At 43.2% G+C, this 120,000-nt stretch overlaps 1 protein-coding gene across 5 annotated transcripts; it reads right to left on the bottom strand.

Annotated features, from left to right (window-relative positions):
- Nucleotides 1-11,286: 11,286 nt before the first annotated feature.
- Nucleotides 11,287-84,182, bottom strand: LOC120059049 (transcription factor E3-like). 5 transcript variants are annotated; one of them, XM_039007823.1, is made up of 10 exons: nt 83,562-84,182; nt 63,690-63,801; nt 51,359-51,599; nt 44,224-44,448; nt 39,113-39,208; nt 28,867-28,984; nt 23,894-23,950; nt 23,691-23,766; nt 15,332-15,479; nt 11,287-13,000 (listed from the first exon to the last, which is right to left on the bottom strand). In XM_039007823.1, the coding sequence occupies exons 3-10, from the start codon at nt 51,548-51,550 to the stop codon at nt 12,557-12,559; spliced, it is 1,356 nt and encodes a 451-aa protein (XP_038863751.1). In that variant the 5' UTR covers nt 51,551-51,599; nt 63,690-63,801; nt 83,562-84,182; the 3' UTR covers nt 11,287-12,556. The 5 variants fall into 5 exon arrangements, with proteins under 5 accessions (XP_038863751.1, XP_038863749.1, XP_038863748.1 ...); XM_039007821.1 differs by having other exon boundaries at nt 15,332-15,500; XM_039007820.1 differs by having other exon boundaries at nt 15,332-15,500; nt 28,861-28,984.
- Nucleotides 84,183-120,000: the final 35,818 nt, after the last annotated feature.

Raw genomic sequence — 120,000 nt, forward strand, 5'->3', positions numbered from 1 at the left:
TAGAAAGCTATGTGAATAACGTGATACGCCTCCGCCTGTAATATTTGATTTTGATTTATAAGGATGGGGTCAAGTTTACAGTTGAAGCTGCTTCACTCAACTCTGCCTCACGCCCCACCGCTACTGAGTTTAGTAAGCGTCTTCACTAGCTGTAAAAAGTGTTGTTAGCCTATTTAGCTCTAACCAGCTAATCTGCCACTGCCACAATGGATATCAGAAATCAAACCATCGAAGACACCCCCAAGCCTAGCCGTGATGATGCTGCAATGCTCCAGCCAGTGGTCTTTTATTGTCCCCAGCACAAGGTGCACCTGTGTAATGATCATGCTGTTTAATCAGCTGCTTGATATGCCACACCTGTCAGGTGGATGGATTATGTTGACAAAGGAGAAATACTCACTAACATGGATGTAAACAAATTTGTGCACAACATTTGAGAGAAATAAGCTTTTGGTAAATTTTCAGGATCTTTTATTTCAGTTCCTGAAACATGGGACCAACACTTTACATCTTGCGTTTACATTTTAGGTCAATATATTTGGCAAGACAGCTGGCTGCATTCACCTTTTGTTTACTGCTTTTGTTTACTGTTAATTTAACGAGCATAAATATAGATTGTGTCATGTCTTTTATCGATTTAATATTTTGTTTATAGGCCTATAGTAGGCCTTCCACTGTTTTGTTCTGTTGTGCTATTCAGTATTTTTTGTTTTGCATGAATAACTAGGCTACTACTTTCAGCATTGAGTTATTTTGGTAAGACAGCTGTGTGTAAGACTGCATTCGCCTATTACACAAACAGCCTATTTATTCTATAGCCTATATTCATGACCAAAACGGACTTCCTTTAGTGTGCAGAAGCTGTCCATCGTGCCAATACAGAGTAACAGAGTAACAGAGATGAGCTCCAGATTGTGGCAACCTGTCTCTTCAAACGCACTCAATGGTCTCAGCATTTAAGCTTTCTGTTTATTGCGGTTTAGCGTGATATAAGCAGAGTTCAATGTTATTCCCAATCAAGAACACCCCCCCCCCCCCACACAAAATGTTTCCCTCTCACCGATTTCAACTGCCCCCTTAGTCGGGTGTGGATCCAGGTAACCGGGTCATAGTGACGGGTTGTTTTGGTGAAGGTGTTGCCATGGTAACATGTTCGCCGTGGTAACAGGGTTGCCTTGCTAACAGGGTCTATCGGTCCTTGGCGAATAGCAGGCGAATAGCAGCCTAATAGCAGGCGAATAGCAGCCTAATAGCAGGTGAATAGCAGGCGAATAGCGGGCGAATAGCAGCCTAATAGCAGGCGAATAGCAGGCGAATAGCAGCCTAATAGCAGGCGAATAGCAGCCTAATAGCAGGCGAATAGCAGCCTAATAGCAGCCTAATAGCAGGCGAATAGCAGGCGAATAGCAGCCTAATAGCAAGCGAATAGCAGCCTAATAGCAGGCGAATAGCAGCCTAATAGCAGGCGAATAGCAGCCTAATAGCAGGCGAATAGCAGGCGAATAGCAGCCTAATAGCAGGCGAATAGCAGCCTAATAGCAGGCTAATAGCAGCCTAATAGCAGGCGAATAGCAGGCGAATAGCAGCCTAATAGCAGCCGAATCGCAGCCTGATAGCAGGGAGGAATAGCCCTAGCCCCTAGCCATAGCCCTAGCATCCTAATAGCAGGCGATAGCAGGAATAGCAGCCTAATAGCAAGCGAATAGCAGCCTAATAGCAGGCGGAATTAGCAGCCTAATAGCAGGCGAATAGCAGCCTAATAGCAGGCGAATAGCAGGCGAATAGCAGCCTAATAGCAGGCGAATAGCAGCCTAATAGCAGGCTAATAGCAGCCTAATAGCAGGCGAATAGCAGGCGAATAGCAGCCTAATAGCAGCCTAATAGCAGCCTAATAGCAGCCTAATAGCAGGCGAATAGCAGCCTAATAGCAGGCGAATAGCAGCCTAATAGCAGGCGAATAGCAGGCGAATAGCAGGCGAATAGCAGCCTAATAGCAGGCGAATAGCAGCCTAATAGCAGCCTAATAGCAGGCGAATAGCAGCCGAATAGCGGGCGAATAGCAGGCGAATAGCAGCCGAATAGCAGGCGAATAGCAGCCTAATAGCAGGCGAATAGCAGCCTAATAGCATAACCTGTTTACTGAGGGATTAACACAACCTGTTTACTGAGGGATTAACACAACCTGTTTACTAGGGGATTAACACAACCTGTTTACTAGGGGATTAACACAACCTGTTTACTGAGGGATTAACACAACCTGTTTACTGAGGGATTAACACAACCTGTTTACTGAGGGATTATCACAACCTGTTTACTGAGGGATTAACACAACCTGTTTACTGAGGGAGTAACACAACCTGTTTACTGAGGGATTAACACAACCTGTTTACTGAGGGATTAACACAACCTGTTTACTGAGGGATTAACACAACCTGTTTACTGAGGGATTAACACAACCTGTTTACTGAGGGATTAACACAACCTGTTTACTGAGGGATTAACACAACCTGTTTACTGAGGGATTAACACAACCTGTTTACTGATGGATTAACATAACCTGTTTACTGAGGGATTAACACAACCTGTTTACTGAGGGATTAACACAACCTGTTTACTAGGGGATTAACACAACCTGTTTACTGAGGGATTAACACAACCTGTTTACTGAGGGATTAACACAACCTGTTTACTGAGGGATTAACACAACCTGTTTACTGAGGGATTAACACAACCTGTTTACTGGGGGATTAACACAACCTGTTTACTGAGGGATTAACACAACCTGTTTACTGGGGGATTAACACAACCTGTTTACTGAGGGATTAACACAACCTGTTTACTGAGGGATTAACACAACCTGTTTACTAGGGGATTAACACAACCTGTTTACTGAGGGATTAACACAACCTGTTTACTGAGGGATTAACACTGAGGGATTAACACAACCTGTTTACTGAGGGATTAACACAACCTGTTTACTGAGGGATTAACACAACCTGTTTACTGAGGGATTAACACAACCTGTTTACTGAGGGATTAACACAACCTGTTTACTGAGGGATTAACACAACCTGTTTACTGGGGGATTAACACAACCTGCATACTGAGGGATTAACACAACCTGTTTACTGAGGGATTAACACAACCTGTTTACTGGGGGATTAACACAACCTGTTTACTGAGGGATTAACACAACCTGTTTACTGAGGGATTAACACAACCTGTTTACTGAGGGATTAACACAACCTGTTTACTAGGGGATTAACACAACCTGTTTACTGAGGGATTAACACAACCTGTTTACTGAGGGATTAACACAACCTGTTTACTGAGGGATTAACACAACCTGTTTACTGAGGGATTAACACAACCCGTTTACTGGGGGATTATCACAACCTGTTTACTGAGGGATTAACACAACCTGTTTACTAGGTGATTAACACAACCTGTTTACTGAGGGATTAACACAACCTGTTTACTGGGGGATTAACACTGAGAGATTAACACAACCTGTTTACTGGGGGATTATCACAACCTGTTTACTGAGGGATTAACACAACCTGTTTACCGAGGGATTAACACAACCTGTTTACTGAGGGATTAACACAACCTGTTTACTGAGGGATTAACACAACCTGTTTACTGAGGGATTAACACAACCTGTTTACTGAGGGATTAACATAACCTGTTTACTGAGGGATTAACACAACCTGTTTACTGAGGGATTAACACAACCTGTTTACTAGGGGATTAACACAACATGTTTACTGAGGGATTAACACAACCTGTTTACTGAGGGATTAACACAACCTGTTTACTGAGGGATTAACACAACCTGTTTACTGAGGGATTAACACAACCTGTTTACTGGGGGATTAACACAACCTGTTTACTGAGGGATTAACACAACCTGTTTACTGAGGGATTAACACAACCTGTTTACTGAGGGATTAACACAACCTGTTTACTGAGGGATTAACACAACCTGTTTACTGAGGGATTAACACAACCTGTTTACTGAGGGATTATCACAACCTGTTTACTGAGGGATTAACACAACCTGTTTACTGAGGGATTAACACAACCTGTTTACTGAGGGATTAACACAACCTGTTTACTGAGGGATTAACACAACCTGTTTACTGAGGGATTAACACAACCTGTTTACTGAGGGATTAACACTGAGGGATTAACACAACCTGTTTACTGAGGGATTGACACAACCCGTTTACTGAGGGATTAACACAACCTGTTTACTGAGGGATTAACACTGAGGGATTAACACAACCTGTTTACTGAGGGATTAACACAACCTGTTTACTGAGGGATTAACACTGGGGGATTAACACAACCTGTTTACTGAGGGATTAACACTGAGGGATTAACACAACCTGTTTACTGAGGGATTAACACTGAGGGATTAACACAACCTGTTTACTGAGGGATTAACACAACCTGTTTACTGAGGGATTAACACAATTTGCTTACTGAGGGATTAACACAACCTGTTTACTGAGGGATTAACACAACCTGTTTACTGAGGGATTAACACAACCTGTTTACTGAGGGATTAACACAACCTGTTTACTGAGGGATTAACACAACCTGTTTACTGAGGGATTAACATAACCTGTTTACTGAGGGATTAACACAACCTGTTTACTGAGGGATTAACACAACCTGTTTACTAGGGGATTAACACAACATGTTTACTGAGGGATTAACACAACCTGTTTACTGAGGGATTAACACAACCTGTTTACTGAGGGATTAACACAACCTGTTTACTGGGGGATTAACACAACCTGTTTACTGGGGGATTAACACAACCTGTTTACTGAGGGATTAACACAACCTGTTTACTGAGGGATTAACACAACCTGTTTACTGAGGGATTAACACAACCTGTTTACTGAGGGATTAACACAACCTGTTTACTGAGGGATTAACACAACCTGTTTACTGAGGGATTAACACAACCTGTTTACTGAGGGATTATCACAACCTGTTTACTGAGGGATTAACACAACCTGTTTACTGAGGGATTAACACAACCTGTTTACTGAGGGATTAACACAACCTGTTTACTGAGGGATTAACACAACCTGTTTACTGAGGGATTAACACAACCTGTTTACTGAGGGATTAACACAACCTGTTTACTGAGGGATTAACACTGAGGGATTAACACAACCTGTTTACTGAGGGATTAACACAACCTGTTTACTGAGGGATTAACACTGAGGGATTAACACAACCTGTTTACTGAGGGATTAACACTGAGGGATTAACACAACCTGTTTACTGAGGGATTAACACAACCTGTTTACTGAGGGATTAACACAACCTGTTTACTGAGGGATTAACACTGGGGGATTAACACAACCTGTTTACTGAGGGATTAACACTGAGGGATTAACACAACCTGTTTACTGAGGGATTAACACAACCTGTTTACTGAGGGATTAACACAGGGATTAACACAACCTGTTTACTGAGGGATTAACACTGAGGGATTAACACAACCTGTTTACTGAGGGATTAACACTGAGGGATTAACACAACCTGTTTACTGAGGGATTAACACAACCTGTTTACTGAGAGATTAACACTGAGGGATTAACACAACCTGTTTACTGAGGGATTAACACAACCTGTTTACTGAGGGATTAACACTGAGGGATTAACACAACCTGTTTACTGAGGGATTAACACTGAGGGATTAACACAACCTGTTTACTGAGGGATTAACACTGAGGGATTAACACAACCTGTTTACTGAGGGATTAACACAACCTGTTTACTGAGGGATTAACACTGAGGGATTAACACAACCTGTTTACTGAGGGATTAACACAACCTGTTTACTGAGGGATTAACACAACCTGTTTACTGAGGGATTAACACTGAGGGATTAACACAACCTGTTTACTGAGGGATTAACACTGAGGGATTAACACAACCTGTTTACTGAGGGATTAACACAACCTGTTTACTGAGGGATTAACACAACCTGTTTACTGAGGGATTAACACTGAGGGATTAACACAACCTGTTTACTGAGGGATTAACACTGAGGGATTAACACAACCTGTTTACTGAGGGATTAACACTGAGGGATTAACACAACCTGTTTACTGAGGGATTAACACTGAGGGTAACAACTTCAGGATTCAGAAAAATAAAACACAAACGATGTTGTTCTGTTTGTCGTTTAATCATTCTTTATCAAAGATTCTATAAAAATGAAACGATGAACAAGTCAAGAAGCCTGTTTGTTATCTTTCTAAGTGGAGTTAAAAGTAAACATCTTAGACTACATGCAATATGACAATGATGTTGTTGACGAGGAGTGAAACAACTGGTACAAAAATCTCTTTCATGATCCAATATCTACAAACAGTGAGTTGAATATCTTGATCTGATGGTGTGTGTGTGTGTGTGTGTGTGTGTGTGTGTGAGGGGGGGAGGGGGGGTATCCTGATGAAGACCAATCATCAGCAAAGTGGGTGGAGGGTTTATGGTTTTTGATACACATAAAGTGACACTTTACATCCAGGTAACCAGACAGGCAGGTAACCCGTTATTGCTGTACATCTACAACCAAACATATCATAGACAAATATACTGAATCGTGTCAAAATAAAATTACCAATCATAATTTGGTTTACTTTTAGCTTCAGCCAAATCTATCTTCAGCCAAATCTATCTTCTAAACCAGCCCCCTGTTCCCCAGTCCCAACCAGCCCCCTGTTCCCCAGTCCCAACCAGCCCCCTGTTCCCCAGTCCCAACCAGCCCCCTGTTCCCCAGTCCCAACCAGCCCCCTGTTCCCCAGTCCCAACCAGCCCCCTGTTCCCCAGTCCCAACCAGCCCCCTGTTCCCCAGTCCCAACCAGCCCCCTGTTCCCCATAAGCCTGAAATGCAGAATCTGTTTTGTGCTAACCTTCCTCTCCTTGTATTTTTGTGTCATTCCCAAACATTGTTTTGGCATGATAAGGACAAACAGACTGTATTTCTCCACACACACACACACACACACACACACACACACACACACACACACACACACACACACACACACACACACACACACACACACACACACACACACACACACACACACACACACACACACACAGTTATACCCTCCGAGTCAAATACATTTAAAAAAAAGAGTAAAATGAGACACTATATATTTCATTTTTAAAAAAACAACGAATTAAGGCCAAAATATAGGCAATGCTTTTACATAATAAAAGATATATAGCTCTAAAATATGTTAATAAACGTTGTTGCAGAACATTACGCTATATCGAGTTATGTACAATTTCTATTTGCATACATAAACAAACACAAAACAAACTAGATGTCATTTGCATCAAACAGAACCTAAGCTGTGGTTATTAAACGTCATATGCAGGTCCTGATTGGTCAACAAGCTTATTTGATGTGTATATTTTTTGACAAGCAAAGACCCAAACGGCGTTAACATATTAATGAGACCTGTGTTAATGTTTTATAGCCTAATGCCTGCTACAATAAGTTCGCATTATTAGTTAAAATTATAAATGTGACGTGCAGTCATATTCAGGTCCTGGCTCCTAGACCCGGCGTTCCATAGAAACCCTGGTTGAGAATGAAATGACGGAACAAATGAACAACGAAACAGCACTAGCAAGTAAATTAATTAAATAGATTTCGATTATGTTTTACTGGTAATTGGGACATACGTAAATGCCAACAAAATAACTTTTTGGGTCAGTGTGGTGTGTAACCTTTATTTAACTAGGCAAGTCAGTTAAGAACAAATCCTTATTTACAATGACGGCTTACCCCGGCCAAACCCGGATGACGCTGGGTCAATTGTGCGCCGCCCTATGGGACTCCCAATCACGGCCAGATGTGATACAGCCTGGATTTGAACCAGGGACTGTACATCTGACCAACTTGCCTTCTAAATACACCTCTTCTGTCTCCAACCAGGATCTCAGCGATCACTGCCTCATTGCCTGCATCCGTAATGGGTCTGTAGTCAAACAACCACCCCTCATCACTGTCAAACGCTCCCTAAAACACTTCAGCGAGCAGGCCTTTCTAATCGACCTGGCCCGGGTATCCTGGAAGGATATTGACCTCATCCCGTCAGTAGAGGATGCCTGGTTGCTCTTCAAAAGTGCTTTCCTCGCCATCTTAAATAAGCATGCCCCTTTCAAAAAATGTACAACTAAGAACAGATATAGCCCTTGGTTCACTCCAGACCTGACTGCCCTTGACCAACACAAAAACATCCTGTGGCGTCCTGCATTAGCATCGAATAGCCCCCGTGATATGCAACGTTTCAGGGAAGTCAGGAACCAATATACAGAGTCAGTTAGGAAAGCAAAGGCTAGCTTTTTCAAGCAGAAATGTGCATCCTGTAGCACAAACTCCAAAAAGTTTCTGGGACACTGTAAAGTCCATGGAGAATAAGAGCACCTCCTCCCAGCTGCCCACTGCACTGACGCTAGGAAACACTGTCAACACCGATAAATCTACAATAATCGATCATTTCAATAAGCATTTTTCTACGGCTGGCCATGCTTTCCACCTGGCTATCCCTACCCCGGCCAACATCTCAGCACCCCCTGCAGCAACTTGCCCAACCCCCCCCGTCACCCAAATCAAGACAGCTGATGTTTTGAAAGAGCGGCAAAATCTGGATCCCTACAAATCAGCCGGGCTAGACAATCTGGAGCCTCTCTTTCTAAAATTATCCGCCCGAAATTGTTGCAACCCCTATTACCAGTCTGTTCAACCTCTCTTTCGTATCGTCTGAGATCCCCAAATATTGGAAAGCTGCCGCGGTCATCCCCCTCTTCAAAGGGGGTGACACTCTAGACCCAAACTGTTATAGACCTATATCCATCCTGCCCTGCCTTTCTAAAATCTTCGAAAGACAAGTTAATAAACAGATCACCGACCATTTCGAATCCCACCGTACCTTCTCCGCTATGCAATCTGGTTTCAGAGCTGGTCATGGGTGCACCTCAGCCACGCTCAAGGTCCGAAACGATATCATAACCGCCATCAATAAAAGACAGTACTGTGCAGCCGTCTTCATCGACCTGGCCAAGGCTTTCGACTCTGTCAATCACCGCATTCTTATCGGCAGACTCAATAGCCTTGGCTTCTCAAATTACTTCATCGCCTGGTTCACCAACTACTTCTCAGACAGAGTTAAGTGTGTCAAATCGGAGGGCCTGTTGTCTGGACCTCTGGCAGTCTCTATGGGGGTGCCACAGGGTTAAATTCTCGGGCTGACTCTTTTCTCTGTATATATCAATGATGTCGCTCTTGCTGCTGGTGATTCTCTGATCCATCTCTACGCAGACGACACCATTCTGTATACATCTGGCCCTTAGCTTAGCTTGTTTGATTGCCTTGCGGAGGGAATAGCTACACTGTTTGTATTCGGTCATGTTTCCGGTCACCTTGCCCTGATTAAAAGCAGTGGTTCGCGCTTTCAGTTTCGCGCGAATGCTGCCATCAATCCACGGTTTCTGGTTGGAGAATGTTTTAATCGTTGCTGTGGGTACGACATCGCCAATGCACTTGCTAATGAACTCGCTCACCGAATCAGCGTATTCGTCAATGATGTTGTTTGACGCAATGCGGAACATATCCCAATCCACGTGATCGAAGCTACAAGTGGAGACAGATTAGATCAAATATCGGTAGGTACAGCTACAACAGGAGACGGATTACAGGTGAATAAAAATGTAATCTACAATTTGTAAAACAACTTGTTTCCTCTACAAAATCAAAGCAGACTCATCGTGTTATGTAGAAGTCGTCAGCACGGCCAAACAGCCAGTGTTCAAACATGTTGTCCTTTGTAGCTCAGTCGGTTGAGCATGGCACTTACAATGCCCGGGTAGTGGGTTCAATGTCTGGGACCACCCAGACGTAAAATATATATATACACAGAGGATAAAAACATTATTATATATTATACAAGCCTGGATTCCAACCTGAACCCATGGTGAAACCAGTGTTAAGTATCTGTTATAATATGAATGGCAACCAGTCGTCGGTTGCTGAAAGAATCCCTTTGTTATTGTGAGGTACATCATCTTAGCAGTTTAATGATCCTATCACCTCATCCCTGAAAATAAAAGCTGTGGACCCCAGGAAAACTATCTGCTGCTTTGGCAACTGCTTAACGGGGATCCTAATAAATACCAATACCAAATACCTTATATCAAATTTAAAACATCTAGCCTGGTCCCAGATTGGTTTGTGCTGTTTTGCTACTTTACACAGTACAAACAGACCATGTCAGCCTTAAAATCACAACATAACAGACCTGGCTCTTATTTCCTTATTGTCACGTCCCGTGTAATACAGTACCAGTCAAAAGTTTGGACACAGCAACGCTGTCATCAAGGAAAACGGTAGCTTACTTTGAAGAATCTCAAATATAAAATATATTTTGATTTGTTTTAACACTTTTTTGGTTACTACATGATTCCATATGTGTTATTTCATAGTTTTGATTTCTTCACTATTATTCTACAATGTAGAAAATAGTAAAAACAAAGAAAAACCCTGGAATGAGTAGGTGTTCTAAAACTGTTGACTGGTAGTGTATATACATGGGGTGTATAAGCACTCATAACATCTCATAGGTGTTTCTAACAGCTAAACTACTGCAGTTTAGTGACTGACAGTGGGGTTAGGGGTCAATTCTATAGGTGCTTCTAACAGCTACATTACTGCAGTTTAGTGACTGACAGTGGGGTTAGGGGTCAATTCCATTTTCAATCTAAGAAGAGAATTAAAAAAATGGAATTCCTTAATAAAAACTAAAAACATTCTCATTACGTTCTGTTGTTGTTGTTTTTTTTCAACCCCTGAACTGAATTGACCCCAGGCAGGAACAGGAAGTGATAAAGTTCAGGGTTAATCTACTCCTGTCTTGTTGTTGAAGACAATAGAAGATTGGGTCTACAAACACAGTAACTGTTTAGTCTACTATATGGCTGGCTGCTCAGACTGGTTCTCCTGTGGGACTCTTTAAAAACATAACACTCATCTATTCAACATGTCTACCAATGAAAAGTGCTGCACTATGACGTATCCCAAATCGCCCCCTATTTCCTATATACTGCACTCCAGTAGTATCCAGTGTAGGGAATAGGGTGCTATTTGGGATACACAGACAGTTAATCTGGCTGTTTCAACACAGAATAATGCCATCCCTTTTTGTTTTGCAGAGTTACACAAATGCTGAGGTCTCATCATTACATACAAATAATGTTTTTTTAATTTCTTATATTTGTGGCTTTCTGAACTGTTGTTACATTGGAACTCCCAACTCCTGTTTCTTTATCTATCATATAGACCAGGGATGGGCAACTCCAGTCCTCGGGGGGACTGATTGGAGACACAGTCCCAGATAAACCACCCGACTCCAATAATCAACTATTCATTATCGTCAGTTTAGAATGCAATTAGTTTAAATCAGCTTTTGTTTGCTAAGGATGGAGAAAAAAAGCGAGACCCAAATCAGACCCCTGAGGACTGGAGTCCCCACACCTCTAGCTGGCCAATCCCTGGTCTAGAGTGCGTGTCATTCACAGAACTATCCAATTTAAAAAAAACAGACATAAAAACAGGTTAATGTCTATGTAACGCGTATCACCTACTCTCACGTAGTCTGCAATTCATTTGGGATCCTTTTAAGGATTTCTGGAACCTTCCTGCCAGGATTTCTGGAACCTTCCTGCCAGGATTTCTAGAAAACCTGGGGACTGGAATTTTGCAAATCCTAGACTAAACTAAGACCTTTGACCCCGACTCTGTGATTGATGGACGAGGCCATGCATGGTATGTGGAGGCTCCATCCCAGTCCTCTGATAGGCTTAGGGCCTTAAGTCGTGTTCCAGATGAACTACATTGCAGACTGACTGATGTACAAATAACCTTGTGTCTTAAACAATTACTAGGAGCTAGGGTCTAGGAGCCAGGGTCTAGGAGCCAGGGTCTAGGAGCTAGGGTCTAGGAGCTAGGGTCTAGGAGCCAGGGTCTAGGAGCCAGGGTCTAGGAGCCAGGGTCTTGTAGCCAGGGTCTAGGAGCCAGGGTCTAGGAGCTAGGGTCTAGGAGCCAGGGTCTAGGAGCTAGGGTCTAAGAGCCAGGGTCTAGGAGCCAGGGTCTAGGAGCTAGGGTCTAGCGTCTAGGAGCCAGGGTCTAGGAGCCAGGGTCTAGAAGCTAGGGTCTAGGGAAGGGTCTCCCAAACTCGGTCCTCAGGATCCTAAAGGATGCACGTTTTGGTTTTTGCCCTGGCACTACACAGTGGATTCAAATAATCAATGAACCATAACGCTTTGATCATTTGAATCAGATGTGTAGTGTTAAGTCACAAACCAAAACGTGCACCCCTTTAGGATCTCGAGGACCGAGTTTGGGAAACGCTGGTCTAGGGGTTGGTTTTGGACTCAGCCCAGGCACAGGTCTTCCTCCATGCATGAAGCTGCTCTTGCCTAGCAGTGTAAGGACTAGGGTCCTTTAACTCAGTCACAAGTCCTCCTCCATGCTGAAGCTGCTCCTGCGGCTGGAGGTCTTGGAGGCTCCTGGGGAGATGGAGGAGAGCAAGGGCTCTCGGGCCCACACCGGGGACATCCCTATCCCCCCATGGTCCATCAAGATGTCCCCAAGACCCATGTCCGGTAGCAGGGAGGAGTGGAAGGCTGTGGCAGACGGGTCGTCCAGCTCAGAGAAGCCCAGAGGAGAAGCCATGTTCATCAGGCCAACCGGCGAGGCCGAGGGGGGTGGAGACAGAAAGGAGGGGGAGGTGGCCTGAAGGCCTGGGCCACCACTCAGGGACAGGAGGGTCTTGGAGAGGGTGTCGCCCGTGCTGGGGTCCAGGGATTGTGATAGGCTGAGGTGTGAGGAGGAGGAGCCCTGGGAGGAGGAGGCGGGGGTGGAGAGGCCGTGGAGGCAGGCCTGCATCTCTAGCTCCTGTAGAGAGAAACAACAACGGTCGACACTTCAGTTTAGTTCATGAGACCATTTTTACAACAATTTCCGTCATGCCTAAGAACAGCCCTTAGCTGTGCATTATTCATGATAATGCATAGATTCTCATGCCTAAATCCTTAATTAATGTACAGTAGAAATAGTAGAGGCCCTAGCACACTGCCCTGGGGGACGCCACAGATTATTGATTTCGCCTGAGACAATTTACTTCTAGCACTTCCAAAGAAACAAGATCATTCCAATATCACACGTAAGTAACTACCAGCCTTCCTTTCAGCATACTGACTGACTACCAGCCTTCCTTTCAGCATACTGATTGACTACCAGCCTTCCTTTCAGCATACTGATTGACTACCAGCCTTCCTTGCAGCATACTGATTGACTACCAGCCTTCCTTGCAGCATACTGATTGACTACCAGCCTTCCTTGCAGCATACTGATTGACTACCAGCCTTCCTTTCAGCATACTGATTGACTACCAGCCTTCCTTTCAGCATACTGATTGACTACCAGCCTTCCATTCAGCATACTGATTGACTACCAGCCTTCCTTGCAGCATACTGATTGACTACCAGCCTTCCTTGCAGCATACTGATTGACTACCAGCCTTCCTTTCAGCATACTGATTGACTACCAGCCTTCCTTTCAGCATACTGATTGACTACCAGCCTTCCTTTCAGCATACTGATTGACTACCAGCCTTCCATTCAGCATACTGATTGACTACCAGCCTTCCTTTCAGCATACTGATTGACTACCAGCCTTCCTTGCAGCATACTGATTGACTACCAGCCTTCCATTCAGCATACTGATTGACTACCAACCTTCCTTTCAGCATACTGATTGACTACCAGCCTTCCTTGACTACCAGCCTTCCTTGCAGCATATTGATTGACTACCAGCCTTCCTTTCAGCATACTGATTGACTACCAGCCTTCCTTGCAGCATACTGATTGACTACCAGCCTTCCATTCAGCATACTGATTGACTACCAGCCTTCCTTTCAGCATACTGATTGACTACCAGCCTTCCTTTCAGCATACTGATTGACTACCAGCCTTCCTTGCAGCATACTGATTGACTACCAGCCTTCCATTCAGCATACTGATTGACTACCAGCCTTCCATTCAGCATACTGATTGACTACCAGCCTTCCATTCAGCATACTGACTGACTACCAGCCTTCCTTTCAGCATACTGATTGACTACCAGCCTTCCTTTCAGCATACTGATTGACTACCAGCCTTCATTGCAGCATACTGATTGACTACCAGCCTTCCTTTCAGCATACTGATTGACTACCAGCCTTCCTTGCAGCATACTGATTGACTACCAGCCTTCCTTTCAGCATACTGATTGACTACCAGCCTTCCTTGCAGCATACTGATTGACTACCAGCCTTCCTTTCAGCATACTGATTGACTACCAGCCTTCCATTCAGCATACTGACTGACTACCAGCCTTCCATTCAGCATACTGACTGACTACCAGCCTTCCTTTCAGCATACTGACTGACTACCAGCCTTCCATTCAGCATACTGACTGACTACCAGCCTTCCTTTCAGCATACTGATTGACTACCAGCCTTCCATTCAGCATACTGATTGACTACCAGCCTTCCTTTCAGCATACTGATTGACTACCAGCCTTCCATTCAGCATACTGATTGACTACCAGCCTTCCTTTCAGCATACTGATTGACTACCAGCCTTCCTTTCAGCATACTGATTGACTACCAACCTTCCTTTCAGCATACTGATTGACTACCAGCCTTCCTTTCAGCATACTGATTGACTACCAACCTTCCTTTCAGCATACTGATTGACTACCAGCCTTCCTTTCAGCATACTGATTGACTACCAACCTTCCTTTCAGCATACTGACTGACTACCAGCCTTCCTTGCGGCATACTGATTGACTACCAGCCTTCCATTCAGCATACTGATTGACTACCAGCCTTCCTTTCAGCATACTGATTAACTACCAGCCTTCCATTCAGCATACTGATTGACTACCAGCCTTCCATTCAGCATACTGATTGACTACCAGCCTTCCTTGCAGCATACTGATTGACTACCAGCCTTCCTTTCAGCATACTGATTGACTACCAGCCTTCCTTTCAGCATACTGACTGACTACCAGCCTTCCATTCAGCATACTGATTGACTACCAGCCTTCCTTTCAGCATACTGATTGACTACCAGCCTTCCTTTCAGCATACTGATTGACTACCAGCCTTCCATTCAGCATACTGATTGACTACCAGCCTTCCATTCAGCATACTGATTGCCTGTTTGACGTTATTTTCCTAACCTGTATGCGTAGCAGTAGGCTGCGGTTGCTGTGCTCCAGTTTCCTCTGTCTGGTCTCCACCTCCTTGGCTCTCTGCTGCTCCTTCTGCAGCCTCCTGATGTAGTCCACAGACGCCTTCAGGATGGTGCCCTTGTTCCAACGCGTCTCCCTGTCTCCGTAGCACGGGGGTCAGTGAGGAGAAAGGAACAGCGGCATGATTAGATACCATGTTGTAGCAGGGGGGGTCAGTGAGGAGAAAGGAACAGCGGCATGATTAGATACTATGTTGTAGCAGGGGGGGTCAGTGAGGAGAAAGGAACAGCGGCATGATTAGATACCATGTTGTAGCAGGGGGGGTCAGTGAGGAGAAAGGAACAGCGGCATGATTAGATACCATGTTGTAGCACGGGGGCCAGTGAGGAGAAAGGAACAGCGAGGTGATTAAATATGAATAGTAGCGGGGGGGTTTAGGGGAATGGAACAGTGACGTTGCAGTTAACAATTTAAGCATCTATAGGTAATCTATATAGGTTATTCAATCTACAGTCTGTCATGATTGAAAAATCATGCACTTGAGAACAGCAAATGTGTTATCTGCTCTATATCATTTTTGTCCATACTCACAGGTCACTAGATTTGGGTTAGGGTAAAGTAAGGGTCAGGGTTCATTTCTGTCCATACTCACAGGTCACTAGATTTGGGTTAGGGTAAATAAGGGCGAGGGTTCATTTCTGTCCATACTCACAGGTCACTAGATTTGGGTTAGGGTAAATAAGGGTGAGGGTTCATTTCTGTCCATACTCACAGGTCACTAGATTTGGGTTAGAGTAAAGTAAGGGTCAGGGTTCATTTCTGTCCATACTCACAGGTCACTAGATTTGGGTTAGAGTAAAGTAAGGGTCAGGGTTCATTTCTGTCCATACTCACAGGTCACTAGATTTGGGTTAGGGTAAATAAGGGCGAGGGTTCATTTCTGTCCATACTCACAGGTCACTAGATTTGGGTTAGAGTAAAGTAAGGGTCAGGGTTCATTTCTGTCCATACTCACAGGTCACTAGATTTGGGTTAGGGTAAATAAGGGCGAGGGTTCATTTCTGTCCATACTCACAGGTCACTAGATTTGGGTTAGGGTAAATAAGGGTCAGGGTTCATTTCTGTCCATACTCACAGGTCACTAGATTTGGGTTAGGGTAAAGTAAGGGTCAGGGTTCATTTCTGTCCATACTCACAGGTCACTAGATTTGGGTTAGGGTAAAGTAAGGGTCAGGGTTCATTTCTGTCCATACTCACAGGTCACTAGATTTGGGTTAGGGTAAATAAGGGCGAGGGTTCATTTCTGTCCATACTCACAGGTCACTAGATTTGGGTTAGGGTAAATAAGGGTGAGGGTTCATTTCTGTCCATACTCACAGGTCACTAGATTTGGGTTAGAGTAAAGTAAGGGTCAGGGTTCATTTCTGTCCATACTCACAGGTCACTAGATTTGGGTTAGAGTAAAGTAAGGGTCAGGGTTCATTTCTGTCCATACTCACAGGTCACTAGATTTGGGTTAGGGTAAATAAGGGCGAGGGTTCATTTCTGTCCATACTCACAGGTCACTAGATTTGGGTTAGAGTAAAGTAAGGGTCAGGGTTCATTTCTGTCCATACTCACAGGTCACTAGATTTGGGTTAGGGTAAATAAGGGCGAGGGTTCATTTCTGTCCATACTCACAGGTCACTAGATTTGGGTTAGGGTAAATAAGGGTCAGGGTTCATTTCTGTCCATACTCACAGGTCACTAGATTTGGGTTAGGGTAAAGTAAGGGTCAGGGTTCATTTCTGTCCATACTCACAGGTCACTAGATTTGGGTTAGGGTAAAGTAAGGGTCAGGGTTCATTTCTGTCCATACTCACAGGTCACTAGATTTGGGTTAGGGTAAATAAGGGCGAGGGTTCATTTCTGTCCATACTCACAGGTCACTAGATTTGGGTTAGGGTAAAGTAAGGGTCAGGGTTCATTTCTGTCCATACTCACAGGTCACTAGATTTGGGTTAGGGTAAAGTAAGGGTCAGGGTTCATTTCTGTCCATACTCACAGGTCACTAGATTTGGGTTAGGGTAAAGTAAGGGTCAGGGTTCATTTCTGTCCATACTCACAGGTCACTAGATTTGGGTTAGGGTAAATAAGGGCGAGGGTTCATTTCTGTCCATACTCACAGGTCACTAGATTTGGGTTAGGGTAAATAAGGGCGAGGGTTCATTTCTGTCCATACTCACAGGTCACTAGATTTGGGTTAGGGTAAATAAGGGCGAGGGTTCATTTCTGTCCATACTCACAGGTCACTAGATTTGGGTTAGGGTAAAGTAAGGGTCAGGGTTCATTTCTGTCCATACTCACAGGTCACTAGATTTGGGTTAGGGTAAATAAGGGTCAGGGTTCATTTCTGTCCATACTCACAGGTCACTAGATTTGGGTTAGGGTAAATAAGGGCGAGGGTTCATTTCTGTCCATACTCACAGGTCACTAGATTTGGGTTAGGGTAAAGTAAGGGTCAGGGTTCATTTCTGTCCATACTCACAGGTCACTAGATTTGGGTTAGGGTAAAGTAAGGGTCAGGGTTCATTTCTGTCCATACTCACAGGTCACTAGATTTGGGTTAGGGTAAATAAGGGCGAGGGTTCATTTCTGTCCATACTCACAGGTCACTAGATTTGGGTTAGGGTAAAGTAAGGGTCAGGGTTCATTTCTGTCCATACTCACAGGTCACTAGATTTGTGTTAGGGTAACTAAGGGTCAGGGTTCATTTCTGTCCATACTCACAGGTCACTAGATTTGGGTTAGGGTAAATAAGGGTCAGGGTTCATTTCTGTCCATACTCACAGGTCACTAGATTTGGGTTAGGGTAAAGTAAGGGTCAGGGTTCATTTCTGTCCATACTCACAGGTCACTAGATTTGGGTTAGGGTAAAGTAAGGGTCAGGGTTCATTTCTGTCCATACTCACAGGTCACTAGATTTGGGTTAGGGTAAATAAGGGCGAGGGTTCATTTCTGTCCATACTCACAGGTCACTAGATTTGGGTTAGGGTAAATAAGGGCGAGGGTTCATTTCTGTCCATACTCACAGGTCACTAGATTTGGGTTAGGGTAACTAAGGGTCAGGGTTCATTTCTGTCCATACTCACAGGTCACTAGATTTGGGTTAGGGTAAATAAGGGTCAGGGTTCATTTCTGTCCATACTCACAGGTCACTAGATTTGGGTTAGGGTAAATAAGGGTCAGGGTTCATTTCTGTCCATACTCACAGGTCACTAGATTTGGGTTAGGGTAAAGTAAGGGTCAGGGTTCATTTCTGTCCATACTCACAGGTCACTAGATTTGGGTTAGGGTAAATAAGGGCGAGGGTTCATTTCTGTCCATACTCACAGGTCACTAGATTTGGGTTAGGGTAAATAAGGGCGAGGGTTCATTTCTGTCCATACTCACAGGTCACTAGATTTGGGTTAGGGTAAATAAGGGCGAGGGTTCATTTCTGTCCATACTCACAGGTCACTAGATTTGGGTTAGGGTAAATAAGGGTCAGGGTTCATTTCTGTCCATACTCACAGGTCACTAGATTTGGGTTAGGGTAAATAAGGGCGAGGGTTCATTTCTGTCCATACTCACAGGTCACTAGATTTGGGTTAGGGTAAATAAGGGCGAGGGTTCATTTCTGTCCATACTCACAGGTCACTAGATTTGGGTTAGGGTAAATAAGGGCGAGGGTTCATTTCTGTCCATACTCACAGGTCACTAGATTTGGGTTAGGGTAAATAAGGGTCAGGGTTCATTTCTGTCCATACTCACAGGTCACTAGATTTGGGTTAGGGTAAAGTAAGGGTCAGGGTTCATTTCTGTCCATACTCACAGGTCACTAGATTTGGGTTAGGGTAAAGTAAGGGTCAGGGTTCATTTCTGTCCATACTCACAGGTCACTAGATTTGGGTTAGGGTAAATAAGGGCGAGGGTTCATTTCTGTCCATACTCACAGGTCACTAGATTTGGGTTAGGGTAAAGTAAGGGTCAGGGTTCATTTCTGTCCATACTCACAGGTCACTAGATTTGGGTTAGGGTAAATAAGGGCGAGGGTTCATTTCTGTCCATACTCACAGGTCACTAGATTTGGGTTAGGGTAAATAAGGGCGAGGGTTCATTTCTGTCCATACTCACAGGTCACTAGATTTGGGTTAGGGTAAATAAGGGTCAGGGTTCATTTCTGTCCATACTCACAGGTCACTAGATTTGGGTTAGGGTAAATAAGGGCGAGGGTTCATTTCTGTCCATACTCACAGGTCACTAGATTTGGGTTAGGGTAAATAAGGGCGAGGGTTCATTTCTGTCCATACTCACAGGTCACTAGATTTGGGTTAGGGTAAATAAGGGTCAGGGTTCATTTCTGTCCATACTCACAGGTCACTAGATTTGGGTTAGGGTAAATAAGGGTCAGGGTTCATTTCTGTCCATACTCACAGGTCACTAGATTTGGGTTAGGGTAAAGTAAGGGTCAGGGTTCATTTCTGTCCATACTCACAGGTCACTAGATTTGGGTTAGGGTAAAGTAAGGGTCAGGGTTCATTTCTGTCCATACTCACAGGTCACTAGATTTGGGTTAGGGTAAATAAGGGCGAGGGTTCATTTCTGTCCATACTCACAGGTCACTAGATTTGGGTTAGGGTAAAGTAAGGGTCAGGGTTCATTTCTGTCCATACTCACAGGTCACTAGATTTGGGTTAGGGTAAATAAGGGCGAGGGTTCATTTCTGTCCATACTCACAGGTCACTAGATTTGGGTTAGGGTAAATAAGGGCGAGGGTTCATTTCTGTCCATACTCACAGGTCACTAGATTTGGGTTAGGGTAAATAAGGGTCAGGGTTCATTTCTGTCCATACTCACAGGTCACTAGATTTGGGTTAGGGTAAATAAGGGCGAGGGTTCATTTCTGTCCATACTCACAGGTCACTAGATTTGGGTTAGGGTAAATAAGGGCGAGGGTTCATTTCTGTCCATACTCACAGGTCACTAGATTTGGGTTAGGGTAAATAAGGGTCAGGGTTCATTTCTGTCCATACTCACAGGTCACTAGATTTGGGTTAGGGTAAATAAGGGTCAGGGTTCATTTCTGTCCATACTCACAGGTCACTAGATTTGGGTTAGGGTAAATAAGGGCGAGGGTTCATTTCTGTCCATACTCACAGGTCACTAGATTTGGGTTAGGGTAAATAAGGGCGAGGGTTCATTTCTGTCCATACTCACAGGTCACTAGATTTGGGTTAGGGTAACTAAGGGTCAGGGTTCATTTCTGTCCATACTCACAGGTCACTAGATTTGGGTTAGGGTAAATAAGGGTCAGGGTTCATTTCTGTCCATACTCACAGGTCACTAGATTTGGGTTAGGGTAAATAAGGGCGAGGGTTCATTTCTGTCCATACTCACAGGTCACTAGATTTGGGTTAGGGTAAATAAGGGCGAGGGTTCATTTCTGTCCATACTCACAGGTCACTAGATTTGGGTTAGGGTAAATAAGGGCGAGGGTTCATTTCTGTCCATACTCACAGGTCACTAGATTTGGCTTAGGGTAAAGTAAGGGTCAGGGTTCATTTCTGTCCATACTCACAGGTCACTAGATTTGGGTTAGGGTAAATAAGGGCGAGGGTTCATTTCTGTCCATACTCACAGGTCACTAGATTTGGGTTAGGGTAAATAAGGGCGAGGGTTCATTTCTGTCCATACTCACAGGTCACTAGATTTGGGTTAGGGTAAATAAGGGCGAGGGTTCATTTCTGTCCATACTCACAGGTCACTAGATTTGGGTTAGGGTAAATAAGGGCGAGGGTTCATTTCTGTCCATACTCACAGGTCACTAGATTTGGGTTAGGGTAAAGTAAGGGTCAGGGTTCATTTCTGTCCATACTCACAGGTCACTAGATTTGGGTTAGGGTAAAGTAAGGGTCAGGGTTCATTTCTGTCCATACTCACAGGTCACTAGATTTGGGTTAGGGTAAAGTAAGGGTCAGGGTTCATTTCTGTCCATACTCACAGGTCACTAGATTTGGGTTAGGGTAAATAAGGGCGAGGGTTCATTTCTGTCCATACTCACAGGTCACTAGATTTGGGTTAGGGTAAAGTAAGGGTCAGGGTTCATTTCTGTCCATACTCACAGGTCACTAGATTTGGGTTAGGGTAAATAAGGGCGAGGGTTCATTTCTGTCCATACTCACAGGTCACTAGATTTGGGTTAGGGTAAATAAGGGTCAGGGTTCATTTCTGTCCATACTCACAGGTCACTAGATTTGGGTTAGAGTAAAGTAAGGGTCAGGGTTCATTTCTGTCCATACTCACAGGTCACTAGATTTGGGTTAGGGTAAATAAGGGCGAGGGTTCATTTCTGTCCATACTCACAGGTCACTAGATTTGGGTTAGGGTAAAGTAAGGGTCAGGGTTCATTTCTGTCCATACTCACAGGTCAATAGATTTGGGTTAGGGTAAAGTAAGGGTCAGGGTTCATTTCTGTCCATACTCACAGGTCACTAGATTTGGGTTAGGGTAAATAAGGGTCAGGGTTCATTTCTGTCCATACTCACAGGTCACTAGATTTGGGTTAGGGTAAAGTAAGGGTCAGGGTTCATTTCTGTCCATACTCACAGGTCACTAGATTTGGGTTAGGGTAAATAAGGGCGAGGGTTCATTTCTGTCCATACTCACAGGTCACTAGATTTGGGTTAGGGTAAAGTAAGGGTCAGGGTTCATTTCTGTCCATACTCACAGGTCACTAGATTTGGGTTAGGGTAAAGTAAGGGTCAGGGTTCATTTCTGTCCATACTCACAGGTCACTAGATTTGGGTTAGGGTAACTAAGGGTCAGGGTTCATTTCTGTCCATAGTGTTAGGTTCTAATTCTCAGAGTAATTAACTCAATGGACACTATGAAAGCTTAACCAAGTTTAATTCTTCCCAGAAGATGCATACAGCTGCATTAGACAAAAAAATTATTTCACACAAGCACTGATATTTAACCATTCCTCCTCGGCTGAGTCTCCTCCTACCCATCTGTACAAACATTGTTCTTCACTGCTAGGCATGACACTAGTGATACGGGCCTTACACTTTTATTTCTCCCTTAAGGTGACGGGTCACTAGATTTGGGTTAGGGTAACTAAGGGTTAATTTCTGTCCATAGGAACTCACAGGTCACTAGATTTGGGTTAGGGTAACTAAGGGTTCATTTCTGTCCATAGGAACTCACGGGTCACTAGATTTGGGTTAGGGTAACTAAGGGTTAATTTCTGTCCATAGGAACTCACGGGTCACTAGATTTGGGGATGAGTAACTAAGGGTTAATTTCTGTCCATAGGAACTCACGGGTCACTAGAAATGGGTTAGGGTAACTAAGGGTTAATTTCTGTCCATAGGAACTCACGGGTCACTAGATTTGGGTTAGGGTAACTAAGGGTTAATTTCTGTCCATAGGAACTCACGGGTCACTAGATTTGGGTTAGGGTAACTAAGGGTTAATTTCTGTCCATAGGAACTCACGGGTCACTAGATTTGGGTTAGGGTAACTAAGGGTTAATTTCTGTCCATAGGAACTCACGGGTCACTAGATTTGGGGATGAGTAACTAAGGGTTAATTTCTGTCCATAGGAACTCACGGGTCACTAGAAATGGGTTAGGGTAACTAAGGGTTAATTTCTGTCCATAGGAACTCACGGGTCACTAGATTTGGGTTAGGGTAACTAAGGGTCAGGGTTCATTTCTGTCCATAGGAACTCACAGGTCACTAGATTTGGGTTAGGGTAAGTGAGGGTTAATTTCTGTCCATAGGAACTCACGGGTCACTAGATTTGGGTTAGGGTAACTAAGGGTTCATTTCTGTCCATAGGAACTCACGGGTCACTAGATTTGGGTTAGGGTAACTAAGGGTTAATTTCTGTCCATAGGAACTCACGGGTCACTAGATTTGGGTTAGGGTAACTAAGGGTCAGGGTTCATTTCTGTCCATAGGAACTCACGGGTCACTAGATTTGGGTTAGGGTAACTAAGGGTCAGGGTTCATTTCTCTCCATAGGAACTCACAGGTCACTAGATTTGGGTTAGGGTAAGTGAGGGTTAATTTCTGTCCATAGGAACTCACGGGTCACTAGATTTGGGTTAGGGTAACTAAGGGTTAATTTCTGTCCATAGGAACTCACGGGTCACTAGATTTGGGTTAGGGTAACTAAGGGTTAATTTCTGTCCATAGGAACTCACAGGTCACTAGATTTGGGTTAGGGTAACTAAGGGTTAATTTCTGTCCATAGGAACTCACGGGTCACTAGATTTGGGTTAGGGTAACTAAGGGTTAATTTCTGTCCATAGGAACTCACGGGTCACTAGATTTGGGGATGAGAGCTCCCAGTTCCTTGATGCGATCGTTGATGTTGAACCTCCTCCGTCTCTCAACTAGGAAGAACCCATAACATCCCAACATTACCACCAAGGTGCTGTTAAAAAATTTGTTAGACGTAATAAAATACATTTATAAAATATAGGCATCCCATTGGCAGTAAATGTATTAATCTATACTCACTCTGGTTATGATTGTCCTTTTTCTGTCGCTCCTTCATCATAGCTTTAGCCTCCACCACTAGAAGAGACATTTAATATTAGCAGTCATGGATGAAGACAGCTTGAAGCAAAAATACAAAGAGATATATAAACAATAAAAATAAAGAATTCATTCATTACTTTATGCATGTTTAGAATGTCTAAAATAACAAAACACACTACAAGTCATAAGACACATAACATATGGTGCTGTACTGGTGATATTAGATATACTGAGTGTACAAAACATTAGGAACAGTCCCCCCCTTCCCAGATTCACCTGGTCAGTCTATGTCAAATGCCAGTAAAGTTGAAAAAGGCCACATCCAAATGGATAGAGTGAGGAATCTAATCAATTGGGCTCGCGATTTGAGCAGCGGTCTAAGGCACTGCATCTCAGTGCTAAAGGCGTCACTACAGACACCCTGGTTTGAATCCAGGCTGTGTCACAACCGGCCGTGATTGGGAGTCGCATAATTGGTCCAAGGTCGTCAGGGTTTGGCCGGGTAGGCCGTCAAAGTAAATAAGAATTGGTTCTTAACTGACTTGCCAAGTTAAATAAAGGTTAAATAAAAAATACATATTTAATAGAAATTGCAGAAAGGAAGTGGAGAAAGTCAAAGTTGCACGTCCATTATGATAGTCTGAGAGAGCAACTTGGCGTATATAACAAGGCCATTAGAAATGCCAGACGGGCTCATTTTTCTAACTTGATCACTATTAATTAAACAGTGCTCTTCTCCACCATTGATGCCCTGATAAATCCTACCCCCCACAAACCTATGTGAACTTTCCTCCACATCTAAATGTGATGAGTTTGTGGCATATTTCAGAGATAAGATAAACAACATTAGGCTGGGTATCAGTCAAGACGTGATGAGAAGTTTAATGATTTGTGCCCGAGCCTACCACACAAAGGCACGATGGATTTATATTCCCCTGGTTGACACAGACATGCTCAGGAAAGTGATGTCACAATTTAAGCCTTCTACCTGCCTTCTCGATTCCTATCCCCACCACCTTCTTCAAAACAGTTTTTAGTTGCATATCTGAAGAAGTGCAAGCTATTGGTAATCTCTTCTTGTTCACAGCCACTTTCCCCACGGCACTAAAAACTGATACGGTGAAACCCCTTCTGAAGGAAAGTAATTTAGATTCTTCAGCTCTTAGCAATTTTCAGATTTTTTTTTGTGCCAATCTCCAACCTTCCACTTTTAAGCAAAATTCTGGAGAAATTGATTTTCAAACACATAAATGATTTTTGAAGAGTCTACTGTATTTGAGAGAAAAAAATCCAAATTAGGTTTCTGTGCTCACCACAGCACAGAGACAGCCTTAGTTAAAGTGGTAAATGGTCTTAGAGCCGACACAAATGCCAAACAGCTCTCTGTCCTTGTACTCTTTAAGTGCTTCATTCGACACTGGTGACCATGATGTCCTTCTGGACAGACTGGAGAGGTATGACGCTACAAGCTTGACACACCTGTATTTGCGGAGTTTCTCCCATTCTTCTCTGCAGATCCTCACAAGTTCTGTCAGGTTGGATGGGGAGCGTCGCTGCACAGCTATTTTCAGGTCTCTCCAGAGATGTTCGATCGGGTTCAACTCCGGGCTTTGGCTGGGACACTCAAGGACATTTAGAGACTTATCCCAAAGCCACTCCTGCATTGTCTTGGCTGTGTGCTTAAAGTCGTTGTCCTGTTGGAAGGTGAACCTTCACCCCAGTTTGAGGTCGTGAGCACTCTAGAGCAGGTTTTCATCAAGGATCTCTCTGTACTTTGCTCCGTTCCTCTTTCCCTCGATCCTGACTAGTCTAACAGTCCCTGCCGCTAAAAAACATCCCCACAGCATGATGCTGCCACCGCCATGCGTTTGTGGCATTTGTGGTTCCAAACTTCTTCCATTTAAGAATGATGGAGGCCACTGTATTCTTGGGGACCTTCAATGCTGTGGAAATGTTTTGGTTCCCTTCCCCAGATCTGTGCCTCGACACAATCCTGTCTCTGAGCTCTACAGACAATTCCTTCGACCTCAAGGCTTGGTTTTTGCTCTGACAATCACTGTCAACTGTGGGATCTTATATAGACAGGTGTGTGCCTTTCCAAATCATGTCCAATCAATTGAATTTACCACAGGTGGACTCCAATCAAGTTGTAGAAACATCAATGGATCAATGGAAACAGGATGCACCTGAGCTCAATTTCGAGTCTCATAGCAAAGCGTCTGAATACTTATGTAAATAACGTATTCGTTTTTTATTTTTAATACATTTGCAAACATTTCTAAAAAACGTTTTTCACTTTGTCATTATGGGGTTTTGTGTGTAGATTGATGAGGGAAAACATTAATTGAATCAATTTTAGAATAAGGCTGTAATGAACATAATGTGGAAAAAGTCAACCAGTCTGAATACTTTCCAAATGCAGCCTTTGGCAACGTTATCAGAAAGCACAGCATTGATTTTCACTGCTACGCAGGCGATACACAACTTTACATTTCTGTGAGGACAGACGCTGGGAGATGGGTAGCAAGTACAGGGAGTAAACATTTAATGAATAACGGACATGAACCGAAACAAGGACAGCGTCTGGACAAGAGGAAACATAACGACAATAATGCAGACACGGGGATGAAACTGAGGAGCAGACAGATATAGGGGAGGCAATCAATAAGGTAATAGAGTCCAGGTGAGTCCCATCAAGCGCTGATGCGCGTAAGGATGGTGACAGGTGTGCGTAATGATGGGCCGCCTGGCTCCCTCGAGCGCCAGAGACGGGGAGCGGGAGCAGGCATGACACATTTCTGTGTCACCAGAGGATTTTAGCTCCATGGATAAATTATTAGACTTAAAATAGATTTAGATTTAAAATACTTGGATGGCTCACAACTTCCTCCAGCTAAATGAAGACAACAACGAGGTACTTATTGTTGGAGGAAAAGCACAGAGAGAGAATCTGGCCACATATTTTAATTCACGGGTAATAAAGATAAAACACCAGGTAAAAAACATACGTGTCATTTTAGATTCTGAACTCGGTTTCAAATCACACATTAGGAATGTGACCAAAATAACTTTTTACCACCTGAGGAACAATGCCAAGGTTTCTCTCTCAGGCTGATACAGAGAGACTCATCCTTCTATTACAAGCAGGCTTGACTACTGTAATGCTCTCCTGTCTGGTCTACCCAGGAAAGCCATTGGTCAACTGCAAAACATACAGTATGCTGCAGCACGGGTACTGACCAAGACCAGACGGAGACACATTACACCGGGTTTTAAAGTCTCTGCACTGGCAGCTTGTGAGTTTTAGAATTAATTTGAAATATTCTTCTATTGGTTTTTAAATCGATTGTGCACCCCAATACATGTCAGACATGCTTTTAAGTTATGCACCCAGTAGGTTCCTCAGGTCCACTGGCCTTTTAAATATCCCAAAGCCTAGGACCAAGAGACATGGAGAGACAGCCTTTTAACTATCCCAAAGTCTAGGACCAAGAGACATGGAGAGACAGCCTTTCGTTACTATGCCCCCAGCTTCTGGAATAGTCTGCCAGAGAACCTGAGGGGGGGATGAAACTGTGGACATATTTAAAATAGATCTTAAAACACACCTTTTTAACTTTGTTTTTCCTTTTTTATCCTCTTAAATATTTCATTTTTTTATTTTAATTGTTTTATTTATTTATTTTCCTGTAAATGCACATTGTCTGAAAGCATTCCATGTCTGAAATGTGCTGTGTAAATAAAGCTTGATTTGATTTGATGTTCCTATTGTTTTGTACACTCAGTCTATATTACCAGAGATGAACTAGAAAGAGGGAATGACTGAGCGGAAGGCGGAGGCAGAGCTTTATATTGAGAAACATGACTATGGCTCTAAGGCTGAGGCAGAGCTTTATATTGAGAAACATATAGACGAGGACTGATGGCTCTGGTTGTGACTGACTGACTGGACAGGGGAAGTCTGGGTGAGCAATGCTGAGTAAGAACTTTAAAGAGAGAATGAGTGAGAGAAAAAGAGAGAGAGAGAATGAGAGCGAGAGAGCAAAATGGGGGAGGGAGAGAGATACAGAAAGACAGAAACTGAGCGAGAGACCGGGTAAGAGAGAGATAGACCGAGTAAGAGAAAAAGACAGTAAGAGAGAGAGACAGAGACAGAGTAAGAGATAGACAGCCAGGAAGTTGAGAGACAGGGAGAAATAGAGAGATAGAGAGAGACAGAGTAAGAGATAGACAGCCAGGAAGTTGAGAGACAGGGAGAAAAAGAGAGATAGAGAGAGAGACAGAGTAAGAGATAGACAGCCAGGAAGTTGAGAGACAAGGAGAAATAGAGAGATAGAGAGAGCGAGAGAGACAGAGTAAGAGATAGACAGCCAGGAAGTTGAGAGACAAGGAGAAATAGAGAGATAGAGAGAGACAGAGAGACAGAGTAAGAGATAGACAGCCAGGAAGTTGAGAGACAGGGAGAAAAAGAGAGATAGAGAGAGCGAGAGAGACAGAGTAAGAGATAGACAGCCAGGAAGTTGAGAGACAGGGAGAAAAAGAGAGATAGAGAGAGAGACAGAGTAAGAGATAGACAGCCAGGAAGTTGAGAGACAAGGAGAAATAGAGAGATAGAGAGAGCGAGAGAGACAGAGTAAGAGATAGACAGCCAGGAAGTTGAGAGACAGGGAGAAATAGAGAGATAGAGAGAGCGAGAGAGACAGAGTAAGAGATAGACAGCCAGGAAGTTGAGAGACAGGGAGAAATAGAGAGATAGAGAGAGAGACAGAGTAAGAGATAGACAGCCAGGAAGTTGAGAGACAGGGAGAAAAAGAGAGATACAGAGACAGTTAAGAAACAGCTAGGGATTGAGTGTGATTTAGAGACCAGGCAGACAAGAGAAAGATAGAGATATGAGCGAGAGGGGGTACTGAAGGATAAAGGTGATTGAGAGAGGAACTATTTACCGGTACCGGTTAACTCAGTCTTGATGGCGTGCAAGTCAGCAGGACAGGAGTTAGAGACGGTGATGGTAGGAGCAACCATCCCTCCACTGCTGTACACATCCAGCATGTTCCTTGACACTGGCAGCTGTATACACACAACAACAACAACATTCGTAAGGTGTAAACAACAACAACAAGATACAACAGCTTTCAGAGGTCATCAACAACTTCCCAAATGTAGTACTTAGGCCTACATTCTCCCTCATCCAATCAGAAGGCAGTAACAACAGAATGTGCTTTGATGTCAGAAGTCTAGGAGTCTCAACAAATGAAGACATAACTCCAGTGATAACTTCCCTGGAACGTTGATCGTGTGAATTCCAGACTCCGTCTAATGTCTACATATCAGATTCATATCAAGGCTCGAGTTGCAAAAATTCTGTTAACTTTCCTAAAATTTTCCTGGTTCTGCAGAAATCCTGGTTGGAAAATAGATTCCTGGAATCAGGAGGAAATAAAGAGAAAATCTGGAAACCATCCAACCAGGATTTATAAAAAAATAAATAAAAATAAAATATTTTTGGGGGGGAAAGTTACTGGAATATTTTGCAACCCTAGCCAAGGTCGAACATGGTACTGATCTCTCACCTCTCTCTCTGCCCAGTGGACAGACTTCAACCTCTAATCAAATAGATGCTGTACATTATATTATTCCAAAACAGCACAAACAAAAAGCAACTCCTGACTGGTACACATCACTAAATGTACAAACAAAAAGCAACTCCTGACTGGTACACATCACTAAATGTACAAACAAAAAGCAACTCCTGACTGGTACACATCACTAAATGTACAAACAAAAAGCAACTCCTGACTGGTACACATCACTAAATGTACAAACAAAAAGCAACTCCTGACTGGTACACATCACTAAATGTACAAAATAAGAGTACATCTAAAAAGACAGAAGGAAAAATCTCCCCAAAATGACGAAATACCTGACTAAACTCAACTCACAATGCCAACAATACTTTGGGAGTCATAAAACACGGAACTCCATGGATGGACATGACACAAATCTTTAAATAGACTGTGTGTCTTTTAGACTCCTTCCTCTTTGCCCATTGTCCCCACCGTGGCCGTGCTTACAGAGTATTAACATACCATAGAAGAACATTAAAAAAAATCAACATAGAAAACATAGAAAGCCGGCATTTTAATATACACTATGCCTTTCAGCAGACGCATTTATCATAAGCGACTTACAGTCACGCGTGTGTACATTTCCCCCCACATATTATGATGTTAGAGGTGGTGCTGGAGATTATGAATATTAAGTTGAACAACGGTGAATCAAATCAAATCAAGTTTATTTCATATAACCCTTCGTACATCAGGTAATATCTCGAAGTGCTGTACAGAAACCCAGCCTAAAACCCCAAACAGCAAGCAATGCAGGTGTAGAAGTACGGTGGCTAGGAAAAACTCCCTAGAAAGGCCAAAACCTAGGAAGAAACCTAGAGAGGAACCAGGCTATGAGGGGTGGCCAGTCCTCTTCTGGCTGTGCCGGGTGGAGATTATAACAGAACATTTCCCCCACATATTATGATGTTAGAGGGTGGTGCTGGATATGATGAATATTAAGTTGAACAACGGTGAAGTGTCCCTTTAACAGGCACCATACAGAGTGTGTTAACAGCTTAACAGGCACCATACAGAGTGTGTTAACAGTTTAACAGGCACCATGCAGAGTGTGTTAACAGATTAACAGGCACCATGCAGAGTGTGTTAACAGTTTAACAGGCACCACGCAGTGTGTGTTAACAGTTTAACAGGCACCATGCAGAGTGTGTTAACAGTTTAACAGGCACCATGCAGAGTGTGTTAACAGTTTAACAGGCACCATGCAGAGTGTGTTAACAGTTTAACAGGCACCATGCAGAGTGTGTTAACAGCTTAACAGGCACCATGCAGAGTGTGTTAACAGTTTAACAGGCACCATGCAGAGTGTGCTAACAGTTTAACAGGCACCATGCAGAGTGTGTTAACAGTTTAACAGGCACCATGCAGAGTGTGTTAACAGATTAACAGGCACCATGCAGAGTGTGTTAACAGATTAACAGGCACCATGCAGAGTGTGTTAACAGTTTAACAGGCACCATGCAGAGTGTGTTAACAGTTTAACAGGCACCATGCAGAGTGTGTTAACAGTTTAACAGGCACCATGCAGAGTGTGTTAACAGCTTAACAGGCACCATGCAGAGTGTGTTAACAGTTTAACAGGCACCATGCAGAGTGTGTTGCACCATACAGAGTGTGTTAACAGTTTAACAGGCACCATGCAGAGTGTGTTAACAGTTTAACAGGCACCATGCAGAGTATGTTAACAGTTTAACAGGCACCACGCAGAGTGTGTTAACAGTTTAACAGGCACCATGCAGAGTGTGCTAACAGTTTAACAGGCACCATGCAGAGTGTGTTAACAGTTTAACAGGCACCATGCAGAGTGTGTTAACAGTTTAACAGGCACCATGCAGAGTGTGTTAACAGTTTAACAGGCACCATGCAGAGTGTGTTGCACCATACAGAGTGTGTTAACAGTTTAACAGGCACCATGCAGAGTGTGCTAACAGCTTAACAGGCACCATGCAGAGTGTGTTAACAGTTTAACAGGCACCATGCAGAGTGTGTTAACAGTTTAACAGGCACCATGCAGAGTGTGCTAACAGCTTAACAGGCACCATGCAGAGTGTGTTAACAGTTTAACAGGCACCATGCAGAGTGTGTTAACAGTTTAACAGGCACCATGCAGAGTGTGTTAACAGTTTAACAGGCACCATGCAGAGTGTGTTAACAGTTTAACAGGCACCATGCAGTGTGTTAACAGTTTAACAGGCACCATGCAGAGTGTGCTAACAGTTTAACAGGCACCATGCAGAGTGTGTTAACAGTTTAACAGGCACCACGCAGAGTGTGTTAACAGTTTAACAGGCACCATGCAGAGTGTGTTAACAGTTTAACAGGCACCATGCAGAGTGTGTTAACAGTTTAACAGGCACCATGCAGTGTCTACATCTCAGCTTCATTAATAGAATACAGTAATAAACACGTTGTTAGCATGTCTACATCTCAGTTTCATTAATAGAATACAGTAATAAACACGTTGTTAGCATGTCTACATCTCAGTGTCATTAATAGAATACAGTAATAAACACGTTGTTAGCATGTCTACATCTCAGTTTAATTAATAGAATACAGTAATAAACACGTTGTTAGCATGTCTACATCTCAGTTTCATTAATAGAATACAGTAATAAACACATTGTTAGCATGTCTACATCTCAGTGTCATTAATAGAATACAGTAATAAACACGTTGTTAGCATGTCTACATCTCAGCTTCATTAATAGAATACAGTAATAAACACGTTGTTAGCATGTCTACATCTCAGTGTCATTAATAGAATACAGTAATAAACACGTTGTTAGCATGTCTACATCTCAGCTTCATTAATAGAATACAGTAATAAACACATTGTTAGCATGTCTACATCTCAGTGTCATTAATAGAATACAGTAATTAACACGTTGTTAGCATGTCTACATCTCAGTTTCATTAACAACAGAATACAGTAATAAACACATTGTTAGCATGTCTACATCTCAGTGTCATTAATAGAATACAGTAATAAACACGTTGTTAGCATGTCTACATCTCAGTGTCATTAATAGAATACAGTAATAAACACATTGTTAGCATGTCTACATCTCAGTGTCATTAATAGAATACAGTAATTGACACGTTGTTAGCATGTCTACATCTCAGTTTCATTAACAACAGAATACAGTAATAAACACATTGTTAGCATGTCTACATCTCAGTGTCATTAATAGAATACAGTAATTAACACGTTGTTAGCATGTCTACATCTCAGTGTCATTAATAGAATACAGTAATAAACACGTTGTTAGCATGTCTACATCTCAGTTTCATTAATAGAATACAGTAATAAACACATTGTTAGCATGTCTACATCTCAGTTTCATTAATAGAATACAGTAATAAACACGTTGTTAGCATGTCTACATCTCAGTGTCATTAATAGAATACAGTAATAAACACGTTGTTAGCATGTCTACATCTCAGTTTCATTAATAGAATACAGTAACAAACACATTGTTAGCATGTCTACATCTCAGTTTCATTAATAGAATACAGTAATAAACACGTTGTTAGCATGTCTACATCTCAGTGTCATTAATAGAATACAGTAATAAACACATTGTTAGTATGTCTACATCTCAGTGTCATTAATAGAATACAGTAATAAACACGTTGTTAGCATGTCTACATCTCAGTTTCATTAATAGAATACAGTAATAAACAAGTTGTTAGCATGTCTACATCTCAGTTTCATTAATAGAATACAGTAATAAACACATTGTTAGCATGTCTACATCTCAGTTTCATTAATAGAATACAGTAATAAACACATTGTTAGCATGTCTACATCTCAGTTTCATTAATAGAATACAGTAATAAACCCGTTGTTAGCATGTCTACATCTCAGTTTCATTAACAGAATACAGTAATAAACACGTTGTTAGCATGTCTACATCTCAGTTTCATTAATAGAATACAGTAATAAACACGTTGTTAGCAAGTCTACATCTCAGTGTCATTAATAGAATACAGTAATAAACACGTTGTTAGCATGTCTACATCTCAGTGTCATTAATAGAATACAGTAATAAACACATTGTTAGTATGTCTACATCTCAGTGTCATTAATAGAATACAGTAATAAACACGTTGTTAGCATGTCTACATCTCAGTTTCATTAATAGAATACAGTAATAAACAAGTTGTTAGCATGTCTACATCTCAGTTTCATTAATAGAATACAGTAATAAACACATTGTTAGCATGTCTACATCTCAGTTTCATTAATAGAATACAGTAATAAACACATTGTTAGCATGTCTACATCTCAGTGTCATTAATAGAATACAGTAATAAACACATTGTTAGCATGTCTACATCTCAGTGTCATTAATAGAATACAGTAATAAACACATTGTTAGTATGTCTACATCTCAGTGTCATTAATAGAATACAGTAATAAACACGTTGTTAGCATGTCTACATCTCAGTTTCATTAATAGAATACAGTAATAAACAAGTTGTTAGCATGTCTACATCTCAGTTTCATTAATAGAATACAGTAATAAACACATTGTTAGCATGTCTACATCTCAGTTTCATTAATAGAATACAGTAATAAACACATTGTTAGCATGTCTACATCTCAGTTTCATTAATAGAATACAGTAATAAACCCGTTGTTAGCATGTCTACATCTCAGTTTCATTAACAGAATACAGTAATAAACACGTTGTTAGCATGTCTACATCTCAGTTTCATTAATAGAATACAGTAATAAACACGTTGTTAGCAAGTCTACATCTCAGTGTCATTAATAGAATACAGTAATAAACACGTTGTTAGCATGTCTACATCTCAGTGTCATTAATAGAATACAGTAATAAACACGTTGTTAGCATATCTACATCTCAGCTTCATTAATAGAATACAGTAATAAACACGTTGTTAGCATGTCTACATCTCAGTGTCATTAATAGAATACAGTAATAAACACGTTGTTAGCAAGTCTACATCTCAGTGTCATTAATAGAATACAGTAATAAACACGTTGTTAGCATGTCTACATCTCAGTGTCATTAATAGAATACAGTAATAAACACATTGTTAGCATGTCTACATCTCAGTGTCATTAATAGAATACAGTAATAAACACATTGTTAGCATGTCTACATCTCAGTTTCATTAATAGAATACAGTAATAAACACATTGTTAGCATGTCTACATCTCAGTTTCATTAATAGAATACAGTAATAAACACATTGTTAGTATGTCTACATCTCAGTGTCATTAATAGAATACAGTAATAAACACATTGTTAGCATGTCTACATCTCAGCTTCATTAATAGAATACAGTAATAACCACATTGTTAGCATGTCTACATCTCAGTGTCATTAATAGAATACAGTAATAAACACATTGTTAGCATGTCTACATCTCAGCTTCATTAATAGAATACAGTAATAACCACATTGTTAGCATGTCTACATCTCAGTGTCATTAATAGAATACAGTAATAAACACGTTGTTAGCATGTCTACATCTCAGCTTCATTAATAGAATACAGTAATAAACACATTGTTAGCATGTCTACATCTCAGTGTCATTAATAGAATACAGTAATTAACACGTTGTTAGCATGTCTACATCTCAGTTTCATTAACAACAGAATACAGTAATAAACACATTGTTAGCATGTCTACATCTCAGTGTCATTAATAGAATACAGTAATAAACACGTTGTTAGCATGTCTACATCTCAGTGTCATTAATAGAATACAGTAATAAACACATTGTTAGCATGTCTACATCTCAGTGTCATTAATAGAATACAGTAATTGACACGTTGTTAGCATGTCTACATCTCAGTTTCATTAACAACAGAATACAGTAATAAACACATTGTTAGCATGTCTACATCTCAGTGTCATTAATAGAATACAGTAATTAACACGTTGTTAGCATGTCTACATCTCAGTGTCATTAATAGAATACAGTAATAAACACGTTGTTAGCATGTCTACATCTCAGTTTCATTAATAGAATACAGTAATAAACACATTGTTAGCATGTCTACATCTCAGTTTCATTAATAGAATACAGTAATAAACACGTTGTTAGCATGTCTACATCTCAGTGTCATTAATAGAATACAGTAATAAACACGTTGTTAGCATGTCTACATCTCAGTTTCATTAATAGAATACAGTAACAAACACATTGTTAGCATGTCTACATCTCAGTTTCATTAATAGAATACAGTAATAAACACGTTGTTAGCATGTCTACATCTCAGTGTCATTAATAGAATACAGTAATAAACACATTGTTAGTATGTCTACATCTCAGTGTCATTAATAGAATACAGTAATAAACACGTTGTTAGCATGTCTACATCTCAGTTTCATTAATAGAATACAGTAATAAACAAGTTGTTAGCATGTCTACATCTCAGTTTCATTAATAGAATACAGTAATAAACACATTGTTAGCATGTCTACATCTCAGTTTCATTAATAGAATACAGTAATAAACACATTGTTAGCATGTCTACATCTCAGTTTCATTAATAGAATACAGTAATAAACCCGTTGTTAGCATGTCTACATCTCAGTTTCATTAACAGAATACAGTAATAAACACGTTGTTAGCATGTCTACATCTCAGTTTCATTAATAGAATACAGTAATAAACACGTTGTTAGCAAGTCTACATCTCAGTGTCATTAATAGAATACAGTAATAAACACGTTGTTAGCATGTCTACATCTCAGTGTCATTAATAGAATACAGTAATAAACACATTGTTAGTATGTCTACATCTCAGTGTCATTAATAGAATACAGTAATAAACACGTTGTTAGCATGTCTACATCTCAGTTTCATTAATAGAATACAGTAATAAACAAGTTGTTAGCATGTCTACATCTCAGTTTCATTAATAGAATACAGTAATAAACACATTGTTAGCATGTCTACATCTCAGTTTCATTAATAGAATACAGTAATAAACACATTGTTAGCATGTCTACATCTCAGTGTCATTAATAGAATACAGTAATAAACACATTGTTAGCATGTCTACATCTCAGTGTCATTAATAGAATACAGTAATAAACACATTGTTAGTATGTCTACATCTCAGTGTCATTAATAGAATACAGTAATAAACACGTTGTTAGCATGTCTACATCTCAGTTTCATTAATAGAATACAGTAATAAACAAGTTGTTAGCATGTCTACATCTCAGTTTCATTAATAGAATACAGTAATAAACACATTGTTAGCATGTCTACATCTCAGTTTCATTAATAGAATACAGTAATAAACACATTGTTAGCATGTCTACATCTCAGTTTCATTAATAGAATACAGTAATAAACCCGTTGTTAGCATGTCTACATCTCAGTTTCATTAACAGAATACAGTAATAAACACGTTGTTAGCATGTCTACATCTCAGTTTCATTAATAGAATACAGTAATAAACACGTTGTTAGCAAGTCTACATCTCAGTGTCATTAATAGAATACAGTAATAAACACGTTGTTAGCATGTCTACATCTCAGTGTCATTAATAGAATACAGTAATAAACACGTTGTTAGCATATCTACATCTCAGCTTCATTAATAGAATACAGTAATAAACACGTTGTTAGCATGTCTACATCTCAGTGTCATTAATAGAATACAGTAATAAACACGTTGTTAGCAAGTCTACATCTCAGTGTCATTAATAGAATACAGTAATAAACACGTTGTTAGCATGTCTACATCTCAGTGTCATTAATAGAATACAGTAATAAACACATTGTTAGCATGTCTACATCTCAGTGTCATTAATAGAATACAGTAATAAACACATTGTTAGCATGTCTACATCTCAGTTTCATTAATAGAATACAGTAATAAACACATTGTTAGCATGTCTACATCTCAGTTTCATTAATAGAATACAGTAATAAACACATTGTTAGTATGTCTACATCTCAGTGTCATTAATAGAATACAGTAATAAACACATTGTTAGCATGTCTACATCTCAGCTTCATTAATAGAATACAGTAATAACCACATTGTTAGCATGTCTACATCTCAGTGTCATTAATAGAATACAGTAATAAACACATTGTTAGCATGTCTACATCTCAGCTTCATTAATAGAATACAGTAATAACCACATTGTTAGCATGTCTACATCTCAGTGTCATTAATAGAATACAGTAATAAACACATTGTTAGCATGTCTACATCTCAGCTTCATTAATAGAATACAGTAATAACCACATTGTTAGCATGTCTACATCTCAGTGTCATTAATAGAATACAGTAATAAACACATTGTTAGCATGTCTACATCTCAGCTTCATTAATAGAATACAGTAATAAACACATTGTTAGCATGTCTACATCTCAGTTTCAAGTTAAGCTAGACCCTCTAGACAGCTACAATGTCAAAATCAATTCAGTGAGAATGTAAAACCTAAGCAAATCCAAACAAAAACAAAGAAAAAAACCCTGTCTTATCTCATCTAACTACAAACAAATTCCACAGAACAACAAGATTTAGTTTACCTCAATCATCTGATTTATTTTGTGATCATGCTGCTCCTGCAGAACAACCAGTATCCTCATCTTTCTCCTGCCGAACCAAACTGCTCTCACACTCAGCCGCTTCCCCTTTCTCTCAGAACAGGCGGTTGAGAAATGGGGAAACATGTTCAGGAGAAAAAAAAAAAACACCTCTCCTCCTCTTTCTCTCCAGTCCACTGTTAGCTAACCTTTAGTCTTCTTAGTTGGCTAACTCTCTCTCCACATTCTTCACAGTTAAGCTATCAGCATTCTACACCCAGGCAGCCTCCCTCCCTATCCTCCAGCACCATGCTGACCCCACCCTACCCTGCTGTAACCCTGGCCTGCTCTGGCCTGCTCTAGCCTTGTTCTGGCTACTGTTAGCAAGTGTGTTTACTCTCACAGCCAGACTGGATTCCACAGTCCTGCTCCAAGAAAACAACCAATTACCGCTCCCCCCCCCCCCCCCCCCCCCCCCCCAAAAAAAATCAATGATGGACAAATAGAGACACAGCTATCAATGTGTTGATAAGCCAATAAGAGCGAGGGTCAACTTTCAGTGGAGATAGAAGAGGATTCCATTATTAACTGCTTGCTGCGATAGCAATCTACAAAAAGGCTTACTATGCGTGTTTCACTTGAAGAAGTGGGCCAACAGATGATTCATTCATCTCCAGGAGTGAATGCATAGTCATATATTGTTGGTATGATATTTTGCTAAGTACCCTGTTGGCTAGCTGTAGTGCAGAGTCCATCAACTTACAGAAGGATACGTACCGTGTTGGCTAGCTGTAGGCCAGAGTCCATCAACTTACAGGAGGATACGTACCGTGTTGGCTAGCTGTAGGCCAGAGTCCATCAACTTATAGGAGGATACGTACCGTGTTGGCTAACTGTAGGCCAGAGTCCATCAACTTACAGAAGGCTACGTACCCTGTTGGCTAGCTGTAGGCCAGAGTCCATCAACTTACAGAAGGATACGTACCGTGTTGGCTAGCTGTAGGCCAGAGTCCATCAACTTACAGAAGGATACGTACCGTGTTGGCTAGCTGTAGTACAGGGTCCATCAACTGAAAGAACTCATCGTTGAGACCGGATTCAAAACTGATGATGCCATCAATCACATCTTCCATCTGAAAGACAAACAGCTCTGGGGTCAGTAGAGGAAGATATATATATGTACATACACACATATACACTACTGTTCAAAAGTTTGGGGTCACCTAGAAATGACCTTGTTTTTGAAAGAAAAGCACATTTTTTGTCCATTAAAATCACATCAAATTGATCAGAAATACAGTGTCGACATTGTTAATGTTGTAAATGATTATTGTAGTTGGAAACGGCAGATTTTTTATGGAATATCTACATAGGCGTACAGAGTAGAGGTCGATCAATTAATCAGAATGGCCGATTAATTAGAGCCGATTTCAAGTTTTCATAACAATCGTAAATCTGTATTTTTGGACACCTTTATTTAATCTTTATTTAACTAGGCAAGTCAGTTAAGAACACATTCTTATTTTCAATGACAGCCTAGGAACGGTTGGTTAACCGCCTCGTTCAGGGGCAGAACGACAGATTTTTACCGTGTCTGCTCGGGGGATTCAATCTTGCAACCTTACAGTTCACTAGTCCAAAGCTCTAACCACCTGATTACATTGCACTCCACGAGGAGCCTGCCTGTTACGCGAATGCAGTAGAAGCCAAGGTAAGTTGCTAGCTAGCATTAAACTTATCTTATAAAAAACAATCAATCAATTATAATCACTAGTTAACTACACATGGTTGATGGTATTACTAGTTTATCTAGCGTGTCCTGCGTTGCACATAATCGATGCGGTGCGTATCGTTGCTCCAATGTGTACCTAACCATAAACATCAATGCCTTTCTTAAAATCAATACACAGAAGTATATATTTTTAAACCTGCATCTTTAGCTAAAAGAAATCCAGGTTAGCAATATTAACCAGGTGAAATTGGGTCACTTCTCTTGCGTTCATTGCACGCAGAGTCAGGGTATATGCAACAGTTTGGGCTGCCAAATTTGCCAGAATTTTACGTAATTATGACATAACATTGAAGGTTGTGCAATGTAACATTGCAGTTAGATAAAATACGGAACGGTTCAGTATTTCACTGAAAGAATAAACGTCTTGTTTTCGAGAAGATAGTTTCCAGATTCGACCATATTAATGACCTAAGGCTCATATTTCTGTGTTATTATGTTATAACTAAGTCTATGATTTGATAGAGCAGTCTGACTGAGCGGTGGTAGGCAGCAGCAGGCTCGTAAGCATTCATTCAACCCTTTCCTGCGTTTTGCCAGAAGCTCTTCGCTGTGCTTCAAGCCTATCAACTCCCGAGATTAGGCTGGTGTAACCGATGTGAAATGGCTAGCTAGTTAGCATGGTGCGCGCTAATAGCGTTTCAAACGTCACTGGCTCTGAGACTTGGAGTAGTTGTTCCCCTTGCTCTGCATGGGTAACGCTGCTTCGAGGGTGGCTGTTGTCGATGTGTTCCCGGTTCGAGCCCAGGTAGGAGCGAGGAGAGGGATGGAAGCTATACTGTTACACTGGCAATACTAAAGTGCCTATAAGAACATCCAATAGTCAAAGCTTAATGAAATACAAATGGTATAGAGAGAAATAGTCCTATAATTCCTATAATAACTACAACCTAAAACTTCTTACCTGGGAATATTGAAGACTCATGTTAAAATGAACCACCAGCTTTCATATGTTCTCATGTTCGGAGCAAGGAACTTAAACGTTAGCTTTCTTACATGGCACATATTGCACTTTTACTTCCTTCTCCAACACTTTGTTTTTGCATTATTTAAACCAAATTGAACATGTTTCATTATTTATTTGAGACTAAATTGATTTTATTGATGTATTATATTAAGTTAAAATAAGTGTTCATTCAGTATTGTTGTAATTGTCATTATTACAAAAAAATAAAAAAAATCGTCCGATTAATCGGTATCGGCGTTGAAAAATCATAATCGGCCGACCTCTAGTACAGAGGCCCATTATCAGCAACCATCACTGCTGTGTTATAATGGCACGTTGTGTTAGCTAATCCAAGTTTATCATTTTAAAAGGCTAATTGATCATTAGAAAACCCCTTTTGCAATTATGTTAGCACAGCTGAAAACTGTTGTTCTCATTAAAGAAACAATAAAACTGGCCTCCTTTAGACTAGTTGAGTATCTGGAGCATCAGCATTTGTGGGTTCGATTACAGGCTCAAAATGTCCAGAAACAAAAAACTTCTCCTGAAACTCGTCAGTCCATTCTTGTTCTGAGAAATTAAGGCTATTCCATGCGAGAAATTGCCAAGAAACTGTAGATCTCATACAACACTGTGTACTACTCCCTTCACAGAACAGCGCAAACTGTCTCTTACCAGAATAGAAAGAGGAGTGGGAGGCCCCGGTGCACAACTGAGCAAGAGGACGAGTACATTATAGTGTCTAGTTTGAAAAACAGACGCCTCACAAGTCCTCAACTGGTCCTCATTAAATAGTACCCACAAAACACCAGTCTCAATGTCAACAGTGAAGGGGCGACTCCGGGATGCTGGCCTTCTCCCTGGTCTCCCTGATACCTGGTCTCCCTGATACCTGGTCTCTCTGGTACATTCTCTCCCTGATACCTGGTCTCCCTGATACCTGGTCTCCCTGGTACCTGGTCTCCCTGGTACCTGGTCTCCCTGGTACCTGGTCTCCCTGGTACCTGGTCTCCCTGATACCTGGTCTCCCTGATACCTAGTCTCCCTGATACCTGGTCTCCCTGGTACATGGTCTCCCTGATACCTGGTCTCCCTGATACCTGGTCTCCCTGATACCTGGTCTCCCTGGTACCTGGTCTCCCTGGTACCTGGTCTCCCTGGTACCTGGTCTCCCTGGTACCTGGTCTCCCTGGTACATGGTCTCCCTGGTCTCCCTGATACCTGGTCTCCCTGGTACATGGTCTCCCTGATACCTTGGGTCAGACATACAGCCAGACTGAGATAGCGTGTTAAACCGGATTAGTCAGGGTGAGTCATACATAGAAAACCTCACTAAAACACTCCACACAGCACTTTATGAATAAGGCACAAATTCTCAAGCCATGAAATATTCTACCACATGGCTTGTTCAGGCTCTTTCCTTCCTTCCTGAAATCCAAACCCTCCTTATTGTCTGAGTAAGACCTTTTTTTGACCAACTGAATTTAAATTCCAGTTAAATTCCATTTGAATACAACTTTTTTCATCCCCCTCAGTGGCAAATTAATTCGATTTTACTCTAGAAGTGCCAAACAAAAAATCTTGAATCTGCTATGTAATGTGTTAATTCAGGATGAATACAGACCTACAGACAGCGGAGTACACCTTTAACTACAGTCTCTGTGGTGTGAAGTGTGCAGAGGTCATTAGCCTGGAACTGTTGTATTTGACAGAATAATGTTGTACTGAACACACATAGCAAGGTGCAGGAGACAGGAGACAGGGGACAGGAGACAGACCAGCCCCAGTCAGTCAGTCAGTCAGTCAGTCAGTCAGTCAGTCAGTCAGTCAGTCAGACAGACAGACAGGCAGGCAGGCTAATGTGAAACCAAACACACTGAGCCACAGAGAAAGGTACAGGAGACAGGAGACAGGAGACAGGAGACAGACCAGCCCCAGTCATACAGACACACAGGCAGCTAGACAGACCAGCCCCAGACAGACAGACAGACAGACAGACAGACAGACAGACAGACAGACAGACAGACAGACAGACAGACAGGCAGGCTAATGTGAAACCAAACACACTGAGCCACAGAGAAAGGTGCAGGAGACAGGAGACAGACCCGCCACACCGTGAGACTTGTCTCCAACAACATGCTATTGTTATTACAGGGGGAACGAACTACTGTTGAATTTTAAAGGAACTGAAAGACCAAGACAGCGTATTATATATATATATATACATGGAACGAACACACAAGATGTGGTTAAAATGAATATTTTACAGATGGAGGACATTCTAGACGGAATTGCATTATGTCTTGTTGGATAGAATAAAGTTTGATTATTTAGGTCATAGCGTGTTGAAAGGATGTGGTGTGAGTTGACGATTATACAACGTTATAGAAATGTATTGCATAAAACAGAGGTGATCATCATGTAGAGTAGAACAGGGGTTCTCAAACGTTTCGGGGCCAGGGAATCCGTTTTGGGGCCGGGGAATCCGTTTCGGGGCCGGGGAATCCGTTTCGGGGCCGGGGAATCCGTTTCGGGGCCGGGGAATCCGTTTCGGGGCCGGGGAATCCGTTTCGGGGCCGGGGAATCCGTTTCGGGGCAGGGGAATCCGTTTCGGGGCCGGGGAATCCGTTTCGGGGCAGGGGAATCCGTTTCGGGGCCGGGGAATCCGTTTCGGGGCCGGGGAATCCGTTTCGGGGCCAGGGAATCCGTTTTGGGGCCGGGGGGTCTCCCCCTCGTCATAATAGGAACACAACTTGAGTTAAATAAAATGTAAAAAATATAACATACAACGACTTTTACTATGACTTCGACCGTGCGTGGACGGACAAACCAAGTCTCGGGGCCCTGGGAAGGAACATTTTAAAGGGCCCGCCTCTTGGCATCGAAGAGAAAATCTAGCACATTTCTACTCATTTTGTCACAGGGCAGAGAGATTTTTTGTTTGTTGTTGTTGCAGCTTTAAAGCTTATATCCTGCAATTCTACACATTTTTTCCCCATGAGGCAGAGAGAACATTTAGCAGTTTTAATTACAGAACATTTATGTTATTCAAAAAAAATAAAAAAAATTGGGGAATACACGTAGTGAGTTGAAAAATGGATAATTGTTGGAGTATTGTAGATACCAGTGAGCCTCCAGGCCCACGTTGCCTCGGGTCAAGAACATACATGGTAGATTCCTAATAATACATTGTATTGCATTACATACCATACAACTTATTTCACGAATTCCTTGACCAAAATGAGTTTAATCTAGTACTGTTCATAAGAGATCTGGCCCGTAACCACCGTGCTTCTACACCTGTATTGCTTGCTGTTTGGGGGTTTTAGGCTGGGTTTCTGTACAGCACTTTGAGATATCAGCTGATGTACGAAGGGCTTTATAAATACATTTGATTTGATTTGATTTAGTACCTCCTCTTTGTTGGAGCTCAGGCTGAGCACAGCCAATGGGCTGCTGGGAGTGCTGCTGGCTGCAGGCTGGAGCTCGCGGGCGGATCCGGACTGAGGTGAAGGGGAGGTGCCCAGCGTCTGACTGGTCAGTTTGTTCCCCACGGTGGAGGAGAGGTAGTGTTTAACCTGCTGTCTCTGGGAGGCCTGGAGGTGGTACTTGGTGGGGTTCTCCAGGTGGGTCTGAACCTGAAGGAGAGAGAGAGAGACACGGGGGTTAGTTAGAGTAGAGGCCTGGATGGAGAGAGAGAGAGAGGGGGGGGGGGGGGGGGAGAGTGAGAGACAGAGGGGGGAGTGAGAGACAGAGAGGGGGGGGAGAGTGAGAGACAGAGAGGGGGGGAGAGTGAGAGACAGAGAGGGGGGAGAGTGAGAGACAGAGAGGGGGGAGAGTGAGAGACAGAGAGGGGGGAGAGTGAGAGACAGAGAGGGGGGAGAGAGAGACAGAGAGGGGGGAGAGTGAGAGACAGAGAGGGGGGAGAGTGAGAGACAGAGAGGGGGGAGAGTGAGAGACAGAGAGAGGGGAGAGTGGAGAGAGAAAGAGGGAGAGATGGGAAGTCATTGAGGAAAGGCAGATATAAGGTTGTTATAATGCACTGTAAGACCTGTCATCAACATGTACGGCCTCCTTAGAAATGTAACATAGTATCTGCAACAGCTCCCACTTCGATTTAAAACGTGTGTGGTCAAAAGCAAACCTAGTCCTCCCTAAACCCAGTCCTCCCTAAACCCAGTCCTCCCCAAACCCAGTCCTCCCCAAAACTAACACAGTCCTCCTCAAACCCAGTCCTCCCTAAACCCAGTCCTCCCCAAACCCAACACAGTCCTCCTCAAACCCAGTCCTCCCTAAACCCAGTCCTCCCCAAACCCAACACAGTCCTCCTCAAACCCAGTCCTCCCCAAACCCAGTCCTCCCCAAAACTAACACAGTCCTCCTCAAACCCAGTCCTCCCTAAACCCAGTCCTCCCCAAACCCAGCACAGTCCTCCTCAAACCCAGTCCTCCCCAAAACTAACACAGTCCTCCCTAAACCCAGTCCTCCTCAAACCCAGTCCTCCCCAAACCTAACCCAGTCCTCCTCAAACCCAGTCCTCCCTAAACCCAGTCCTCCCCAAACCCAACACAGTCCTCCTCAAACCCAGTCCTCCCTAAACCCAGTCCTCCCCAAACCCAGTCCTCCCTAAACCCAGTCCTCCTCAAACCCAGTCCTCCCTAAACCCAGTCCTCCCCAAACTTAGTCCTCCTCAAACCCAGTCCTCCCCAAACCCAGTCCTCCCTAAACCCAGTCCTCCCCAAACCCAACACAGTCCTCCCCAAACCCAGTCCTCCCCAAACCCAGTCCTCCCGAAACCCAGTCCTCCCCAAACCCAACACAGTCTTCCTCAAACCCAGTCCTCCCTAAACACAGTCCCCCCTAAACCCAGTCCTCCCCAAAACCTACACAATCTTCCTCAAACACGGTCCTCCCTAAACCCAGTTCTCCCCAAACCCAACCCAGTCCTCCCCAAACCCAACCCAACCCTCCCCAAACCCAACCCAGCCCTCCCCAAACCCAACCCAACCCAGTCCTCCCCAACCCAACCCAGTCCTCCCCAAACCCAACCCAGTCTTCCCAAACCCAACCCAGTCATCCCAAACCCAACCCAGTCTTCCCAAACCCAACCCAGTCCTCCCAAACCCAACCCAGTCTTCCCAAACCCAACCCAGTCATCCCAAACCCAACCCAGCCCTCCCCAAACCCAACCCAGTCCTCCCCAAACCCAGCCCTCCCGAAAACCAACCCAGTCCTCCCCAAAACCAACTCAGTCCTCCCCAAACCCAACCCAGCTCTCTGCAAACCAACCCAGCCCTCCTCAAACCCAGTCCTCCCCAAACCCAACACAGTCTTCCCAAACCCAACCCAGTCATCCCAAACCTTACCCAGTCTTCCCCAAACCCAACCCAGTCTTCCCAAACCCAACCCAGTCATCCCAAACCTTACCCAGTCTTCCCCAAACCCAACCCAGTCTTCCCAAACACAACCCAGTCCTCCCCAAACCCAGCCTCCCCAAAACAAGTTGTCCCCAAACCCAGCCCTCCCCAACCCAGTCCTCCCCAAACCCAACCCAGTCCTCCCCAAACCCAACCCAGTCTTCCCAAACCTAACTCAGTCCTCCTCAAACTCAGCCTCCCCAAAACAAGTTGTCCCCAAACCCAGACCTCCCAAAACCCAGACCTCCCCAAACCCAGTCCTCCCCAAACCCAGTCCTCCTGAAAACCAAACCAGTTCTCCCCAAAACCAACTCAGTCCTCCCCAAACCCAACCCAGCCCTCCACAAACCTAACCCAGTCTTCCCAAACCCAACCCTCCCCAAACCCAACACAGTCCTCCCCAAACCCAACCCAGTTCTACCCAAACCCAACCCCGTCACCCCCAAACCCAGCCCAGTCCTCCCCAAACCTAACCCAGTCCTCCCCAAATCCAACCCAGTCTTCCCAAACCCAACCCTCCCCAAACCCAACACAGTCCTCCCAAAACCCAACCCAGTTCTACCCAAACCCAACCCAGTCTTCCCAAACACAACCCAGTCCTCCCCAAACCCAACCGAACCGAACCCAGCCCACCCCAAACCAAACCCAGTCTTCCCCAAACCCAACCCAGTCCTCCCCAAACCCAACCCAGTCTTCCCAAACCTAACCCAGTCCTCCCAAAACCCAACCCAGTCTTCCCAAACCTAACCCAGTCTGTCCCCAACCCAGTCTTCCCAAACCCAACCCTGTCTTTCCAAACCTAACCCAGTCCTCCCCAAACCCAACCCAGTCTTCCCAAACCTAACCCAGTCTTCCCAAACACAACCCAGTCCTCCCCAAACCCAACCGAACCGAACCCAGCCCACCCCAAACCAAACCCAGTCTTCCCCAAACCCAACCCAGTCCTCCCCAAACCCAACCCAGTCTTCCCAAACCTAACCCAGTCCTCCCAAAACCCAACCCAGTCTTCCCAAACCTAACCCAGTCTGTCCCCAACCCAGTCTTCCCAAACCCAACCCTGTCTTTCCAAACCTAACCCAGTCCTCCCCAAACCCAACCCAGTCTTCCCAAACCTAACCCAGTCTTCCCAAACACAACCCAGTCCTCCCCAAACCCAACCGAACCGAACCCAGCCCACCCCAAACCAAACCCAGTCTTCCCCAAACCCAACCCAGTCCTCCCCAAACCCAACCCAGTCTTCCCAAACCTAACCCAGTCCTCCCAAAACCCAACCCAGTCTTCCCAAACCTAACCCAGTCTGTCCCCAACCCAGTCTTCCCAAACCCAACCCTGTCTTTCCAAACCTAACCCAGTCCTCCCCAAACCCAACCCAGTCTTCCCAAACCCAACCCAGTCCTCCCCAAACCCAACCCAGTCTTCCCAAACCTAACCCAGTCTGTCCCCAACCCAGTCTTCCCAAACCCAACCCTGTCTTTCCAAACCTAACCCAGTCCTCCCCAAACCCAACCCAGTCTTCCCAAACCCAACCCAGTCTTCCCAAACACAACCCAGTCCTCCCAAAACCTAACCCAGTCCTCCCCAAACCCAAGCCTGTCTTCCCAAACCTAACCCAGTCCTCCCCAAATCCAACCCAACCCTCCCAAAAACCCAACCCAGTCTTCCCAAACACAACCCAGCCCTCAAACCCAGCCTCTCCAAAACAAGTTGTCCCCAAACCCAGACCTCCCCAAATCCAGTCCTCCCCAAACCCAGTCCTCCCGAAAACCAACGCAGTTCTCCCCAAAACCAACTCAGTCCTCCCCAAACCCAACCCTCTGCAAAACCAACCCAGCCCTCCTCAAACCCAGTCCTCCCCAAACCCAGTCCTCCCCAAACCCAACCCAGTTCTACCCAAACCCAACCCAGTCTTCCCAAACACAACCCAGCCCACCCCAAACCCAACCCAGTCTTCCCAAACCTAACCCAGTCTGTCCCCAACCCAGTCTTCCCAAACCCAACCCTGTCTTTCCAAACCTAACCCAGTCCTCCCCAAACCCAACCCAGTCTTCCCAAACCTAACCCAGTCTGTCCCCAACCCAGTCTTCCCAAACCCAACCCAGTCTTCCCCAAACCTAACCCAGTCTTCCCCAAACCTAACCCAGTCCTCCCCAAACCCAACCCTATCTTTCCAAACCTAACCCAATCCTCCCCAAACCCAACCCAGTCTTCCCAAACCCAACCCAGTCTTCCCAAACCCAACCCAGTCTTCCCAAACCCAACCCAGTCCTCCCAAAACCTAACCCAGTCCTCCCCAAACCCAAGCCTGTCTTCCCAAACCTAACCCAGTCCTCCCCAAATCCAACCCAACCCTCCCAAAAACCCAACCCAGTCTTCCCAAACACAACCCAGCCCTCAAACCCAGCCTCTCCAAAACAAGTTGTCCCCAAACCCAGACCTCCCCAAACCCAGTCCTCCTGAAAACCAACCCAGTCCTCCCGAAAACCAACCCAGTTCTCCCCAAAACCAACTCAGTCCTCCCCAAACCCAACCCTCTGCAAAACCAACCCAGCCCTCCTCAAACCCAGTCCTCCCCAAACCCAGTCCTCCCCAAACCCAGTCCTCCCCAAAACTAACCCAGTTCTCCCCAAAACCAACTCAGTCCTCCCCAAACCCAACCCTCTGCAAAACCAACCCAGGCCTCCCCAAACCCAGTCCTCCCCAAACCCAGTCCTCCCCAAACCCAACCCAGTCCTCCCCAAACCCAACCCTACCAAACCCTCCCTAAACCCAACCCAGTCTTCCCCAAACCCAACCCAACCCAGCCCTCCCCAAACCCAACCCAGTCCTCCCTAAACCCAACCCAGTCCTCCCTAAACCTAACTCAGTCCTCCCCAAAACCAACCCAGCTCTCCCCAAACCCAGCCTCCCTAAAACCAGTTGTCCCCAAACCCAGTCGTCCCCAAAACCAGCCGTCCCCAAACCCAGCCTCCCCAAAACCAGTCCTCCCCAAACCCAGCCTCCCTAAAACCAGTTGTCCCCAAACCCAGTCGTCCCCAAACCCAGCCCTCCCCAAACCCAGCCTCCCCAAAACCAGTCCTCCCCAAAACCAGTCCTCCCCAAACCCAGCCTCCCTAAAACCAGTTGTCCCCAAACCCAGCCCTCCCCAAACCCAGCCTCCCCAAAACCAGTCCTCCCCAAACCCAGCCTCCCCAAACCCAGCCTCCCTAAAACCAGTTGTCCCCAAACCCAGTCGTCCCCAAACCCAGCCCTCCCCAAACCCAGCCTCCCCAAACCCAGCCTCCCCAAAACCAGTCCTCCCCAAACCCAGTGATCCAGAAGCCCAGCCCTCCCCAAACCAAGCCATCCCCAAGCGCAATCCTCCCCAAGCCCAGCCCCCCCAAAATCCAGCCTCCCCCAAAACCCAGTCCTTCCAAAGCCCTCCTCAAGACCAGCCCTCCCCAAGACCAGCCCTCCTCAAGACCAGCCCTCCCCAAGACCAGCCCTCCTCAAGACCAGCCCTCCCCAAGACCTCCTCAAGACCAGCCCTCCTCAAGACCAGCCCTCCTCAAGACCAGCCCTCCCCAAGACCAGGCCTCCTCAAGAACAGCCCTCCCCAAGCCCTCCCCAAGACCAGCCCTCCTCAAGACCTCCTCAAGACCAGCCCTCCCCAAGACCAGGCCTCCTCAAGACCTCCTCAAGACCAGCCCTCCCCAAGACCTCCTCAAGACCAGCCCTCCTCAAGACCAGCCCTCCTCAAGACCAGCCCTCCTCAAGACCTCCTCAAGACCAGCCCTCCCCAAGACCAGCCCTCCTCAAGACCAGCCCTCCTCAAGACCAGCCCTCCTCAAGACCAGCCCTCCTCAAGACCTCCTCAAGACCAGCCCTCCCCAAGACCAGCCCTCCTCAAGACCAGCCCTCCTCAAGACCTTCCCAAGACCAGCCCTCCTCAAGACCTTCCCAAGACCAGCCCTCCTCAAGACCAGCCCTCCCCAAGCCCTCCAGGGCATGATGTATTGACAGTAGATGTAGGGAAACAGGTAGGACAGGCTGAAAGGGTTGTGATTCATACCCATGTTGCTGATGGTCTATGTGTTTGGGGGACTGCAGGACTCCTGCACTATAGTATCTTATTATCATGTCTGCAATTCTGGAACCCTTCAATTGTCATTTCTTTGACACACAAACAGACCAGGCGTTTATAGTGAATTGCAAACCCAACAGCCCTCTGAGAGCTTCAGGAAAGTCATGACCTTACCTGGAGGACCTCCCCAGGACCTGGGCAGGAGGTGGTCATATGACCTTACCTTGAGGACCTCCACAGGAACCTGGGCAGGAGGTGGTCATATGACCTTACCTTGAGGACCTCCACAGGAACCTGGGCAGGAGGTGGTCATATGACCTTACCTTGAGGACCTCCACGGGGACCTGGGCAGGGGGTGGTCATATGACCTTACCTTGAGGACCTCCACAGGAACCTGGGCAGGAGGTGGTCATATGACCTTACCTTGAGGACCTCCACAGGAACCTGGGCAGGAGGTGGTCATATGACCTTACCATGAGGACCTCCACAGGGACCTGGGCAGGGGGTGGTCATATGACCTTACCTTGAGGACCTCCACGGGGACCTGGGCAGGGGGTGGTCATATGACCTTACCTTGAGGACCTCCACAGGGACCTGGGCAGGGGGTGGTCATATGACCTTACCTTGAGGACCTCCACAGGGACCTGGGCAGGGGGTGGTCATATGACCTTACCTTGAGGACCTCTACAGGGACTTGAACAGGGGGTGGTCATATGACCTTACCTTGAGGACCTCCACAGGGACCTGGGCAGGGGGTGGTCATATGACCTTACCTTGAGGACCTCCACAGGGACCTGGGCCGGGGGTGGTCATATGACCTTACCATGAGGACCTCCACAGGGACCTGGGCAGGGGGTGGTCATATGACCTTACCTTGAGGACCTCCACAGGGACCTGGGCAGGGGGTGGTCATATGACCTTACCTTGAGGACCTCCACAGGAACCTGGGCAGGGGGTGGTCATATGACCTACCTTGAGGACCTCCACAGGGACCTGGGCAGGGGGTGGTCATATGACCTACCTTGAGGACCTCCACAGGAACCTGAGCAGGGGGTGGTCATATGACCTTACCTTGAGGACCTCCACAGGGACCTGGGCAGGGGGTGGTCGGGCTCCGGTATGCTCTGGGGCCATGGAGATGGCTGGGGAGGAGTCGGTGGTGCGTAGCTGGGCCGAGGAGACCTGCTGCTGGGCCTCTCTCCTCTCCTGGTCCCTGGCCTGCTGGCGCATCAGCTCCTGCCTCATCAACACCCGAGACGTCATCACTGAGCTGGAGGAGGGACACGCCGTATCAGAGGGGGGTGAAGACAGGCTGCAGGCGGAGGGAAGGGGGACAGAGTCAAGTCAGTTTAAAAAACACATACACGTTAAAACAGGCTACAGGGGGAGAACATGAAGGACAGAGTCGGGTCAGTTTAAAAACCATATAAAGTGCATTCGGAAAGTATTCAGACCCCTTCCTCCACATTTTGTTAAGTTACAGCCGTATTCTAAAATCGATTAAATTAAATATTTTCCTCATCAATCTACACACAATACCCCATAATGACAAAGCAAAAACAGGTTTTTAAGAAACGTTTGCTAATTTATTAATAATAAAAATGGAAATAGCTTATTTAAGTATTCAGACCCTTTGCTATGAGACTCGAAATTGAGCTCAGGTGCATCCTGTTTCCATTGATCATCCTTGAGATGTTTCTACAAATTGATTGGAGTCCACCTGTGGTAAATTCAATTGATTGGACATGATTTGGAAAGGCACACACCTGTCTATATAAGGTCCCACAGTTGACAGTGCATGTCAGAGCCAAAACCAAGCCATCAGGTCGAAGGAATTGTCCGTAGAGCTCCGAGACAGGATTGTGTCGAGGCACAGGTGTGCCAAGCTTTTAGCGTCATACCCAAGAAGACTCAAGGCTGTAATCGCTGCCAAACGTGCTTCAACAAAGTACTGAGTAAAGGGTCTGAATAAATGTGATTTTCAGTTTTTTATTTTGAATGAATGAGAGAAAATTTCTACAAACCTGTTTTTGTTCTGTCATTGTGGGGTGTTGTGTGTAGATTGACAAGGGGGGAAAACAATTTAATACGTGTTAGAATAAGGCTGCAACGTAACAAAATGTGGAAAAAAGTCAAAGGGTCTGAATAATTTCCGAAAGCACTGAACACATTAAAACAGGCTGTAGGGGGGAGGATAACCTGATGAAATGTATTTATAGCTGTCGTGTAGTTTGTACTGTATTTATAGCTGTCGTGTAGTTTGTACTGTATTTATAGCTGTCTTGTAGTTTGTACTGTATTTATAGCTGTCGTGTAGTTTGTACTGTATTTATAGCTGTCGTGTAGTTTGTAATGTATTTATAGCTGTCGTGTAGTTTGTAATGTATTTATAGCTGTCTTGTAGTTTGTACTGTATTTATAGCTGTCTTGTAGTTTGTACTGTATTTATAGCTGTCGTGTAGTTTGTACTGTATTTATAGCTGTCGTGTAGTTTGTACTGTATTTATAGCTGTCTTGTAGTTTGTAATGTATTTATAGCTGTCGTGTAGTTTGTAATGTATTTATAGCTGTCTTGTAGTTTGTAATGTATTTATAGCTGTCTTGTAGTTTGTACTGTATTTATAGCTGTCTTGTAGTTTGTAATGTATTTATAGCTGTCTTGTAGTTTGTAATGTATTTATAGCTGTCTTGTAGTTTGTACTGTATTTATAGCTGTCTTGTAGTTTGTACTGTATTTATAGCTGTCGTGTAGTTTGTACTGTATTTATAGCTGTCGTGTAGTTTGTAATGTATTTATAGCTGTCGTGTAGTTTGTAATGTATTTATAGCTGTCTTGTAGTTTGTACTGTATTTATAGCTGTCTTGTAGTTTGTACTGTATTTATAGCTGTCGTGTAGTTTGTACTGTATTTATAGCTGTCGTGTAGTTTGTACTGTATTTATAGCTGTCTTGTAGTTTGTAATGTATTTATAGCTGTCGTGTAGTTTGTAATGTATTTATAGCTGTCTTGTAGTTTGTACTGTATTTATAGCTGTCTTGTAGTTTGTACTGTATTTATAGCTGTCTTGTAGTTTGTACTGTATTTATAGCTGTCGTGTAGTTTGTACTGTATTTATAGCTGTCTTGTAGTTTGTACTGTATTTATAGCTGTCGTGTAGTTTGTACTGTATTTATAGCTGTCGTGTAGTTTGTACTGTATTTATAGCTGTCTTGTAGTTTGTAATGTATTTATAGCTGTCGTGTAGTTTGTAATGTATTTATAGCTGTCTTGTAGTTTGTACTGTATTTATAGCTGTCTTGTAGTTTGTACTGTATTTATAGCTGTCTTGTAGTTTGTACTGTATTTATAGCTGTCGTGTAGTTTGTACTGTATTTATAGCTGTCTTGTAGTTTGTAATGTATTTATAGCTGTCGTGTAGTTTGTACTGTATTTATAGCTGTCTTGTAGTTTGTACTGTATTTATAGCTGTCGTGTAGTTTGTACTGTATTTATAGCTGTCGTGTAGTTTGTAATGTATTTATAGCTGTCGTGTAGTTTGTAATGTATTTATAGCTGTCTTGTAGTTTGTACTGTATTTATAGCTGTCTTGTAGTTTGTACTGTATTTATAGCTGTCGTGTAGTTTGTACTGTATTTATAGCTGTCGTGTAGTTTGTACTGTATTTATAGCTGTCTTGTAGTTTGTAATGTATTTATAGCTGTCGTGTAGTTTGTACTGTATTTATAGCTGTCGTGTAGTTTGTAATGTATTTATAGCTGTCTTGTAGTTTGTACTGTATTTATAGCTGTCGTGTAGTTTGTACTGTATTTATAGCTGTCTTGTAGTTTGTAATGTATTTATAGCTGTCTTGTAGTTTGTAATGTATTTATAGCTGTCGTGTAGTTTGTAATGTATTTATAGCTGTCTTGTAGTTTGTACTGTATTTATAGCTGTCGTGTAGTTTGTACTGTATTTATAGCTGTCTTGTAGTTTGTAATGTATTTATAGCTGTCTTGTAGTTTGTAATGTATTTATAGCTGTCGTGTAGTTTGTACTGTATTTATAGCTGTCTTGTAGTTGTTACTGTATTTATAGCTGTCGTGTAGTTTGTAATGTATTTATAGCTGTCTTGTAGTTTGTACTGTATTTATAGCTGTCTTGTAGTTTGTACTGTATTTATAGCTGTCTTGTAGTTTGTACTGTATTTATAGCTGTCTTGTAGTTTGTACTGTATTTATAGCTGTCTTGTAGTTTGTACTGTATTTATAGCTGTCTTGTAGTTTGTAATGTATTTATAGCTGTCTTGTAGTTTGTACTGTATTTATAGCTGTCTTGTAGTTTGTACTGTATTTATAGCTGTCTTGTAGTTTGTACTGTATTTATAGCTGTCTTGTAGTTTGTAATGTATTTATAGCTGTCTTGTAGTTTGTACTGTATTTATAGCTGTCTTGTAGTTTGTACTGTATTTATAGCTGTCTTGTAGTTTGTACTGTATTTATAGCTGTCTTGTAGTTTGTACTGTATTTATAGCTGTCTTGTAGTTTGTACTGTATTTATAGCTGTCTTGTAGTTTGTACTGTATTTATAGCTGTCTTGTAGTTTGTACTGTATTTATAGCTGTCTTGTAGTTTGTACTGTATTTATAGCTGTCTTGTAGTTTGTACTGTATTTATAGCTGTCTTGTAGTTTGTAATGTATTTATAGCTGTCTTGTAGTTTGTACTGTATTTATAGCTGTCTTGTAGTTTGTACTGTATTTATAGCTGTCTTGTAGTTTGTAATGTATTTATAGCTGTCTTGTAGTTTGTACTGTATTTATAGCTGTCTTGTAGTTTGTACTGTATTTATAGCTGTCTTGTAGTTTGTACTGTATTTATAGCTGTCTTGTAGTTTGTAATGTATTTATAGCTGTCTTGTAGTTTGTACTGTATTTATAGCTGTCTTGTAGTTTGTACTGTATTTATAGCTGTCTTGTAGTTTGTACTGTATTTATAGCTGTCTTGTAGTTTGTAATGTATTTATAGCTGTCTTGTAGTTTGTACTGTATTTATAGCTGTCTTGTAGTTTGTACTGTATTTATAGCTGTCGTGTAGTTTGTAATGTATTTATAGCTGTCTTGTAGTTTGTAATGTATTTATAGCTGTCGTGTAGTTTGTAATGTATTTATAGCTGTCGTGTAGTTTGTAATGTATTTATAGCTGTCTTGTAGTTTGTAATGTATTTATAGCTGTCTTGTAGTTTGTACTGTATTTATAGCTGTCTTGTAGTTTGTACTGTATTTATAGCTGTCGTGTAGTTTGTACTGTATTTATAGCTGTCGTGTAGTTTGTAATGTATTTATAGCTGTCTTGTAGTTTGTACTGTATTTATAGCTGTCTTGTAGTTTGTACTGTATTTATAGCTGTCTTGTAGTTTGTACTGTATTTATAGCTGTCTTGTAGTTTGTACTGTATTTATAGCTGTCTTGTAGTTTTTACTGTATTTATAGCTGTCTTGTAGTTTGTAATGTACTTATAGCTGTCTTGTAGTTTGTAATGCATTTATAGCTGTCTTGTAGTTTGTAATGTATTTATAGCTGTCGTGTAGTTTGTAATGTATTTATAGCTGTCGTGTAGTTTGTAATGTATTTATAGCTGTCGTATAGTTTGTAATGTATTTATAGCTGTCGTGTAGTTTGTACTGTATTTATAGCTGTCGTGTAGTTTGTACTGTATTTATAGCTGTCTTGTAGTTTGTAATGTATTTATAGCTGTCGTGTAGTTTGTCCTGTATTTATAGCTGTCTTGTAGTTTGTACTGTATTTATAGCTGTCTTGTAGTTTTTACTGTATTTATAGCTGTCGTGTAGTTTGTAATGTATTTATAGCTGTCGTGTAGTTTGTACTGTATTTATAGCTGTCTTGTAGTTTTTACTGTATTTATAGCTGTCGTGTAGTTTGTAATGTATTTATAGCTGTCTTGTAGTTTGTACTGTATTTATAGCTGTCTTGTAGTTTGTAATGTATTTATAGCTGTCGTGTAGTTTGTACTGTATTTATAGCTGTCTTGTAGTTTGTAATGTATTTATAGCTGTCGTGTAGTTTGTACTGTATTTATAGCTGTCTTGTAGTTTGTACTGTATTTATAGCTGTCGTGTAGTTTGTACTGTATTTATAGCTGTCTTGTAGTTTTTACTGTATTTATAGCTGTCTTGTAGTTTGTAATGTACTTATAGCTGTCGTGTAGTTTGTACTGTATTTATAGCTGTCTTGTAGTTTGTAATGTATTTATAGCTGTCGTGTAGTTTGTAATGTATTTATAGCTGTCGTGTAGTTTGTAATGTATTTATAGCTGTCTTGTAGTTTGTAATGTATTTATAGCTGTCTTGTAGTTTGTACTGTATTTATAGCTGTCTTGTAGTTTGTACTGTATTTATAGCTGTCTTGTAGTTTGTACTGTATTTATAGCTGTCGTGTAGTTTGTACTGTATTTATAGCTGTCTTGTAGTTTTTACTGTATTTATAGCTGTCTTGTAGTTTGTAATGTACTTATAGCTGTCTTGTAGTTTGTAATGCATTTATAGCTGTCTTGTAGTTTGTAATGTATTTATAGCTGTCGTGTAGTTTGTAATGTATTTATAGCTGTCGTGTAGTTTGTAATGTATTTATAGCTGTCGTATAGTTTGTAATGTATTTATAGCTGTCGTGTAGTTTGTACTGTATTTATAGCTGTCGTGTAGTTTGTAATGTATTTATAGCTGTCTTGTAGTTTGTAATGTATTTATAGCTGTCTTGTAGTTTGTAATGTATTTATAGCTGTCGTGTAGTTTGTAATGTATTTATAGCTGTCTTGTAGTTTGTACTGTATTTATAGCTGTCTTGTAGTTTGTACTGTATTTATAGCTGTCGTGTAGTTTGTACTGTATTTATAGCTGTCTTGTAGTTTGTAATGTATTTATAGCTGTCGTGTAGTTTGTAATGTATTTATAGCTGTCGTGTAGTTTGTACTGTATTTATAGCTGTCTTGTAGTTTGTACTGTATTTATAGCTGTCGTGTAGTTTGTACTGTATTTATAGCTGTCTTGTAGTTTGTAATGTATTTATAGCTGTCTTGTAGTTTGTACTGTATTTATAGCTGTCGTGTAGTTTGTACTGTATTTATAGCTGTCTTGTAGTTTGTAATGTATTTATAGCTGTCGTGTAGTTTGTACTGTATTTATAGCTGTCGTGTAGTTTGTAATGTATTTATAGCTGTCGTGTAGTTTGTACTGTATTTATAGCTGTCTTGTAGTTTGTAATGTACTTATAGCTGTCTTGTAGTTTGTAATGCATTTATAGCTGTCTTGTAGTTTGTAATGTATTTATAGCTGTCGTGTAGTTTGTAATGTATTTATAGCTGTCGTGTAGTTTGTAATGTATTTATAGCTGTCGTGTAGTTTGTACTGTATTTATAGCTGTCTTGTAGTTTGTAATGTACTTATAGCTGTCTTGTAGTTTGTAATGCATTTATAGCTGTCTTGTAGTTTGTAATGTATTTATAGCTGTCGTGTAGTTTGTAATGTATTTATAGCTGTCGTGTAGTTTGTACTGTATTTATAGCTGTCTTGTAGTTTGTACTGTATTTATAGCTGTCTTGTAGTTTGTACTGTATTTATAGCTGTCGTGTAGTTTGTACTGTATTTATAGCTGTCGTGTAGTTTGTACTGTATTTATAGCTGTCTTGTAGTTTGTACTGTATTTATAGCTGTCTTGTAGTTTGTACTGTATTTATAGCTGTCGTGTAGTTTGTACTGTATTTATAGCTGTCTTGTAGTTTGTAATGTATTTATAGCTGTCTTGTAGTTTGTACTGTATTTATAGCTGTCTTGTAGTTTGTACTGTATTGATGTAATTTGTTCTGTTCTCAGGGCACCATTGTAAATTAGGCATTTGTCTCAAATGGGTTCCCCTGATTAAATAAAAAGTTAATAAAAAAACAAGACCCGTCAGTCTCCCTGATAAAGAGGCAGACCTCAGCGAGAAATAGAAGTGACGATATTATGTAGTTACAACGACATGTAGCAAAGTTGAGGTCAGAGTTCAGATGGCTTGTTACATTAGAACAGTTACATTATAGAAGAAGTCCGTTTACACAAACAAGACAGAGACAACTGAAAGTACAGAAGACTATTTCACAAGACTCTGTGGTCACATGTAGATAGATACATCAGCGAAATAACAGCTCATGACTCACTCACTGGGAAGCACCTGGATCTGAACTAAAAAACAAACAACACATTAAACACCCTTGTACCCTTACACAGGGGACCCTAACCCTCTTCTGTAAACATCATCTTTCTCAAAGTGTATTCTGGTTGATTCAGTCACTGGGAAGCCCCAGGACCCGAGACGAGGAGATGGGGGAATATAAAGAAAAACCAGTGACGGGCAACTTTGATAGGAGCCACAAAAAATCTGAACTCATCAGTAGCCCGTGGTTCTGAACTCATCAGTAACCCTGAACTCATCAGTAGAACGTGGTTCTGAACTCATCAGTAGCCCTGAACTCATCAGTAGAACGTGGTTCTGAACTCATCAGTAGCCCTGAACTCATCAGTAGAACGTGGTTCTGAACTCATCAGTAACCCTGAACTCATCAGTAGAACGTGGTTCTGAACTCATCAGTAGCCCGTGGTTCTGAACTCATCAGTAACCCTGAACTCATCAGTAGAACGTGGTTCTGAACTCATCAGTAGCCCTGAACTCATCAGTAGAACGTGGTTCTGAACTCATCAGTAGCCCTGAACTCATCAGTAGAACGTGGTTCTGAACTCATCAGTAGCCCTGAACTCATCAGTAGAACGTGGTTCTGAACTCATCAGTAGCCCTGAACTCATCAGTAGAACGTGGTTCTGAACTCATCAGTGGTTCTGAACTCATCAGTAACCCTGAACTCATCAGTAGCCTGTGGTTCTGAACTCATCAGTAGCCCGTGGTTCTGAACTCATCAGTAGCCCGTGGTTCTGAACTCATCAGTGGTTCTGAACTCATCAGTGGTTCTGAACTCATCAGTAGCCCGTGGTTCTGAACTCATCAGTAGCCCGTGGTTCTGAACTCATCAGTGGTTCTGAACTCATCAGTGGTTCTGAACTCATCAGTGGTTCTGAACTCATCAGTAGCCCGTGGTTCTGAACTCATCAGTAGCCCTGAACCCATCAGTAGCCCGTGGTTCTGAACTCATCAGTAGCCCATGGTTCTGAACTCATCAGTGGTTCTGAACTCATCAGTGGCCCGTGGTTCTGAACTCATCAGTGGTTCTGATCTCATCAGTGGCCCGTGGTTCTGTGTAACCACATCCATACCCACAAATGCAGTCAGAACCGGAACTAGCCACCTCGCCAGCAAAACATTTTAAGCGGTCCCACCCTCTTGATAGCAGAGAGAATTTTTGTTTACATTTTTAGAGTTCATTTCCTTCAATTCTACACATTTTGCCATGGGGCATAGATAACGTGTTGCAGTTTTAAAGCACGTTTGCTTCAATTCTACACATTTGTGCTCCGATTCTTGAAGCTGGGCCTAAGACTAATTTTCCAACTTTCTTTTCATCATCTAAATGTATTTCTTTGCAGAAATGCCTTTTTGAGCATGTGGACTTTCATGTGCCTTAATAACAAACCTGTATGTAATCTGTAAATATACATCAAATGTGAAAATCACAAAGCTATTTAGACACAGAGAAAATACAGAATCTCGCCTAGCCATGATTGGTTGAGATAATAAGGGGGCTGGGACATTCAGGAGAAACAGAGTTTGTATATGATCTACCTCACTTGCTTTGGCAATGTTAACACATGTTTCCCATGCCAATAAAGCCCCTTGAATTGAATTGAGTCCATTCTGTCACTCAAGGCTTCTCTGTCAAATAGCACATCCTGTTCTCTACTAACGCGGACATTTGAAAGATCCATAGATCATGTACTCATATTTTCATCATGGACAACATGCAAAGTGTAGCTAAAGCTTTCAATTTTCTTTGAATTTAAAAAAAAAACCTTTTTGTAACTAGGCAAGTCAGTTAAGAACAAATTGTTATTTTCAATGACGGCCTAGGAACGGTGTGTTAACTGCCTTGTTCAGGGGCAGAACGACAGATTTTTAACCTTGTCGGCTCGGGGATTCGATCTTGCAACCATTTCAGTTACTAGTCCAACGCTCTAACCACCAGGCTACCTGCTGGTTACTAGTCCAACGCTCTAACCACTAGGCTACCTGCTGGTTACTAGTCCAACGCTCTAACCACCAGGCTACCTGCTGGTTACTAGTCCAACGCTCTAACCACTAGGCTACCTGCTGGTTACTAGTCCAACGCTCTAACCACTAGGCTACCTGCTGGTTACTAGTCCAACGCTCTAACCACTAGGCTACCTGCTGGTTACTAGTCCAACGCTCTAACCACTAGGCTACCTGCTGGTTACTAGTCCAACGCTCTAACCACTAGGCTACCTGCTGGTTACTAGTCCAACGCTCTAACCACTAGGCTACCTGCTGGTTACTAGTCCAACGCTCTAACCACTAGGCTACCTGCTGGTTACTAGTCCAACGCTCTAACCACTAGGCTACCTGCTGGTTACTAGTCCAACGCTCTAACCACTAGGCTACCTGCTGGTTACTAGTCCAACGCTCTAACCACTAGGCTACCTGCTGGTTACTAGTCCAACGCTCTAACCACCAGGCTACCTGCAGCAATAACAGTGTTGTCCTGAATAGAGCTGCTGGTATCGACACAGTTCTCTCTTCTGTGGCTAAAAGCAGTCTGGTTGAAGCCGAGTGGAAATTATTATTTAAGTGTCTGAGTTTGCTGTGAATCATCATAATTCATACACCGGTAAGAGTCTACAGTTAAAATGCCAAGAATGAGCTTATATTATTGGCTCAAACGAAAAAGTTGTTTTCGTTGTTAGCTATTGTTCGCTAGACAGCTAGCTAGCTAGCCAGTAGCATACAGGTAACGTTATAAACAGCTAGCTAGCCAGTTGCATACAGGTAACGTTATAAACAGCTAGCTAGCCAGTTGCATACAGGTAACGTTATAAACAGCTAGCTAGCTAGCCAGTTGCATACAGGTAACGTTATAAACAGCTAGCTAGCCAGTAGCATACAGTTAATGTTATAGCCAGCTAGCTAGCCAGTTTCATTCTGCTGTTTAATATTGATTGCGAATGTGCTAAACCATGCACGATACGATACTAATCTTTGTCAGTTTGTCATGTTTAACTAGCTACCGAAAATAGCAACTGTGGTGTGAATGATAATCGATTAGCAAGCTAATCAAACTAGTCACCTCCCTGACCAAGGCCCTTCTCCCCTGATGGCTCAGTTTGGCCAGGCGGCCAGCTCTAGGAAGAGTCTTGGTGGTTCCAAACTTCTTCCATTTAAGAATGATGGAGGCCAATGTGTTCATGGGGATCTTCAATGATGCAGAATTTTGCCTCGACACAATCCTGTCTCAGAGCTCTACGGACAATTCCTTCGACCTCATGGCTTGGTTTTTGTTCTGAAATGCACTGTCAACTGTGGGACCTTATATAGACAGGTGTGTGCCTTTCCAAATCATGTCCAATCAATTGAATTTACCACAGGTGGACTCCAATCAAGTTGTAGAAACATCTCAAGGATGATCAATGGAAACAGGATGCACCTGAGCTCAATTTCGAGTCTCATAGCAAAGGGTCTGAATTTAATTTAAATACATTTGCAAAAATTTCTTGAAAACCTGTTTTTGCTTTGTCATTATGGGGTATTGTGATGTCATTATGGGGTATTGTGATGTCATTATGGGGTATTGTGATGCCATTATGGGGTATTGTGATGTCATTATGGGGTATTGTGTGTAGATTGATGATGAAATAAAATAATTTAATCCATTTTAGTATAAGGCTGTAACGTAACAAAATGTGGAAAAAGTCAAGGGGTCTGAATACTACAAAAGGGGGTTGCCCATTCCTTCACTAAACAGTCAGAAATTCCCACAAGAATTTGGCCTTGCAGAAACATTTACTATGTTAGGTTGTGTGAGTGTGTAAGCACTGGGACGGCTCTAATCTCAACCCAACAACAAGGGGATATGTTGCCCTACATCCTAAACCCCCCGCTGTAAACATCATCTTCCTAAGGGCGGAACCAAATACTGCCCAGTCACTCACTGGGAAGCCCCTGGATAGAGGAGACAAAGGGGATCAGAATTACACATTCACGTTACCCAACACCTTACCTCCACACCGGGGAGGGCTTTCCCAGTCAGAATTTCCCACAACATGATCACGCTTGAACTAACATGACTATCTAAGGTTTTGTGTGAGTCTAAGATCAATATTACTATCTAAAGTTGTGAAAGTAAGTTACTACTGTAACCTTCAACAAACGAACACAACCTCTCCACAGTGGAAGTGAAGATATCTCATATTTGGTTATATATTGTTCGTGCTACTAATACTATACACACATTCATGCTGAGTCACTGGTGAGTACAGTCTGGAAACTCCCAGGGTACTGACTGACAGGAATCACAGCAGTAACCTGATGCCCAGCTTCGCACACATACATGTACACAAACACAGAGAGAAAGAGAGAGAGACAGACAGCAAGAGACAGACAGACAGACAGACAGCGAGAGACAGACAGCGAGAGACAGACAGACAGACAGAGAGCGAGAGAGGGGGGGGGGAGAGGGGAGAGAGTGAGAGACATACAGCGAGAGACAGACAGATAGAGAGAGGGGGGGAGTGAGAGACAGACAGCGAGAGACAGACAGACAGAGAGACAGACAAACAGCGAGAGACAGACAGCGAGAGACAGACAGACAGAGAGTGAGAGAGAGAGAGGGGGGAGACAGTGAGAGACTTACAGCGAGAGACAGACAAATAGAGAGAGGGGGAGTGAGAGACAGACAGCGAGAGACAGACAGACAGACAGAGAGAGGGAGAGACAGTGAGAGACAGACAGCGTGACAGACAGCGAGAGACAGACAGACATAGAGAGAGAGAGAGAGGGGGGAGACAGTGAGAGACATACAGCGAGAGACAGACAGATAGAAAGAGGGGGAGTGAGAGAGACAGACAGAGACAGACAGACAGAGAGACAGACAGAGAGAGGGAGAGACAGTGAGAGACAGACAGCATGACAGACAGCGAGAGACAGACAGACAGAGAGAGAGAGGGGAGAGACAGTGAGAGACAGACAGACAGACAGAGAGAGGGGGGGTTCAGCCTCTCGCCCAGCAAGGCATGCACAGACACGCTATGTTAAACAGTACTACAAAATGGACAGAGGGGAAAGTAATGAGAGGAAGGACAGAGATGAATGTGGTGTCTGGTCTCACCTAGAACAGTGTGTGTGTGTGTGTGTGTGTGTGTGTGTGTGTGCGTGTGTGTGTGCGTGCGCGTGAGTGTGCGTGTGTGTGTTCACCTCAGAGTGATGGGCTGGCTTTACAGCTGGTAGAAGGTATCAGTCTGAAGAGAGGATGCTCTTGACCTGTATGTCCGCCTCTATCCCAGACTCAGGTAGGAGAGGCTCCACACTGGAAACACATACAACTACAGGTCAGTAACATACAACTACAGGTCAGGAACATACAACTACAGGTCAGTAATATACAACTACAGGTCAGGAACATACAACTACAGGTCAGTAACATACAACTACAGGTCAGGAACATACAACTACAGGTCCGTAACATACAACTACAGGTCAGGAACATACAACTACAGGCCAGTAACATACAACTACAGGTCAGTAATATACAACTACAGGTCAGTAACATACAACTACAGGTCAGTAATATACAACTACAGGTCAGTAACATACAACTACAGGTCAGTAACATACAACTACAGGTCCGTAACATACAACTACAGGTCAGTAATATACAACTACAGGTCAGTAATATACAACTACAGGTCAGTAACATACAACTACAGGTCAGTAATATACAACTACAAGTCAGTAACATACAACTACAGGTCAGTAACATACAACTACAGGTCAGTAGTATACAACTACAGGTCAATAACATACAACTACAGGTCAGGAACATACAACTACAGGTCAGTAATATACAACTACAGGTCAGTAACATACAACTACAGGTCAGTAACATACAACTACAGGTCAGTAATATACAACTACAGGTCAGTAATATACAACTACAGGTCAGTAACATACAACTACAGGTCAGTAATATACAACTACAGGTCAGTAACATACAACTACAGGTCAGTAATATACAACTACAGGTCAGTAATATACAACTACAGGTCAGTAATATACAACTACAGGTCAGTAATATACAACTACAGGTCAGTAACATACAACTACAGGTCAGGAACATACAACTACAGGTCAGGAACATACAACTACAGGTCAGTAGTATACAACTACAGGTCAGTAACATACAACTACAGGTCAGTAACATACAACTACAGGTCAGTAACATACAACTACAGGTCAGTAACATACAACTACAGGTCAGTAACATACAACTACAGGACATTAATATACAACTACAGGTCAGGAACATACAACTACAGGTCAGTAATATACAACTACAGGTCAGTAACATACAACTACAGGTCAGTAACATACAACTACAGGTCAGTAATATACAACTACAGGTCAGTAATATACAACTACAGGTCAGGAACATACAACTACAGGTCAGTAACATACAACTACAGGTCAGTAACATACAACTACAGGTCCGTAACATACAACTACAGGTCAGTAATATACAACTACAGGTCAGTAATATACAACTACAGGTCAGTAACATACAACTACAGGTCAGTAATATACAACTACAGGTCAGTAACATACAACTACAGGTCAGTAACATACAACTACAGGTCAGTAGTATACAACTACAGGTCAATAACATACAACTACAGGTCAGGAACATACAACTACAGGTCAGTAATATACAACTACAGGTCAGTAACATACAACTACAGGTCAGTAACATACAACTACAGGTCAGTAATATACAACTACAGGTCAGTAATATACAACTACAGGTCAGTAACATACAACTACAGGTCAGTAATATACAACTACAGGTCAGTAACATACAACTACAGGTCAGTAATATACAACTACAGGTCAGTAATATACAACTACAGGTCAGTAATATACAACTACAGGTCAGTAATATACAACTACAGGTCAGTAACATACAACTACAGGTCAGGAACATACAACTACAGGTCAGGAACATACAACTACAGGTCAGTAACATACAACTACAGGTCAGTAACATACAACTACAGGTCAGTAACATACAACTACAGGTCAGTAACATACAACTACAGGTCAGTAACATACAACTACAGGACATTAATATACAACTACAGGTCAGGAACATACAACTACAGGTCAGTAATATACAACTACAGGTCAGTAACATACAACTACAGGTCAGTAACATACAACTACAGGTCAGTAATATACAACTACAGGTCAGTAATATACAACTACAGGTCAGGAACATACAACTACAGGTCAGTAACATACAACTACAGGTCAGTAACATACAACTACAGGTCAGTAACATACAACTACAGGTCAGTAACATACAACTACAGGTCAGGAACATACAACTACAGGTCAGTAACATACAACTACAGGTCAGTAATATACAACTACAGGTCAGTAATATACAACTACAGGTCAGTAATATACAACTACAGGTCAGGAACATACAACTACAGGTCAGTAACATACAACTACAGGTCAGTAACATACAACTACAGGTCAGTAACATACAACTACAGGTCAGTAACATACAACTACAGGTCAGTAACATACAACTACAGGTCAGGAACATACAACTACAGGTCAGTAATATACAACTACAGGTCAGTAACATACAACTACAGGTCAGTAACATACAACTACAGGTCAGTAATATACAACTACAGGTCAGTAATATACAACTACAGGTCAGTAACATACAACTACAGGTCAGGAACATACAACTACAGGTCAGTAGTATACAACTACAGGTCAGTAACATACAACTACAGGTCAGTAACATACAACTACAGGTCAGTAACATACAACTACAGGTCAGTAACATACAACTACAGGACATTAATATACAACTACAGGTCAGTAACATACAACTACAGGTCAGTAATATACAACTACAGGTCAGGAACATACAACTACAGGTCAGTAGTATACAACTACAGGTCAGTAACATACAACTACAGGTCAGTAACATACAACTACAGGTCAGTAACATACAACTACAGGTCAGTAACATACAACTACAGGACATTAATATACAACTACAGGTCAGTAACATACAACTACAGGTCAGTAATATACAACTACAGGTCAGTAACATACAACTACAGGTAAGGAATATACAACTACAGGTCAGTAACATATATTAAAACACAGAGACATACAGTGGTCCCGTGTGGCTCAGTTGGTAAGAGTCAAATAAAATAAAATCTTATTGTTCACATACACATGGTTAGCAGATGTTAATGCGAGTGTATCAAAATGCTTGTGCTTCTAGTTCCAAACAGTGCAGTAATATCTAACAAGTAATCTAACAATTCCCCAACAACTACCAAATACACACAAATCTAAAGGGAGGAATAACAATATCTATATATAAATATATGGATGAGCGGCATGGTGCAATAGATGGTATAAGGTCGAGTATATACATATGAGATGAGTAATGTAAGATATGTTAACGTTATTAAAATGCCATTGTTTAAAGTGATGAGTGATCCATTTATTAAAGTGGCCAGTGATATTATGTCGCTATGTAGGCACAGCAGCCTCTCTGAGTTAGTTCAGTTTTGCACAAATGCCGCCATCCATCCATGGTTTCTGGTTTGGGTAGGTTTTTTTATTTTTTTTATTTTATCCCCTTTTCTCCCCAATTTTCGTGGTATCCAATCGCTAGTAATTACTATCTTGTCTCATCGCTACAACTCCCGTACGGGCTCGGGAGAGACGAAGGTCGAAAGCCATGCGTCCTCCGAAGCACAACCCAACCAAGCCGCACTGCTTCTTAACACAGCACGCCTCCAACCCGGAAGCCAGCCGCACCAATGTGTCGGAGGAAACACCGTGCACCTGGCCCCCTCGGTTAGCGCGCACTGCGCCCGGCCCGCCACAGGAGTCGCTGGAGCGCGATGAGACAAGGATATCCCTACCGGCCAAACCCTCCCTAACCCGGACGACGCTAAGCCAATTGTGCGTCGCCCCACGGACCTCCCGGTCGCGGCCGGCTGCGACAGAGCCTGGGCGCGAACCCAGAGACTCTGGTGGCACAGGGTTTGGGTAGGTTTTAATAGTCACAGTGGGTACAACATCTCCAATGCACTTCCTTATAAAGTCACTCACAGAGTCAGCGTATAGATCGATGATATTCTCTGAGGCTGCTCGGGAACATTTGTCAGTCCTCGTGATCAAAACAATCTTGAAGCGTGGATTCCGATTGGTCAGACCAGCGTTGAATGGTTCTAGTCACGGGTACATCCCGTTTGAGTTTCTGCCTATAAGACGGTAGGAGCAAGATGGAGTTGTGGTCGGATTTGCCGAAGGGAGGGCGAGGGAGGGCCTTGTATGCATCGCCTGAAGTTAGAGTAGCAGTGGTCCAGTGTATTGCCCGCGCGAGTGCTGCAATCAATATGCTGATAGAATTTAGGTTGCCTTGTTTTCAAATTTGCTTTGTTAAAATCCGCTACAATAAATGCAGCCTCAGGATATATGGTTTCCAGTTTACATAGAGTCCAGTGAAATTCCTTGACGGCCGTCGAGCTGTGACGATAACTGATGAGAAATCTCTTGGGAGATAATATGGCCGGCATTTGATTGTAAGGAATTCTATGTTGGGTGAGCAGAAGGACTTGAGTTCCTGTATGTTGTTATGATTACACAATGAGTCGTTAATCATGGAGCATACACCCCCGCCCTTCTTCTTCTTCCCAGAGAGGTGTTTATCTCTGTCGGCACGACGCAGAAGCCCGGTGGCTGAACCGACTCCAACAACATATCCCGAGAGTGCCATGTTTCCGTGAAGCAGAGAATGTTACAATTTCTGATGTCTCTCTGGAAGGCAACCCTTGCTCGAATTTCATCTACCTTGTTGTCAAGAGACTGGACATTGGCGAGTAGTATACTTGGGAGTGGTGGGCGATGTGCATGTCTACGGAGCCTGACCAGGAGGCCGCTCCATCTGCCTCTTCTGTAAGAAATAATACATCAAATAAAAAAAAATACTGCATAGTTTCCTAAGGACTCGAAGCGAGACAACCATTCTGTCGGCGCTAGTGTATCGCTAGCATCGCTAGCATCGCCAAGATTGAGGGTTCAATTCTTGCAGGGATCACATAACATACTAAAAATGGGTGCTAGGTAGTATTACTATATTATCATCCAGATACATAGGAATACACAGACTGCTATGTTTTAGGTAAATCACCTCTCACTTGCAACTCTTCCTCAGGTCATGGCCTTAAAAGAGTATGTGTTCTCAGTTAACTTACCTGGTTGTATAATATTAAAATCTAAAGAACAACAACGACAATAGCCAAACACACCACACCTTAACTGATAGGTGGGTGGTAGCTGGTTAAATGTCTGGTCATGTTACTTCCACATCATTGCTCATTACATTCTAGAATGTTTCCATCAACTGAAAACAAGGACTAGGCCCAGGATGTTCCCATCAACAAGGACTAGGCCCAAGATGTTCCCATCAATTGACAACAAGGACCAGGCCCAGGATGTTCCCATCAACAAGGACTAGGCCCAGGATGTTCCCATCAACAACTACTAGGCCCAAGATGTTCCCATCAACTGACAACAAGGACTAGGCCCAGGATGTTCCCATCAACAACTACTAGGCCCAAGATGTTCCCATCAACAAGGACTAGGCCCAAGATGTTCCCATCAATTGACAACAAGGCCCAGGATGTTCCCATCAACAAGGACTAGGATGTTCCCATCAACAAGGACTAGGTCCAGGATGTTCCCGTCAACTGACAACAAGGACTAGGCCCAGGATGTTCCCGTCAACTGACAACAAGGACTAGGCCCAGGATGTTCCCGTCAACTGACAACAAGGACTAGGCCCAGGATGTTCCCGTCAACTGACAACAAGGACTAGGCCCAGGATGTTCCCGTCAACTGACAACAAGGCCCAGGATGTTCCCATCAATTGACAACAAGGACTAGGCCCAATATGTTCCCATCAATTGACAACAAGGACCAGGCCCAGGATGTTCCCATCAACAAGGACTAGGCCCAGGATGTTCCCATCAATTGACAACAAGGACTAGGCCCAGGATGTTCCCATCAACAAGGACTAGGATGTTCCCATTAACAAGGACTAGGGTGTTCCCATCAACAAGGACTAGGCCCAGGATGTTCCCATCAATTGATAACAAGGACTAGGCCCAAGATGTTCCCATCAATTGACAACAAGGACTAGGCCCAATATGTTCCCATCAATTGACAACAAGGACTAGGCCCAATATGTTCCCATCAATTGACAACAAGGACCAGGCCCAGGATGTTCCCATCAACAAGGACTAGGCCCAGGATGTTCCCGTCAACTGACAACAAGGACTAGGCCCAGGATGTTCCCATCAACAAGGACTAGGCCCAGGATGTTCCCGTCAACTGACAACAAGGACTAGGCCCAGGATGTTCCCATCAACAAGGACTAGGCACAGGATGTTCCCGTCAACTGACAACAAGGACTAGGCCCAGGATGTTCCCGTCAACTGACAACAAGGACTAGGCCCAGGATGTTCCCGTCAACTGACAACAAGGACTAGGCCCAGGATGTTTTCGTCAACTGACAACAAGGACTAGGCCCAGGATGTTCCCGTCAACTGACAACAAGGCCTAGGCCCAGGATGTTCCCGTCAACTGACAACAAGGACCAGGCCCAGGATGTTCCCGTCAACTGACAACAAGGCCCAGGATGTTCCCGTCAACAAGGACTAGGCCCAGGATGTTCCCATCAGCAAGGACTAGGCCCAGGCTTGAACCTGTTCTAAACTGCTGGCGGGGGATCCATGTGCCTCACAGAGGGATGTTGGTCATTAGCTAACACAACGTGCCATTGGAACACAAATATCTACGTGACCCCAAACCTTTGAATGGTAGTGTATATATTTTTTAGGAACTCAGCTAGGGCTGAGCGATATGGCCTAAATATTATATCACGGTATTTTAAAAAAAATTGGACGGTATGACGGTATTTTTTTTTTTTTATATTAAAAGTTCTACATTTGCTTTATAAGTGATCCTAGGGGTGGTAACACATACATTCTAAGTGATTTCAATGTGTCTTTCTCCATTCTGACTGGTTTATACTGTTCAATTCAACTTCAACCAAAACAAATTTCAGCACTTTTATAATTTCTGCATTTCCTGCACTCAATTGCAGTGGTGGAAATAGTACCCAATTGTCATACTTGAGTAAAAGTAAAGATATGATAATAGAAAATGACTCAAGTAAAAGTGAAAGTCACCCAGCAAAATACTACTTGAGTAAAAGTCTAAAAGTATTTGGTTTTAAATATAATTAAGTATCAAAAGTAAATGTAATTGATAAAATGTACTTAAGTATCAAAAGTAAAAGTATAAATCATTTCAAATTCCTTATATTAAGCAAACCAGATGCCAGCATTTTCTTGTTTTTATTTTATTTACAGATAGCCAGGGGAACACTCCAACACTCAGACATCATTTACAAACAAAGCATTTGTGTTTAGTGAGTCCTTCAGATCAGAGGCAGAAGGGATGACCAGGGATGTTCTCTGTTTAGTGAGTCCTCCAGATCAGAGGCAGTAGGGATGACCAGGGATGTTCTCTGTTTAGTGAGTCCTCCAGATCAGAGGCAGTAGGGATGACCAGGGATGTTCTCTGTTTAGTGAGTCCTCCAGATCAGAGGCAGTAGGGATGACCAGGGATGTTCTCTGTTTAGTGAGTCCTGTTTGAGATGACAACGAACTAAAATGCCAGGGAGTAGTTATTGTGACAGGGTAGGAACTAAAGTGTTGATAAGTGTTTCCTAGGGACCCTATAAGCTTTGGCTACATTGCATGTTTTCTCTTCGCTACTTCATGTAGCTAACATATTCTTGTTTTGCATATTCCTCTTTGGTTTAGTAGATACTGTTGCACAAACAACATGCTGATTTAGGTCTACACCATCACTGGTATTATCAGCCTGTATTAGCTAGCTACGTTTGCTCTTAGTACATTTATTAGCTAGCGATTAGCATTAGCGGCTAACAATTAGCATCTCACAAGATTTAGGGCAACTTGCTAAGAAAAAACAAACTAGTGGTTTGCAGATGTATGAAACACAAACTAATAGTGTCATTATAGAACGCTAGTGGATTTATATTGAGAAGCAAAGTGAGAACAGCATTGTTGTCATCAACATTGTTGTATGTGCTGCGTTGACAATGCAGACTGTGTCTCGTGGTTGAGGAACATCAAATGAGCTCCTTGATTGACAGGTGGCGTGGTCTGTGTGGAAAGTGGCACCGAGAGAAAGCGCTAAAGGTAAAGTAAAAACCCAAACCGGTCCCTGCATCAATACCGGTATATCATAAAATATGGTAAACAACCCATCCCTAAACTCAGCTCAGATTTCAACTTATTTGTGTCGAGAGTTGTAATAGTAGAATGGCTGTACAAGGTGCAATTAATTTGGTATCGAACGGCCATTTTCCCTCTTATGTCATTCACTGACAGACCTTAGAGAGCTATTTATAACCAGTCAGGAATGTCCAGTTGATTAACAACTGGACATATTAGCTAGATGGGTAAATTAGGTTCACCAGCTTTCTACAGTTCAGTTACCATGGTCAGATTACATGCCCAGGGGCCTCCACCCCCCAGGGGCCTCCACCCTCCACCCCCCAGGGGCCTCCACCCCTGTATAATAGATGATAGTAGATTACCCCTGTATAATAGATGATAGTAGATTACCCCTGTATAATAGATGATAGTAGAGTACCCCTGTATAATAGATGATCGTAGAGTACCCCTGTATAATAGATGATAGTAGAGTACCCCTGTATAATAGATGATAGTAGATTAACCCTGTATAATAGATGATAGTTGAATACCCCTGTAAAATAGATGATAGTAGAGTACCCCTGTATAATAGATGATAGTAGAGTACCCCTGTATAATAGATGATAGTAGAGTACCCCTGTATAATAGATGATAGTAGAGTACCCCTGTATAATAGATGAGAGTAGATTACCTCTGTATAATAGATGATAGTAGATTACCCCTGTATAATAGTTGATAGTAGAGTACCCCTGTATAATAGATGATAGTAGATTACCCCTCTATAATAGATGATAGTAGAGTACCCCTGTATAATAGATGCGAGTAGATTACCCCTGTATAATAGATGATAGTAGATTACCCATGTATAATAGATGATAGTAAAGTACCCCTGTATAATAGATGATATTAGATTACCCCTGTATAATAGATGATAGTAGATTACCCCTGTATAATAGATGATAGTAGATTACCCCTGTATAATAGATGATAGTAGAGTACCCCTGTATAATAGATGATAGTAGATTAACCCTGTATAATAGATGATAGTAGATTACCCCTGTATAATAGATGATAGTAGATTACCCCTGTATAATAGATGATAGTAGATTACCCATGTATAATAGATGATAAAAGATTACCCCTGTATAATAGATGATAGTAGAGTACCCCTGTATAATAGATGATAGTAGATTACCCCTGTATAATAGATGATAGTAGATTACCCCTGTATAATAGATGATAGTAGATTACCCCTGTATAAGAGATGATAGTAGAGTGCCCCTGTATAATAGATGGTAGTAGATTACCCCTGTATAATAGATGATAGTAGATTATAGTAGATTACCCCTGTATAATAGATAATAGTAGATTACCCCTGTATACCAGATGATAGCAGAGTACCACTGTACAATAGATCATAGCAGATTACCCCTGTATAATAGATAGTAGATTACCCCTGTATAATAGATGAAATTAGATTATAGATTATAGTAGATTACCCCTGTATAATAGATGATAGTAGATTACCCCTGTATAATAGATGATAGTAGAGTACCCTTGTATAATAGATGAAAATAGATTATAGATTATAGAAGATTACCCCTGTATAATAGATGATCGTAGATTAACCCTGTATAATAGATGATAGTAGAGTACCCCTGTATAATAGATGATAGTAGAGTACCCCTGTATAATAGATGATAGTAGATTACCCCTGTATAATAGATTATAGTAGATTACCACTGTATAATAGATGATGGTAGATTACCCCTGTATAATAGATGATAGTACATTACCCCTGTATAATAGATGATAGTAGATTACCCCTGTATAATAGATGATAGTAGATTACCCCTATATAATAGATGATAGTAGATTACCCCTGTATAATAGATGATAGTAGAGTACCCCTGTATAATAGATGGTAGTAGATTACCCCTGTATAATATATGATAGTAGATTATAGATTATAGTAGATTACCCCTGTATAATAGATGATAGTAGATTACCCCTGTATAATAGATGATAGTAGATTACCCTTGTGTAATAGATGATAGTAGAGTACCCCAGTATAATAGATAGTAGTAGATTACCCCTGTATAATAGACGATAGTAGATTATAGATGATAGTAGATTACCCCTGTATAATAGATGATAGCAGATTACCACTGTATAATAGATGATGGTAGATTACCCCTGTATAATAGATGATAGTACATTACCCCTGTATAATAGATGATAGTAGATTACCCCTGTATAATAGATGATAGTAGATTACCCCTATATAATAGATGATAGTAGATTACCCCTGTATAATAGATGATAGTAGAGTACCCCTGTATAATAGATGGTAGTAGATTACCCCTGTATAATATATGATAGTAGATTATAGATTATAGTAGATTACCCCTGTATAATAGATGATAGTAGATTACCCCTGTATAATAGATGATAGTAGATTACCCTTGTGTAATAGATGATAGTAGAGTACCCCAGTATAATAGATAGTAGTAGATTACCCCTGTATAATAGACGATAGTAGATTATAGATGATAGTAGATTACCCCTGTATACCAGATGATAGCAGATTACCACTGTATAATAGATGATAGTAGATTACCCCTGTATAATAGATGGTACTAGGGTACCCCTGTATAATAGATGATAGTAGATTACCCCTGTATAATAGATGATAGTAGATTACCCCTTTATAATAGATGATAGTAGATTACCCCTGTATAATAGATTATAGCAGATTACTCCTGTATAATAGATTATAGCAGATTACCCCTGTATAAGAGATGGTAGTAGATTACCCCTGTATAACAGATGATAGTAGATTACCCCTGTATAATAGATGATAGTAGAGTATCCCCTGTATAATAGATGATAGTATATTACCCCTGTATAATAGATTATAGCAGATTACCCCTGTATAAGAGATGGTAGTAGATTACCCCTGTATAACAGATGATAGTAGATTACCCCTGTATAATAGATGATAGTAGAGTATCCCCTGTATAATAGATGGTAGTAGATTACCCCGGTATAATAGATGATAGTAGATTATAGATTATAGTAGATTACCCCTGTATAATAGATGATAGTAGATTACCCCTGTATAATAGATGATAGTAGATTACCTCTGTATAATAGATGATAGTACATTATAATAGTACATTATAGATTATAGTAGATTACCCCTGTATAATAGATGATAGTAGATTACCCCTGTATAATAGATGATAGTAGATTACCCCTGTATAATAGATGATAGTAGATTACCCCTGTATAATAGATGATAGTAGATTACCCCTGTATAATAGAATATAGTAGATTACCCCTGTATAATAGATTATAGTAGATTACCCCTGTATAATAGATGATAGTAGATTACCCCTGTATAAGAGATGGTAGTAGAGTACCCCTGTATAATAGATGGTAGAGGATTACCCCTGTATGATAGATGATAGTGGATTCTAGTAGATTACTCGTGTATAATAGATGATAGTAGATTACCCCTGTATAATAGATGATAGTAGAGTACCCCTGTATAATAGATGATAGTAGACTACCCCTGTATAATAGATTATAGTAGATTACCACTGTATAATAGATGATGGTAGATTACCCCTGTATAATAGATGATGGTAGATTACCCCTGTATAATAGATGATAGCAGATTACCCCTGTATAATAGATGATAGTAGATTACCCCTGTATAATAGATGATAGTAGATTACCCCTGTATAATAGATGATAGTAGATTACCCCTGTATAATAGATGGTAGTAGAGTACCCCTGTATAATAGATGATAGTAGATTATAGATTATAGTAGATTACCCCTGTATAATAGATGATAGTAGATTACCCCTGTTTAATAGATGATAGTAGATTACCCTTGTATAATAGATGATAGTAGAGTACCCCTGTATAATAGATGGTAGTAGATTACCCCTGTATAATAGACGATAGTAGATTATAGATGATAGTAGATTACCCCTGTATACCAGATGATAGTAGATTACCCCTGTATAATAGATGATAGTAGATTACCCCTGTATAATAGATGATAGTAGATTACCCCTGTATAATAGATGATAGTAGATTACCCCTGTATAATAGATGATAGTAGATGATAGATGATAGTAGATGACCCCTGTATAATAGATGGTAGTAGGGTACCCCTGTATAATAGATGATAGTAGATTACCCCTGTATAATAGATTATAGTAGATTACCCCTGTATAATAGATGATAGTAGATTACCCCTGTATAACAGATTATAGCAGATTACCCCTGTATAAGAGATGGTAGTAGATTACCCCTGTATAACAGATGATAGTAGATTACCCCTGTATAATAGATGATAGTAGAGTACCCCTGTACAATAGATGGTAGTAGATTACCCCGGTATAATAGATGATAGTAGATTATAGATTATAGTAGATTACCCCTGTATAATAGATGATAGTAGATCACCCCTGTATAATAGATGATAGTAGATTATAGATGATAGTAGATTACCCCTGTATACCAGATGATAGCAGAGTACCCCTGTACAATAGATGATAGCAGATTACCGCTGTATAATAGATGATAGTAGATTACCCCTGTATAATAGATGATCGTAGATTACCCTTGTATAATAGATGATAGTAGATTACCCCTTTATAATAGATGATAATAGATTACCCCTGTATAATAGATGATAGTAGATTACCCCTGTATAATTGACGGTAGTAGGGTACCCCTGTATAATAGATGATAGTAGAGTACCCCTGTATAATAGATGATAGTAGAGTACCCCTGTATAATAGATGATAGTAGATTACCCCGGTATAATAGATGATAGTAGATTACCCCTGTATAATAGATGATAGTAGATTACACCTGTATAATAGATGATAGTAGATTACCCTTGTGTAATAGATGATAGTAGAGTACCCCAGTATAATAGATAGTAGTAGATTACCCCTGTATAATAGACGATAGTAGATTATAGATGATAGTAGATTACCCCTGTATACCAGATGATAGCAGATTACCACTGTATAATAGATGATAGTAGATTACCCCTGTATAATAGATGGTACTAGGGTACCCCTGTATAATAGATGATAGTAGATTACCCCTGTATAATAGATGATAGTAGATTACCCCTTTATAATAGATGATAGTAGATTACCCCTGTATAATAGATTATAGCAGATTACTCCTGTATAATAGATTATAGCAGATTACCCCTGTATAAGAGATGGTAGTAGATTACCCCTGTGTAACAGATGATAGTAGATTACCCCTGTATAATAGATGATAGTAGAGTATCCCCTGTATAATAGATGATAGTATATTACCCCTGTATAATAGATTATAGCAGATTACCCCTGTATAAGAGATGGTAGTAGATTACCCCTGTATAACAGATGATAGTAGATTACCCCTGTATAATAGATGATAGTAGAGTATCCCCTGTATAATAGATGGTAGTAGATTACCCCTGTATAATAGATGATAGTAGATTATAGATTATAGTAGATTACCCCTGTATAATAGATGATAGTAGATTACCCCTGTATAATAGATGATAGTAGATTACCTCTTTATAATAGATGATAGTACATTATAATAGTACATTATAGATTATAGTAGATTACCCCTGTATAATAGATGATAGTAGATTACCCCTGTATAATAGATGATAGTAGAGTACCCCTGTATAATAGATGATAGTAGATTACCCCTGTATAATAGATGATAGTAGATTACCCCTGTATAATAGATGATAGTAGATTACCCCTGTATAATATAATATAGTAGATTACCCCTGTATAATAGATTATAGTAGATTACCCCTGTATAATAGATGATAGTAGATTACCCCTGTATAAGAGATGGTAGTAGAGTACCCCTGTATAATAGATGGTAGAGGATTACCCCTGTATGATAGATGATAGTAGATTATAGTAGATTACTCGTGTATAATAGATGATAGTAGATTACCCCTGTATAATAGATGATAGTAGAGTACCCCTGTATAATAGATGGTAGTAGATTACCCCTGTATAATAGATGATAGTAGATTATAGATGATAGTAGATTACCCCTGTATACCAGATGATAGCAGAGTACCACTGTACAATAGATGATAGCAGATTACCCCTGTATAATAGATGATAGTAGATTACCCCTGTATAATAGATGATAGTAGATTACCCCTGTATAATAGATTATAGTAGATTACCGCTGTATAATAGATGATAGTAGAGTACCCCTGTATAATAGATGATAGTAGAGTACCCCTGTATAATAGATGATAGTAGATTACCCCTGTATAATAGATTATAGTAGATTACCACTGTATAATAGATGATGGTAGATTACCCCTGTATAATAGATGATGGTAGATTACCCCTGTATAATAGATGATAGCAGAATACCCCTGTATAATAGATGATAGTAGATTACCCCTGTATAATAGATGATAGTAGATTACCCCTGTAAATAGATGATAGTAGATTACCCCTGTATAATAGATGTAGTAGATTACCCCTGTATAATAGATGATAGTAGATTATAGATTATAGTAGATTACCCCTATGATGATAGATTACCCCTGTATAATAGATGATAGTAGATTACCCCTGTATAATAGATGATAGTAGATTACCCCTGTATATAGATGATAGTAGAGTACCACTGTATAATAGATGATAGTAGATTACCCCTGTATAATAGATGATAGTAGATTACCCCTGTTAATAGATGATAGTAGATTACCCCTTATAATAGATGATAGTAATTACCCCTGTATAATAGATGATAGTAGATTACCCCTGTATAATAGATGATAGTAGATTAACCACGTATAAGAGATGATAGTAGATTACCCCTGTATAATAGATGGATAGTAGATTACCCCTGTATAATAGAGATAGTAGATTACACCTGTATAATAGATGATAGTAGATTACCCCTGGTATAATAGATTGATAGTAGATTACCCCTGTATATAGATGATAGTAGAGTACCCCTGTATAATAGATGTAGTAGTTATAGCGATGAATAGTAGAGTACCCCTGTATAATAGATGATAGCAGATTACCCCTGTATAATAGATGATAGTATAGATTACCCTGTATAATAGATGATAGTAGATTACCCCTGGTATACAGATGATAGTAGATTACCACCTGTATAATAGATGATAGTAGATTAACCCCTGTATAATAGATGATAGTAGAGTTACCCCTGTATAATAGATGATAGTAGAGTACCCCCTGTATAATAGATGGTAGTAGATTACCCCTGTTAATAGATGAGTAGATATAGATTTATAGTAGAGTACCCCTGTATAATAGATTATAGTAGATTACCCCTGTATAATAGATGATAGTAGATTACCCCTGTATAATAGATGATAGTAGATTACCCCTGTATACCAGATGATAGCAGAGTACCCCTGTACAATAGATGATAGCAGATTACCGCTGTATAATAGATGATAGTAGATTACCCCTGTATAATAGATGATCGTAGATTACCCTTGTATAATAGATGATAGTAGATTACCCCTTTATAATAGATGATAATAGATTACCCCTGTATAATAGATGATAGTAGATTACCCCTGTATAATTGACGGTAGTAGGGTACCCCTGTATAATAGATGATAGTAGAGTACCCCTGTATAATAGATGATAGTAGATTACCCCTGTATAATAGATGATAGTAGATTACCCCTGTATAATAGATGATAGTAGATTACCCCTGTATAATAGATGATAGTACATTACCCCTGTATAATAGATGAAAGTAGATTACCCCTGTATAATAGATGATAGTAGATTACCCCTGTATAATATATGATAGTAGATTACCCCTGTATAATAGATTATAGCAGATTACCCCTGTATAATAGATTATAGCAGATTACCCCTGCATAAGAGATGGTAGTAGATTACCCCTGTATAACAGATGGTAGTAGATTACCCCTGTATAACAGATGATAGTAGATTACCCCTGTATAATAGATGATAGTAGAGTACCTCTGTATAACAGATGATAGTAGATTACCCCTGTATAATAGATGATAGTAGAGTACCTCTGTATAATAGATGATAGTAGAGTACCTCTGTATAATAGATGATAGTAGATTATAGATGATAGTAGATTACCCCTGTATAACAGATGATAGTAGATTACCCCTGTATAGTAGATGATAGCAGAGTACCCCTGTATAATAGATGATAGTAGATTACCCCTGTATAATAGACGATAGTAGATTACCCCTGTATAATAGATGATAGCAGAGTATCCCTGTATAATAGATGATAGTAGATTACCCCTGTATAATAGATTATAGTAGATTACCACTGTATAATAGATGATAGTAGATTACCCCTGTATAATAGATGATAGTAGATTACCCCTGTATAATAGATGATAGTAGAGTACCCCTGTATAATAGATGATAGTAGATTACCCCTGTAAAATAGATGATAGTAGATTACCCCTGTATAATAGATGATAGTAGATTACCCCTGTATAATAGATGATAGTAGATTACCCCTGTATAATAGATGATAGTAGGGTACCCCTGTATAATAGATGATAGTAGATTACCCCTGTATAATAGATGATAGTAGATTACCCCTGTATAATAGATGATAGTAGAGTACCCCTGTATAATAGATGATAGTAGAGTACCTCTGTATAATAGATGATAGTAGAGTACCTCTTTATAATAGATGATAGTAGATTATAGATGATAGTAGATTACCCCTGTATAACAGATGATAGTAGATTACCCCTGTATAGTAGATGATAGCAGAGTACCCCTGTATAATAGATGATAGTAGATTACCCCTGTATAATAGACGATAGTAGATTACCCCTGTATAATAGATGATAGCAGAGTATCCCTGTATAATAGATGATAGTAGATTACCCTTGTATAATAGATTATAGTAGATTACCACTGTATAATAGACTAGAGTAGATTACCCCTGTATAATAGATGATAGTAGATTACCCCTGTATAATAGATGATAGTAGATTACCCCTGTATAATAGATGATAGTAGAGTACCCCTGTATAATAGATGATAGTAGATTACCCCTGTAAAATAGATGATAGTAGATTACCCCTGTATAATAGATGATAGTAGATTACCCCTGTATAATAGATGATAGTAGGGTACCCCTGTATAATAGATGATAGTAGATTACCCCTGTATAATAGATGATAGTAGATTACCCCTGTATAATAGATGATAGTAGAGTACCCCTGTATAATAGATGATAGTAGATTACCCCTGTATAATAGATGATAGTAGATTACCCCTGTATAATAGATGATAGTAGATTACCCCTGTATAATAGATGATAGTAGATTACCCCTGTATAATAGATGATAGCAGATTACCCCTGTATAATAGATGATAGTAGATTACCCCTGTATAATAGATGATAGTAGATTATAGATGATAGTAGATTACCCCTGTATAATAGATGATAGTAGATTATAGATGATAGTAGAGTACCCCTGTATAATAGATGATAGTAGATTACCCCTGTATAATAGATGATAGTAGATGATAGATGATAGTAGATTACCCCTGTATAATAGATGATAGTAGATGATAGATGATAGTAGATTACCCCTGTATAATAGATGATAGTAGATTACCCCTGGATAATAAATGATAGTAGATTATAGATGATAGTAGATTACCCCTGTATACCAGATGATAGTAGATTACCCTGTATAATAGATGATAGTAGATTACCCCTGTATAATAGATCATAGTAGGGTACCCCTGTATAATAGATTATAGCAGATTACCACTGTATAATAGATGATAGTAGATTACCCCTGTATAATAGATGATAGCAGATTACCCCTGTATAATAGATAGTAGATTACCCCTGTATAATAGATGATAGTAGATTACCCCTGTATAACAGATGATAGTAGATTACCCCTGTATAATAGATTACCCCTGTATAACAGATGATAGTAGATTACCCCTGTATAATAAATGATAGTAGATTATAGATGATAGTACATTATCTCTGTATAATATATTATAGCAGAGTACCCCTGTATAATAGATGATAGTAGAGTACCCCTGTATAATAGATGATAGTAGATTACCCCTGTATAACAGATGATGGTAGATTACCCCTGTATAATAGATGATAGCAGAGTACCCCTGTATAATAGATGATAGTAGAGTACCTCTGTATAATAGATGATAGTAGATTACCCCTGTATAATAGATGATAGTAGAGTACCCCTGTATAATAAATGATAGTAGATTATAGATGATAGTACATTACCTCTGTATAATAGATGATAGCAGATTACCCCTGTATAAGAGATGGTAGTAGGGTACCCCTGTATAATAGATGATAGTAAAGTACCCCTGTATAATAGATGATAGTAGATTACCCCTGTATAATAGATGATAGTAGATTATCCCTGTATAATAGATGATAGTAGATTACCCCTGTATAATAGATGATAGCAGATTACCCCTGTATAATAGATAGTAGATTACCCCTGTATAATAGATGATAGTAGATTACCCCTGTATAACAGATTATAGTAGATTACCCCTGTATAATAGATTACCCCTGTATAACAGATGATAGTAGATTACCCCTGTATAATAAATGATAGTAGATTATAGATGATAGTACATTATCTCTGTATAATATATTATAGCAGAGTACCCCTGTATAATAGATGATAGTAGAGTACCCCTGTATAATAGATGATAGTAGATTACCCCTGTATAACAGATGATGGTAGATTACCTCTGTATAATAGATGATAGCAGAGTACCCCTGTATAATAGATGACAGTAGAGTACCTCTGTATAATAGATGATAGTAGATTACCCCTGTATAATAGATGATAGCAGAGTACCCCTGTATAATAGATGATAGCAGAGTACCCCTGTATAATAGATGATGGTAGATTACCCCTGTATAATAGATGATGGTAGATTACCCCTGTATAATAGATGATAGCAGATTACCCTTGTATAATAGATGATAGTAGATTACCCCTGTATAATATATGATAGTAGATTACCCCTGTATAATAGATGTGTTAAAAGGTAATGGACAGTATCTTGGCTGGAAGCCATATTAGAAATATTGATTTGTTTATAACTTTTTTGGGGGACTTTGAAAACTGTTATGGTAATGAGAATGTTGGTAAATGTTGGTAAAATACATAATATCTGCTGAAAAGCATAATAATAACTATGAAATAGATAAATACAGATACTATTCTCGGTTACTCAAGAGGAAGTTTCGTGAGAAGGACACATTTAGCTGTTAAATGGGCTAGTAGTACTTTTACAACATGCCTCACCTGATAATACAATATACTGTATTCTGAAGACAGTATTGTAACATGTACCAATTTGCATGGTTACTAATGGAATAGAACTAACGTGGCTAATACATATTAATAGAGCAGGTGGTCCGTCGGTAGCCGAGGCTAGTAATAGAAAGTAGATGGATCGCTCACCCGGGATCAAGCACGCCAGACAGCTACAGAATGTAAACAGTGAAGCCCCGCCAACATGCCATGCTTCTACAATTACCAGACGAATGAAACGCAACGACAAAAACCAAACACCAGCTCACAGTCTTTATAGCCGTTATGATATGAAAACAATAATGTCCTACTCACCAATAAATAAATAAAAGAATAGCTTTGCCTTTAGGAGAAAGACAACTGATAGCCCGTGTTAGCCTGGAACCGAGCGATGGAAATCCATACCGGTCCTTGGTGGGAAAATAGGCCAATACTCTCAGAATTCGATAAAAAAAACGTTTCAGTTTACGCAGAAATCAATATGACGAACAACAATTACTTAATCAAAAACAATAATGTCCTCGTTTTATAATGTTGTAGAACAGGAAGCCAGGTTGACATCTCAAAAGAGGAGGCTACTGCCCCGCTCACCGGTTCAACCGAGAAAATAAATGGCACGTCATCAACATTCAACTATTTCCCGTTTTTAAAAAAATTATAGTGTCAGCGATCAAACGACAATTACAAACGAAATCAAAGAAATGCCCGTCATACACTAGAGACCTTGTTAAATCGTTTTAGCTGCGTAGGCTACAGCCCGGAGAGAGAGGTATCCGAAGAGTTACAAAAAAATAGGACGCTTCTAAACTAAACCCATTATTACCGCCACACGAGGGAGTAGTCACACGTCTTTCTGTCAAATGAAACTTTGTAACATTGCAAATGTCCGAATATCCATTCTAGCGTTCTACATACTTAAACTGCATACTATTTACTAATCGCCGCACACTATTTAGCACGTACGGTTTAAACATATGCAGTATGCCACCGCCTCAACGCTGTAGCGGCTCCTGATTGGCTGAGTAGGTGGGGCGGGTCAGAGTGCGGGAAGATTTTTCCGAATTCAACAGACACGCGTCACATTAACCAGCCTGACAATAGCCTGACAACCAACCTGACAACCAGCCTGACAATAGCCTGACAACCAACCTGACAACCAGCCTGACAATAGCTCATTTCCATTGTGATTCAATCCTCTAGACTCTGAACAGAACAGGAAATTGAGTTTATAGGCCTACTCAGGCTGGTTATAGGCATACTATCAACGTTCAACCTATACCGTAGTAGACCATATAGCCCATCTATCCTATTTAAAAAGGACTTAAGACAAACAGATCATTTGGTTCCATTTCAACATATTTATTAGTGAAAATCAAAGTGTTGTAACATATATGAATTACATCAAATACACACAAAAACTTTTCAAACGGCTATTGCACAGTCGGTCGGGTGCATCGCAAAGTCAGAACCGCGGGACAGCAACATAATAAACTAAAGCAGTGATCATTGGGTATGAGGTCAGAATGACTGCTATGGCTTGATCGACAAATCAAATAATTTTAGTCGTCTACCCTACAAAACGAAAACAATCCATAGGTTCAAATCAATAGGTCTGATTAACATAACATCGATAACGCAGCCACATCCCGAGTCCCTGGTGCAGACACATTCAGCAATCAAAAGGTGGTTTATAACACGGTTTAAAAGTGTTGTACTGGCGGCTCACATTTATTTATTTATTTTTTGCAGTTTCATTGTAGGGCATAAAAAATCATGTAAAAACACCATGAAATCAGCTCCAAGTGAATTTAATTTGGAAAATCTGTTCCCAAGTATTTACACACATAGTGGAGAGACGTGATCACAAACAAATATAAGCAAGGTTTTAATGTATTATGTTTTAATCAAACATATCTGTTTTGACTTCTTGCGGTCAATTTGTTGTCTACAAATCATTTGTAATTATGTTCCGGTGTTGTGCCCAAAATCTCCCCCCCTGCCAGAATTATTCCCCTCCATTCGCGTGAGCGCGCACGCACTCAATTCTTCATACTAGCAATCACTTGCTTGCTAGTTGAGATTTCTGCTCTTCGCTCCGTGGTCAGTTTAGCCGACAGGCCATTTTATTGCCTGCCGAAATCCCCCCCTTCAAATTTCCTTAATTCTGTGACTAGAGTCAAATACTTTCTGTGGCACACATCAGAGTCAAATACTTTCTGTGGCACACATCAGAGTCAAATACTTTCTGTGGCACACATCAGAGTCAAATACTTTCTGTGGCACACATCAGAGTCAAATACTTTCTGTGGCACACATCAGAGTCAAATACTTTCTGTGGCACACATCAGAGTCAAATACTTTCTGTGGCACACATCAGAGTCAAATACTTTCTGTGGCACACATCAGAGTCAAATACTTTCTGTGGCACACATCAGAGTCAAATACTTTCTGTGGCACACATCAGAGTCAAATACTTTCTGTGGCACACATCAGAGTCAAATACTTTCTGTGGCACACATCAGAGTCAAATACTTTCTGTGGCACACATCAGAGTCAAATACTTTCTGTGGCACACATCAGAGTCAAATACTTTCTGTGGCACACATCAGAGTCAAATACTTTCTGTGGCACACATCAGAGTCAAATACTTTCTGTGGCACACATCAGAGTCAAATACTTTCTGTGGCACACATCAGAGTCAAATACTTTGTATTCGGCACAACAACGGCCCCCCGACCAACCGCTCATCCAAGTCTTGATCTCTTTTTTGCCGGTGCTGGCTTTGCAGACGGCTATATCGGTCCGATAATCTTTTTTTGCCGGTGCTGGCTCTGCAGACGGCTATATCGGTCCGATAATCTTTTTGCCAGTGCTGGCTCTGCAGACGGCTATATTGGTCCGATAATCTTTTTGCCAGTGCTGGCTCTGCAGACGGCTATATTGGTCCGATAATCTTTTTGCCAGTGCTGGCTCTGCAGACGGCTATATTGGTCCGATAATCTTTTTGCCAGTGCTGGCTCTGCAGACGGCTATATTGGTCCGATAATCTTTTTGCCAGTGCTGGCTTTGCAGATGGCTATATTGGTCCACTAATACAGGACTATTAAAGGCCCGGTGCACTACTTTTGTAAAAAAATTTTTTTTTAAATTATTAATAAAATAAAATCAGATTTTTCAGCGGCTATCTACTTAGCTTACATTTGAACACCACCGCAGAAGCTACGGGCATCTTCCAAATTACTGCAAGTAGCCTAGTTTTGTTGTTTGGCTACTTGAAGGCTACTTGAAGAGAACTAGGGCTTATCACTTGCAGCCCACCTCTTCCAATGCATTGTGGGAAAATGTGCATCGAATTCTACTAGATGAAGAGGTGAAATTTGTACAACAGCTTGGTATTCAAGTCATACTCGATTTTTCGAAAATGTTTTATACTATTAAACATTCTATTTTCGCATAGTGAGAACGAATCATGTGTGATTTCTTTGTTTCACTCCATTGGTTAATTTCGGCAGCACATCCCCATATCTAATTGATCAGCTGTTGTCAAAACCAAAATTACTATGACAACAGGGAATTTTAAAGTATTTTTTTTTAAATTTAACTAGGCAAGTCAGTTAAGAACAAATTCTTATTTACACCAGTTAAACCCTAACCAGGACAACGCTGGGCCAATTGTGCACTGTCCTATGGGACTCCCGATACAGCCCGGGATTGAATCAGGGTCTGTAGTGACGCCTCTAGCACTGTGATGCAGTGACGCCTCTAGCACTGTGATGCAGTGACGCCTCTAGCACTGTGATGCAGTGCCTTAGACAGCTACGCCACTCAGGAGCTAAGTATAGGCCTACTCGATTTTCAAAATGTCCTATACTATTAAATTATTTTTTGTTTTGCATACTCCAACGGCCTACTATTAGGACGCAAGTATGGGTATTGGGACAAGACCCTGTAACAGTAGTGTGGAGAGCATTGTAGTGGAAACATTGTAACAATATAACAGGACAGTAGGCAGGGGAGACATTGTACCAATGTTCACTCATCAAGTATGCAAAATACTACCAAATGGAGCTTATAGTCCTGTTTGAATTGATCCCAAAGACACAAAACAAATCATTAATTCATGAATTGTTTTAGGTATAAAGCTGAGGGCTAAGAAGTAGGGTCGAGCAATTAGCGAGTTAACTTTGGTCAAACTCTGAGTTCAACTCAAGATAACCTGTCATACAAAAGTGGCTCACCTTTTAGCCAGGTACATTTCTATGGCAACGAATCCGTGAGTTGAGGACCAATGAAATGACAGCTGTGAGTTGAGGACCAATGAAATGACAGCTGTGAGTTGAAGACCAATGAAATGACAGCTGTGAGTTGAGGACCAATGAAATCAGATTTCCTCCCTCTTGCAATGATTGCATCATCATCCCCTTCATTAGAGGAAGAGGACTGACTTAAATATTTTGTTTTTTTTGTGTAAAAAATTATCATGTTAAAATATATCACATTACACATTTAGTAATGACAAAATGCATTTTAAACTTCTTGCAATGTAACACTTTTGTAAGTATGGTTGTGCATTGATAAGCACAACAAAGACGGCATTAACGTAATCAAATAAAGACGCCACTTCTAAAATACTATTTCACACTATAGCCTGCTGAATTTAAAAGATAACCACCAGTGGATTGATGTTACAGTATTCTGATAAGAGACATTACTGTGCAGCCGTATTCATCGACCTGGCCAAGGCTTTCGACTCTGTCAATCACCACATTCTTATTGGCAGACTCAACAGCCTTGGTTTCTCAAATGATTGCCTCGCCTGGTTCACCAACTACTTCTCTGATAGAGTTTGTCAAATCGGAGGGCCTGTTGTCCGGACCTCTGGCAGTCTCTATGGGGGTGCCACAGGGTTCAATTCTCAACTCTCTTTTCTGTATACATCAATGATGTCGCTCTTGCTGCTGTAACCGATGTGAAATGGCTAGCTAGTTAGCGGTGGTGCGCGCTAATAGTGTTTCAATCGGTGACGTCACTTGCTCTGAGACCTTGAAGTAGTTGTTCCCCTTGCTCTGCAAGGGCCGTGGCTTTTGTGGCGCGATGGGTAACGATGCTTCGTGGGTGTCAGTTGTTGATGTATACTGTTACACTGCTGGTGATTCTCTGATCCACCTCTACGCAGACGACACCATTCTCTATACTGGCCCGTCTTTGGATAACTGTTAACTAACCTCCAGACAAGCTTCAACGCCATACAACTCTCCTTCCGTGGCCTCCAACTGCTCTTAAACACAAGTAAAACTAAATGTATGCTCTTCAACCGATCACTGCCCGCTCGTCCAGCATCACTACTCTGGACGGCTCTGACTTAGAATATGTGGATAACTACAAATACCTAGGTGTCTGGTTAGACTGTAAACTCTCCTTCCAGACTCACATTAAGCATCTCCAATCCAAAATTAAATCTAGAATCGGCTTCCTATATCGCAACAAAGCATCCTTCACTCATGCTGCCAAACCCACTGGCTACAGGTCATCTACAAGTCTCTGCTAGGTAAACCCCCGCCTTATCTCAGCTCACTGGTCACCATAGCAGCACCCACTCGTAGCACGCGCTCCAGCAGGTATATCTCACTGGTCACCCCCAAAGCCAATTCCTCCTTTGGTCGCCTTTCCTTTCAGTTCTCTGCTGCCAATGACTGGAACGAACTGCAAAAATCACTGAAGCTGGAGACTCATATCTCCCTCACTAGAGTTTATCCACCAGCTGTCAGAGCAGCTCACAGATCGCTGCACCTGTACATAGCCCATCTGTAAATAGCCCATCCAACTACCTCACCCCCATACTGTATTTATTTATTTATCTTGCTCCTTTGCACCCCAGTATCTCTACTTGCACATTCATCTTCTGCACATTATACCATTCCAGTGTTTAATTGCTATATTGTAATTACTTCGCCACCATGGCCTATTTATTGCCTTACCTCCCTTATCCTACCTCATTTGCACTCACTGTATATAGACTTTTTTTCCTTCTTTTTTTCTACTGTATTATTGACTGTATGTTTTGTTTATTCCATGTGTAACTCTGTGTTGTTGTATGTGTCGAACTGCTATGCTTTAACCTGTCCCAGGTCGCAGTTGTAAATGAGAACTTGTTCTCAACTAGCTTACCTGGTTAAATAAAGGTTAAATAAAAAATTCTTCACAATGAAGAGTTCTGCATTTGACCAACCATGTGCGCAACCTGGTCTCAGAGCATTTTAGAATCAAATTGTATTAGTCACATGCGTTGAATACAACAGGAGTCTTCTTCTTTCACACTGAGACCAAGACACTGACATTGTTGCTTTGAATCAAGATGTTTCTCTGCTCCATCTTGACCCTTTTATTTTTCACAGTGAAATGCTTACTTACATTTTGAATTATTCTAAACGTAAACCCGAGACACTCCATTTCGTATAATATGTTACGTTTTATGTGGTATGTATTAATTTGTGGCTGTCCATCATCCATTTCGTATGATATGTTACCAATTCTAATTTGTTGTGGCTAACGTTAGCTAGGCTTGGGGGTCAGTTTCTTTTTTTTAGGGTTAGGAATTAGGTTAAAGGGTTAAGGTTGGGTTTAAGGCAGTGTTTCCCAAACTCGGTGTAACGGCATTTAGAAGAAGAAGGTGAGGAGGACCAAAGTACAGCGTGGTACGTATTCATAATACGTTTAATAAAGATGAACACTCGAACAAAAACAACAAAACGACAAAACAAACAGTTCTGCAAGGTGCAACAAAAACACTAAACAGAAAATAACCACCCACAACTAACAGTGGGAAAACAGGATACCTAAGTATGGTTCTCAATCAGAGACAACGATAGACAGCTGCCTCTGATTGGGAACCATACCAGGCCTAAACATAGAAATACAAAACCTAGACGTACAAACATAGAATGCCCACCCACATCACACCCTGACCAAACACAAAATAGAAACATACAAAGCAATCTACGGTCAGGGCGTGACACTCGGTCCTGGGAACCCCAAAGGGGGGCACATTTTGGTTTTTGCCCTAGCACTACACCACAGCTTATTCAAATCATCAAAGGATGATGATTTAGTTATATATTTGAATCAGCTGTGTAATGCTAGGACAACAACCAAAACCTGTACCCAAGGGGTCCCCGGGACCGAGTTTGGGAAACACTGAGCTAGGGGAAGGGCTAGCTAACATGCTAAGTAGTTGCAAAGTAGCTAAAAAAAAAAGTAGTAAGTAGTTGCATATATAACGGATTCCAGACATAGCTAAATTACCTGAGAGGTGTCCAACCAAAGTTACTAATTAGCTAAATTACCTGAGAGGTGTCCAACCAAAGTTACTAATTAGCTAAATTACCTGAGCGGTGTCCAACCAAAGTTACTAATTAGCTAAATTACCTGAGCGGTGTCCTACCAAAGTTACTAATTAGCTAAATTACCTGAGCGGTGTCCTACCAAAGTTACTAATTAGCTAAATTACCTGAGCGGTGTCCTACCAAAGTTACTAATTAGCTAAATTACCTGAGCGGTGTCCTACCAAAGTTACTAATTAGCTAAATTACCTGAGCGGTGTCCTACCAAAGTTACTAATTAGCTAAATTACCTGAGAGGTGTCCAACCAAAGTTACTAATTAGCTAAATTACCTGAGAGGTGTCCAACCAAAGTTACTAATTAGCTAAATTACCTGAGAGGTGTCCAACCAAAGTTACTAATTAGCTAAATTACCTGAGAGGTGTCCAACCAAAGTTACTAATTAACTAAATTACCTGAGAGGTGTCCTACCAAAGTTACTAATTAGCTAAATTACCTGAGAGGTGTCCAACCAAAGTTACTAATTAACTAAATTACCTGAGCGGTGTCCTACCAAAGTTACTAATTAGCTAAATTTGTCAGTGATGAGAGTCGAACAAGCAATCTTTAGGCTAGACGTTCGCGTTATAATACCCTCCTTTCGTTTTTGCCTTATTAAGTAACCTTCAGTCTTACGTAACCATACGTAACATATCATACTCATTTGAGTGTCCTGGATTTACATTTACTATGTTACGTCTAGTCTATGAGACCAGGCTGCTGCGCAACATTCACAAGCAGTTACCAGCCTGCAGGGAGGGGGGGGGGGGGGGTGAGAAATATCTACCGTCGTAGTAGGCTACGGATGAAGCCTGAGCAGGAATGTGAAGCTAACTGATTAGCTTTATAAAACCCAGAGTAGATCTAGCTTGTTTTGTTGGATACACCTTTAGCTATATGTCTGTAATCCGTAACCATTATATAAAAAGATACCACACGAAAAACTACAGGCCTACAACGCCGTGAGAGAAAGAGAAACAAGGTGTTTAAACCAGCTGTTTATGGGCCATGGTCAAAAGTAGTGCACTACTACCCTATGGGCCCTGGTCAAAAGTAGTGCACTACGGAGGGTACAGTAGTCTGCAGTCAACATTCCAGAGGGGATGAAACAATGTCCGAAAGTAGGAATAGTCCAACATTCTTCTAATATGTGTAATGTAATGTAATGTAATGTAATATGGAATATGTGCTTGATAACAACGTCATGGGCCCTGGTCAAAAGTAGTGCACTACTACCCTATGGGCCCTGGTCAAAAGTAGTGCACTACTACCCTATGGGCCCTGGTCAAAAGTAGTGCACTACTACCCTATGGGCCCTGGTCAAAAGTAGTGCACTACTACCCTATGGGCCCTGGTCAAAAGTAGTGCACTACTACCCTATGGGCCCTGGTCAAAAGTAGTGCACTACTACCCTATGGGCCCTGGTCAAAAGTAGTGCACTACTACCCTATGGGCCCTGGTCAAAAGTAGTGCACTACTACCCTATGGGCCCTGGTCAAAAGTAGTGCACTACTACCCTATGGGCCCTGGTCAAAAGTAGTGCACTACTACCCTATGGGCCCTGGTCAAAAGTAGTGCACTACTACCCTATGGGCCCTGGTCAAAAGTAGTGCACTACTACCCTATGGGCCCTGGTCAAAAGTAGTGCACTACTACCCTATGGGCCCTGGTCAAAAGTAGTGCACTACTACCCTATGGGCCCTGGTCAAAAGTAGTGCACTACTACCCTATGGGTCCTGGTCAAAAGTAGTGCACTACTACCCTATGGACCCTGGTCAAAAGTAGTGCACTACTACCCTATGGGCCCTGATCAAAAGTAGTGCACTACAAAGGGTACAGGGTAACATTTGGGATGTCACTTAGCTACAGGAAGCCACGGCCATAAAGAGGGAGCTGAAGGGGAGAATTCTGCTGAGTCATTTCCACTCAGATACAAGGTCCACATGCATGGCAGGCATGCACACACAAACAGCCAGCAGGAGAGAGTGGGTGACAGCAGCTGTGGAGACTATATTATAACAACTGACCAGGGATTTAAAACCCAATTAAACCATAAAATACAGTTTGGTTTACTTTCAAGAAGTGTTACAATTTAACTAGTCAATTTACACCCAATGTTATAGCTCAGTAAAATGAATCAAATCACATTTTATTTGTCACATACTTCCTTACAAGCCCTTTACCAACAATGCAGTTCAAGAAAATAGAGTTAAAACAATATTTACTAAATAAAATAAATCTAATAAATCTAAAAGTAACACAATACATTTACATAACAATAACGAGGCTATTTACAGGGGGTACCGGTACAGAGTCAACGTGGAGGCTATATACAGGGAGTACCGGTACAGAGTCAATGTGGAGGCTATATACAGGGGGTACCGGTACAGAGTCAATGTGGAGGCTATATACAGGGGGTACCGGTACAGAGTCAATGTGGAGGCTATATACAGGGGGTACCAGTACAGAGTCAATGTGGAGGCTATATACAGGGGGTACCGGTACAGAGTCAATATGGAGGCTATATACAGGGGGTACCGGTACAGAGTCAACGTGGAGGCTATATACAGGGAGTACCGGTACAGAGTCAATATGGAGGCTATATACAGGGGGTACCGGTACAGAGTCAACGTGGAGGCTATATACAGGGAGTACCGGTACAGAGTCAATGTGGAGGCTATATACAGGGGGTACCGGTACAGAGTCAATGTGGAGGCTATATACAGGGGGTACCAGTACAGAGTCAATGTGGAGGCTATATACAGGGGGTACCGGTACAGAGTCAATATGGAGGCTATATACAGGGGGTACCGGTACAGAGTCAATATGGAGGCTATATACAGGGGGTACCGGTACAGAGTCAATATGAAGGCTATATACAGGGGGTACCGGTACATAGTCAATGTGGAGGCTATATACAGGGGGTTACGGTACAGAGTCAATGTGGAGGCTATATACAGGGGGTACCGGTACAGAGTCAATGTGGAGGCTATATACAGGGGGTTACGGTACAGAGTCAATGTGGAGGCTATATACAGGGGGTACCGGTACAGAGTCAATGTGGAGGCTATATACAGGGGGTACCGGTACAGAGTCAATGTGGAGGCTATATACAGGGGGTACCGGTACAGAGTCAATGTGGAGGCTATATACAGGGTGTACCGGTACAGAGTCAATGTGGAGGCTATATACAGGGGGTACCGGTACAGAGTCAATGTGGAGGCTATATACAGGGGGTACCGGTACAGAGTCAATGTGGAGACTATATACAGGGGGTACCGGTACAGAGTCAATGTGGAGGCTATATACAGGGGGTACCGGTACAGAGTCAATGTGGAGGCTATATACAGGGGGTACCGGTACAGAGTCAATGTGGAGGCTATATACAGGGGGTACCGGTACAGAGTCAATGTGGAGGCTATATACAGGGTATTACGGTACAGAGTCAATGTGGAGGCTATATACAGGGGGTACCGGTACAGAGTCAATGTGGAGGCTATATACAGGGGGTACCGGTACAGAGTCAATGTGGAGGCTATATACAGGGGGTACCGGTACAGAGTCAATGTGGAGGCTATATACAGGGGGTACCGGTACAGAGTCAATGTGGAGGCTATATACAGGGTATTACGGTACAGATTCAATGTGGAGGCTATATACAGGGGGTACCGGTACAGAGTCAATGTGGAGGCTATATACAGGGGGTACCAGTACAGAGTCAATGTGGAGGCTATATACAGGGGGTACCGGTACAGAGTCAATGTGGAGGCTATATACAGGGGGTACCGGTACAGGGTCAATGTGGAGGCTATATACAGGGGGTACTGGTACAGAGTCAGTGTGGAGGCTATATACAGGGGGTACCGGTACAGAGTCAATGTGGAGGCTATATACAGGGGGTACCGGTACAGAGTCAATGTGGAGGCTATATACAGGGGGTACCGGTACAGAGTCAATGTGGAGGCTATATACAGGGGGTACCGGTACAGAGTCAATGTGGAGGCTATATACAGGGGGTACCGGTACAGGGTCTATGTGGAGGCTATATACAGGGGGTACCGGTACAGAGTCAATGTGGAGGCTATATACAGGGGGTACCGGTACAGAGTCAATGTGGAGGCTATATACAGGGGGTACCGGTACAGAGTCAATGTGGAGGCTATATACAGGGGGTTCTGGTACAGAGTCAATGTGGAGGCTATATACAGGGGGTACCGGTACAGAGTCAATGTGGAGGCTATATACAGGGGGTACCAGTACAGAGTCAATGTGGAGGCTATATACAGGGTATTACGGTACAGAGTCAATGTGGAGGCTATATACAGGGGGTACCGGTACAGAGTCAATGTGGAGGCTATATACAGGGGGTACCAGTACAGAGTCAATGTGGAGGCTATATACAGGGTATTACGGTACAGAGTCAATGTGGAGGCTATATACAGGGGGTACCGGTACAGAGTCAATGTGGAGGCTATATACAGGGGGTACCGGTACAGAGTCAATGTGGAGGCTATATACAGGGGGTACCGGTACAGAGTCAATGTGGAGGCTATATACAGGGGGTACCAGTACAGAGTCAATGTGGAGGCTATATACAGGGGGTACTGGTACAGAGTCAATGTGGAGGCTATATACAGGGGGTACCGGTACAGAGTCAATGTGGAGGCTATATACAGGGGGTACCGGTACAGAGTCCATGTGGAGGCTATATACAGGGGGTACCGGTACAGAGTCAATGTGGAGGCTATATACAGGGGGTACCGGTACAGAGTCAATGTGGAGGCTATATACAGGGGGTTCTGGTACAGAGTCAATGTGGAGGCTATATACAGGGGGGTACCGGTACAGAGTCAATGTGGAGGCTATATACAGGGGGTACCGGTACAGAGTCAATGTGGAGGCTATATACAGGGGGTACCGGTACAGAGTCAACGTGGAGGCTATATACAGGGGGTACTGGTACAGAGTCAATGTGGGGGCTATATACAGGGGGTACCGGTACAGAGTCAATGTGGAGGCTATATACAGGGGGTACCGGTAAAGAGTCAATGTGGAGGCTATATACAGGGGGTACCGGTACAGAGTCAATGTGGAGGCTATATGCAGGGGGTACCGGTACAGAGTCAATGTGGAGGCTATATACAGGGGGTATCGGTACAGAGTCAATGTGGAGGCTATATACAGGGGGTACCGGTACAGAGTCAATGTGGAGGCTATATACAGGGGGTACCGGTACAGAGTCAATGTGGAGGCTATATACAGGGGGTATCGGTACAGAGTCAATGTGGAGGCTATATACAGGGGGTACCGGTACAGAGTCAACGTGGAGGTTATATACAGGGGGTACCGTTACAGAGTCAATGTGGAGGCTATATACAGGGGGTACCGGTACAGAGTCAATGTGGAGGCTATATACAGGGGGTACCGGTACAGAGTCAATGTGGAGGCTATATACAGGGGGTACTGGTACAGAGTCAATGTGGAGGCTATATACAGGGGGTACCGGTACAGAGTCAATGTGGAGGCTATATACAGGGGGTACCGGTACAGAGTCAATGTGGAGGCTATATACAGGGGGTACCGGTACAGAGTCAATGTGGAGGCTATATACAGGGGGTACCGGTACAGAGTCAATGTGGAGGCTATATACAGGGGGTATCGGTACAGAGTCAATGTGGAGGCTATATACAGGGGGTACCGGTACAGAGTCAACGTGGAGGTTATATACAGGGGGTACCGTTACAGAGTCAATGTGGAGGCTATATACAGGGGGTACCGGTACAGAGTCAATGTGGAGGCTATATACAGGGGGTACCGGTACAGAGTCAATGTGGAGGCTATATACAGGGGAACCTGTACAGAGTCAATGTGGGTGTACAGGTTAATCGAGGTAATTTGTAAAGTGACTATGCATAGATAATAAACAGCGAGTAGCAGCAGTGTAAAACAAAGCCACCGATCAGCTCCTTTGTCTTGCACACATTGAGGGAGAGGTTGTTGTCAGTTGCAGTCATAGGTGAACAGGGAGTACAGGAGGGGACTAAGCACTCACCCCTGAGGGGCCCCAGTGTTGAGGATCAGCGTCGCAGACGTGTTGTTACCTACCCTTACCACTTGGGGTCGGCCTGTCAGGAAGTCCAGGATCCAGTTGCAGAGGGAGGTGTTTAGTCCCAGCGTCCTTAGCTTAGTGATGAGCTTTGAGGGCACTATGGTGTTGAACGCTGAGCTGTAGCAGTATTGAATCCTGAGCAGCATTCTCCAGGTGGGAAAGGGCAGTGTGGAGTGCGATTGAGATTGTGTCATCTGTGGATCTGTTGGGGCGTTATGCGAATTGGAGTGGGTCTAGGGTTTTTGGCATGAGCCATGACCAGCCTTTCAAAGCACTTCATGGCTACCAACGTGAGTGCTACGGGGCGGTAGTCATTTAGGCAGGTTACCTTCGCTATCTTGGGCACAGGGACTATGGTGGTCTGCTTAAAACATGTAGGTACAGTACCGGTCAACAGTTTTAGAACACCTACTCATTCAAGGATTTTTCTTTATTTTTACTATTTTCTACATTGTAGAATAATATTGAAGACATCAAAACTATGAAATAACACATATGTAATCATGTAGTAACCAAAAAAGAGTTAAACAAATCAAAAAATATGTTATATTTGAGATCCGAATTTGGCCCGCAGGTGGTTTTATTTTTGCCCCCAAAGTTTTTTGATCAAAAAAACATTATTTTTAAAATATTTTTTATTGTTGGACATAAAAGACTGTAAAAACACCAGGAAATCAGCTACAAGTGATTTTGTAATTTAGGAAATTTGTTATATTATTTAGCAGATATTTTTTGCGGGTGTACCAAAAATCTTGTAGTGAAATATTATATCTGTTTGGGTTTCTTGCAGTTATTTTGCAGTCTACAAATTATTTGTAATCATGTTCCGGCCTACCCGACAGACCATCCGCTCAAGAAAAAATTGTCCCAAGGCTGAATCTAGTTGATGATCTCTGCCTAATAGGCTTTTCATCAACGTAGCATATTTTGCATTCATAACCAAATATAATCTCAGCGATTGTTCAAACTTTAAACCAAACAACAGGAATTAACTCACTTTTTTTTTTTTGCTTTAATAACTAGTGATTACAGGCTATTGTGAAATGGTAGAACCTACTGTAGCCAACTAGCTAGCCATGTGCTTTTTTCCCTCCGTGACTGTAACGGTTTTCTTCCATTGGTGAAGGAGAGGACCAAAATGCAGCGCGGTTAGTGTTCAACATGTTTAATTTGACGATAAACTGTGAAACATTAACAAAATACAAAATAACAAACGTGAAAACCGAGACAGTCCTAGCTGGTGCAGAACACAAAGACAAGAAACAGGAAACAATCACCCACAAAATCCCCAACACAAAACAAGCCTCCTATATATGATTCTCAATCAGGGACAACGATTGACAGCTGCCTCTGATTGAGAACTATATTAGGCTGGACACGGAAACAGACAAACTAGACACACAACATAGAATTCCCACCCAGCTCACGTCCTGACCAACACTAAACAAGCAAAACACATAAGAACTCTGGTCAGGACGTTACAGTACCCCCCTCCTGAGGTGCGGACTCCGAACGCACCCCTACAACTCAAGAGGAGGGTCTGGGTGGGCATCTGTCCGCGGTGGCGGCTCCGGCGCAGGACGAGGACACCACTCTACCACTGTCTTTGTCCCCCTCCTTAGCGTTCTTTGAGTGGCGACCCTCGCCCCCGACCTTGGTCTAGGAACCTTCACCAAGGCCCCCCCTAGATAGATGAGATAGCTCAGGACAGAGAGGTAGCTCAGGACAGAGAGGTAGCTCAAGACAGAGAGGTAGCTCAAGACAGAGAGGTAGCTCAAGACAGAGAGGTAGCTCAAGACAGAGAGGTAGCTCACGACAGAGAGGTAGCTCACGACAGAGAGGTAGCTCACGACAGAGAGGTAGCTCACGACAGAGAGGTAGCTCACGACAGAGGGGCAACTCCGGACTGAAAAGCAGCTCTGGACTGAAGGGCAGCTCCGGACTAATGGCAGCTCCGGACTGAGTGGCAGCTCCGGACTGAGTGGCAGCTCATGACTGGAGGGCAGCTCATGACTGGAGGGCAGCTCATGACTGGAGGGCAGCTCATGACTGGAGGGCAGCTCCTGACTGGCTGGCGGCTCTGGCAGCTCCTGACTGGCTGGCGGCTCTGGCAGCTCCTGACTGGCTGGCGGCTCTGGCAGCTCCTGACTGGCTGGCGGCTCTGGCAGCTCCTGACTGGCTGGCGGCTCTGGCAGCTCCTGACTGGCTGGCGGCTCTGGCAGCTCCTGACTGACGGACGGCTCTAGCGGCTCCTGACTGACGAACGGCTCTAACGGCTCGGGACAGACGGGCGGCTCTAATGGCTCGGGACAGACGGATGGCTCAGACGGCGCTGGGCAGACGGATGGCTCAGACAGCACTGGGCAGACGGATGGCTCAGACGGCACTGGGCAGACGGATGGCTCAGACGGCACTGGGCAGATGGATGGCTCAGACGGCACTGGGCAGGCGGATGGCTCAGACAGCACTGGGCAGACGGATGGCTCAGACGGCGCTGGGCAGACGAGCAGTGCAGGCGGCGTTGAGCAGACGAGCAGTGCAGGCGGCGTTGAGCAGACGAGCAGTGCAGGCGGCGTTGGGCAGACGGCCGACTCTGACCTGCTGAGGCGCACAGTAGGCCTGGTGCGTGGTACCGGAACTGGAGGTACCGGACTGGAGACACACACCTCAAGGCTAGTGCGGGGAGCAGGAACAGGGCACACTGGACTCTCAAAGCGCACTATAGGCCTGGTGCGTGGTACCGGCACTGGTGGTACCGGGCTGAGGGCACGCACCTCAGGGCGAGTGCGGGGAGAAGGAACAGTGCGTACAGGGCTCTGGAGACGCACAGGGGGCTTGGTGCGTGGTGCCGGAACTGGAGGCACTGGGCTGGAGACACGCACCACAGGGAGAGTGCGTGGAGGAGGAACAGAGCTCTGGAGACGCACTCGAAGCCTGGTGCGTGGTGTAGGCACTGGTGGTACTGGGCTGGGGCGGGAAGGTGGCGCCGGATATACCGGACCGTGTAGGCGTACTGGCTCCCTTGAGCACCGAGCCTGCCCAACCTTACCTGGTTGAATACTCCCCGTAGCCCATCCAGTGCGGGGAGGTGGAATAACCCGCACTGGGCTGTGTTGGCGAACCGGGGACACCATGCGTAAGGCTGGTGCCATGTACACCGGCCGAGGAGACGTACTGGAGGCCAGATACGTTGAGCCGGCTTCATGGCACCTGGCTCAATGCTCACTCTAGCCCGGCCGATACGTGGAGCTGGAATGTACCGCACCGGGCTATACACACGTACAGGAGACACCGTGCGCTCTTCCGCATAACACGGTGTCTGCCCGTACTCCCGCTCTCCACGGTAAGCATGGGAAGTGGGCGCAGGACTCCTACCTGACTTCGCCACACTACCCTCTAGCCCCCCCCCCAAGAAATGTTTGGGATTTCTTCTCGGGCTTCCTGGCCAGCCGTGTTCCCTCATAACACCGGTTCCCCTTCTCTGCTGCTTTCGCTCTCCTAGCTGCCTCCACCTGTTCCCATGGAAGGCGATCCTTACCAGCCAGGATCTCCTCCCATGTGTAGCAACCCTTTCCGTCCAACACGTCCTCCCAAGTCCATTTATCCTGGTCCAGCTGCTGCTGCTGCTGCCGCTGCTGCCCGTTGCTACGCTGCTTGGTCCTTTGTTGGTGGGTGATTCTGTAACGTTCGTCATATTCATCCTCCTCGGACGAGGAGGAGCATGGATCGGACCAACACGCAGCGAGGTATGTAGACATAATGAATATTTATTAAAGCAAAGACGAACATACGAAGAACACTTGAATAGAAACAAAAACAACAAAACGACGTAGACAGACCTGAACTTGAGAACTTACATAGACACGAAGAACGCACGAACAGGAAAGACTAGCCAAACGAACGAACAAACGAAACAGTCCCGTGTGGTGCAAACAGACACAGACACAGGAACAGGAAACAATCACCCACAAAATCCCCAACACAAAACAAGCCTCCTATATATGATTCTCAATCAGGGACAACGATTGACAGCTGCCTCTGATTGAGAACCATATTAGGCTGGACATAGAAACAGACAAACTAGACACACAACATAGAATTCCCACCCAGCTCACGTCCTGACCAACACTAAAACAAGCAAAACACATAAGAACTCTGGTCAGGACGTGACAGTGATGTCATTATGGGGTATTGTGATGTCATTATGATTAAGAACTCTGGTCAGGACGTGACAGTGATGTCATTATGGGGTATTGTGATGTCATTATGATTAAGAACTCTGGTCAGGACGTGACAGTGATGTCATTATGGGGTATTGTGATGTCATTATGATTAAGAACTCTGGTCAGGACGTGACAGTGATGTCATTATGGGGTATTGTGATGTCATTATGATTAAGAACTCTGGTCAGGACGTGACAGTGATGTCATTATGGGGTATTGTGATGTCATTATGATTAAGAACTCTGGTCAGGACGTTACAGTGATGTCATTATGGGGTATTGTGATGTCATTATGATTAAGAACTCTGGTCAGGACGTGACAGTGATGTCATTATGGGGTATTGTGATGTCATTATGATTAAGAACTCTGGTCAGGACGTGACAGTGATGTCATTATGGGGTATTGTGATGTCATTATGATTAAGAACTCTGGTCAGGACGTGACAGTGATGTCATTATGGGGTATTGTGATGTCATTATGATTAAGAACTCTGGTCAGGACGTGACAGTGATGTCATTATGGGGTATTGTGATGTCATTATGATTAAGAACTCTGGTCAGGACGTTACAGTGATGTCATTATGGGGTATTGTGATGTCATTATGATTAAGAACTCTGGTCAGGACGTTACAGTGATGTCATTATGGGGTATTGTGATGTCATTATGATTAAGAACTCTGGTCAGGACGTGACAGTGATGTCATTATGGGGTATTGTGATGTCATTATGATTAAGAACTCTGGTCAGGACGTTACAGTGATGTCATTATGGGGTATTGTGATGTCATTATGATTAAGAACTCTGGTCAGGACGTTACAGTGATGTCATTATGGGGTATTGTGATGTCATTATGATTAAGAACTCTGGTCAGGACGTGACAGTGATGTCATTATGGGGTATTGTGATGTCATTATGATTAAGAACTCTGGTCAGGACGTTACAGTGATGTCATTATGGGGTATTGTGATGTCATTATGATTAAGAACTCTGGTCAGGACGTGACAGTGATGTCATTATGGGGTATTGTGATGTCATTATGATTAAGAACTCTGGTCAGGACGTTACAGTGATGTCATTATGGGGTATTGTGATGTCATTATGATTAAGAACTCTGGTCAGGACGTGACAGTGATGTCATTATGGGGTATTGTGATGTCATTATGATTAAGAACTCTGGTCAGGACGTTACAGTGATGTCATTATGGGGTATTGTGATGTCATTATGATTAAGAACTCTGGTCAGGACGTGACAGTGATGTCATTATGGGGTATTGTGATGTCATTATGATTAAGAACTCTGGTCAGGACGTTACAGTGATGTCATTATGATTAAGAACTCTGGTCAGGACGTGACAGTGATGTCATTATGGGGTATTGTGATGTCATTATGATTAAGAACTCTGGTCAGGACGTTACAGTGACCAAAACAAGATTAACTTCTATTTTGAAAATATGGGTGTAGAGAATTTCTACTACGGATGGCGTGTGTGCAGGGCACTTTCACATTTCTACTTGTTTATATGCACATCTGTTAATGCTTGGCTGGCTGTGCTGAATCTACCTCTCCTCACATGAGCAGATAGTGATCTCAGCCAATAAACTGGTGCCCACTTGCCCCACACTCTGTACATGAGCTGATCATGCACCCTCTGATTGGCTAAGGACATCAAGTTGGTCCTGCACTGGCTAGCCAGGCCCAACACATGCTTTTTGCATCCTTATAAATACGACATATTGCTGATGACTTTGGCATTCCAGTGCAGCTCAGAGGTGGATATATGGCATTATGTACATGGGTACAAACCAGCTCCATGTTCCTACCGCTGCATGGCAATAAAACTCTCAAGGAGTCACAGACCAGTCAAATAGGAGGGTTTTCAGTGAGTCACAGACCAGTCAAATAGGAGGGTTTTCAGTGAGTCATAGACCAGTCAAATAGGAGGGTTTTCAGTGAGTCACAGACCAGTCAAATAGGAGGGTTTTCAGTGAGTCACAGACCAGTCAAATAGGAGGGTTTTCAGTGAGTCATAGACCAGTCAAATAGGAGGGTTTTCAGTGAGTCACAGACCAGTCAAATAGGAGGGTTTTCAGTGAGTCACAGACCAGTCAAATAGGAGGGTTTTCAGTGAGTCACAGACCAGTCAAATAGGGGGGTTTTCAGTGAGTCATTGACCAGTTAAAGAGGAGGATTTTCTGTGAGTCATAGACCAGTCAAATAGGAGGGTTTTCAGTGAGTCATAGACCAGTCAAAGAGGAGGGTTTTCTGTGAGTCATAGACCAGTCAAATAGGAGGGTTTTCAGTGAGTCACAGACCAGTCAAATAGGAGGGTTTTCAGTGAGTCACAGACCAGTCAAATAGGAGGGTTTTCAGTGAGTCACAGACCAGTCAAATAGGAGGGTTTTCAGTGAGTCACAGACCAGTCAAATAGGAGGGTTTTCAGTGAGTCACAGACCAGTCAAATAGGAGGGTTTTCAGTGAGTCACAGACCAGTCAAATAGGGGGGTTTTCAGTGAGTCATTGACCAGTTAAAGAGGAGGATTTTCTGTGAGTCATAGACCAGTCAAATAGGAGGGTTTTCAGTGAGTCATAGACCAGTCAAAGAGGAGGGTTTTCTGTGAGTCATAGACCAGTCAAATAGGAGGGTTTTCAGTGAGTCACAGACCAGTCAAATAGGAGGGTTTTCAGTGAGTCACAGACCAGTCAAATAGGAGGGTTTTCAGTGAGTCACAGACCAGTCAAATAGGAGGGTTTTCAGTGAGTCACAGACCAGTCAAATAGGAGGGTTTTCAGTGAGTCACAGACCAGTCAAATAGGGGGGTTTTCAGTGAGTCATTGACCAGTTAAAGAGGAGGATTTTCTGTGAGTCATAGACCAGTCAAATAGGAGGGTTTTCAGTGAGTCATAGACCAGTCAAAGAGGAGGGTTTTCAGTGAGTCATAGACCAGTCAAATTGGAGGGTTTTCAGTGAGTCACAGACCAGTCAAATAGGAGGGTTTTCAGTGAGTCACAGACCAGTCAAATAGGAGGGTTTTCAGTGAGTCATAGACCAGTCAAATAGGAGGGTTTTCAGTGAGTCACAGACCAGTCAAATAGGAGGGTTTTCAGTGAGTCATTGACCAGTTAAAGAGGAGGATTTTCTGTGAGTCATAGACCAGTCAAATAGGAGGGTTTTCAGTGAGTCATAGACCAGTCAAAGAGGAGGGTTTTCAGTGAGTCATAGACCAGTCAAATTGGAGGGTTTTCAGTGAGTCATAGACCAGTCAAATAGGAGGGTTTTCAGTGAGTCATAGACCAGTCAAATAGGAGGGTTTTCAGTGAGTCACAGACCAGTCAAATAGGAGGGTTTTCAGTGAGTTACAGACCAGTCAAATAGGAGGGTTTTCAGTGAGTCACAGACCAGTCAAATAGGAGGGTTTTCAGTGAGTCACAGACCACTCAAATAGGAGGGTTTTCAGTGAGTCACAGACCAGTCAAATAGGAGGGTTTTCAGTGAGTTACAGACCAGTCAAATAGGAGGGTTTTCAGTGAGTCACAGACCAGTCAAATAGGAGGGTTTTCAGTGAGTCATTGACCAGTCAAATTGGAGGGTTTTCAGTGAGTCACAGACCAGTCAAATAGGAGGGTTTTCAGTGAGTCATTGACCAGTCAAATTGGAGGGTTTTCAGTGAGTCACAGACCAGTCAAATAGGAGGGTTTTCAGTGAGTCACAGACCAGTCAAATAGGAGGGTTTTCAGTGAGTCACAGACCAGTCAAATAGGAGGGTTTTCAGTGAGTCACAGACATAGACTGTAAAAACAAAAAAAGTGATTCATTCATTCTACTAAGCATAGTGCGTTGTTCCGACAGGTTACTTTTGTCAAGTCGTTAACCATCATTGGTCACCGCTTTTCAAAGTGTGTTGCGTTCTGGCTGTAAAAATTGTCTGACTTGCACCTACATGTGACTGCATGAACTTTAAAAAAAGATATATATATAATGGTCATGTGATCAAAAGGGTCATGGAGTTTTGACTGCAAGTTTCTGTAGTCGATCTTCACCAATTTATGCCACAGCATCTCAATCGGGTTGAGGTCAGGACTCTGACTGGGCCACTCCAGAAGGCGTATTTCCTTCTTTTGAAGCCATTCTGTTTTTGATTTACTTCTGTGTTTTGGATCATTGTCCTGTTATTTTCTTTTGTTCCACACATAGTGATGTGTGTTCCTTTCAAACACAAGTTTAGTTTCATCTGTCCAGAGAATATTTTGCCAGTAGCGCTGTGGTGCTACTGGCAAGGTGCACCTCTTCAAGGTGCTCTTTTTGTGAACTTCAGACAGTGCAGCAATGTCGATGTTTTTTTGGACAGCAGTGGCTTATTCTTGTTTAGTGTTTTACGGATCGTAGACTTGTCAGAGATGTTAGCATGTTCCAGAGATTTCTGTAAGTCTTTAGCTGACACTCTAGGATTCTTCTTAACCTCATTGAGCATTCTGCTCTGTGCTCTTGCAGTCATCTTTGCAGGACGTCCACTCCTAGGGAGAGTAGCAACAGTGCTGAACTTTCTCCATTTATAGACTATTAGTCTTATCGTGGGCTGACGAACATCAAGGCTTTTAGAGATACTTTTATAACTCTTTCCAGCTTTATGCAAGTAAACAATTCTTAATCTTAGGTCTTCTGAGATCTGTTTTGTTCGAGGCATGGTTCACATCCGGCAATGCTTCTTGTGAATAGGAAACTCAAATGTTGTGTTTTTGATAGGGCAAGGCAAATCTAATCAATATCTCCAATCTCGTCTCATTGATTGGACTCCAGGTTAGCTGACCCCTGACTCCAATTAGCTTTTGGGAGAAGTCATTAGCCTTGGGGTTCACATACATTTTCCAACCTACACTGTGAATGTTTAAATGATGTATTCAATATCGATATTAAAAATACAATAATTTGTGTGTTATTAGTTTAAGCACACTGTGTTTGTCTATTGTTGTGACTTAGATGAAGATCAGATAACGTTTTATGACCAATTCATGCAGAAATCCGGGTAATTCCAAAGGGTTTACATACTTTTTCTTGTCACTGTACAAATAAATGTGCTATTTGAAGCTTTCTCACTAATTGATTGTACAATGTACACACATCATATGATATTATGATTTCAGTGTGTGAGGGTGTGATATAGGGGTTGGATACATGTCAATTTCAACATTATTAAAAAACTTTTATAAACAATAGCAACACTGCCATGTTAATTTGAGAACATTAATGTCCAACTTTCGGGTGTCGCAGATGCACCTCCCCCGACTTCAGTCCTCGACTTTCATCTACAGTCGGTTGCTTCGGCCATCCTCGCTGACGTCAAACCCCCCCTGAAGGAAGGATCTGCCCACGTTCTAATTTGACAAGTCAGGGTTCCAATGAATGGTCATGGAGAGTAGGGCTGGAATGTTCTTCAGCCAATAGGATTGCATAGAGAGATCCCTGCATTTAAATATGCCAGCCTATAGGTTGTTTTTCTCTCCCTTACCCATAGAGAATTATAGAGGACGTGTCTTTGTGCCTGTCCCATTATGAAGCCTGTGCAGGGCTATTGAGGCCCATTTTCATTTTTGAAGTAGTCATTTTTCTTCTTCTACTACTTCTATGAATTGGTAAACAAACTTAAAGGGTGCATACTGCCCCCTGGAGGGTGTTGTTTGAACAGGTATAAAGACAAAGTTGGAGATTTTCTGCAGTTATGGAATGTTGATTCACGACCATAATTCATTGGCTGATCCCTCCTGATGACCTGGATGGAATTCTGTGATCCTTCCTTCAACCATAGGAAATCACACCCAGTTGACTACTTCAACGTGGTGAAAGTCCTCAATAGTGCTGCCCATGCTAAAACAGTTTTTGCGGGGGCACTAGAGTCATCTATCTATCTTTATGCCCATACCAAATATATAATCAGTTAGTCACGAAGTTCATTGATCACAAAGCTGCATCACTCTTCTTTCCAGTTTTTCAAATGTATTCCAGTAGGCCTACTGATGACACACGGAATAAGTAACCACATTGATCTTTCTTGTATTTAACCTTTATTTAACTAGGCAAGTCAGTTAAGAACAAATTCTTATTAACAATAACGGACTACCAGGGAACAGTGGGTTAACTGCCTTGTTCAGAGGCAGAATGACAGATTTTTACCTTGTCAGCTCGGGGGATTCGATCTAGCAACCTTTCGGTTACTAGTCCAACGCTCTAACCACTAGACTACCTACCGCCCATACACTCTAACCACTAGGCTACCTGCCGCCTCTACACTCTAACCACTAGGCTACCTGCCGCCCCTACACTCTAACCACTAGACTACCTGCCACCTCTACACTCTAACCACTAGGCTACCTGCCGCCTCTACACTCTAAACACTAGGCTACCTGCCGCCCCTACACTCTAACCACTAGGCTACCTGCCGCCCCTACACTCTAACCACTAGGCTACCTACCGTCCCTACACTCTAACCACTAGGCTACCTACCGCCCCTACGCTCTAACCACTAGGCTACCTACCGTCCCTACACTCTAACCACTAGGCTACCTACCGCCCCTACGCTCTAACCACTAGGCTACCTACCGTCCCTACACTCTAACCACTAGGCTACCTACCGCCCCTACACTCTAACCACTAGACTACCTACCGCCCCTACACTCTAACCACTAGGCTACCTACCGCCCCTACACTCTAACCGCTAGACAATCTACCGTCCCTACACTCTAACCACTAGGCTACCTACCGCCCCTACGCTCTAACCACTAGGCTACCTGCCGCCTCTACGCTCTAACCACTAGGCTACCTACCGCCCCTACGCTCTAACCACCAGGCTACCTACCGCCCCAACGCTCTAACCACCAGGCTACCTACCGCCCCTACGCTCTAACCACTAGGCTACCTACCGCCCCTACACTCTAACCACTAGACTACCTACCGCCCCTACACTCTAACCACTAGGCTACCTACCGCCCCTACACTCTAACCGCTAGACATACCGTCCCTACACTCTAACCACTAGGCTACCTACCGCCCCTACGCTCTAACCACTAGGCTACCTGCCGCCTCTACACTCTAACCACTAGGCTACCTACCGCCCTACGCTCTAACCACTAGGCTACCTACCACCCCTACGCTCTAACCACCAGGCTACCTACCGCCCCTACGCTCTAACCACTAGGCTACCTACCGCCCCTACACTCTAACCACTAGGCTACCTGCCGCCCCCCCTACACTCTAACCACTAGGCTACCTACCGCCCCTACGCTCTAACTACTAGGCTACCTACCGCCCCTACACTCTAACCACTAGGCTACCTGCCGCCTCTACACTCTAACCACTAGACTACCTGCCGCCTCTACACTCTAACCGCTAGGCTACCTTCCGCCCCTACACTCTAACCACTAGGCTACCTGCCGCCCCTACACTCTAACCACTAGGCTACCTGCCGCCCCTACACTCTAACCACTAGGCTACCTGCCGCCCCTACACTCTAACCACTAGGCTACCTGCCGCCCCTACACTCTAACCACTAGGCTACCTACCGCCCCTACACTCTAACCACTAGACTACCTGCCGCCCCTACACTCTAACCCCTAGGCTACCTGCCCCCCCTACACTCTAACCACTAGGCTACCTACCACCCCTACACTCTAACCACTAGGCTACCTACCGCCCTACACTCTAACCACTAGACTACCTACCCCCCCTACACTCTAACCACTAGGCTACCTACCACCCCTACACTCTAACCACTAGGCTACGCTGCCGCCCCTACACTCTAACCACTAGACTACCTACCCCCCCTACACTCTAACCACTAGGCTACCTACCGCCACTACACTCTAACCACTAGGCTACCTACCGCCCCTACACTCTAACCGCTAGGCTACCTGCCGCCCCTACACTCTAACCACTAGGCTACCTACCGCCCCTACACTCTAACCACTAGGCTACCTACCGCCCTACACTCTAACCACTAGGCTACCTACCGCCCCTACACTCTAACCACTAGGCTACCTACCTCCCCTACACTCTAACCACTAGGCTACCTGCCTCCCCTACACTCTAACCACTAGGCTACCTACCGCCCCTACACTCTAACCACTAGACTACCTACTGCCCCTACACTCTAACCTCTAGGCTACCTGCCTCCCCTACACTCTAACCACTAGGCTACCTACCGCCCCTACACTCTAACCACTAGGCTACCTACCGCCCCTACACTCTAACCGCTAGGCTACCTACCTCCCCTACACTCTAACCACTAGGCTACCTGCCTCCCCTACACTCTAACCACTAGGCTACCTACCGCCCCTACACTCTAACCACTAGACTACCTACTGCCCCTACACTCTAACCACTAGGCTACCTGCCTCCTCTACACTCTAACCACTAGGCTACTGCCTCACCTACACTCTAACCACTAGGCTACCTACCGCCCCTACACTCTAACCACTAGGCTACCTACCGCCCCTACACTCTAACCACTAGGCTACCTACCACCCCTACACTCTAACCACTAGGCTACCTACCGCCCCTACACTCTAACCACTAGGCTACCTACCACCCCTACACTCTAACCACTAGGCTACCTACCGCCCCTACACTCTAACCACTAGACTACCTACCGCCCCTACACTCTAACCGCTAGGCTACCTGCCTCCCCTACACTCTAACCACTAGGCTACCTGCCTCCCCTACACTCTAACCACTAGGCTACCTACCGCCCCTACACTCTAACCACTAGGCTACCTGCCTCCTCTACACTCTAACCACTAGGCTACCTGCCTCCCCTACACTCTAACCACTAGGCTACCTACCGCCCCTACACTCTAACCACTAGACTACCTACCGCCCCTACACTCTAACCGCTAGGCTACCTGCCGCCCCTACACTCTAACCACTAGGCTACCTACCACCCCTACACTCTAACCACTAGGCTACCTACCGCCCCTACACTCTAACCACTAGACTACCTACCGCCCCTACACTCTAACCGCTAGGCTACCTGCCTCCCCTACACTCTAACCACTAGGCTACCTGCCTCCCCTACACTCTAACCACTAGGCTACCTACCGCCCCTACACTCTAACCACTAGGCTACCTGCCTCCTCTACACTCTAACCACTAGGCTACCTGCCTCCCCTACACTCTAACCACTAGGCTACCTACCGCCCCTACACTCTAACCACTAGACTACCTACCGCCCCTACACTCTAACCGCTAGGCTACCTGCCGCCCCTACACTCTAACCACTAGGCTACCTGCCGCCCCTACACTCTAACCACTAGGCTAACTGCCGCCCCTACACTCTAACCACTAGGCTACCTGCCGCCCCTACACTCTAACCACTAGGCTACCTGCCGCCCCTACACTCTAACCACTAGGCTACCTACCGCCCCTACACTCTAACCACTAGGCTACCTGCCGCCCCTACACTCTAACCACTAGGCTACCTGCCGCCCCTACACTCTAACCACTAGGCTACCTACCGCCCCTACACTCTAACCACTAGGCTACCTGCCGCCCCTACACTCTAACCACTAGGCTACCTGCCCCCCTACACTCTAACCACTAGGCTACCTGCCTCCCCTACACTCTAACCACTAGGCTACCTACCGCCCCTACACTCTAACCACTAGACTACCTACCGCCCCTACACTCTAACCGCTAGGCTACCTGCCTCCCCTACACTCTAACCACTAGGCTACCTACCGCCCCTACACTCTAACCACTAGGCTACCTGCCTCCTCTACACTCTAACCACTAGGCTACCTGCCTCCCCTACACTCTAACCACTAGGCTACCTACCGCCCCTACACTCTAACCACTAGACTACCTACCGCCCCTACACTCTAACCGCTAGGCTACCTGCCGCCCCTACACTCTAACCACTAGGCTACCTGCCGCCCCTACACTCTAACCACTAGGCTAACTGCCGCCCCTACACTCTAACCACTAGGCTACCTGCCGCCCCTACACTCTAACCGCTAGGCTACCTGCCGCCCCTACACTCTAACCACTAGGCTACCTGCCGCCCCTACACTCTAACCACTAGGCTAACTGCCGCCCCTACACTCTAACCACTAGGCTACCTGCCGCCCCTACACTCTAACCACTAGGCTACCTGCCGCCCCTACACTCTAACCACTAGGCTACCTACCGCCCCTACACTCTAACCACTAGGCTACCTGCCGCCCCTACACTCTAACCACTAGGCTACCTGCCGCCCCTACACTCTAACCACTAGGCTACCTACCGCCCCTACACTCTAACCACTAGGCTACCTGCCGCCCCTACACTCTAACCACTAGGCTACCTGCCGCCCCTACACTCTAACCACTAGGCTACCTGCCCCCCTACACTCTAACCACTAGGCTACCTGCCTCCCCTACACTCTAACCACTAGGCTACCTACCGCCCCTACACTCTAACCACTAGACTACCTACCGCCCCTACACTCTAACCGCTAGGCTACCTGCCTCCCCTACACTCTAACCACTAGGCTACCTACCGCCCCTACACTCTAACCACTAGACTACCTACCGCCCCTACACTCTAACCGCTAGGCTACCTGCCGCCCCTACACTCTAACCACTAGGCTACCTACCACCCCTACACTCTAACCACTAGGCTACCTACCGCCCCTACACTCTAACCACTAGGCTACCTACCGCCCCTACACTCTAACCACTAGGCTACCTGCCCCCCTACACTCTAACCACTAGGCTACCTGCCGCCCCTACACTCTAACCACTAGGCTACCTGCCCCCCTACACTCTAACCACTAGGCTACCTACCGCCCCTACACTCTAACCACTAGGCTACCTGCCGCCCCTACACTCTAACCACTAGGCTACCTACCGCCCGACATAAAGGTGTCATGTTGATTTTAATTGATTGATTAATTGAATAATTGATTTTGATGAACTATCAATAATCTCCAGTGTATAACAGAACAACAACCATAATGACACAGTCCTGTAGTCTTCCTTTTTATTTGTTTTTAAAACTCATAAACATTTCATCATTATCTTGCACAGATTTCATTTGGATATCAACATACAATGTTACCCAGTGGCCTGCCACTAATATTGGTAATAGACATAACAATAATCGTAATAATAATTACAGTAATACTCATTCCGGTTGACAATAAAACAACGTTTTAGAATTCATGACAAAGAGGAAATAATTGTGCCACATTATGACTCAGAATGTTTGGCTTCACGAGACTGTAATTTATTTCAAAAAGCTTCATTTGCATCTTTTCCTAGGCCGTTTCCGTCTGTTTCACTGCAACAAGATCCCCATACTGAACTGATGTTTCAAATTACGTTTTTCTCAACAGAGACCTAGGGTGAAACGGCTCCCTATTCTCTACATAGAGACCTAGTGTGAAACGGCTCCCTATCCCCTACATAGAGACCTAGGGTGAAACGGCTCCCTATTCTCTACATAGAGACCTAGGGTGAAACGGCTCCCTATCCCCTACATAGAGACCTAGGGTGAAACGGCTCCCTATTCTCTACATAGAGACCTAGGGTGAAACGGCTCCCTAGTCCCTACATAGAGACCTAGTGTGAAACGGCTCCCTATCCCCTACATAGAGACCTAGGGTGAAACGGCTCCCTATCCCCTACATAGAGACCTAGAGTGAAACGGCTCCCTATTCTCTACATAGAGACCTAGGGTGAAACGGCTCCCTATTCTCTACATAGAGACCTAGGGTGAAACGGCTCCCTATCCCCTACATAGAGACCTAGGGTGAAACGGCTCCCTATTCTCTACATAGAGACCTAGGGTGAAACGGCTCCCTAGTCCCTACATAGAGACCTAGTGTGAAACGGCTCCCTATCCCCTACATAGAGACCTAGGGTGAAACGGCTCCCTAGTCCCTACATAGCACTGTTTACATTGTTTACACGTCTCCCATGTTTGTACTGTATACCCATATTTACAGTAACACTCACATAATGTCTGTAACATGTTTGGATGTTTCATTATTTCAGAAAATGGTCCGATAAGATCCTGTACATTTCAAGGAAAGACTCTTTTTTTAAACTATGTATATTGCAGTAAAGATAGTTGGTAAAATCCCCAAACATTGTAGACTCCTAATCTTCCTGATCTCTACGCATAGGCACACAGCAGATTGAGTACCTCTACTCTTATGCCCTTACATGTAACACGCAGAATCATATTTTACAATACACTTCAACAACATGTTTGGAAGTATTGGGAAATTAATGAGTGTAAATAAAAGTTTAAAGTAATAAAAAAATAAAAAAAGTATCTTATATAATTTGTGGCAATGAGAGCGTTATGAAAAAGGTTATAAAGTACACAGTACAGGGAGTTTTTGGTGCAACAAACAAAATCCCAAATGTAATCCAAAATTCAGCATCAAGGAAAAGTAGCTTCAGGATTTGGAGAACTACTGAATATATTCAACATAGTGGCCCAACGATCGAACCACTAGGCTACCTGCCGCCCACGATGTCTGAACGTTCGATATTACCTGACACCACAGGCGAGTTAATACACAATACTTTGGAGTAGAAAACTGTAATAAATACAAAAATGATTAAAAAAAATAAAAAAATAAAAAACACAAATAAAGACATATAAATATGGACTGAAAGCCTCAATCGTATCGAAGTACCGTAAATATACTTTGGCAAAAAGCAGTAACATAAAATCACAGTTTCTGATCCCAGAAGCGCAACATCAGAGACTTCCGGGAACGCTTGTGAAACAGTCCAAGCGGACCAGGCCGTGGTTTGGGGTTTGACAAGTCAATGAGAGAAGTGAAGAATTCTTCCTTAGCTGTTAATTTTCTCCTAATCTAAAGGCACTACCTAGATTGGAGCCAATGTCTTAAATACACTCTATATACAAAAGTATGTGGACACCCCTTCAAATTAGTGGATTCGGCTAATTCAGCCACACCCGTTGCTGACAGGTGTATAAAATGTTGGCTGGAGGGGGTTGGGAGGTTGGGAGTGGAGACATGTTGGCTGGAGGGGGTTGGGGGGATGGGAGGTTGGGAGTGGAGATATGTTGGCTGGAGGGGGTTGGGGGGGATGGGAGTTTGGGAGTGGAGATATGTTGGCTGGAGGGGGTTGGGGGGATGGGAGGTTGGGAGTGGAGACATGTTGGCTGGAGGGGGTTGGGGTGATGGGAGGTTGGGAGTGGAGATATGTTGGCTGGAGGGGGTTGGGGTGATGGGAGGTTGGGAGTGGAGACATGTTGGCTGGAGGGGGTTGAGAGGTTGGGAGTGGAGATATGTTGGCTCGAGGGGGTTGTGGGGATGGGAGGTTGGGAGTGGAGACATGTTGGCTGGAGGGGGTTGGGAGTGGATACATGTTGGCTGGAGGGGGTTGGGGGGATGGGAGGTTGGGAGTGGAGATATGTTGGCTGGAGGGGGTTGGGGGGATGGGAGGTTGGGAGTGGAGATATGTTGGCTGGAGGGGGTTGGGGGGATGGGAGGTTGGGATTGGAGACATGTTGGCTGGAGGGGGTTGGGGGGATGGGAGGTTGGGAGTGGAGACATGTTGGCTGAAGGGGGTTGGGGGGATGGGAAGTTGGGAGTGGAGACATGTTGGCTGGAGGGGGTTGGGGTGGAGGCATGTTGGCTGGAGGGGGTTGGGGGGTGGGAGGTTGGCTAGAGGGGGTTGGGGGGGTGGGAGGTTGGTTGGAGGGGGTTGGGGCTAGAGGGGGTTGTGGGGAATGGGAGGTTGGCTAGAGGGGGTTGTGGGGAATGGGAGGTTGGGGCTAGAGGGGGTTGGGGGGATGGGAGGTTGGGAGTGGATACATGTTGGCTGGAGGGGGTTGGGGGGATGGGAGGTTGGGAGTGGAGACATGTTGGCTGGAGGGGGTTGGGGGGATGGGAGGTTGGGAGTGGAGACATGTTGGCTGAAGGGGGTTGGGGGGATGGGAAGTTGGGAGTGGAGACATGTTGGCTGGAGGGGGTTGGGGGGATGGGAGGTTGGGAGTGGAGACATGTTGGCTGGAGGGGGTTGGGAGGTTGGGAGTGGAGACAGGTTGGTTGGAGGGGGTTGTGGGGATGGGAGGTTGGGAGTGGAGACATGTTGGCTGGAGGGGGTTGGGGGGATGGGAGGTTGGGAGTGGAGACATGTTGGCTGGAGGGGGTTGGGGGGTGGGAGGTTGGCTAGAGGGGGTTGGCGGGTGGGAGGTTGGTTGGAGGGGGTTGGGGCTAGAGGGGGTTGTGGGGAATGGGAGGTTGGCTAGAGGGGGTTGTGGGGAATGGGAGGTCGGGGCTAGAGGGGGTTGTGGGGAATGGGAGGTTGGGGCTAGAGGGGGTTGTGGGGAATGGGAGGTCGGGGCTAGAGGGGGTTGGGGGGATGGGAGGTTGGGAGTGGATACATGTTGGTTGGAGGGGGTTGGGCGGATGGGAGGTTGGGAGTGGAGGACAACGGTCTTTTTTGTTTTATTTTCCTGTTTATACTGATTTTATTATTTAAACTCTCTATGTATTTCTTACAGTTTTCTTCTCTTGAGTACCAGTACAGGTTTTATAAATGTATTTGAAATGGATAATGTACCTGTAAACCCCTTAACAAAAAAATGACAAAACAAATAAACAATTGGTCACAATAAACTACTTTACATGGAAGGATTGCCTTCTATTTGACAGCCTGCACATGACAACCGTTAGACCTGATGACGTGTTCTGCACATGGGCAGTTCAGGACAACCGTTAGACCTGATGACGTGTTCTGCACATGGGCAGTTCAGGACAACCGTTAGACCTGATGACGTGTTCTGCACATGGGCAGTTCAGGACAACCGTTAGACCTGATGACGTGTTCTGCACATGGGCAGTTCAGGACAACCGTTAGACCTGATGACGTGTTCTGCACATGGGCAGTTCAGGACAACCGTTAGACCTGATGACGTGTTCTGCACATGGGCAGTTCAGGACAACCGTTAGACCTGATGACGTGTTCTGCACATGGGCAGTTCAGGACAACCGTTAGACCTGATGACGTGTTCTGCACATGGGCAGTTCAGGACAACCGTTAGACCTGATGACGTGTTCTGCACATGGGCAGTTCAGGACAACCGTTAGACCTGATGACGTGTTCTGCACATGGGCAGTTCAGGACAACCGTTAGACCTGATGACGTGTTCTGCACATGGGCAGTTCAGGACAACCGTTAGACCTGATGACGTGTTCTGCACATGGGCAGTTCAGGACAACCGTTAGACCTGATGACGTGTTCTGCACATGGGCAGTTCAGGACAACCGTTAGACCTGATGACGTGTTCTGCACATGGGCAGTTCAGGACAACCGTTAGACCTGATGACGTGTTCTGCACATGGGCAGTTTCAGGACAACCGTTAGACCTGATGACGTGTTCTGCACATGGGCAGTTCAGGACAACCGTTAGACCTGATGACGTGTTCTGCACATGGGCAGTTCAGGACAACCGTTAGACCTGATGACGTGTTCTGCACATGGGCAGTTCAGGACAACCGTTAGACCTGATGACGTGTTCTGCACATGGGCAGTTCAGGACAACCGTTAGACCTGATGACGTGTTCTGCACATGGGCAGTTCAGGACAACCGTTAGACCCGATGACGTGTTCTGCACATGAGCTTAGCTAGCCAACGTTGCCATGACATCGCCTACAAGCATTATCGGGGATTTCTATTGGAGAAATAGTTTCTTCCTTCACACTGTCCTGTTATGGTAAAGACGGGCTATCTCTTGAGTAGTTATAAGACTGAGTACTGTAAGGCATGTTGTAATGGTAACCATGGTAAAGTGATGACGTCATCCAAAAACATGGCAGACATTGGATGAGAACGACTTCCCACTCTCATTAAAGCCACAGAAGTTCAAGGCAGACTGCGGTACTGCAGGCATTGTTTGCAAAAACAGGATTTCCCCATTATATTGAATGGACATATTTTGATCTTCGTGGTCAATCTTCGTGTAATTAAAAACAATTTTCGAAGGCCAATAATGGTACCAATAATTGCTTCTAAAACACCAGATATATGTCCTCGAACCGATCATTTTTTCTATCGCAGGATAAGGATTAGTTGCTAATGTCAGTCTGCAGTACCCCGGTCGGCCTTCAACGTGAGTTACTCAATGAGAAGGGGGCAGCACTGAGCTAGCCTGCAGTACCCCGGTCGGCCTTCAACGTGAGTTACTCAATGAGAAGGGGGCAGCACTGAGCTAGCCTGCAGTACCCCAGTTGGCCTTCAACGTGAGTTACTCAATGAGAAGGGGGCAGCACTGAGCTAGCCTGCAGTACCCCAGTTGGCCTTCAACGCGAGTTACTCAATGAGAAGGGGGCAGCACTGAGCTAGCCTGCAGTACCCCAGTTGGCCTTCAACGTGAGTTACTCAATGAGAAGGGGGCAGCACTGAGCTAGCCTGCAGTACCCCGGTCGGCCTTCAACGTGAGTTACTCAATGAGAAGGGGGCAGCACTGAACTAGCCTGCAGTACCCCGGTCGGCCTTCAACGTGAGTTACTCAATGAGAAGGGGGCAGCACTGAGCTAGCCTGCAGTACCCCGGTCGGCCTTCAACGTGAGTTACTCAATGAGAAGGGGGCAGCACTGAGCTAGCCTGCAGTACCCCAGTTGGCCTTCAACGTGAGTTACTCAATGAGAAGGGGGCAGCACTGAGCTAGCCTGCAGTACCCCGGTCGGCCTTCAACGTGAGTTACTCAATGAGAAGGGGGCAGCACTGAGCTAGCCTGCAGTACCCCGGTCGGCCTTCAACGTGAGTTACTCAATGAGAAGGGGGCAGCACTGAGCTAGCCTGCAGTACCCCGGTCGGCCTTCAACGTGAGTTACTCAATGAGAAGGGGGCAGCACTGAGCTAGCCTGTAAACGTCACATTCTGGAGTAGCTCAAACTGCCGCATGTTATGTCTCCATGAGACGCCATCTTACCCGAATTAATTTGGCTTCAATGCGCTATCGAGTCTTCACATAGGAATGAATTGTGTCACGTGATCAACGGCTTTGTCCATTCATCGGTGCAGACAGTCATGGTCCTGTTGTCTGTGGATGTACTGTAGCTAGACGAGACACTCAGCAACACTCAATAGTGCAGACCAATAAACATGCTACAATTCACCATGATCTCTCATTCATGGGCGGGGGGCGGGGGTGGGGGGGGGGGGGGGGGGGGGGGGGGTCAATGTGCTATTTTACCAGCTCCTATGGTCATTGCCACAGAGTTGGTCGAGGCAGCACAAACAGATCACACGTCACATTATATCTGGTCTGGTCTGTCTGGTGTTACTGTCCTATAGTCAAGCTATACTGCTGAGTGTTTCTTTCAGACAACAAAGAGGGAGAAAACAATAATTTGAATTCATCCATCCATCCATTGAACACAACGTTGGTTATTAGTTTGGGACTGAGATGAAACACCAAGACACTACGTGTCAGTTTAGCCTGGTCCCAGATCTGTTGGTGCTGTCTTGACCAACTCATATGGACCTTGTCATGGATGTGTCTGTATACTGCACAAATAGATCCGGCGCCAGGCTATAGGATCGATTCTCTTCTGTTGTGACATCAGGCTATAGGATCGATTCTCTTCTGTTGTGACATCAGGCTATAGGATCGATTCTCTTCTGTTGTGACATCAGGCTATAGGATCGATTCTCTTCTGTTGTGACATCAGGCTATAGGATCGATTCTCTTCTGTTGTGACATCAGGCTATAGGATCGATTCTCTTCTGTTGTGACATCAGGCTATAGGATCGATTCTCTTCTGTTGTGACATCAGGCTATAGGATCGATTCTCTTCTGTTGTGACATCAGGCTATAGGATCGATTCTCTTCTGTTGTGACATCAGGCTATAGTATCGATTCTCTTCTGTTGTGACATCAGGCTATAGGATCGATTCTCTTCTGTTGTGACATCAGGCTATAGGATCGATTCTCTTCTGTTGTGACATCAGGCTATAGGATCGATTCTCTTCTGTTGTGACATCAGGCTATAGGATCGATTCTCTTCTGTTGTGACATCAGGCTATAGGATCGATTCTCTTCTGTTGTGACATCAGGCTATAGGATCGATTCTCTTCTGTTGTGACATCAGGCTATAGGATCGATTCTCTTCTGTTGTGACATCAGGCTATAGGATCGAATCTCTTCTGTTGTGACATCAGGCTATAGGACCGAATCTCTTCTGTTGTGACATCAGGCTATAGGATCGATTCTCTTCTGTTGTGACATCAGGCTATAGGATCGATTCTCTTCTGTTGTGACATCAGGCTATAGGACCGAATCTCTTCTGTTGTGACATCAGGCTATAGGATCGATTCTCTTCTGTTGTGACATCAGGCTATAGGATCGATTCTCTTCTGTTGTGACATCAGGCTATAGGATCGATTCTCTTCTGTTGTGACATCAGGCTATAGGATCGATTCTCTTCTGTTGTGACATCAGGCTATAGGATCGATTCTCTTCTGTTGTGACATCAGGCTATAGGATCGATTCTCTTCTGTTGTGACATCAGGCTATAGTATCGATTCTCTTCTGTTGTAACATCAGGCTATAGGATCGATTCTCTTCTGTTGTGACATCAGGCTATAGGATCGATTCTCTTCTGTTGTGACATCAGGCTATAGGATCGATTCTCTTCTGTTGTGACATCAGGCTATAGGATCGATTCTCTTCTGTTGTGACATCAGGCTATAGTATCGATTCTCTTCTGTTGTGACATCAGGCTATAGGATCGATTCTCTTCTGTTGTGACATCAGGCTATAGGATCGATTCTCTTCTGTTGTGACATCAGGCTATAGGATCGATTCTCTTCTGTTGTGACATCAGGCTATAGGATCGATTCTCTTCTGTTGTGACATCAGGCTATAGGATCGATTCTCTTCTGTTGTGACATCAGGCTATAGGATCGATTCTCTTCTGTTGTGACATCAGGCTATAGGATCGATTCTCTTCTGTTGTGACATCAGGCTATAGGATCGAATCTCTTCTGTTGTGACATCAGGCTATAGGACCGAATCTCTTCTG

This window comes from Salvelinus namaycush, chromosome 14 (genome assembly GCF_016432855.1).
Source record: "Salvelinus namaycush isolate Seneca chromosome 14, SaNama_1.0, whole genome shotgun sequence".
Lineage (NCBI taxonomy): Eukaryota > Metazoa > Chordata > Actinopteri > Salmoniformes > Salmonidae > Salvelinus > Salvelinus namaycush.

Bases quoted from the DNA above. Each gene is read 5' to 3' on its own strand.
- LOC120059049 (XM_039007820.1), bottom strand. From the start codon at position 51,550: ATGACGTCTCGGGTGTTGATGAGGCAGGAGCTGATGCGCCAGCAGGCC. The intron at 23,767-23,893 runs GTGAGTATAGAT...GGTTCTTCCTAG, and splicing joins AAAGGACAATCATAACCAGA to TTGAGAGACGGAGGAGGTTC. The intron at 13,001-15,331 runs GTTAGGAAAATA...TTCTCTCTACAG, and splicing joins GCCTACTGCTACGCATACAG to GAGCTAGAGATGCAGGCCTG.